The 115,020-nt window shown below is 49.7% G+C and overlaps 14 protein-coding genes across 24 annotated transcripts; 10 read left to right on the top strand and 4 right to left on the bottom strand.

The window, feature by feature from the left end:
- Window positions 1-11,376: 11,376 nt before the first annotated feature.
- Window positions 11,377-15,647, top strand: LOC120950610 (spermine oxidase). Its single transcript, XM_040368792.2, has 3 exons — window positions 11,377-11,983; window positions 12,400-13,755; window positions 13,817-15,647. The coding sequence occupies exons 1-3, from the start codon at window positions 11,762-11,764 to the stop codon at window positions 13,997-13,999; spliced, it is 1,761 nt and encodes a 586-aa protein (XP_040224726.2). The 5' UTR covers window positions 11,377-11,761; the 3' UTR covers window positions 14,000-15,647.
- Window positions 15,648-18,701: 3,054 nt separating this feature from the next.
- LOC120947745 (protein Aster-B-like) lies at window positions 18,702-20,333 on the top strand. Its single transcript, XM_040363368.2, has one exon. The coding sequence runs from the start codon at window positions 18,969-18,971 to the stop codon at window positions 20,133-20,135; it is 1,167 nt and encodes a 388-aa protein (XP_040219302.2). The 5' UTR covers window positions 18,702-18,968; the 3' UTR covers window positions 20,136-20,333.
- Window positions 20,299-24,435, bottom strand: LOC120947743 (symplekin). The gene is made up of 4 exons (XM_040363365.2): window positions 24,151-24,435; window positions 21,452-24,083; window positions 20,639-21,381; window positions 20,299-20,560 (listed from the first exon to the last, which is right to left on the bottom strand). The coding sequence occupies exons 1-4, from the start codon at window positions 24,235-24,237 to the stop codon at window positions 20,450-20,452; spliced, it is 3,573 nt and encodes a 1,190-aa protein (XP_040219299.2). The 5' UTR covers window positions 24,238-24,435; the 3' UTR covers window positions 20,299-20,449.
- Window positions 24,436-24,720: 285 nt separating this feature from the next.
- Window positions 24,721-29,394, top strand: LOC120947744 (uncharacterized). 2 transcript variants are annotated; one of them, XM_040363366.2, is made up of 4 exons: window positions 24,721-24,829; window positions 24,950-25,565; window positions 27,166-28,567; window positions 28,642-29,394. In XM_040363366.2, exons 2-4 carry the CDS (start codon window positions 25,488-25,490, stop codon window positions 28,680-28,682), a joined length of 1,521 nt encoding a protein of 506 aa, XP_040219300.2. In that variant the 5' UTR covers window positions 24,721-24,829; window positions 24,950-25,487; the 3' UTR covers window positions 28,683-29,394. The 2 variants fall into 2 exon arrangements, with proteins under 2 accessions (XP_040219300.2, XP_040219301.2); XM_040363367.2 differs by lacking the exons at window positions 24,721-24,829; window positions 24,950-25,565 and adding an exon at window positions 25,862-25,903.
- An 11,699-nt stretch (window positions 29,395-41,093) lies between these two features.
- On the top strand, window positions 41,094-41,919 carry LOC125906923 (uncharacterized). The gene is made up of 2 exons (XM_049607998.1): window positions 41,094-41,221; window positions 41,362-41,919. Exons 1-2 carry the CDS (start codon window positions 41,195-41,197, stop codon window positions 41,791-41,793), a joined length of 459 nt encoding a protein of 152 aa, XP_049463955.1. The 5' UTR covers window positions 41,094-41,194; the 3' UTR covers window positions 41,794-41,919.
- A 2,511-nt stretch (window positions 41,920-44,430) lies between these two features.
- Window positions 44,431-46,508, top strand: LOC120952491 (uncharacterized). The gene is made up of 2 exons (XM_040371847.2): window positions 44,431-44,562; window positions 45,156-46,508. Exons 1-2 carry the CDS (start codon window positions 44,545-44,547, stop codon window positions 45,834-45,836), a joined length of 699 nt encoding a protein of 232 aa, XP_040227781.2. The 5' UTR covers window positions 44,431-44,544; the 3' UTR covers window positions 45,837-46,508.
- Window positions 46,509-51,346: 4,838 nt separating this feature from the next.
- On the top strand, window positions 51,347-55,963 carry LOC120950964 (sodium-coupled monocarboxylate transporter 2-like). Its single transcript, XM_040369412.2, has 5 exons — window positions 51,347-52,769; window positions 53,775-54,275; window positions 54,347-54,706; window positions 54,777-55,439; window positions 55,513-55,963. The coding sequence occupies exons 1-5, from the start codon at window positions 52,567-52,569 to the stop codon at window positions 55,607-55,609; spliced, it is 1,824 nt and encodes a 607-aa protein (XP_040225346.2). The 5' UTR covers window positions 51,347-52,566; the 3' UTR covers window positions 55,610-55,963.
- Window positions 55,964-57,918: 1,955 nt separating this feature from the next.
- LOC120948419 (protein pygopus) lies at window positions 57,919-66,609 on the top strand. Of its 6 annotated transcripts, none has more exons than XM_040364708.2 (3): window positions 57,919-58,286; window positions 61,792-65,223; window positions 65,305-66,609. In XM_040364708.2, exons 2-3 carry the CDS (start codon window positions 62,681-62,683, stop codon window positions 65,423-65,425), a joined length of 2,664 nt encoding a protein of 887 aa, XP_040220642.2. In that variant the 5' UTR covers window positions 57,919-58,286; window positions 61,792-62,680; the 3' UTR covers window positions 65,426-66,609. The 6 variants fall into 6 exon arrangements, with proteins under 6 accessions (XP_040220642.2, XP_040220638.2, XP_040220640.2 ...); XM_040364704.2 differs by having other exon boundaries at window positions 57,927-58,227; XM_040364706.2 differs by lacking the exon at window positions 57,919-58,286 and adding an exon at window positions 58,321-59,187.
- Window positions 66,610-67,933: 1,324 nt separating this feature from the next.
- On the bottom strand, window positions 67,934-77,427 carry LOC120948417 (tubulin polyglutamylase TTLL13-like). Of its 2 annotated transcripts, XM_040364702.2 has the most exons (7): window positions 75,157-77,427; window positions 74,592-75,082; window positions 72,509-72,577; window positions 71,786-72,079; window positions 71,467-71,724; window positions 69,759-70,920; window positions 67,934-69,660 (listed from the first exon to the last, which is right to left on the bottom strand). In XM_040364702.2, exons 2-7 carry the CDS (start codon window positions 74,984-74,986, stop codon window positions 69,106-69,108), a joined length of 2,733 nt encoding a protein of 910 aa, XP_040220636.2. In that variant the 5' UTR covers window positions 74,987-75,082; window positions 75,157-77,427; the 3' UTR covers window positions 67,934-69,105. The 2 variants fall into 2 exon arrangements, with proteins under 2 accessions (XP_040220636.2, XP_040220637.2); XM_040364703.2 differs by lacking the exon at window positions 72,509-72,577.
- A 356-nt stretch (window positions 77,428-77,783) lies between these two features.
- On the top strand, window positions 77,784-81,304 carry LOC120950646 (zinc transporter ZIP3). 4 transcript variants are annotated; one of them, XM_040368862.2, is made up of 4 exons: window positions 77,784-78,442; window positions 79,073-79,292; window positions 79,575-80,247; window positions 80,324-81,304. In XM_040368862.2, exons 3-4 carry the CDS (start codon window positions 79,778-79,780, stop codon window positions 80,937-80,939), a joined length of 1,086 nt encoding a protein of 361 aa, XP_040224796.2. In that variant the 5' UTR covers window positions 77,784-78,442; window positions 79,073-79,292; window positions 79,575-79,777; the 3' UTR covers window positions 80,940-81,304. The 4 variants fall into 4 exon arrangements, with proteins under 4 accessions (XP_040224796.2, XP_049463953.1, XP_040224793.2 ...); XM_049607996.1 differs by lacking the exon at window positions 79,073-79,292; XM_040368859.2 differs by lacking the exon at window positions 79,073-79,292 and having other exon boundaries at window positions 78,434-78,507.
- Window positions 81,305-81,421: 117 nt separating this feature from the next.
- Window positions 81,422-90,477, top strand: LOC120950645 (uncharacterized). Its single transcript, XM_040368858.2, has 3 exons — window positions 81,422-84,042; window positions 85,444-85,919; window positions 86,001-90,477. Exons 1-3 carry the CDS (start codon window positions 83,852-83,854, stop codon window positions 86,606-86,608), a joined length of 1,275 nt encoding a protein of 424 aa, XP_040224792.2. The 5' UTR covers window positions 81,422-83,851; the 3' UTR covers window positions 86,609-90,477.
- LOC120953466 (neurogenic protein mastermind) lies at window positions 88,037-105,232 on the bottom strand. Its single transcript, XM_040373394.2, has 6 exons — window positions 102,988-105,232; window positions 99,035-99,144; window positions 98,813-98,945; window positions 98,498-98,699; window positions 97,935-98,153; window positions 88,037-97,381 (listed from the first exon to the last, which is right to left on the bottom strand). Exons 1-6 carry the CDS (start codon window positions 103,641-103,643, stop codon window positions 94,169-94,171), a joined length of 4,533 nt encoding a protein of 1,510 aa, XP_040229328.2. The 5' UTR covers window positions 103,644-105,232; the 3' UTR covers window positions 88,037-94,168.
- A 207-nt stretch (window positions 105,233-105,439) lies between these two features.
- On the top strand, window positions 105,440-107,293 carry LOC120953467 (presenilins-associated rhomboid-like protein, mitochondrial). Its single transcript, XM_040373395.2, has 5 exons — window positions 105,440-105,892; window positions 105,966-106,185; window positions 106,248-106,545; window positions 106,620-106,942; window positions 107,027-107,293. The coding sequence occupies exons 1-5, from the start codon at window positions 105,843-105,845 to the stop codon at window positions 107,216-107,218; spliced, it is 1,083 nt and encodes a 360-aa protein (XP_040229329.2). The 5' UTR covers window positions 105,440-105,842; the 3' UTR covers window positions 107,219-107,293.
- LOC120953468 (S-formylglutathione hydrolase) lies at window positions 107,261-108,449 on the bottom strand. The gene is made up of 2 exons (XM_040373396.2): window positions 108,280-108,449; window positions 107,261-108,208 (listed from the first exon to the last, which is right to left on the bottom strand). Exon 2 carries the CDS (start codon window positions 108,204-108,206, stop codon window positions 107,355-107,357), a length of 852 nt encoding a protein of 283 aa, XP_040229330.1. The 5' UTR covers window positions 108,207-108,208; window positions 108,280-108,449; the 3' UTR covers window positions 107,261-107,354.
- Between the last annotated feature and the right edge of the window lie 6,571 nt (window positions 108,450-115,020).

The raw sequence follows: 115,020 nt of genomic DNA on the forward strand, positions 1-115,020 counted from the left end.
CAACACCAAAAAACACCACACACCCCGTCTGCCAGCAGCGGCTCTGTATGTCAGTGAGGCGCGCCGAGGGAAACCACGACCGGTGGCAGCACTCCGGTCGACAATCCGGTTTGCTTGCCGCGTCACACACCCTCCACGATGGAGCGAAAAATGCGATGTGTGTGAAGGCTGCGAAGGGGGGGGGGGGAACGGGGGGACAGCCTCTCCACTCCCCCAACCCAATCTCGGGCCACCGAGAAGCAGTTCTTTCCTGTCTAACGCTGTGCTGAAACAAACCCCTTCCATTCTTGCCGTTTGCCGTTGGCCATTGGACGCGCGAAGCGTTGGCCATTCCTTTCACGTTCCCTTAACGTCTTCAAACCTCCTTCCCACCCCCCCCCCCGCAGCCCTTTCCTTCGAGTGTTTTTTTCAAGAGTACACGGAACCGGTTTTCAATAGCTTTGCTTTTTTCACCTTCCTCTTTACTGTCCCGTTCCGTGGTAATGCGCGCTCGTGTGTGTGTGTGTATTTCGCTGTGTGGCGACTTCACGCAACAAACGCGTTGAGTAAAAGTCGCCATTGGCAATGGCGTGCGCGCGCGCGCGCGCTCGCTCACTTGCTCTGTCTCACTCTCACTCTCCTGTTTTATTCTTCATCACGCTCTGCCTCCGCACTCTAGCTCTCTCTCTCTCTTTTTCTTTTTCCTTTTCACTCCCTTATTTCGCCAGCCACAGCCACCATGCGTCTCCACGATCACGCGCACAGCCGACTCCTACGCTACCCTTTCTGGTTTCTTCGGCCGCTTGGTTTTCTTCTTCCACCGGTTCCAGCTCGTGTGCACGCGACGACGAACCGAGCGAGCAAAGCAAAATGGGCAAAAAGGGGTGGTGGGAGGGGGGGGGAGGAGAGTAAAACAACAACAAAAAACACACGCCAGCAGACCCGCCCCGAAACGCGCAAAACGCGCGCGACCCCAAACGAACGAATCGGAGGATACCACCGTTGATGATGCGCATGATGGGGATGATGATGATGATGATGATGATGATGATGGGTTTGCTTGATGATGACAGTGCTCCGCTTCTTGTGGCATGTACACACACACATTCATAGAAAAGCGTTTCCACCTACTTTACATTGCGCGTATTGCCCGCTGTGCCGATGTGTGAGTGAAGCATCAGGAGGAGGTTGAGCAGGGTGGAAGCGTAATGGTAGGAGGAGAGGAGGTGGTAGAGAATGGCGGGTTCGGAATGTGTAGACAGTTTTGCATCGCAGCAACCCTCCCGTCCGTACCAATCGCTTGTGTGACGTCACATTTAAACGGCTTGTGTTTCTTCTTGCTCTCCTCCATCGCTTTTCTTCCCTCCGCCCCGTGTGTCTTTCGTTTTGTACTGTGTAAGTGTGTGCGTATGTGTGTGTGTGTGTTTGCATGGATGAGTACAACGCCGTTTCGAGAGAGTGAGAAAGAGAGGGTGCGTATTTGTTGTCTGGTAAGCAAGCGGGTTGTAGGGAGGGTTGGGGGGAGGGGGATAGCCGTAGTCGGTCAGTCGAGTCCATCCCCCCTCCCTCAATTCCACTCCCATGTTCCCTCATAGCACCCTCCGACTGTAACGAACGGATTGGAACGCGTCAGCATTTCAAGTGGCGGGGTATGTGAGTGTTTGGAGCGATGTGTGTGTGTGTCTGTGTGTGCGAGTCTGTGCGCAGTCACGCCGAAGAATGTGACGAAGAGAGAAGGGTTTTGCTTGTTGGGTGTCGTACGGTAAGAAGAAAAAGAAGCACCAACATGGGGGGGGGATAAAGCAAAGCGAAGAAGAACCTGACCTGAAGTAAGCAAACTGAGCGCGTTCTGTATCAACCCCTTACCACTTCTTCCCACTTTGCCACCCGCTACAACACCACTGCCAAGGGGGCCATTGGCAGCGTTGGCAGTAATTGGCAATTCATTGTTTTATTTTTCGCACACAGCCCCACCAACAACAACAACAAAAATAAAACCACCCCACAGACCGGGGCGGGTGGGCAAAAACCGGTTCGACAACGACGGCGACGACGACGACGACGACGACGACGTTGCCGCACTGACCGCTCGCCCGGCTGATGATGGTACAAGTTCACAGTCGTCACGTCCTCCCCCTTCCAATCGCGACTGTGGGGTCACGATATGTTGTTTGGCGGGGTGTTAGTGGGAAGTGGGGGGGGGGGAATTGATTCTGCCTATTTTTTTTCAATCTTCTTGTGTCTGTATAGTCGGTCAAACACGCCAGCGTCAGGCCCGCGATGCAATGGCAGCATTTAAAAGTATTGCTTCAACGTGTAGCTGAACGTACAGAGCTGACAGAAGGAAGAAGAAGAAGAAGAGTACGAACGGCGATCCGAGTGTCTCCTTATGCCCGCTCCTCTTTTGCCACCTCTTCTTGCCGTAGCCTTCTTGGATGCTGATGAACGCTTGCCCGCACCGTTCTCCAAACCGAAGGCAAACATCTTGCGTACGAGGGTGGGGAGCGGGGGGGGGGGGGGGGGGGGGGTGTTGCGTTAAATGTAGCACTCGCTGTGCCGTTTTGCGTTCGATTTTTTTATTATTTCGAGATGAATCGATTCAAGCGACGTTTGCTAGAAGTGCTGTACTTCAAGATTAGTTCAGTGGTTAGTTTGAGAATTTATTAAAGGAGCTTTTTATTCCATGTACAACGATAATAATGTCATAGCTGGGGGAGCGCTTTTTTCCGGCTGGTTTAGTACATAAGAGCACTATTTGATGAAATCAGAGTGACCAGAAATACCGATTTATCTGTATTCCTGCCGATTTTTGATATTCCTACCGATTCACAGATGAGCCGTAAAACCCGAAAGCTACCGAATTTTCATTTCTCCTACCGAAAATCACAGACTTTTTCGTAATACTGACCAAGCAACCTTAAAATCATTTCCCCATTCATTTTATACATTGCACTGCATATGAAGATTTTGAAATCACTACCGAATAAAACAAGAAGCCGTGATATGGAGCTTTCGTTTTGCAAATTAGATCTAAAGACCTAAAGTAATCATTCCAGTACATATTGTAGCAAAAACTTGAACATACAGGGATTTCCGAATGTTCAAGCAGCGCAACCTTGAAGTATGCTTCATTTCCGAACCGTAAAATCCCATTCCAACACTGTCAATTGTTTGCTGAATGCAATAAATCCAAGCAACCGATGACAGTTTATTCCAGTTGCTATTGGCATTGTTGAATACAGTGAAATCTCTCTGAGGTGAATTTTCAAAGCTTAGTGAGATCTTCATTTTGAGGAAAACTAATGAAGATGTTGCTATGAAGTATCCAAGAAACCACGAGAAAAACTTGACCTCCTTTGACCAATATTTTTGTGAACTGTCCCCCAAAAATTAATCTGAGATAATTTGAGCCGCCAAATCGCATATGCAGGTTGGAGAATATTGGCCTTAGGAAGATCTTCATATTTAAGAGACATAAAATGTATGGAATATGACGGGACCGTCTAAATGTTCATCTTAAACAAATTATTCATGTTAAAGATACTTCATCTTAGGCTGTAGTATGTTACTGCTTTGAAATACATTGAAATCTCCGCAAGGGGAATCTTCAAGGGACCTACCCAAAAATCAACTTAGCTAATCTAGGCTGTCAAAATGCGAATGCAGTTCAGAGAACTTCATTATCGAGAGACATTCACAATATTGAAGAGATAAAAAATGTATGGAATGTGACTGTGAACAGGTTCGTCTTAAACAAACAATTCATCTTGAAGAGACTAAATCTTAGAGAGATTGCACTGTTGTACTTGCTTATGGTTTCACGAGATGTTCTTCACATATGGTAATTTCATCACATTAATAACTAATATCTTTAACTAATTTTTCAACACGGCACAACGTGCTATCAAACTGAATCCAAATTGTAGAACTGAAACATTACTGTGATGAAAAGTAAAATATGTTGCAGCTGTTGAAAAACATCTCGTGCAACGGGGAATAATGCTGTTCACATTGGACTCAGAAACTTCTCGAATAGTAACCGTGCTTAAATATTCTCATGGATATTAAGTTCAAGCCGGGGTAAGAAAGGCACAACAATTTTATTATTTGCCCTAAAGCCTCTCCCATGTGGTGTATAAATATCCACTCAAAAAGGAAGTTATCAAACTTCTGCTAATTTTATAGTGTCCAACATGTGTTGCACATAAACATTAACAGACAGAGGATAATTAAAAGAGTGAAAAAAGGCATCCATTTTGCTCCATTTCTACATTTACTCTGCATTGAAATTTTGCTGACCGATCGTTCTGTATGCTGCACTCATCTCATCATTCACAACCGTTCTAACCGTTTGTTTTTTGCCAACACCATTGCGACATCTGCTATCCAGATTCCTCGAGCACCAGCGCAACACCGGATCGCCCCGGATTGGTGTATGCAAACACGCCGGCACTGTGACCATTCAGACACGGCTTCCGCTGTCCTCTGTCTTGGCCGCTGCTTAAACGTTACTTTGCAACATGCGCTTGTACGCGGCTACGTAATTCGCAGACGAAACACACAGATGTGAGTAAATAAAGCAAATCTACCCTAGCCGGAGCCGTTTGGCCTCAAACGAACGTGACGTAAACCTGTCGTCAGCTCCCTTTCCCCTCCGGCGGGAACAAACCTAAAGGAAGGTTTTCAAAACCAACCAAAATAACGAAGAGAAGAGTAGTGTGGGAAGGGGGAAAGAGGGCGGTGGAGGCAGATAATCTTGCTCCTTCGTGTATACCCCTTTCACATATCTCCCCCCCCCCTGCCCCTCTTGAAACCAGTCACGTCACCAGCTCAACGTCATGTGAAGGCACGCGAGTGACGTACGCCGCGCGACGAAAACGACTTTTCGCCATAGCTTGCTTAGCTGCAAATACGATTTGCAAGTTTCATTTCGCACACAAACCACAGCAAGAGCACGAACGGTTCGTGTTTGCGGCACAAAGTGAAGGCACAAAGCAAAAACTGTCCTGCGACCCCGGGGGCTGTACTGCAACCGTCCAAATCGATTTACCGTTACCGTGGGGTTGCAGTTTTTTGTTTTGTTTTTTCTTCTCTGCAAGCCTGATTGCATCCCCCATGCAAACCTACCCCCCCCCCCCCACTTATTACCCTTCTTTCCCCCACACAGGGTCAACCGGGCGAACTGTGTGTGTGTATGTGTCCTCATTTGTGTGAGCGTGTGTGTTCTAGCCATCTTTTTCGCGTGGCGCACATGACGACAAAATGCATTTGCATTTTGCGACGCGAAGGTTTCGCGTTCGCCACATTTGGCCACATACGTTTGTGTGTGTGTGTGTGTGCATTACGCTGATGATGGTATTATGACGATGATGCACACGCACGCCCCGCCAGAGCCCCCAGAAAGGCGAAGAAATGTGCCATACCCCTTTTGTCCGGGACAGGGCAGGGTGGAGACGGGCTGGGCGGTACATTCTCCACCAAAGTTCAATGTCAGCCGAGCTAGGTGGATGGAGCTGAAGGTGGATGGGCGCGGTGAGCTGATGAGGAAACTTGCAAGCGATGCACAAAATTTAGCTGAACCGGAAAACTCGACGCTTTCGCTATTGCGATGTGTTGGGTGGTACCGTGGAGTCACCCGGGTTGCAACCCGGGTCCGGCACGTTTTGTTTGCCACCTGACGACCGGGCTGCAGGGATTAGGCGTGTGGGTGTGCCAGGGAGCCAGGGAAAGGTGTTACGTTTCCGGTAGCGGTTCGTTTGTTTGTTATGAATGACGGTGGAAAGACAGACAGAGGGTCCCTCGCTCCCTCTAACCGGCTTGTGTACCCGTTCAATGGCGCCCTGGTGTCCTGGTGCTCCATCCCCGCCAACAATCGTCCCACACCCGTCTAACCGTGTGGTGTGCAAACGCTGCGGATTCGGGCGTGTCGTGTTTTGTCGCGTTGCAATACCCAAACTTGACCCTGTAACCCAGCACCAACGGCACGGCAGCGTTGGCCGTGATGTTGGTGGTCAGCCATGCGATGCATTTGCGAAAGCGAACAACACTTTGACCTACCTGCTGACTCGAGTGCAAGAGATTCAGAATTGCAATACGAAATACCCGCCCTTGGATTGAGAGTGTTTCCGGCAGATTTTAGGCATTTTCATATTACATTGCAGTTTCAGGAACCTTTGTGAATTTGAAATCTTGAATTTTCAGCCAATGGTTGGCATCAAAAATCTTCAATTTCTCAATATACAGAGTCTCCCACACAATGTGTTTAAGTTCTCAATATTTTCTATACCCTACAACACTGTCATGCGATTTCCAATTTTTCCTTCCCAGCATCTCCATTTTACCAACGTATACACACACACACACCTACTTACTGGACTCGATCCGGTTTCGATCGGCCACATCATGACCTGGGCTTACAAGAAGCGACGATCGGCTCGGCCGGAGAATAAATATTCCGCAAACCGTGCGTCCTGCAGCAGCAAAAAAATAGCAATAACATACACATACACACATAGACAGAGTACACATAACCGGTTCTTGTTGCTTGAGCAATAAGGATGATGGTAAGCGACGGTGTCGCCGTTCAGCCGCTGTCTCTCCCGAAATGCAAAGAAGGCCAAAGCAAAAGCGAAATTCTTTCCACATCGCTCAACTAAACATTGGCAACAGCGCGCCCGAACAAATCCGGTGGCCATAGTGGCCAGCTAGTGTGTGCCGGGTTTGGGGCGAGTGAGTTGTTGTGCTTCTTTCCGTTCCTGTTTCGCCTACATCAATTCAGGCTTCTTCTCCTGCACACACGCGCACGCACGCGTTGTCTTTTTTGTTGTGCGAAATTGTTAACCAGCCGGAATTCTCATTCCCGCACCCGGACGGGAGACCATTCCATTCCGCTGGTGCTGGTGGCTGTATGTGTATCGTCCGCGTTGGAGAGATCTTTGCACGCAGCGGCTGCTCGGCTGCCGGGCACGATATCGGAAACGGTTTCGTGTAATGTGTGTGGTTTAGCTGTTTATTTTAGCGTTCTTTGGCTCCACTACCGCCCCTACAGAGACGCGCTGCTAGGCTCAAACATTCGCACCAACACCACACACACACACCCACCGACACCGACTCCTTCGGCTCGTACCGTTCGGCGGCGATCTCCTCGATGATACTCACACACAATGACGCGGTTTTTAACTTCTGGTGCGTTTTTGTTCGTAGTGCTGACGGCGGGAGTGCTTGGATTCTAATGTTTATTTATACCATCCACACACATAGACACATCCTACACTGACTCAGTTTGCCTCTAGAGATACAAATCTACCGTGCCGTGTACCTTTACTCTCTGTACCGCGTTTCAGTTTCTATTTCTATTGCACTCCTTGGTGCGCTTGGTTGCTGGGATTCATTTTCAAGTTTTGGAGTCGTCACTATTGTTCTTGATGCACAATTTGCTTCACCCACTGCGAACAGGCACCGGCGAATCATGTTTTCTTCTGCGTTTGTTTGCTTCACCCGCGCGATTGTTTCTACTTCAGTATTCTTAGTAGGCCTGCACTCTAACCTTGCTCTGCATACGTGAAGAGACAGTTGGACATACCGATGTAGTATTGTGTGCAGTTAAACTGTATGGCAACCAGGTACTCTCATAGCCTGTTATGACCAAATTTGAATTAAGTAAAACGCCGTTTATCCGGGCTCATCGGGTGCCTCGACCTTGTCCGGTTACTCAAATAACACGGATAATCGGTCCACATTTTTAATCGGACTACATTTTTAACAAAAATTATTTATGGAATCTTTGTTATATTTTGATGAAACCTAGCCAGATTTTATTACCTTCATGAATGATTGATGAAAAAAAAATTAAATCTGCCATGAATTTTAGTGTTTTTTGTTATGACAATGTACTATGAAAATGATAAATGATTTTTTTTTTCAGAATTCTCCTCAGCACGCAATGTCGCCTTTGTATTGACCTGTCGTTTCTCAACAACATGGATATACGGACAGACGGATAAAAGGCGTCCCACTATACATTAATATTTTCCTCTATAGGTGGCCAATATAATATGTATAAGGTTTGTGATTCTAAATAAAACGTTACGATTCTATATAAATTCATTTCTAATTCAAATATATAAATTCGATTGTGTCCCAATAATTCACACAAATATATATTGAACAGTAGCGCCATCTCCACAGAGACTTGCTTACTAATGGTGACTTCTTACTTACTAACGCGACTTAAAGTGTCAGACCTCCTTTTTTGTAATTTATCTTCAACTCTACAGATTCACTGTGTGTTATCCACTTCTCATATATTTTGTATTGATTTTAAAACGTATGGAATGATTTAATAACCTAGCTGTTCTTTCGTGTGGGATTCTTTTGTAACGCCACGTCAGTGTTTTAGTTTTTGCAATCAGTTGCATAAGATGTAAAAAATGTGGAGCTCATGAAATGCCATTTGTAATTTTACTGTCGAAAAAAAGTTAGTAAAACTAGAATAAATAGAATTAGAATTTAAAATTTAATTCGTTACACCTACGGGAGCTTGGAAAGCAGATGATTTGATTTTTTTTTTAATTTTTTTTCCATTATTTTTCACTTGATGCAATCACGAAATATTCCCTATGAATAGTGCTTTAATAGTGACTAGCGTATAATAATCTCTGATTTATTAATACACCAAGTAGCCATACATAAGTCGTTCAATAATTTTAAAATCCAAAAGGTAATCAATGTATACCATCAACACCAAACACTAAATTCTTACTTTATGTACATTTGCATCATAAAAGAAGCGCCCACAGTCTGGAAAGCGTAGCAGCGATCGTAGAATCTGGGGAGCATTACAGAAAAAAATTGTTAATGTTTAAAAAGGCAGTAAAAAATGTCTAACCCATTAGCATTTTGTTTAAAAAAAAGTAAATATAGATGTTATAGAGCAGCATCCCAAACACACTCATGCACGGTTTCCGTCGGGAAATGAGTTTCCTTTTTAAACAACAGTTTGCCACGGTGCTTGGAAATGATTCAAATCTCATCCTCCACCGTAAGACACACACCTAAACATCCCCTCCCCGGGTCCTGCACCTGCCATTGTGGGACCACGTGGGGTTGAAATTGTAAACTTTGTACAGCAAACAACAAACACATACATTTAGTAGTAGTAACCACTGGCCCCGACCAGAACGCTCCCCATCGTCGGTAATATCTGATAAACAGACCGGGGCAGCAAACCCAGACCGGGTGGTGTGTTAATTATTTTCTTTATCAAACGGCCCCCGAAACGGTCCCGAGCAAATGGGCGTTCTGGCTTTCGGAACGATTTGCGAACGAAATGAAACAAACGTGTTTGACCCTCAACAACGGTATGGGTATGGTGGTTTTGTGCGTGAGTTTAGATAATAAATTTGCTATTAAATAGCGCTCTTCGCCAGCAACTCCCCGATGGCTCTTTTGCTTCTGGAATAAGATCCTTTGAGAAATAAATAGAAAATGGGGGAGTTTTTTTTTTTCTTTAAATATATGAATAATGATATAATTTAGCGCACCCAGTTTACTTAGCGCTATCATAAAACGCATGCACGAGCGTACTACTGCTCTGCGCTGCTTTTGAACTTCATCGACATTTCCTTCATCAGTAGCGCGGACACGTAGCATTTCCCATTTCCGGTGACAACTTCAAACCGGAATCAGACAGAAACATTAAATTCGTTTCTGACACTGAATGTTTACGTGAGTATGTGTGTGTGTGTATGTGGTTGTCGGTGCTAGAATTCGGCGTACGCTCGCAAGTCATCTGGCGTCACGTTTCTACGATGCGCAAACCGAGCGAACACGCCAGCAACGCCCGAAAGCGGAGAAGGTAGTCGAAGGTTTTCAGGTTATTGTGGTCTCAGGCGAGTGTGCGCGACTCTGTATGGTGCGAGAAGAACCAGCTGTGTGTGCCATTTACACAGGCCATAGCACCACCGAGGGTGGAAACGGTAGGGAGTTCGTGGTGGGGGGGGGGTTAGGCGATGCACGATGCTCCAAAGAACAGACTTCACATAGCGTTTCGTACGCGCGCTATGTGAAGAGATGCAAGCCGGGATCAAAGTAACCACAGATGGAAGAGAAGTAGTACAAGGAAGAGATGGAAACCGTCACCGCCGCCACCGCCTTCCCGGATGATGGTGCATCCCGAGCTGCTGCCGGGGCTGGATGGTATTCTTCTTCGTCTTGCTTCGCTTTCGCTAGCGATCGCCGACACTGGACTTGGCCTCCTCTCGCACAGGGTTAGCGCACTGGGTTGCGTTGTTTTCCCGTTTTCTGTTACAACGTGTCTGCCGTGTGCTGCGCCGATGGTGATGATGCTGCCGACGGCCGTGCCTGTGCTCCAATTACTTTTACTCTTCCCACCGCTACTACCGCTAGCTGCAGAGGGCTAGCAGCACTGCAATATGCGTCGACTACCCACTGCTGCTTCTACTTCCTCGGTGCCTCTTGGCCGTTTGTTTTTTGTGTTTGGTTGGTGCGACGTTCAACGAACATTTCGTCGTTTATTTTTGGCATCACGATTTTTGCGGCTTTGTCATCGCCATTGGCTGCTCTCAGCTTGGTTCTAGCAATTCTCTCTTTCTCTTTCCTTTTTTTTCTATCTCTTTCTCTTTCCGTAGATCTTTCACCATCTGCTGTGACGTGTTGTTCTATTTCTTTCGTGTTCCCTCTTCGTCCCCCAAGCCCCCTTCTCAGCCGTTGGGGTTTCTTACTTCCTCAACTCGTCTTGGACTTATTTTTATCCTGGGAGCTTCATTCGAAACCCACACACTAAAGCAGTGTGCACGCGTTCTCGGCTGTTGATGTTGTATGTTTAGCTCAGCTTTTGAGGCGTGCTACTCGCATAATGGAGTTTTCATACGCATACGCGAGAGGTATCTTCTGTACGATGTTTTCCCGATGGTTGCTGTTAGTTTTTGAGAAAAGTAGAAATGTTGTGAATTCCAATCGCAGCGAAGGTGGGTTGGAATGCTGTTTTTCTTAAGCAGCACGATTGTTTATGCGAGGAATTCTTTACGCTTTGATTAGTAATGGTCAGGCCTTCAGGATTATTTTTGAAACTTTGGTGAGCATTATTTCAAATGTTTAAATAAAAATAGAATTTATACCTTAATTATTGTCTACTTTGTATTGGCAATGTCTTAATTGGCGATTTTTATTGATTAATAGAGTCTTTTAACAATATCAAATGTATTTTTAACCGAATTAAAATGATATTTTCATTCAACGTCAATGCAACCGTCAATTTGAAACGTGCACGATAAAAACGATCAGCTGCGTGTAGCGCCCTCTACTCACCACTTGCGCCGACCCAAACAACAACTCACCACCCGTACGTGGTGTAGCTGCGCCTTAATTGTTTTGATTGTCACATTATGACAGCGACCAGAGAAGGAAGAAAAAAAAGTGTTGCACTCTCTGTTGTTGTTTTCTTTGCCGAGAAAGTGGTCACGGTGGTGCTTGTGAGCGTGTGTGAACACGAATGGTTTGCTCGTCCGTAATTCTGTAAGCCTCTCCCCCCAAAGGCGACACCATCTACCGAACGCCCGTTCCGCCGGAAGTGTCCTTTTCGCGCAGCCTTTATCCTTCCCTCGACGGGAGGGGGGCGGACGCGAAGTGAAGCAAGACGACCACAGCTCTCTCTCAGCTGGGCTGTGAAAACTTGCCCCATTCCACATCCTCAACGTGTGTGTGTGTGTGTGTGTGTGTGCGGCTCTCGGGAAAACGCGTGAAAAACAGTGGAAAACTAGTCATGAGTGAGGATGGGACAGCGACCACCAGCACCGATCAGACGGCCGAAACGATGAGCAGCAAGGAGAAGCGCAAGCACAAAGTGATCATAGTGGGCGCCGGGATGGCAGGCCTGTCGTCCGCGAACCACCTGGCAAAGAACGGCTGCACGGATTTTCTCATCCTCGAAGGGCGCAACCGTGTCGGCGGTCGCATCGTGTCGATCGATATGGGATCGCAAAAGGTGAGCATGAAGATGCGGCGGCCTCCCACCGTAAACACATCCGCCAGAGAAAGACACGGGATGTGGGGTAGGGGGTTGATGAGTGTGTTGTTGGTGTTTGTTGCATTTTCCCGTCCCGGCCTACTTATGTAAGTCGGGGCCCTGGGGGCTCCCGGTGTATCGATTATTTATCAAATGCACCTTTCGGTAGGGGATGTGACGATGGTTCGGAACGTTGCGCGGATTAGATTGCAATATCAGTTTGATGCCTTTTTCTCTCTCTTTCTTTGTTGAAACTTGGCGATAACGATTCCGTGCAGTTGTCGCTGTGCAAGAGATAAAAAGGGTGCAAATAATCGGTCGAAAATGCTAAAGGGTACACATAATAATAAAGAAACAATACAATATATCGATAACTCTTGCCTTCCCGTCGACAGATCGAGCTCGGTGCAAACTGGATCCACGGTGTCCTTGGCAACCCAATGTTCGAGCTAGCGATGCAGCACGGGCTGATCAGCATCATCAACATACCGAAGCCGCACAAGGTGGTGGCCGCGACGGAGGACGGCAAGCAGGTGCCGTTCCAGATACTGCAGGAAATCTACGAAGCGTACGTGTGCTTTCTGCGGCGCTGCGAGGAGTACTTCCTGTGCCAGTACCTGCCCCCGCCCGACATACACAGCGTCGGCGAGCACATCAACCTGGAGGTGGAGCTGTACCTGGACGGGGTCGACTGTGCGAAGGAGAAGCACCTGCGCAAGCTCATCTTCGACTGTCTGCTGAAGCGCGAAACGTGCATCACCGGGTGCCACAGCATGGACGAGATCGATCTGCTCGAGCTGGGCAGCTACACGGAGCTGCAGGGCGGCAACATCGTGCTGCCGTCCGGGTACAGCTCCATCCTGAAGCCGCTGTGTGACAATCTGCCAAACGAAAACATCGTCCTGTCGTGCCCGGTGCGGCGCATCCACTGGAAGCGGAAAGCGTCCCGGCGTGCCGGCGGTGAGGCTACCGCCGCCGCGGCCGACACGATCCTGGAGGAGGATGAAGAGGAGCAGGACGATGGCAACGAGTCGGACGATTCGGATCGAACCGTCACGGAGGTGCCGGTGGGGGCAGGCGGTGCTGAGCCGACGCAGGAAGAGCGCCGGGCGGGCGAGGAGGCGGCCAGGCGCATCAAAAGCTCCACCGCCAACGTGGTGGTGGAGTGCGAGAATGGAGCCATTTACGAGGCGGACCATGTGATTTGTACCCTGCCGCTGGGGGTGCTGAAGGAGCAGGCGGAAACGTTGTTCGTGCCGGCGCTGCCCCAGTACAAGGTGGAATCGATCGACAGCTTACTGTTCGGTACGGTGGACAAGATATTTCTCGAGTACGATCGGCCCTTCCTGAACGCGACCATCAGCGAAATTATGCTACTGTGGGAGCAGCAGCAGCAGGAGGATGATGTGGAAGGGCAAGAGCGCGACGGACAGTGGCTGAAGGACAACTGGTACAAAAAGATCTACTCCTTCTCGAAGGTTTCCGACACGCTGCTGCTCGGCTGGATATCGGGCCGGGAGGCGGAATACATGGAGACGCTCTCGCACGAGATCGTGGCCGAACGGTGTACGGACATTTTGCGCCAGTTTCTGAAGGACCCGTTCGTGCCGAAACCGAAACGCTGCGTGTGTACCAGCTGGCGCAAGCAACCGTTTAGTCGTGGCTCGTACACGGCCATTGCTGTCGGTGCGTCGCAGGACGATATCGACAACATTGCCCAGCCGCTCTACTCCAGCCCTCATCAATCGAAGGTAGTGCGGGAGGGGGAAATTTCGGCAATTTGGTGTTTAATGTTTCTTCTTTCCCTTTCAGCCCTCGGTAATGTTCGCCGGTGAGCATACGCACGCGAACTTCTACTCGACGGTGCACGGTGCCTACCTGAGCGGTCGAACGGCGGCCCAGATCCTGCTGACGCCCGACTCTCCGCAGGAGATTGTGATGGAATCGGACAGTAGCGATCTTAGCTCGTGGATTCAGGGCATTGCGCTCGACTAGTCGGTGGCCAGTGTGGTGCACATTTCCCCCACCGGAAAGTAGCTTATGCTTCACTTCCTTTTTCTCCTACTCCCCCTGTCCTGTCCTGTGTTTTCTACTCCCCTGTCTTCCCCGTTTCGATGCAATGTCGCGAGGCTAGGCGTTCGTTTTTATTTTTACCTTTTCTGACGTGTACCAAGTGACTGAAAACTGCTTACGATAAACACAGTGAACAGTGGTGGCTAATTGCAGCAACGCGACAAAGAAAAAGGCACACACAAACTCCTAATAGCTTCGTAGCATTACGATTAAGATATACGAGTGTTAGGGTGCGCGTAACGATAAAACGAAAAACTTACCAAAAAAAAAAGGGAAAACAATTAGACAGGAGAATAAGGTCGCTGCTCGGTTTAGTTTGTACGTTAACTTATTAGTTTATTAAGCCAAAGTGTAGGTGCGCATTCTCTTACGCGTCGTCTTCGGTTGGTTTGTGAGGACGATAACACGATCATGACAATTCTCATGCGCCTTGTGGGTTGTAAAAAAACGGCCAAACCACGTACATTTGCGCACACTTACTTAATGTCAGGGGGACCTCCAGAGAGGGGGTACTGCTTTCTGCTGTGCCCAAAACGCGCTGCACAAAAGGTGAATTTGACGCTCGATGTATTTGGGTACAACAAGCGAACATAAGTGATAAGTGGAAGTATTGTACCGAGGGCCAGTTGGGGGAGGCAATCGCTTTGCAAAACAAAAAACAAAAAAACAATGTCCCTCTTAAAGATGGCACATATACCTTACACGTGTCTAGTATTTTTTTTTTCTGTAAGCGAGCAAATCAGGCAGACGCTTAGCTTCTGCGGGTGTTAGGTAATGTTAGGTAATGTTAGTTTCTTTCCTTTGTCCTACGTTTTGTGTTATCACTGAATTCTAGTCTTCGGAAGTGAAGATTCGCTTCAGCAATAGTTTAGTTGTGCTTTTTTTCCATTCGTTGATAATGCGTTTTGCTCCCTCACTACCCCTCTGAAGGCATTTGCGAAACGAGCGCGCCCGCGCAATCAGTTAACCAGATTAGGAGAATAATTTTATGCTAAGCTTTTTCGTTACCCCGCGCACACACACGCGGCTAAATGGCCCACAAAGAGGCCCCGCACACTCACTTCGTTCGAAGACAGAAGCGTGTGTGTGCGTGTGTGTGCATTTTCCCCCCCATTTCTTCTGGTCGCTTGTAGCAGGTATCGTTTAGTAGAAGTTGCATTTAAGTATGTAGTGCTTTTGTTTTTTTTGTTTTTGGTAATCCTGCTGTAAGTTATTGCGTTGTTATATAGACTATCTTAACGGATTTCGTTAGCATGAGTTTCGGTATGAGTAAGCGGGATTTTAGGAAAGAGGGCAAGAGGAAGTAGGTGAAGACAAATGTGCTGGAACATTATCGAACGTGATAGACACAAAAAGTGTAATAGAAAGAAAAAAAAAGTGCGCGCCGGTATGAAACGTGTTGTTCGAAGGGACAGGAAAGGGATTGTACCAAAAAAACGGAAAAGAAAACAACCACACACACATAAGTATTTTGCTAGAAACAACAAAAAAGAAACAAGTATGTTTTGCGGCGAATGATGATGAAAGAAATAAAATAAAGAATCACAAATGAACTGTTGAAAAAAAAATCCGTAAATGAATTAAAGTGAACCCTCTCTTATTTGACATCTCTCCAATTTAAAAAAACCTCTCTTATTTGAACATTTTGCACAGTCCCTTGATTTCCAGTACATTTTTGTTCCTCTAATTTGGAAAACCTCTGAAATCTGTGTCCCTCTTATTTGTGTATGGTGTTGCCATGGTTATTGAATGATGTATGCTCAAATTGGCGATTCTGTTCGCAGTTTCCTATAGCAACAGTTAAGGCTGCATACTAAATTTTCTGTCTCTTTCTTGTTTGAATGGACCTTTCATTCACTTTCCACCTCTGTAATTTGAAAACCCCTCTTATTCGACAGTCCCATCGCCTCTCAAATAAGAGAGGGTTCACTGTATTTCGGTTTTTTTATTTGAAAAGAACGCGTTCTACGCCTTCATGGCCACCCTGTGCGGCGGGTGTGTAAATTTAGTGATGTGTAAAGTTCCGTCAAAATCCGGAGTCGACTCCGATCCAACTCCGATAATTTCGGAACCAACTTCAGAAGGTAGGACCGCCCAGCATTAACTGGAGTCGTTCGGATTCGCCCGGTGTCGGCTGGAGTCGTCTGGAGTCCTTCGGAATTGCCCGGAGTCGCCCGGAATCGGTTGGAGTCGGCCTTCGAAACAAAGGCCTTTATGCGAAGTGCACGCACAAAAAGAAAGGCAAAACAACACGACGAATTGAAATGCCTGATCACTAGCACCTCAAGTGCCACAACTCCACTAAACGACCATTAAACGGGTTCTAAACGACTCTAGATCTCAACCTAAAAGGAATCTAAAAAGACTTCGTTTAGCAGACGCTGAACGTCTCATGCATTCTAAAAATAGCTAAAAAGCTGATGGCACCACCTGTTGGTGGAATAAGTAGCCAGTGGAGCTTTCCTCGCTTTGAGAGCTTTCTCCTTCCCTCTATACTATTGTATGATTTCGCATTGAAGTTATACGATTGTTTAAATACTAAACTCCGATGTGAACCATCAAAATTGAAGCAAGTGAAATTTGAGTAATGGTCGATGGTGTTGATATCCGCGAATCTTACCCCACACGACCAGCTCGAACTATATTGCTGATTTGAGGCTGTTGAACGAAAAATCGTTCCGATGTCCTACATTTTGTGGCTGATTTAAGAGATAAATAAGGGGTACTTTGCGGAACTATGGTGCTTTTTAACAAGCACTTGGTACTCTCATAGAAGTACTTGGTAGAGTGAAGGTGAGGATTACAAATTTGTACTTTTTAATACGAGTTTTTTTTTTAGTTTGAGCGAAGGGGAATTTTTTTTTACTGATATTTGATGCGTCAAATCAGTACATTTTACTCAAAGAACTGTAAAATTTAAACAATCGCGTATATCGCGTATAGCGTATGTAGGGGAATACATGTACCGGACAGCTCCTGTTGACTCCGACCAATTTCGATTGACGCTGAACGACTGCGGAAGACTCCGACTCCGGTCGACTCCAGACGACTCCGGGCGTCTCAGGACTACTCCGGACGATACCGAACCACCGACAAACCGACGTGACACTGGCGTTACAAAAGTGTCCCACACGAAAGTACTGTCATTTACCACCCAAGCGCCACAGATTAAGCTTAAACGACTGGAAAATTGAATATCTATAGAAAAAAATGAAAGCTCCACAGCTTCATTGGTTTGATCAATAGATGGCGTATTACAACTCATCATTATATTGCTATCCTTTTCTTGTAATGTGTTTCGCGGCAAGTTTCATCTTATCATGACCGATATAGCCTTCTAACTTTTTGAGCAAAAATCTATATTACTGGTCGTGTGATCAGATACGTGGGTATCAACACCAACGACCATTACTCAAATCTCACTTGCTTCAGTGCTGGTGGTTTCCGTTGGAGTTTAGTATTTAAACAATCGTATCGCCGTTCTAGTTCTAGCGATGCATAACTTCACTGCGAAACCATACAACAGTACAGAGGAAATGAGAAAGCTCTCCTGCAAGCGATGAAGCTCAACTGGTTGGGGTATCCCACCAACAGAGAGCGCCACCAGCTTTTTCGCTATTTTTAGAATGCATGAGTCGTTTGCCGTCTGCTAAACGAAGTCTTTCTATATTCCGTTTAGGTAGAGAACTTGAGTCGTTTAGAAGCCGTTTAGTGGTCGTTTAGTGGATTTGTGGCACTTGGGTTACCAGTGAGACGATCACTTCTGTCACACTGCTTCTAGACGACCAACTTTTGTACCGCGACAAATTTTCTGCGAGCTCTTTGTTCTAAAACAACATCTCAGTTTTAGAACAAAATCAGAGGTAACCGTGATTGTCGCGGGTTTGTGAAATTTTCACAGAAAGGCAACGCTCGCGTTTCGCGACATTACGATCGAAGTAAGCCATACATTCGTGCTAAAACAAGGACGGTTTGACAGATAGAAAGTGTCGCCAAAAATTGTCGCGGAAGTTTTTTTGGGTCGTCTAGAAGCAGTGTCAAAGTAAGCTCTGTTCACTGCTGCTTCGATGTAAACAACTTTTTAATATACAAATTGCGAAGGAAGTGTGAGGCACGATTTTGTGACAATTATTGGACAAAACACCCAGGAAAATCATTTTATAAGTTTCCAAATCAAAGCAAAAGATGTGAGAAGTACATGAAACAATAAGCATTGAAATTTGCAAAGAAAAACAAAAAGGGGATTTAGCAGTTTCTTCTCTGTATCAGTGTAGTAAACGAATCATTATAAAGATGGCGCTAGTGTTTAACGTATTTTAATTTGAAATAAGGAGACAACTTTTGAAGCTCATTTTGTTCGAAGTGTCACGTCTGTTTGTCGGTGACCGAACACCGACACCGACTCCGAACGACTTCGGAAGACTCCGGACGATTACGAACGACTCCGAACGACTCCGGACGATTCCAACTCCGGAAGGAACTAGAGGTTCGGATTTTGCCGGAGTCGGAACTGGTCTAACAATAGCCGGAGTCGGGTCGGAGTCGTAGGTTCCCACCAAAGAGCACATCACTAGTGTAAATAAAGTAAATGTCAAAACAGTGCCCTTCACACACGCACACAACCACTTATGTCAGTACACGCACACACACGCGCATGAAAACAGATGACACAAAACAATGTTATCATCAATTTCGGGTGTACCTTTTTTCCCGTCCGTCTGCTAATCGCTCTTGAATCATCATCCGATTGGGACTTTGCCTGGTACAGGCGTTATCGATTTCTGTCGCCGTGCGGTCATTCGCTGCTTTAATCGACAAGTGAAGGAGGAAGTGTTGTAGTGTCTGAACGGTCGCAATCATCTCGCTAAGAAGGAGAAGGAAACGAGGCAAAATGGTATCGTCACCCTCGGAACGGTTGGCCACGGATTCGTCCGGCACGACGGACGAGGAGCCGGAAAAGACGGAACCACCGAACACGGCCGAATGCGACTCGCTGCACAGTGGCCGCCAGCTGGTGCACACCATCCTTCCGATCAATGTGGACGTAATGTTTGAGCTGCTCTTTTCCCGCTCCAAGTTTCTGACCGAGTTCCACGAGGTGCGCAAAACCACCGACATGGTGCCGGGTGAGTGGAAGCTCAACAAGGATGGGCTGAAGGAGCGCGTCGTCACGCTTACCATTGCGATCACGCAAACGATCGGGCCGAAAAATGCACACGTCACCGAGACGCAGGTGATGCGCAAATGCTCCCTGCCCGGGCAGCTGTACGCGATCGATGTGACGGCGGTGCAGGGCGGCATCCCGTACGCGGACAGCTTCTACGTGACGCAGCACTACTGCATGTCGCGCACGGTCGACAACCATACCGTGTTTTCCGTGCACGCCCAGGTCCACTACCGCAAGTCGATCTTTGGCTTCGTGAAGGGCTTCATCGAGAAGAACACCTGGGTGGGGCTGGAGGATTTCTACACCTCGCTGTTGCGCAACCTGCAGAGCGAGTACTGCATACCGCCGGCGAAGGGCAAGGGCCGCCGGACGCGCCGCAGCGGGCATGGGCAGAGCAAGGCGATGGAGGAGTCGCTCATCCTGGCGGACCATCATCATACCAAAGCGAAGCCGATCCGGGTGCCCGCCATTGTGGTGGGCGGTGGCGGTGTGGGTGGGATTGGAATTGGTGGTGGCGGTGGTGGTGGCGCTCCATCGAAACCGGCCAGCAGTGGATGGCGATGGATCGTCGCGATCATGCTGCTGGTGCTGATCGTCGTCAATACGACACTGTACGCGAAGCTGCTCGAGATGGAGGATATGGAGCGGATGTCCCGGTTGGATAATAGCGAGGAGCTGGACTCGCTGCTGCTAGCGAAGAGCGTCCGGACGCGCAACGATTGGTTGACGATCTTCCAGCAGCAGGAGTCCCGGTACAACGACGAAATGCTCGAATGGCAGAAGGTCCTGTCCACGGTGACGGAGATGCTGAACAAGGCGAGCGTGCTCTGCACCAAGCTGTGCCGGATGCCGGACAATGGTACGGCCAGCAGTGGCGCCAGTGGTGGGTAAGCCGCGCAAAAGAAGGGGGAAGGTGGTTGTTTATTTGGCTGTTCGTCTGTTCCTTGTTATAGTATTAAAAAGCAAAACGCGCTCGCTAAACGATCGTATATGCCCCGTATTCACTTTCACCGTAGACGGTTCCAGGGAGATGGCCAAGGGAGGATATGTACACTTTTAATGTAAAATATACATTTATTTTTCTGTGAAGTTTTGCCAACGTTGTGGTTTCATTTCTATTTTTCTTCATGTCTTTAACAATAATCGTTTCATCGGGTTTCGATGGGGGGAACATACTAAGGAAACAGACATACTAAGGAATTGGGCTACTCCTTGCTTTGCGGCGGTGTTGGAGCGGCAGGTGGTTCCACATCCTTTTCCTGCTTAATTTTCACCGGCATGTGGGAGGACATTGGCGCCTCTTCGCTGTAGTTACCCTGCGGGAAGGGAGAAAAAATACAAAAAACCATTAAACGAACGATCATCGCGACACCGTTCCCACGCTCCGCACTTACAACAATCTGTAGGTCGGCCGATTCCGTCGTCGAGTAGGGCGAGATGCCGAGCAGCACGTCCATCACCTGCTGCGACACGTGCCCAATCTGGTGCTCCATGATTTCGCGCGCATGCTCCAGCATCGGCTCGCGGAACTCGGGACAGATGGTGATCGCGTCCTGCAGCTGCTGCGCCGGCAGCTGTATCAACACACCGAGGCTTTGGGGCGTCAGGCGCTGGGCGCACTTGATGAAGCCATCCCACACCACCTTCTGCTTCCACACCTGCTTGAGGATGAGCCGCTGCAGCAGGTTCGTCACGAAGCCGGCCAGCCGCGGGTGAAGCGTTAGCGACTGGATCACCGTGCGCATCAGTAGCGTTGGTAGCGGCGTAATCTCGACCAGCTGCTGCAGCACGCTGCCCAGCACATCGTGCGTGTACACTTCCTTCTCGGCCAGGCACAGGGAGGTTGCTTTCACGATAAACTTCAGCTCCACCTTGCTCGTCTCGATCGTGTGCAGGGCGACGAGCAGCTCGACCGAGGTGAGCGGCAGCTCGGCCGGCCCGTACTCGACGCCGATGCCCAGGAGCCGATTGAACACCTCCTTGACGACGCCCGGGTTCAGTTTGATCAGTTTGGGCAGTGCCGATAGGATCTCCTTCTTCGTCAGCCCATTGATGACGGGGATGAGCAATCGCACGTCGGATACCTTCGTTTGGTGCAGGGTGCGCACACGCTCCACAAGATCCGGCGAAGGAAGGGCTAGAAAAAAAAACGGCAATGTTACACGGGGTATTAGGAAATAAAGCGAAAGAAATGCCACTTTACTTACATTTCTCCGTGAGGATGTAGATGATGCGTATGATGATCGTTTCCGAGCCCTTCGGGCACTGTTCGATCAGCCGCAGCAGCTCCTCGCTTTCCGAGCCAATCTTCCGGATCGGGCCCTCGATCGCCCGTATCACGGCGCGCTTCATCTCCGACGTCGCCTTAATGTACACCTCCGAGAAGCGCATGAGCAGCGTCTGATCGTACACCATCACCTCCAGAAATAGGCCCAGGCAAACCTTAGCCAGCTCCTCCGTCCACGTGCGCGGATGTTCCGCCCGGCCGTACTCCGCCGCAAACATCGCCTCCGACGGCAGCTCGTTCTCCAGATGGGCCAACCAGACGAGGGCCTTCTTCTCGATGTCCTCCGTCATGATGCGATGCACGGCAAACACGCTCATCACGTACTCGATCGCTTTCTCCCGGATCGTCCCATTCTCGTAGTACGCGTACTTGAGCAGAATGTCCAAATACTGCTTCTCCCTCGGTGGCCGCCGGATCAGCAAATCCTTCACGATCTGCATGCCACAATCGACCAGCTCCTCCAGCTCGCACATCCGCACGAGCATATCGATCAGCTCCTGGGGCAGCATCGGCGCCTCCAGGTAGAGCCGCTTGAGCAGAGATTCCTTCTGGCGGAACGTATCCTTCGGCCGCTCGATCACGTTCGTGACGAGGCGCACCAGCAGCTGCGTGTACGGATACTGCGGCCCATTGTCGTGCTTGACGTGCGTGTAGCGCGTGAACCCCTGCATCAGCCCGTACTCTTCGAAGATCCAGGAAAACGCCAGCTCGATGCGCTTCGGCAGATCCTCCAGTATGTGCTCCATGATCACGTCCCGCACCGGGTTGATGAAGGACGCACCGAACGCGGTGATGATACGATTCCGCTGCATGCTCACCCCACCGACCAGGGCCTGCCGTTCCGCTTTGAGTATCCGCACGACCGCATCGAGCAGGAACGTTTCCTTGGTCGCTTTCGGCAGCGGTTTCGTGATTTCCTGCAGCTTCAGCATCTTGATGCGCTGCCTTAGCTTTGGCTCGCCCGTGGCCGTACCGCCCTTGACGCGTTCGAGCGTTTCGCGCAACTTGCGGGTCGCTTCCAGCTTTTGGCGATCCTCCTCCGACAGTGCCTCGTCGTCTTCGTCCTCCTCCGGTAGACCGGCACCGCCCTCCGGCAGATCTTCCTCCCCAATCGAGGGAGGAAGTGGCGTTGCCGACGGATCGACCGGCTTCCGTTTGCCGGAAAGGATAATACTTTTCTCCTCCTCGTCGCTGATGCGCACCTTCATCGGGGGATCTTTCGTGAAGGCGCTCGCACCGGGCCCGGCCTTCACTTCGCTCATCTGGGCGGCCAGCGTTTGGGCGATCTTCTGGATGTACTGTTCGACCGTCAGCACGGCGGCGGGTTTCGCACTCTGCAGCATCTGTTCGGTCAGCTTGTCCATGTTCGAGAGGACCAGCTGGACGACGAGGTCCGTCTTTGGCAGCACCTCGAGCAGAAACTGTTCGTTCTGCTTGGTGGAGCGACTCTTCTGCTCGTTCAGCTCCTCATAATCGATCTCCATCGTGCGCGGCTGATCGCGCGGCGACTCACCCACCGTCCCGCCGTCATCCCTTTCCTTTCGTGCCTGCCCGTCCACCTTGGCACGCTTGGCCGCGAGCTGCGATGCCATCGAGTTTTCGAGTGCGCGTTTCGCCCGCCGCTGCTGCTCCCGTTTGTCCAGCTTCGGAATGGCACGCGTAATCTCACCGTTCGACGCACCGAGATCGACCAGTATCTGCGCAATCGTTGCCTGGTGCTCGAAGCTGGCCGGATGCTTGAGCAGATTCAGAAACTGCATCTTCAGATTTTTCCGTACCGAGCTGACCTGCGAGTTGGTGAGCGTTGGCGGCAGGTTGGAGTGCAGATGTTTCAGCGCCTCGACCACGCGCGTCATCGTGGATGGGCGTAGCTTTGCAATCGTGCACAGCGTGCCGGTACAGGCGATCAGATTCACCGAGGAAATGTGGGACGCACCGTGAAACTGTAGCAACAGCTCGAAGATGTTGGTCGCTTCGTCCTCCAGCTTCCGGCGGCGGATCTGCTTCATCGTGAGCGGTACGTCCTCGAGCGAGAAGTCGTTCTCGCGCTTCTGGCTATCCTCGTCCGGGTAGGTCTGCAGGATGACGACACCCTCTAGGAACTTGATCGCATTCGTCCGTATGCCGTCGTTGTCGTGGTCGATCATGTCCAGGATGGAAATCTTCATCAGACAGAGCGTGTTCCAAGCCTGCTCCACCTCCTCCGGAATGTCGTCCAGCTGGCAGATCCACTGGATCGCCAGCCGGTAGATCGAACCGCAGCCCTGTATCACGCGCTTCGTCACGACCGGGGCCGAGTCGCGCAGCAGCGAAAACATTGGGCCCACCACCTTCGGCAGCATCGCGATATGCTGCTTGCAGATTTCGTCTATAAAGCCGGCGATCGCTTTCCGCACTTCGGCCACCGGGTCGTGCGCGAGCACCAGCATGTTTTCCAGGAACTCGTTCAACAGTTCCACATCGGTGTGTAGGAGCAGCTCCTGTACTTTGGCAATGATTTCACACTTCTGGCCGCTCGTTGCCAGCTGCGCCTCGTTCAGCGCTTCGACGATCTGAAGGGAAGGGAAACAAGTGGGTCAGAACACATTGGTGGTTATATTTTCAGAGGCATGTGTGTACCTTGGTTCTAGCACTGGCAATCTTTTCGTCGGTAAATAGCATCGCAGCCTCGCTGAAGCTGGACGACCCTCGCAGTAGGTTCTCCATCGTGAACAGGAGACCGGCAATACACTGCGCACAATGAAACCACAAACAGTTCGCTTTTTTCACTTATCTCTGGCTTAGATTAGTCTGAACAGATTGTATCGTAGACGCAATTTACAAATTTTAACTATAGGGGATTCCTCCTGGCATGGATCGTCCTTGTTTTCTGCGAAATCGAAAACAATTTGCCGCTTGACAAGCGGCAATATTATGCGGTGCTGTCAAATGCGGAAGCGTGCCAAGACCGAGCGAAGCGTTTCTCGGCCACGGACCCGTTCAGTTTGGTGTTTTAAATCGATTATAGCAACGTTTCAGTATGTTTTATGCAGCAAAAATGGAAAATTATAATTTTATTAGTTAATATTTGTGTTCAAAAGTCTCTCTTTTCCCAATTTGTTTACGCATTTCGCCATTCAAGGGGGAACGACTCTGACGCTGACTTACCGGTGAGTGACATTCCTACCCCCCAGCTCGGCGGTTAACGTTTGTCAATTCTGACACGTCCCTCTTTTTCATCGAATCATACAAAAGCAGACGCTCTCGAAGAACGATCACGTTTGTGCGAAATTGTGCGCTAATTTCCCTCCGCTTCAAGGTAATTCCACAGTTTCCCCTGCTTAGCAGTGTTCCAGCGATAGAAGGCATTGTCCTACGACGGGCAGTTCATCGAGAAAGGCGAACTAATCATTCCATTTTTCCGCTTTCCCTTTGGCAGTGCGAGTGCGTTCGTGTGGTGAAAAACAAACACAAGAGTCGCGCCTTTCCAGCAGCACACTGTGTGTACAATCGTTCGCTCTGTCCTGTTCTGACAAGAAAAAAAAACCGGCGGGAATTCGACAGAAACCCAAACACAAGCCCACCATCAGCATAAGCTAATTCGGTCGTGTGGTTGCTGGTACGCGGAAAAGCCATCGCCTATTGTTGTTGCGGTGTCGTAAGCGGTACGCGCTAACCTACACCGCGCTCTTGGTGACGGAGACACCCGTAGAAGGCGTACGCCGTAGGTCGCAACTATATCGGTGCGTTGGTGTGTGTGCGTGCGCGTATGCTGTTTGTAACACCGCGGTGGAGCGTGAGTGTGTACGCGATTGTTCAAGCACGGCTTCCGTTTGGTAAGCGAAAATCATCATCAGCAAGCCATTTGGCGTGTGGTGTGCGCGATTCACAGTCCCACAGCCGAGAGAGAGAGAGAGAGTGAGGGAGATAGAGAGCGAGAGTGGTTTGGAAGAAGCGGAGAATAATCGACGGTGAAAATGTCCGAATCTAAAGCAGCGGAAAATGCAAAGCCGATGGAGGTGGAGGCGGACGCGCCATCAGATATGAAATCGCCGGTAAGTAAAGAACGCGCCGTGACTGTGGGGAGGTTTCTTCGATGGAAAGTCAATGTTGCCATCATCGTCATGATTATTATCACGTCAGCCTTGTGTATGTTGTGCGGAGCGGCAGGTTGCATGGTAACGATGATGTCGAAACATTAAGTGCGTGTGTGGGTTTAATGATGCATGCGAAACAAGTGTTAGGGACCGTGTGTACATGTATGGCAAGTTGGAACACGTATGAGCTCGTTGACAACTTGCAACTGAACAGTACATAATCAGCGGGAAAACTGGAATTGCACTTGATTTATGTGTTTTTCAGTTGAATGTTCCTGTTGAATGTGGAAGAAGAGGTAAAGAAATGGAGGAGTTGTACGTGCGTCTGTATGTGTGTAGTGTATCAAGTATGGACGAATACTTTGTTTACAGCCTCGCGTGTGAGCAATAATGAATACTTTAAAGAAGTTTTTAGTAGGTAATGAATTTAATAGGAAGGAAAAGCTCCCCTGCACCCTTCACCCTACCAAACTTCTTCAATCATCAGCGAGCATACAGCAGCAGTGTGTGTGCGATGTGTCAGTTTGTTGGTATGTTTACCTCAAGTGCAATCTAGTTTTCTGGTCATATTTATTTTGTCGTTTCTGAAGCAGCACGGGGTGCGTTGCTACTAGCTCACCGTATGGCGGTGAAATCAGATGCAATTGCATTATTCGTTTCAAAATTTAATATCTTTCAAAAGTTCGTTTCGGTGTGCAATTAATACTGCCAGTTGAACCCTCCTACCACTGAAAATGCATTTATAGCGCCACCGTAATTCTAAACCCTGTGTCAGTGCGACACACATAAACGCTCTCTTATCATCGAGCGGGTGTATTTCATGGTTTCGCGAAAACAACCCCCACCACCCTGACGCAAGCGAGAGAAACAACCGGCGAATAAAATTCATCGTCCCGTTCGTTTGCGCTTGTCACTCTACCGCCACCAACACACAAGCAAGCAGGCGATGTGTTCGATGTTTTGTTGTTGGTGTGCTGTGCCGGCTGCCGCTTTGGAGGCGGGAAAATGTATGTTGCCGTACCTTGTTGTTGCTGTGTGCGCAAACAAGCCGCTGCACGTTCGCCTGCTGGACATACACGCACACATACACGCACGCGCGGCAGCTCAAACATTCGAAAGTGAAAGCTTAATGTGCTGTGCGTGGGGGGAAGGGGGAGTTGATTTCTGAGAAGAACGTAGCCGGATTTGGAAAAAGGCGGGAAAACGTTCCCGAATATCATGCTAAAGGGCGGTTGTGATTGAATTGGAAAATTGAAATTATTTTCCACGAGGCTCATAATTTCTCGGAAAAGCGAAATCAATAAGAAGATTATTTATAGGGAAAACGATCGCCTTAGCTCTGTCAGCCTTAGCTTGGCCTTCACTTGCACACAAAAGCGTGTGCATTGAGCGTAAACTAGAACTATTATTTCTGGAATTCTTTTGGTACGCCGGCGAGAGATGTGTGCGATGACACCATGTGTGTAACATAAGCTGGGTCGTATTGTTCTCTGTTCGCGCGCGTGGACTGTGTGTGCGTTCTCATATTAATTTTCCTGTTCTCGCTGTCCATTTGCAGACAAAGCGCACACCGAAGAGGAAAGCGGTGGAAGCGTTTCAAAAGGAAAGCGAAGAGCTGCTGAAATCACTCGGCGTTTCGGTCGATCTCGAGGATGGACGGCGCCGCACACGATCCAGTGCACGCGGAGCAACGCCAACGACAGCAGCAGTCACTGCAACGCCACCGTCCAAGCGAGCACGCGGCGCATCGACCACACCGAAGCGCACCGAAAAGTCGGCAGAAGCAGAAGCAACACCTAGCAAGCAGCAGTCTCCGAGCTCGAAATCGTCCACCCCGAAGAAGCGTGCGATCCAGGCCGAACCAAGGAAGCTGGTAGTGCTGGTAGACTCGGAACTGCCCAAGGAGTACACCCGGGAAAGGATGGCGGCAAAGACGGAGAAAATGGACACCACCACCACCGCCACGGACGCTGTAGCTAAGTCGGATAGTGTGGAGATGAAGAAGGAGCAGGAGGAGGAGGATAAGAAGGCAGCTACTACCGAACCAGCGGAGAAGGTAGAAGAGAAGAAGCAGGAATTGGCGACTAGTACGGAAGAGAAGCAAGATGAAGTTGAAGAAACCAAGGAAACTCCCGACACTGAGAAGAAAGAGGAAGCAAAGGAGGAGGATAAAGAAAGGAAGGAAGAGGAGGAGGTGACTGTGGCGAAGGATGCGGATGCTGCCGCCCCAGCAAGCGATGCACCAGCGAAGGAAGAAACGTCCCAAGACAAACCGCCGGCTGAAGAAAAGGCTATGGAAGTTGATACGCAGGACGGTGGTAAAGCTGCGGAGGCGGTAAACGACACGCACCCAAAGACGGAAAGCGCGGCGGAAGCACAATCGAACGAGAAGGAAACAAAGGATGTAGTAATGGAGGATGTGTCGGCGCAGGAAGTGGGGAAAGTTTCAGAGAAGGAAGTGGAGAAAGTGGTAGAAAAGGAAGTGGAGAAGGAACAAGAGAAGGCGACCGAGAAGGAACAAGAGAAGGTGGTAGAAAAGGAGGTAGAGAAGGAGGTCGAGAAGGATGCCGAGAAAGAGGCACAGAAGGTTGAGATTGAAAGTAATGGAAGTGTAGTCGACGCTACCGTTGATACTACAACTCCCAAGAAGGAAGGTAGCGAGCCAGCAGCTGCTGCTACTGCTGGTGGAGTAAATTCGGCTGAATCGGCAAACCATGAAAATGCAAAGGAAAGCACACCGAAGAAGGCGTCTGACGATGAGGTGACAGAAACTGTCGATGCGTCGAAGGGGCCCGCTGAATCGAACGAGAAAGTGACAAACCCTGAGCCAAAGGTGAATGAGGTGGCCGCTCCTGCCATCGGCTCGGACACAGAGCAGAAGGAAACGGAAACGAAGGAAGTGACGGCGAACAACATCACAACAAAAGACGTGGATGTGGAAAAAGTAAAAGCAAGCAATGGTAAGTGAACTGCCAAAGTCATCTTGTATGTATTGCTAACTAATCTCCCAACATTTGTCCTAATCTACTTCCAGAGCCAGTAATAGAAAAGGATGGTGTCGTGGCCAGCAACTAGATACCGCTCGAACTGGGGTTGCTTGTTCTTCTCTCCCAATGGCTCTGAACGACGACGATGACGGCGGCGATGGACATGTACGAGGCGTGTTAAAATTATTTTACGAACCGAAGAAAATAGGTTTGCATTTTACTAGTTAGTACACACAGAATTTGACGGCTTGTTTTAAAATAGTAGTTGGTTAACACTATAAAGAGTGTCACCTGTCTCGGTGACCCAGCAGTACTTTCCTCCTTGTTTTCCCCGTTGGTTTTGCCTTTTATTCGATCTATTAATAATTTTCTTCAATTTTAAATTTGATCTCTTTTTGATACGAAATGAGGGGTGAAATGATTCTTTTTTCTTCTTCTTTTCTGGACAAATTGGAAAAACAATCAACCAACATAGATGATAAAAATTCATACGATTGTTGGCAGCCACTTTGGTAAGGTTTAGAGAAGGGTGTATAAATTTAGTACCCGGTAGGATCGTTCTCCGAGTTTGGTATACTTACTTTCATCGACACATGAAAGCTAATTAGACAGCGAGATCGAGAGAGTGAAATACATATTTTTAAATTTAAAAAAATATATAACATCATGCAGATATATGGAGAAGAGAGTAATTTTTTTTTTCAAACTAGCCCGTAAGTGAATGAAAATTTTAGTCAGTAGATAGAACTAGCCGAGAATGTACAAAGTAAAGCTGAAGTTGATGCGATGATAGGGAAAAAAGCAAACAAACACACAAAAAAACCATCCGTGTAATCACCGTGCATAGTAGCAGTTGTGTGTATAGTGTTGAAATATTATCTTTTTTGTCCTTTGGATGCTTCTTTGCGACGACGAACGTAATAATAAGAACAAACAACCTCCACCACTCCACCGACTCTGCTGTGCTGTTGTGCACAATTTTCACGCGACTCTGGTGGTGGTGCGATGGAAGAAAAACAAAAAGGTTTGTGTGTAAAACAGAAACAGAAAATCCTTATAAAAGAATGACCACCCTACAAATTCTAGTTATTGCCATTTGTGTAGGTTAGCGTTAAGAAGATTTCTTTCGAGATTCGTGTGTGAGTGGGAAGAGGAGGAGCAAGGAGGATGAATTGCGATAAATTTCGAAGCAATGGGCCAAGTAAAGCCGCCGCACACACGAGCGTTACAGGGTATAATAGTAGGATTATGTGTAGGTTTAAGTAAGTTGTTGATAATGATGCGCAACACCTTTTAAATGTAAACCATTCGGGGTGGAAACGGATGGATGGATGGTAAGAAGGCACAACTTGTTCAGAAACCGACAACCGCGCATTCAACCGATTGTCCATTCGCGCGATTTGAGCGGGGGTCACGTTTCTATTTTGACTACTTTTTTCATACTTTCCAAGTTAACCGTTGTGGTGTGTGTGTTTTTGTCCTGGTTTAAAAGTAAAAAGTATGCGTCCGTGTATCATACAACTTGTACGTGTAGAAAGAACTAGTTTGTTATTAGTAATGCACAGAAGTAAAAGGACTAATAAGAAGGGTTGGTAGAAGAAGGAGACCTTTGTTTCTGGTTTACACGGAGGGGCCAGTAGTAGGTATGAATCAAAACTATTTACACACAAACAAGAAAGCTGTCTCTTTATAGCTGGTACAACCGTGGAGAAGATCGTGCAAACACTTTATACACACACATGTACAATAGGCGCAACTCGGGCAATCATCATTCTATACAAGCTATCTTGTCGACGCGGTTTGTTTTGGAGTGTTTGCATAATGTACAGCAATTCAGTAAAGAGCGCAAGGGGGAAAATCACAACAGAAAGGAGAACTAAGGCGAAACAAAAATGATGAAAAAGATATGGTACAAAAGAGCATATACTAGGTGAGAGGAATGTACAACTTTTCTTCACACTCAATCGGCAAATGGGGATACACATAGAAGGTAAAATGGAGACAGAGAAGGGTAGCGCAGGAGGAGCGGGAATAATCTCAGCTAGTAGAAAGCGGCAGTGGTGGCGGTTGTAGAGGTGGTATTTAGAGAAAACCACCAATACCTGATGTGTTGTGTACGTATGCTCGCGCAGGTGAACATTTCGATGCAGTTTCAGATTATTTTTTTTTTTCTATTAAAATGTTTGTCGTATGAAACGTGTTAAAGGCATTTTCATTTCAAGCTATTATAAACCATTCCGAAATGACGTAATTATTGTTGTACAGTACGGTGGTGGCCCGCTCGAGGTCTAGTAGAGTAGTTGGAATGCACTATTTCACACGCACCCGCTAAGTTGTCAACTGGAAACAACTGTGGTCATTAGCAGAAGGCGGCAGTGGTCATACATACGCGAAGCTGTGTCTTACAACTGTGATTACAAACCCAAAAGAAAGGGCCCCCTTGTGTGCAGTTTGTATCCTTTTTTTCTCAGCGCCAGCGTTCCACAATCGACACAAATGTCACAGTTCACAACAGATGAAAAGGAGGAGGAGATGTAGGCTCGTCTGCTCCGTCCGCGTGAAAAGTACACGATGTGTTTAAAACAAAAGAGGGTAGCTGTTGTTGTGTAGGTAACACACCCCAATTTATCTCCCTCCCTTCGCACGCCAACAGTCCAAGGGATCGCTTGCGGAACGAGTTTTTTGTATCATCGTGTGGTTCGTTTCGTTGGCGCGCGCGCTACGGGAAAATGCCAACCCGTCCGGCCGTTCCCGACACACAATCCGTCATCATCCTACAGTGTGGGTCTTTGCCGCCCTAGGGCGGAACGCGCTACCCTTATGTCCATTGTGTTTTGCGTCGTTACCTTTTTTTTCTTGTTTTGTGTTTCACGACCTATGCCAAAAGTGGATCATCGTGTCGATCACGGAATTGCCGGCTAGTTTGTTGCTCTGCATGAGATGGTTTCCAGTGCGAAAGGCCAATGACGATGACGACGACGACGACAAGCGGTACGAATTGCAAAGTGCGTACCATCTACTCGCCCCAAAAAAGTAAACAAAAAAAAGACTCCCGAGGAAATTTCACGGACGGAATGGGCACACCGAGGAGGACGGAGTTGAACCAGGCCGACAGAGAGAGAGAGGGAGAGTGAGGACCGCGTCTCGTCTCTCTCTTTTGAGGGGGACGCCTTTAATGAGTTTTCAATCGTCGTTTTTGTTGATGCTTTAGAGGAGTTTGTTGCAGAAAATGTCTACCAAAAACAAAAATGGGGACGACCTTGGGGAATCTGCTTCTCTTACTCTCTGCTCTCAACCCAACCCCTCTTCCTGGGCATGGTATGAAGGTGGGTTTAAAATACAAAAAATCAAAAACAAATACAATGCGTGTCAGTAGTGTGGTTGGATCTCTTGATGGTGAGATGAGATGAGTACGACCGACTCGATGGGGCCAATTTCCCACAAAACTCGCTTGGTAAAGAGACGCGTACTGAAGACACCATGACGCAATCATCCTGCGCAAACGTAATTTTGTTCTTCATTTTCCCTCGCCCTTTGCTTCACTTTCCCCGTGTGTAACAGAGGGACCTGGTGCACTCCTGGGAGATGGTAACAAATAGAAGACTCTCACGTGAGCGTGTGTGTTTGTGTGTGGGATGGATCATCAGATCGGATCATAGATGCATGGAGCCGGATCAGCAATAGCACAACATCATCGGCAATTACATCACACAGCCATACGGGGAAGGATTCTTCGGCGCGGTATCGATGGGCTTCCGTACCTTTCACCAAACGCGGTAAAGACTATCTTTGGAGTCTTCGTGTGTCTAGGGTCGTCGTATGGGGACAACGTGGTGGCTGTCCGGCGTGTGTTGTAGGTTTTGTTTCTTTTGCCTGACGTGATGAAATTGGAATGATTGGACCAGGACCAGGTCTTCTCTCTCTCTCTCTCTCGCCGTTCAGCCAGTTGTTAACGGGGATAGGAGGGAGGTCACCCTCAAGCGCACAGAGAGGGTAAAGGTTAAATTGGATACACCTGCGCGTCTGGCTGGATGATCGCGAGGCAAGGGTTCGCAAACGGGAATGATCGTCGATCGTGTGGTTCGTTGAGCGGGGTGATCTTTGAGCCTGGTGGAGTTTACTATCACTTTTACCAATAAAGCTTAAGGGGGACGATTTGTGATAACCGGACTGATGATACCGTCCCATCCCGGGGGTGAACGTTCACAAGTGACAGCTACATAAAGTGTAGTCTTTACCATCCGTCGTCTGGTGGGGGTTTGCCGTCTTCCACACGATCCAGCACGATGGATTGATCGCTGGGGCACTGATCAAGGTTTTGGCGAAAACAAATGAAATGCAAAATAGACAAGCTAATGATCAGTTTTTCGTTCCTTTTCCTGTGTTTTAGATAACATTATCTAAACACAAAAGAAATAAAAACGACAAAAATATCTTCAGTAGACCCATTTCTCATTTGAATTAGTCCACAAGAGCAATGAGTTAAAAACAAACCTGCAATTAACATAATACATTAACCCTCTCTCGCTTCATCTTTCTCTCTCTCTCTCTCTCTCTCTCTCTCTCTCTCTCTCTCTCTCTCTCTTGCTCTTTGCCATCATTATACCGTCCAATTCCAACAACTACACACCAGTCTGTTAACGGAACTGATGATGATCGTCAGCCGAACGGGCATTCCAATTTTCTTGGGAATGTTCCTGGGGCTGGAAAAACATTTGGGGTAGAAAATTAGGTAATGATTATTAACCCCTCACGAAGCGCATGGCCTCAGGGCAGACCTTTTTTTGGGCCCTTTTTTGTCCATAATTTGTACGTAGCAAGACTATAATAGCATCGCTAACCTACCCGGTGGCCTTAAACAATGAATGCACTTTCCTGGCAAAGGCAACAGCTTCAATAACAAGCAAGCAAAGAGTACGGCGTGCCAACAGTGATGTGCTTAATGTTTGCTTATTGAAATAAAATAGTAAATTGAAAAAAAAACCCCTTTTCTCTAGCTTAACCGCTTGTCCAAAGCGTTTGGGCAATACATAACATCCACACGGTAAGACAGTGAGATGATACCTTAAGCTACACCCGTTTTGTCGGGCATGACGAGATCACGATTATTACGATCACAAGACGCCTGGGGAAGGCACATGGCATCCAACCCGGCGCAAAAAGGGTATGAGGAAGCCCAGGGCTCTCTGAAGATGGAAAAAAGAAGCGAAAAATCCCATCGTAAGCCGTAAACTTATTGCGTAAACGCTGCAAAGGAAGATAGAAATTAGAAATGGACAAGAAGGATGAGTGACGTGTCTTACACACACACCGAGCGTATCGAGGCTGCTGCTGATATGGTGGTAAGTGATTGTGGTTGAGGGTGAGGAAATGGCACGAAAAAAAAGCGATGCCATGAAGTTGAATTTGTTGAACCGCACCGACCCGCGCTAAAGGTAATCCGAATCCGGGGAGCGGCGGGAGAAAAGAAATAAAGATGCAACCGTCATTCCGCTGTGTCCGCTCAAGTGGCTTCGGTTGATGACTACTGTATCTGTGCAAAGTGACACAGAGAGATGTCGGAATGGGGGCTTTTTTCACTTTATCAAATCCCTTTTGTCCAAGATGACGAGCTGTGCACAAGATCGTCAAACGGTGCGCCTGCAATTAGGCAGCCCCGACTCCCACTTATCCCAATCAATGGGATTCGCCCCCTTCGGGTGCATATGCAGTGTGGTTAGAATGTTGGAAAACCCAATCCGTTGTGCAATACCGCGCGCGCGCGCGCGCAATAGCATTATTGGAATTAGGTCCCGAGTCCGAAGTAGACAGTGCCAGGCAGGGTGGGTTGTGGTGAGTCTTCGACTTCGCCGTCCAGCGCCGTCCAGCTTGCATAACTGCCACACAAAGGAGAGGGGGGGGGGGGGGAGTTCATCTACCGATAAAGGGACCATCGGTAAGGTACTACTCCCAAGGCGCGTAAGGATGCAACGAGAAAACAACTCGACACTAATGGCACTAACGACGAGCCGCGATGGAATTGGTGCTGAAGAATGCTCCACCAAACATCACCGGCAACAGGTGTACTCGGTGTACTGTCATCATCATCATCACACCTTGCCGAATTGTCTATCATCACTGGTGATGGTGCCTTCGTTTTCGTTTCGGTTGTGAAAGTTCAACTGCTCTGTGCCGTGTGTTTGTCTATGCCCGTGCCCGTGCTCTTGTCCTTTTCGGGGAGAGCCCTCTTCAGCCTAACGGAGGGGGGTTTTACCATCAATCACCTTCCCCCCCGGGTGAATGTCCCCGGGTACAATACATCTAATGATCCGTGTCACTTAAATGTGGTCAAAACTGTCTGTGTTTGTCTACTACTACTCTCTCTCGCATAATCGTTCGCAAATGATGAGGCAAACCTGAAGCGGGCAGCCGGGTAGATGATCCACTTGTGAGCCGTTAGAGGTTGATGAAGGGGGGAAAAACAGTTATGAGAGGCCTAATGTGCGTTTGCGTAGGCACAACATAACAGAACGGGTCATGGATGAGACCGTTCCCTGTCACCGTCACGATCAGCCTTTTTGCCGTCGTCGTTTGGACCAGGATAATGTCGGTCAAGGTTGCAATCCGATCCGTACTCCGTACAATCGGTTCCCTGTTATCGAAGGCTGGTGAGGTAATTAAGCACGGTACGGTTTCCACTCTAGAGCCACTCCAGAAGACGCGCAACGATGGTGATGGTGTTTTGGGTTGCGCATTTAAAATGCCACCATGGTGATAGCAGCGTCCGCGCTGATAGTGCCTCCCCTTTTTCGTCCTTGAAAGGGAACATCCTTGTCTTGGGCAGTAAATCTTCGCTGCACTGATTGAATGTTGTCCTTTTAATTGAATTAACTACCAACAAAAAAACGAAAAGAAAATAAAACCCCAAAGTCGCGTAGATGATGATGCGCAGCGAGGCGCTGTTGGCGCGTAGGTACATTCTCTTTTGACGTAAAAGCATTGGCGTTTTGCAACCGTCGTCACCATAGCAACGCGGGGATGATTAATGGTTAGCTGCACGATCGCGGGACACTGTGTGTGTGTGTGTGTGCGGTGGAGGGCATGCGATGAGACGTTGATCAATTATGCGCAGTTTATGTCATCAATCTGACCCAGCAATAAACCGAAACCGCCACCAAGGTATGCATTTCATTGATGCAGCTTAGGATGTACTAAATAGGTTTACATTCTTTGGTGGTTTTAACAGTGGCTTAACTGAGGTCTTCTTTGGCAATATCATTTTTACCAACCTACATGGTTTTTGTTGTTGTTGAGAAATAGAAGAACTAGATTAAACTCTTTGCTGACATCTGTGATTACGTGTGGTGTCCTCCTTATTTATATAGCGGGTCCATGTCAGTGTAATGGCTCCAGTTATTGAAGTCACTGGTCGAAATATGCAATCATCCAATGATATGTTGATCATCATAAACTCAACATCAACTTGTACGATGGTTTGAAGAAGGAAAAGAGCTGCCATGTAGACAGCCAAGAGCTGCGATCAACGTTTTAGAACAATTCCATTGGTTCAATGGTACAATGTGAGGTCCTTATAAAACCGGAAATATATCGTTTCTTATTCTAATCGTATGGTCTGTTTTGCTGTCCTGCTGCAGCTTGAATTGAACCACTGAATCGCTACCAGCTAAAAACCGGAAAATTAGTATCTTTGGATGTAAGGTACATGCGAAGAAGAAGCATTGAAACTTAATATTTTAATGAATGTGGGAAGTTCAAAGATAAAATCGTTTAAATACAACAATTCTATCTTTTACAGTACATCAATAAGTCCTCCATTAACAACGAAAGCGTTTGCGATTGCTGCATCTAAACAACTGGCCTGATGAACTATCTGGCGGACCTGTTGCACAAAAATTCACCCCCAAAAAAGGAACAGACACGTGCCAATCATAAAACAAGCGCCTGGTTTGCGTCATGTCAGACGCCAACCCCGCTGTGACGGACGATCTTATTTGTTTGTCTTTATCGCCACTAAACAAATAGAAACATCTATTACTGCGCGCCTGCTGTTTCAACACATTCCACACAACCGAACCGCGTTCGTTTGGGGTTTGGGGAATTTCATCAAACTGTCTCAGACAACGGATGAGTGAAAACAAAAAAAAAAAAAGGTAAAACACCTTAAAGATGCAACGGTCCGATAAAAATGCGTACCTCGTACCAGCGAGCGCAAGGGGAAAAGTACAAAACATTAAGCGTTCACACGCCCGTCAACGTGCTAACGACGGCCAACGAATGGCGGTGGCGGGTCCAACTTTTGTGGGAGCCGATTTCAAACCGCTCCAGTTTTTGGCGTACGTGAATGAGGCTGAACCCACCTGTTTCGCCAATGGAACAAAGAATCTTGTTTTCCCGCGTTGGGATGGTTTCGCTGTGTTTTAGCATGCGTCACACCACAAGTGCACTAATCAATCTCTTAACAGCAGCTTGGTGCACCACGTTTGGCAATTCGTTCGATCGTGCGATGTGTGCGGCGTGAGAATTTCCATATCAACACAAAGATTGGCAACATTTGCCGTTTGTTGCCACCGGTCGGAATACCCTCGACGGGCAAGAATTGCATTCCAAATGTGTGGCAATGTGTCACATGCACAACGGTGGCCAGCAGGCCATTACGAAACGTATCATCCGCTGCTGTCCACGCGCGTGAGAAAGCGATGCACTTAAATTACAGCCTCACTGATGCAAAAGGGGAAAAAAACCCCACCACCACCGCACGGTCGAGTGTCTCTGGAGTGCTCTTTTGCCCGTTGCAGGCTGGATTCGAATGGGGTACAGATACATACAGATAAAAGAAGGAACGAAAAAAAAAAACACATAACTCCCCGGAAGCGTCACTCTGGATTTCACTCGCTTTTCCTACTCGTTTTGCCTTATCGCACGATGCCGTCTCGGAACGGTTGGCTGCACTTTACCGGTACTTGGTGTGGTATGCGCTTTCCACCGGTGGAGGGTGCTTCTTTTGCGAACTTGCACGAACTTGCCCAGGGCCAGGGGGTAGCATTCAGGGACATGGGACAACGAATTGCTCGTTGGATAATGCTGCTGCGGGATGTGCTCTTTTCTGCAGCGATGCTCCAGCAAGCAGCCGGGCCCATTAGCTATGGATTATCGCATCGTTCGTCCAGCTAATCCGCATTTGCAATGTCGCGGTGTGGCTCTTACCGAATCAACGAAATGTGCTTCGCTACCGGTTACATTGAACCGTACCCGAATTGGCAAACGGTTTCCGTTTCGAATCAAGCACGAACCACTTGCACAGAGCTATTAAAAGACACAAATGTTGCTAAGAACATAATTTAACGTCTTAATGCAATAACGCAGGAAATAACATGTAAGCGCATCAAACCAAACCAAACCAAAGCGCACACACACACACACACACACACACACGCACACACACTCACACACACACACACACACACACACACACACACACACACACACACACAAACGCGTTCGTGTGCGCTTTATGTTTGTGTGCTCCCCTTTCGGATTTGCATCGGATCGCGTGACGATCAAACGAGCTGAGCGCAACGGAAAGCGACGAACCCCCGGGCAACACGGCTTGAAGCATCAGCGCGCGCGCGCGCTCGTCACGTTTCGGTACCACTACAATGTACTGGAGGATGCAAATGATGTTGGCCTACGATTAGATTGCACCGTAGGCGATCGTTGATGCAGTAGTAGGCAGTAGGTCCCGTTGCAGTAGGTCAAAGGTGAGGCTTGATTTTTCAGTGAAAAACCGTCGCTCCTTCCTTTCCCGAACGTGCTTTCTTTCGATGGAAAGCCACTTTTCTGCTTACGAACCGGTTTTTTGGCAAAACACCGATGGTACCGGATGCACGGCAGTTGGCTTGGCTTGGGGTTTGGTGGTTGTATAAGCATCCCTTCCCTTAGAGTAGAGTTTAATTCGTTTCGTACAGTCGCTGCTCCGTGACCTTAGCCTGGCCAATCTATCAATCGAAAAACGTTATTATTATACCACCACTACCACCACCACCACCACCACCACCATTACAAACCAGCGATCGAGCGCATCTCAAGATCAGTTCTCGCATCTCGCTCGCTGAATACGATCAAGCTCATTACATTGGCTCCTATCTCTATTTCGGCAAATCGGCTCGATCGCTTGCATGTAGAGGTATTGTAAATGGGTTTAAGAGAGAGAGAGAGAGAGGGAGAAGGTGGCATACGAAGATGGGGGTCGATCAACATTACAGTGTAAATAAAGTGACCGCTCGGTTCCTTCCGGTGCGGTTATTTTTTGTTTCGTGTTTGTTTCCGGCTACATTGCACCTTCATGTGTCAGATAAAATCACCTTCCCCCACTGGGGCCAAAGGGTGCAAAATGTATGCGCATAAACACCAAAACCACAAAAGAAACAAGCCAATTAAATAATCAAACCCAATACACACACACACACACACACACAAAAAGAAACAAAACCTCAAGCACACTGTTCATTACATGTTAATAGTTTTGCATGTTGCCTTGGTTTTTGACGGGGGGACTGGTGGATCGAATTGGCTTTGGAAGCGTTTTTCGATACAATAGGGAAAAGGCTAGACGCTGGAGCGACGGTCAAGCGACGATCATGAGCGGGATGAAGCGGCACAGGATGGCCATTGTAAGCGCTAAACGGATTATGATTGCTTAGGATGGTGTTGTATAACACTGGACACTGTAGCGCGACTTTCGAGTGCCACACAGAAGAGAAAATAGTTCATTAGAGCAACTAAACGTTAAAAGCTCAGACACTAGCTTTGCGCAAGATTAGATTAACACGCACGTCGCACAACAAATTAGAGTGTAATACATATGTAGAGCATGTTTCAGCTGACTGAACCCACACAAAAAAGCCAACACAAAACAACTACTTTTCGTCTACTTTAAAATAAACAAAAAAAAATACATTTATGCCCAGCAACAAGCCCGGTGTACGATCGTTAATGATAGTTTGCCCAGGAGCACGTACACACGCGCAGTAACTGAAAGGGTGTTTAATTTAAGCGCTTCTTAATTACACGTCAAGCAGCTTCCGAGCAGGAGGATCGTTAAAGCTTGTTCCTCTTGCAGGCATCCTCCGTGTTTTGTTTTAAGTATGACAGCTTAACGATGCGGACGATCTTTGTAGACTGACCGCTGCTTTCTGCGTCGAATGACATTTTGCGGGCTCTCTTTCGCATACCGCAACACCACGTACGTAGCCGTCTGGGTAACGAAAATAGCCTCAATTGGCTATTGTTAGCAAGCAATGACTAACCGCAATTACTATCATAAAAGAAACGGTCGCGCGTCAAACAACAACAAACCCTTTCGATGCGTAAGAGCATAATTACACACACACTCTTCATGGTGCAAATCAATTGAGCATCGATCACACCGGCTCCAGGATCACGACACCGTTGACCCGATGCCGGAGGTCATACTGGCTGGAGCCGAGAGCCGCAAAAAAGCCCTTTTCCCAACCTTGAGGCGCCTTGGTGGCAGTATGTTGCGGGCAACGATGTACCAACCAAGCTCCGGCAATGTCCACCAGCATCCGTATGTGTGTGAGTGTGTGTGTGTTGCTAAATGGTCCCCTTGAAGACGCTTGACACTACAGTCTGTATGGGTTTGTTGGTTGTTGTAGAATTAGAGGGTTTCATCGGTTGCAAGCCACTACTCAATCCACAGAGCACGATGACATGCCGCGACATGTGTGCCAATTTGGTGTGCATTATCCGATACTGTACAGCCTGCCGCTGTCGAAAAATTAAGCGGGCCCCCCCCCTAAATCATCGGCGACGCGCGATCGTCCTCGGATGCCATTTGCTAATTCGATAGTTTCGGCTACCGACTGGTAAGCGATGGTTTGAAAAAGACGAGAAGAAGAAGAAGGTATGTTGCTATTGTGTAGCTAGAAAGAGACATACTTGCGGTTGCTTCCCTGCGGTTAGCTCATGGTACATGGTACACCTGTCGTTGGATGCAGTGGCCCTCAAGCTGGACGCTCACGGAGTGGAGCGATCGTTGGGGAGCTTCTTCACACGCACGCACATACAAACCGATGTCTAATGGCCAGGTTGGAAGGTACGGCAACCGGGTGCGATCAACATGGAAAAACAATCACAACTCTGCGCTGAAATTAATTCGTGTGTGTGCCGCTTGCTGGCTGCCATGTATGGAAATGCGCGCGTCCGCTTGCTGTGTGCGCATCTTCCGATCGTTACACGGCCGCGTTGAGACGAAATTCGACGCAAAGCCGTCGTTCTTAGTAGGACAATTAACTGCCCCCTCTACCCTGGCCGTCTGGCTTTAACGGTCTCTCGCCCCCCCCGGTACGTGATGTGTTGTGCGAAACGATCGGTGCCCGTATCTGGCCGGCCCGATCGGAAGCAGGGGGGGCATTAGAGGCATTAGAGCCGCTCAAGGATGCGTCGGAACTGGCGCGATGGTTTTGTTGGTATAAATCGGTAGGAACAATCGTCCGGTCAGCACATTCTGTCGTGCGGCGTTCGCTTGTGAAGGTAGAACTTTGAAGTCCGACTTTGTAGAGCCCGGTCCGGTAGAGAGAGATGCGCGCTTTCGGTGTTGCCATTGTGGTAAGTGTGTTCCCTTGTTCGGGTGTGAACAGTGTACAGTGTTGCTACTTCCGGTGGAACCTCTTTAGTGAGGGTTTTGGTGAACAAATGGACATTAGTGAGGTTCGAGGTTCTAATTCGCTATTCTCCCCCGCTTACAGTGTGTGGCCCTGGTGGCCGTGGTACTGGCCGAGGCACCCCTGCCAGGCGGTTTCGGTGGTAACGGTGGCGGTGGCCACGGTGGCTACAGCAACGGTGGCGGAAACGGTGGCTACGGTGGTGGCGCCGGCAACGGTGGTGGCGGTTCCGGTGGACCGCTGCTCCAGAAGCCGACCGGCCCGCAGACGATGGAGGGACTGATGATCGACCCGCAGCTGCTCGAGCAGGTGAAGATGGTGCTGCTGCAGCACGAAAGCGAATCCGCCTCGAACGGTGGTGGCTCGAACGGCCCCAGCAGCTCGTACGGACCGCCGCGCAACACGGAGCGCATCGTTGGGCTGATGCTGGAGCAGCCCGTCCAGAGCATTCAGCTGGCCGAGTACTGGCAGGGCGATCAGCAGCCACCGAGCAGCTCGTACGGACCACCGCAGTAAGCAACTCCGGAACTCTATTACTGAGGAGGGAGGAGAGGAGCGAAAAAGAAAACGAAAATAAGTAAAGAATAGGAGGAGCAAGAGAAAAAAATCGAAAAATAAATAAAAAATTTGTCACCGTTAAAATATCCCCGCGAGGAGTGGTTTTCTAAATGTTCAAACAGACCGGTTGTGACGGTTTGGTGTAGTGATGGGACAAATGACGTTTCGGTTGGAATCGATCGACCTTTTGTGGACGCGATTCCGGATAGTAGGTCCAGAATCGGTTCCGGAATCGGAATTGTCTCCAGAATCGGAATCGTCTCCAGAATAGGAGTTGTCTTCGGAATCGGAACTGATTCCAGAATCAAAATCAACTCGGGAATTGGAATCGGCTCCGAAATCGGAAACGATTTTGCAATCAGAATCGGATCCGGAATCAAAGAGAATAGGCATTAGGGTCCTATGCAGCTACGATTGTATCGATAGCCGCCAAGAACCCAAATTTACTTGTAAACGATCCGTTCACATGGAGATTCCGGGACTGATTTTGTTTCCAAAACTTCCGATTTCAAATCAGGAACTGACTCTGATTCTGGGGCCAATTCTGATTCCGATTCCGAAGCTAATTACGATTTTACGATTACGATTACGATTAATTACGGGCCAATTCCGATGCCGGAGCCGATTCTGATTGGAATCGACTGCAAAATCTAATCCAGAATCGGTCCCATAATGGAATCGTAATCAGAATCGGAGTCGGCTTTGGAATCGGGATCGATTCTAGAATCGGAATCAGCTCTGGAATAGATTCCGAGCTCCCATCACTAACTTGGGTGAGTAAGCGCAAACGGCGGATGCGTGCCGGTGCAGCCTGACATCACCGGCTCACGCCTTCATCCGGGTTTGCGTGTGATTATCGCGTTGCAATTGCAACCGCTTTTGCGTACCCAAATGCGATCGTAAGTGCGATCGTAACTAACCCCCAAGCGGACGCAATTACTGCTTGCTTTAGCTTGCAAGGAATATTCACGATACACGCGGACCGCGGATCGAGCCAGTCCGCTCGCCAATACCCAGAAACGAGTCGCGAGGAGCCAGTGTGTGTGTGTGTGTGTGTGGAGCACGCTTCTACGCTTCTCCAGAACCTCCCCAAGGCACCGATGACATTCACCGAAGAGCAAGAGAGGTTAGGTCCAACTCCATTGGCAGGCGGGAGGCAGGCCGGTTGGATAATGCTAGTGATGTGGCCATAATCATAGACTTGCCTGGATCGCGCGGGTACTACCACCAACAGCTTGGCTTCGCATTGCCTTTGCTGGTGGGAATTGGCAAACGAGCGAACGGAAGCGTATTTGCACGACAACACTGACCTCTCGCTCGCGGTGGGGGGGTTTTATACCCCAGTGCCGATAAATTCCGAAAGTGATCCATCGAAAATGTCTCTGATGGTAGTCAGCCCTTCCCCTGCCCCTGCCAATCACCATAAAACAATCGGGCCGTTGGGATGCCCGGGAGATGCGCAGTAACGTAACAACTAATCATAAAGAAAACGACCCACGATAAAACGCCAAATATCTGCCGGCGAGAAATGTCTTCGAGAGGGCTTCCTTCTTCTTTTTTTGGCGAGAGTGCAATAAGCAACCGCATGCGCGATGGAAAGCGCGCTGGAAAGTGAAAGAAGAATAGTCAGCGATAAACTATCAAACAACTATGCTGGGGCTCCCACCCGGGCGCCACTGCTGCTGAAGATGTACGGCTGGTGGGATGCACTCCCGCCGCACTGGCGCTGCTGCAATCGCTACCACTCAGGTACCCCCCTTCAAAGGGGACGCTAGTGAAGAGTCTTGCGAAGAACCTCCGCATAAGCGGCGGGAATTGCATGCCCGAAGTGGAGATGCTTTATCCGAACAGAAGGAGGGGGGTTTAACAACTATCAGCAACGAATGTCGGCGCAAGCAAGCTTACGCCGCGGCGAATAAGCGAACGCAAGCGGGCGTGTGGGGATGGGTTTATCGCGCGCGCGCACATCCAACAGCAACGACGGTTGCTGAGGCTGACAAGCAAGCAACGGCAAGGAAAGGCAAGAAAGCAGTAAGCAAAAACAGCAAAACAAAAAAAAAAAGAACCGTCAAGACGAGCACCACAGCCGCCTAAGATAGCTCCCAGCCGCCGAAAGAAGGTTCACGTACCCACCGAACGAGGGCGAGGGGGGCGAGATGGACCCCTCACACACTTACCCTGCAGCATCCGATACTACTCTCCCCTTCTCACGGCTTGCTTTGATGGAAAGGGAAAGGATGAACGACCCTCACCTTAAGAGGGGAGGGCGGCCGATTTGGGGGGGAAGCGTCCAAAAAGTGGGAACGAACGAAAGTGCGCGCGAGCTGCGTGCTGTGGCCGTGGAAGGGGAGGAAAATAATAATAACAAAAAAAAATAGCAACGAAACGCTGGTGTGCAGCGGCGCTAAACAACGGAGCAGACGAGCAGTAAGAAAACCTCGTCCCTCCTTCCTCTCCCTGCATCGCCAACAACATAACGAGATATGCCACTCCACGCCGCTTCACGTCTTGGTTTTGTTTTTCTTTTTCGGGAGAGCCAGCTCCGGTGGGCGCTCGGGAGCTAGTCCGGGGCCGCCGCGTCTTTCGGGGGTATAAAGACTGCAATTTGGCCCGACAGAAAGCACACTCGGTCACAACACTCGCTTCAGTAAACATCTAAATTTTAGTCCCCGTGTTTTTTCTTCTTCTCCATCCCCTACCTTAAGTGAAATGAACAGCTTTGCCGTGGTAAGTACCTCGTGCTAGTACCCCGGGCGGTGCAGCGCCATCTGGCGGGTTTTGCTGTTTGTGCCGTTTGGGATGATCTCTCAAGCAAAGGATCTAGTGTGCTTGTGTGTGTGTGCGGTTCATCGCTTGGTGTGTAACCTCCTTGTGTGTGTGTGTGTCTTTGTTGTGCTCGCCTACTGTGTTTGCCGCGTGTTTTCAGTAGCCTACTGACGTTCTATAATTAGAGGACGATAAAGTTGCCCACTTGTCCACTTGGTTTTATTGTTGAGACCCTTAACCAGGGGACAGTACTTGAGAAGTTTTGAAGAGAGTGCTTGAGCTTGTACTAGCGGAAGTATGGTGGTAGTCCACATCACATGCCCTAAGCCTTGACCGTGTTTTACTTGAGGATTGGTTGCCATTGCTGATAGCATTTCATTCAAGTTCTGGCTGGAATAAGCGTCACACACTGTAGTTCGGAGAGTAAAAGTGCGTCCGAAAATATCACACCACCACAAGCAGACAGCAACACACACACGAGGCCAATCCTTCACCATTGCTTGGAGCATTAATTGGAGCAAAAGCTAACGATTTTTCCTTCTCGGTTTTCACAGTTTTTGGCGTTCGCCTCGCTGGCGGCCATTGCCGTTGCGGAACCACCGTCCCCGTACAGCTACAACCGTCCGTCCGGCGGTCATGGAGGTAGCGGCGGCGGTGGCGGCTACAGCCACGGTGGTGGCGGTGGCTACAGCCAGGGCGGCTACTCGAGCGGCGGCGGCTACTCGAGCGGAGGAGGCGGCGGTGGCTACGCCGCCAGCGTCGGCAGCTTCTCCGGCTCGTCTTCGTCGTTCTCGAGCGGCGGCGGCGGCTACCAGGCCGTCCCGGCCGGTGTCCAGACCTCCGAAGGTCTGAACGTCGATCCGCAGCTGCTGAACGAAATTCGCCAGATTCTGCTCCGCGAGGAAAGCCAGTCGTCGTCGTCGTCGTCCGGTGGATTTGGAGGCTACCCGTCCGCACCGTCCGGTAGCTACGGCCCGCCGTCCGGTTCGTACGGCCCACCGTCCTCCAGCTACGGCGTCCCGTCCGGTGGCCACCGTGTCGTCGGCATCGACCTCGAGGGCGTCAAACAAGCCATCCAGGTCGCCCAGTTCCTGCAGACTTCGTCCGCTTCGGTCCCGTCCGGTTCGTACGGTGCGCCGTCCGTGCCGTCCGGCTCGTACGGTGCCCCGTCGGCCCCGTCCGGTTCGTACGGTGCGCCATCGCGCCCATCCAGCACCTACGGTGCTCCGTTCTAAGCATCCTCCGGTCACACCACCGGGATCATGCGGCAAATCACCACATTGCCCAAAACCGTACAACATCCAACGGCCGTCCGGAAGTACTTTCTAACTGTCCACCGGTCGCCGCCGTTGGAGCAACATCAACAACAAACGGACATGGAAAAAACGGGCCTCCCCGTGAGATAAGGTTCCCGGCGCCCGGACGAAACGACGACACACATTGGACACTGGACGACCGCACTGGCACAGAATAACACACACGCATACACAGGCAAATGCAGCACATACACATGGAAGAAGGAAAAAAAAGCACGCAAACACCACCAACCCCGCCGCCGAACATCTGGATGGCGAGGATGGCGCAGCGCGCACCTGTCCCGCCGGCAAAGCGGAAGACCCTGGGACGGAACTTGCATCCGTGGAGCCTTTCGCGGGCACCACGGATCCGGGACAGGTGGTACCACTGGGACCGTTTGTGTACGGAGACTAATTTGCTGTTTCCAGTGTAAATATCTCTCTCTCTCTCTATCTCTCTTTCCCTTCTATCACTATCTTTACTACCACACTCTGTCCCCCTCTCCCGTAAGTAGTACCAAGCGTTTTTGTTACTCAAGCAGAAACCGTAACCGAGGAAAAAAAGTTATGAAAAAAAACAATAAAAAAATCGAAAAATTTGTCACCGTTAAATGAAGCGTGTTATGGCGTTTTACTGTCCTTTCTTGAAGTACTTTTATTGGGTGGAGGTAAAAACGTGCACCATTTTATGCCTCTTTTAAGAGTCGTTTTAAGAGCGTGTACGGTTCGCGTGCTTTCGTCTCTGCAGCCCGTTCAAGCCTATGATTGGATTAGTCTAGGGCAATGCACTATAACACAACAGAGCTTCCCTCGAGTCTTCATAACCTTCTCTCGTTACATTCCGCCTCATAGCACGGTTATCTTGAAGCGCTTTCATACCCGATCAAGTACCGATCGTTAGCGATCGAAAGGCTGCAATACGGTGTGTATTGTGTTCCATTCACTGATTTAAAATTACCAAAAACGCGATACCATAATGCGAAAGGGCTCTGCTTTTGGTTGTAAAGATACACGCGCACTGTGAGATTTTGATTAATTGACAGCGATTACTCAAGACGCGTTTTGCGTAACCGTTTTGGGGCGGAGGGTCTTAATCTAATCGGATTACAAACCCCACGATGGTGCGCGCTGTCGGTGGATGGATCCCTTCTACTGATTGCGGAGAAGGGTGTGTGTGTTTTTTTTTTTTAAGTTAAAATGCCCCAAATTTGACACGCCAGTGTTGCAAACTAGGAGGGCTTTTGAAGTTACCCAAACGCTGACCCAAGGGCTAGGGCTTTGTTAATTGCTCCCCCAGCGTGCTGGTGCAATTTTGAAGTTTGGTGTGGTGGTGTGAAGCAAACGCACATAAATATCTTAACGTTACGGGGCCATCTTAATGGGTCAACAGGGAACAGCTTCCCTTAAAAGCAGTTGCTTAACAGTGGCGATCGTTTCCGATCAGCTCCGGTTGAGGCTTGCTTCGACTGTTGTGTTCCTGACTACGTGAGGAAGTTGTGACACCACAAAACCCTACTTAGGCATTTTTTTTTTGCGTAGTCTCCGGAAGCACACTTGCAGCATCCGGTGCCACATTCGGGGAAGTTTGGAAAGCATCGTCAGGCAGTGCGAGATTAATTACTGAAATTATAGCATTTGCATCTATTCGGAAGCGTTTGCAAACCACACTAAGCAGCAATTCCCTTTCTCTCCCACGTGAAATCCCAGTCCAATAAAAGAATCTAAATATTAAATTAAACATTCCTTTTCCACCGTTTTCTCCGTGGGAGCGTCAAACAGCGGTCCATGCATCTTCATCGTCACCACCGTCACGAGATCGTGATCACACAGACGAGAAGAAAGTAAAGTTCAACAGCAATAACAACGGCAGCAAAGAAACAAAAACAAAACGAAGAAAAACTGCACACCGAAATTGCAACGAACGCGGATTGTCGGGTCGGAGTTTCCAGTTTGTGTTTTGTTTCAACCCGTTCGGAACGTGCGATCATCTTCCGGTTTGCCATTTTCTCTATGTGCAGGCTGCTGTTTTTTTTAATTTGAGGAAAGACTTGAGCCAAACGGTAAAAGACAGACAGGCAGTAAACAAATCCCACTCAAACACTAACGATGCAGAAGTGATTTGAATTGTGGAGGAAGGAAGAGAACTCGCGAAGGAAATCAAAATTCTCTTTTTGTTATAAATTAAATGCTCTACCATTTCATTTTCGCTACGTGTAGCGCCTATCAGCATATAAACACAAATCTAAGCAGCAGAAAGCTCGTTAAACGAAACACTTATTTCTAACGATCTCCAAAGAAAGGATGAAAAAAAAAAACAAAATACATTCACCACTCCCATGTCGTAAAAGGCGTTTAAACATTCACCCATCACCCCCAAAAAAGAAGCCGCTCGAGGACGACGACACCGGGGTGGGAGCAGTGTGCGTTCGCGAGTTAATAATGATGTGCTAAACCTACCAACGGCCAGACATCACAGACATCCCAGACAGTCGTCACTAATTTATGGAGCTCAAAATGCTACCGCGATCGATTAGTTCAGGCGACCGCTTAAACCAATGCGTGCTTGCCTGCCTCCCCAACCCAGGGATGCTTTCACCGAGGGGCGGGCGATCCCCCAATCATCACCTGGCTCGTGGCGCATTGTGTTTTGTCGCATATTCAAATGAGCATCGGTGCATGAGAAGATTGCCCATTTTTGTCATCGCCATCATCATCTTCAAAAAAAGGCCATTACCATTTAATCATCACAGGATCGGCATGCGCATCCACAGGTGGTGATGCCCCAGCTGGTGGCTCTTTCCTCCAAGGAATGTGTAAATTAAGTGCCGCCCATTCGTATCTCGTTCAAAGTAAACGAGCTACCGACTTGATTAGGCTCGATTATGTCTGGCTGCTTGAGGTAGGTTCGGCTCAACTATGGGGCGGAGAAGGGCAAGCTTTCAATGATTAGGGGGACAACAAAACAACACTTTCGTCATCGGCAGTGGCATTACAAATTCCGGCTCATTTGCATAAATGGTTTGCGGCGTATTGACGAAACGGAAAATAAATAATACTCCGCACACTCTTCATCAGTTTTTCGACGGCACGAGGGGGGGGGGGGGGGGTCATTCCATGCCCATTGATCGTGTGTGTGTCTTCATTAACCGAATGTGGTTTTAATTCCTACGAGTCTTTCAAAATTAAAAAAATAAACCACCGTAGGACCACCACTACAGAGGAATGTCCTATTTGTAGTTGACGTAACGGAAACTAATTAGATGCGACATTCAATTCAATCACGGTATGGCACCGTAATCACGGGTTTTTTTTGAGAGGAGAGAAGTACCCAGGCTTGATAAGGTCATGCTCCTCATCTTCCGGTAATGCAATGCAATCTGCTAAAGACCGGAGAAGACACGCTAGTGACATCAATTTGGACATCAATTGAGGCAAAGTGAAGTTAACGTTATTGGTGCGCCCAAGTGGACCCAAACGGAATTACTGGACTGCATCTGAGCAGCGTAAAAAAGGTCTTCCGTGTGCTTTGGCCATCGGTCGAGTACCCAGCTTCATGCCTCACAGCCGCACGCAAGTGATGCAAGTCACAAGACACTTCCACTCACGCTCAGAGGAACTTTTCAATCCATCATTGATAATCAAAAGCACAGCAGGCGCAGAAACACACTCGCCGTATGATCGTTTTCCCATGCTGCTGATTAAAAGGTCCCCCCCGCTCCACTAAACAACAAAAGGCACGCAAATTAACGTACTCTCATTGCCAATTTCGGGCGGCGGCAGATTGCCCAATACGACCTAGCGTAAAAAAGTTTATGTTGAGGAAGCACCCCCAAAAAAAACCGTTTTTAATGAGCATAACAATCAAGGGTAGCGATGGGGGCCTAAACAACGGCGCTGATAACACGCCGCGCGATGCACCGACTGGTGATGGTGATGGAGTAGTAGCGGTCCTAGCCAAACCGTAAACAGCTTAACCGCGCACCGTGTTCAGGGCGATCGTGTCAGGGTTAGGAAGCGAAGCAGTTTGGTAAGATAAGCGGAGACTGCGCAGCAGTATTGTAATCCCGGATGGGTTGCCCCTTCATTGGGGAATTTCATTCCAATTCAGCACATTCGCCAACTTATATTAATTAGCCACAGAATAGCAACGATTCTGATACTGCAGCATCTCAACCATGACGCGCCTCACACTGCCAGCAGCTACTGCACTGTTGCAACTGATGCATGAAATACAATCATCTTTACCTTCTTATCGACTGCCTGGACTGCCCTGGGACTGTACAGAGCCGGAGGGGCCCAAAGTCCGCTGCGTGACTGAAGCGCGTAATCAAAAGCGCCTTGTTTCGCCATTCAACAATTCGGATGTCCAGATTGACGGGCCGTCCCGATACACCGTACGTTGTGTGGGAAGATGTTTGCGAATAAATAAAAAAAAAAACAAAACAAAACAAACCAACAAACAAAACCCCTCCAGAGGGGGTCAAGATTGCGATCGATCGAGTCCACGAGCGCCAGTATTCACAGCTTCTGGAACTGCCGGGAGCAAGTGATTGATGCGTCGATGGAAGGAAATGGGATTCATCTGGCTTTACAGCGGCCTGCCTGTCTATCTGTCCGGTGCGTGCAATAAAAGTAGCAAGAAAATAAATAAATCAACAAACAAACAGAAAACCGTACAATAGCGCCGAACTACCGAACAATCGTTACACGATAGCGTGGCGAAATGGCGTTATCTTGTGTGGATGTAGCAGGGTTGGAGTATATGTCGACGGGTATTAATGCTACTCTGGAGAGACTCATATCAATATGCTCAGAACGCTGGCTTGCTATTGCGGAGGAGATCTTTCGTCAGTGGTAAAGAACGCATCGGGAATTATATGTCCGGGCAAGGCTCGAATAGCATAATTGGAACACAAACACACGTACAGGCGGACAGGTGGACAGTGTTAAGGAATTGACACAGTCCGAGTACGAGTGAGCGTTACACACGAAGCCATACAGAGGACACACACCTTCTGCCAGACGTTTGGTTGTGGTTGTCGATTGCTGGCGGGTTATTGCCCGTTTTGACTGACTGACTAACTGACTGCTATCCATTACAAGCCCTTTCGTGGTGCCTCGATGCCGCAACGGAGGCACACAACTTGTACCAATAATTTTCATAAAAATAGACCTCAAGAAATTGCCCCCAAGCATCACAGGTAATCGGTTACGTCGGAAGTGTTTCTATTGCTCCCGCAGTGGTACTAATCACAAATAATTATACAGGGATTTGCAAACAAGTTCCCACCACATCCCCGGGCATGTAGAACTTAACATACTTCCCCAATCCCTCCCTTGGAGGGACATCCGAGAACCATTTACAGTAAATCACTCACATCTAGGACTGGTGTATTAAGGCAACGGCGGCGCCACCTTCCCGATACAGTTGGCGTAAGGCGGCCAGTATTGGCCCGATTGTCAACGCGTGCTGTTCTGGGCCACGGCAGCCACGACGGGCTCGTTGCAAAAGTGTGTAATTTTACGTTTGCTCTCTGTCGCTCCTCCAACCTTCTATCCCTTGCCGCACTGCTGTAGAGAAACCGCAGGCTCTCGCTCTTTCTCTCGCTTATCCTGTAAGTCATCCCCGTGCGTAACTGGAGCACACGGCAAACACAGACGTAGAGTTATACTGTGAAAAAACGAATAGTCTGTGTGTGTGAGTCTGTCTGACCGCAGAACTTGTTTTAAACCACATCCTATAAGATGGCTTGGATTTAATTAATCATACGATCGGCCGAAATAGCACGCAGCACGGCAGCCGAGGTACGAGGGCGCCACCACGACACGGCAGAAGATTTAATCGAGATCAATTGTCGGCTGCTTTACCAGTTACGGATTCAGCCGCACGCCGATCAGTCAAATCGGTGATTGGGTAGATCGAGCGATAAACGTGTACGCACTATCAGACAAGCGTACGAGGGCAAACGAGACCGCTACATCGCGGCTGCCTAGATGAGTCAGAACTCCGCTCCGGCAGGGCGAGCATTCCATTCTTGACGTGACAAGCGTACGTGTCGTAAAAGGCTCTTCAGGTGGACGGCAGTGGCTGGAATTTCCAGGCCCACCGATCGACAAGTGTCTTGCCGAGAGTGCTGGTGTTACCGGACGTGTGATTACCGCCAGGATTAGCTACCCTGTTAGGGTACGAGAGTGTGCGAGAGATCGTAAACCAACCCGAGAGGGGTACTGCAAAGTGAAGAAGCAAAAAAACCCTCCGCACCCCTCTCTCCTCCATTATCAGCCACTATCGTGGTCGTGTTGTCGCTTTCACCGAACGGGGGCGCGATAGTTTATTAGGCGGCAAAACCATCCTAACCCAACCTCAAGAGGGACAAAGTGAGAGTGACAAGCTAACAAGGGTTCTGCCACCAACCAAACCAAACCCCCCAAAACCCAAGAGCCAGCAATCACACACAGAAAAACGTGTGCAACAAATCAAATCCTTATCGTCCAGCGGCTGCACAGTATCGGCTTTTTGTTGTTTGGTGTCTTCGCTGCCTGCCTGTTCATCCAAGCAGGCCCAGCACGGACGAGCGTTCTATCGGTCCGGTCGATCAGTCTTGAGTGTCCCGGCGTCCCAGTCGGTCCAGTGTCCAGAGTAATCCGAGCACGAGCATAAAACACAACGATGGTGAAATCAATTACGGCCAATCCGCAGGGCCAGTTCTCGGTCGAGGACTACGCGGTGTTTACGATCATGCTGGGGATTTCTACCGCGATCGGGGTGTACTTTGGCTTTTTCCAGAAGAAGAAAAACCAAACCACCGAGGAGTATCTGCTCGGTGGGCGGAAGATGAAAACGTTCCCGATCGCGATATCGCTGATCGCCAGGTAAGTGGAGACTTTGGGCGGGGCGGGTTTGAGAACTAAGTGTAATGTATTTAGTGATTTGTGTAGATGGTTTACGGTTAATAGTATCTGTCTTTGAATTTTGTAATAAAACTACAAATCTTACTGTTCCAAGAGCTTCAAAGTTGTTCTTTTACATGGTTTAAATCGATATGAGGAGTTTTTGTTAAGGCTTCAAAGTTCAAAGTCCTTCAAAATTGGTGTAGATCGTTGAAATTGACATGGACGATTCTTCAAAGTATTTTTCACAACAAAAACCTGGAATTGGGGTTCCGTCGGACTCTTCCACACGGCAACAGCATCAGTAACATCTCTGTTGCGAAATACCAGCAGAAAGATCCGTCCTTGTTGATAGAATTGTTCCGAAAAAAGGAAAGTGTGCCCAATCGGCAAACGGTCGGCATGATTCAGTCGGACCACGCGCCAGTTCTTGATATTTTTTTATTAAACTACTAAAAAAACACCATCAACGTTGATTAATCCAGGGATGGCAGTGATAACAGCAGTTTTTTTTATGATTGACTTTAGACTCATTCATAAAAACGATTCCGTAAGCGTGCCTAATGGATTTTGTCAAACGTTACTACTGCTGCGGTAGTAGATTTCAAACGATCCGCACTCGGGTCAGTGGGAAACTTTTTTTGTGATCGCTTGATTTAAAAGACGCTATGACTTTTTTTTAGTGAATTCTGATTAAGAATGTGATGTGGTTGTGACTTCGTTTTTTTGGTTCTTCTTCTTCTTCTTCCAAAGAAACTCCAAGTAAAGGTCACTGTAACTTCCGACCGATTTGAAGAGCGATATTAATGTGAACCCACACGAACGGGGTGGTCGTGGGCAGTAAAATTTGATGGACATTTTATGACGCTCTGAAGCCGTTTAATTTCCTGTCCCGGTTTGGGGCGAGTTTTCCCTTCCAAATCGCTTCACGCTTATCGATAGGGAATTTACTGATTTTCCATACCAATCTTTCCTTCCGCTTTCCAGCCAACTGTCCGGTGTGTCCATCATGTCGGTTCCGGCGGAAATGTACTCGTACGGGGCGCAGTACTGGATCATCGCCCCGACCATGATCCTCATCACGATGATCATCAACTACATCTTTGTGCCAGTGTTTTACAACAACCACATCACCAACTGCTACCAATATCTAGAGGATCGGTTCAGCCCGGCGGTGAAGAAGTTCGTCACGTTCACGTACGTCCTGAACATCTACCTGATCCTGCCGATCTTCATCTTCATACCGGCGCTGGCCTTTTCGCAAGTCAGCGGCATCAACATCCACCTAATCAACGGGATCGTGTGTGGCGTGTGCATCTTCTACACGATGCTCGGTGGCATCAAGGCGGTCGTGTGGACGGACGTCGTGCAGGGGCTGATTATGTTTGTGTCCTGCTTTCTGGTGGTGGTCATCGGGGTGGCGAAGATTGGCGGACTGTCGGAGGTGTTGGATCGGGCAGCCGCCGGTAATCGGTTGGAGATTTTTGAGTAAGTGCACTCTAATGGAGCGCGGCAACTCGGCAACAAGCTAATGTAATTCCTTTCTGATTCCCTTGCAGCATGACACTGGATGCAACTACGCGCCAAACGTTCTGGACGGCTAGTGTGGGCAATCTGTTCCTGTGGACCGGTTACCTGGGACTTAGCCAAAGCTGCGTCCAGCGTATCGTATCTGTGCCGAGCATGAGCCATGCCCGGGCCGCCCTGTGGATCTTCTGCGCCGGGTTCAGCGTCATCATGACGCTGAACTGCTTCACCGGCATCGTCATCTTTGCCAAGTACTTCGACTGCGATCCGATCAAGGTGGGGCTGGTGCAGAAGGCAGACAAGCTGCTGCCCTTCTTCGTGCAGGATGTCGTGGGTAACTTGAAGGGTATGCCGGGAGTGTTCATCTCTTGCGTGTTCAGCGCTGGTTTGAGGTAAGATCCCAGATCGAACCAACTAAAAACAGGATATGTTTTGCAAAGCCTTACTTCATTCGTATTCCAGCACAATGTCCGCAAACCTAAACTCGCTGGCGGGCTTAATCTACGAGGACTACATACGGCCGTTCAAGCTGTTCAAACACACGGACGCGTCGGCCAATACGACCATGAAGGTGCTGATTCTGGTCAGTGGTGTGTACTGTATCGCGATGGGCCTGATCGTGGAACAGTTCGGGCACATTTTGCAGATGGTCGTCACGATCGCCAGCGTTACGCAGGGTGCCGTGATGGGCATCTTCTGTCTCGGGATGCTGTGGCCGTGGGCCAACAAACACGGCGCCCTCTGGGGCTCGGCATCCAGCGTGATCGTGATGTCGTGGATCATCGCTGGGGCACAGATTGCGATCAGCAACAAGGAAATTAGCTACCCGCCCAAACCTACCAGCGTGGATGGGTGCTACGAGTACGGGTACAACGTGACGGCCAACGATTTCCCCACGCTCGAGGCGCCGCAGGACGAGGCCGAGTTCTCCATCTACAACATCTCCTTCGTCTGGTACTCGACAGTGGGCACGTTCATGGTGTTTCTGGTAGGGATTCCGGTGAGCTACTTTACCGGTTCGCAAGATTTGCGCAACTTCCGACCGAAGCTGATCTCACCGCTCGTCCACTGGCTGCTCCCGGAGGAGGTGCTACAGAACGACTTTTCGCTAAAGGCAGAGAATGAGTAAGTGACACGAGTTGTAAGTGTACGCTGCAGGTCCTCTTATTCCATGCATTCCTGTTGTTTTTTTTTGCAGAAAACTTAACCCCGAACCAATCAAAGAGTGGACCTTTACGGCGCACGAAGAGGAAAAGTACAAGGAACGGCTCGGTGTGATCGAGCAGACGCTTTAGACAAACCAAAACCCCTCGCCAGGTGTTTTTGTGCTGGATTTATGCAATGCGCAAACACATGGTGCACAGTTCGTGGTGGTGCGTAGAGTAGAGGCTTTTTTTGTTGTATAAGTTTCACCTAGGATGTAATGCATGTTTACTCAAGACGGGCAGAAGTTGCTGTATGTTAAATGTTTACGCGAGACACACAAACATACACAAAAGTGTCACGTGTGCCATCGTTCATCTCATCGATGTGTAGTATTAATATGGTCAGTTTTAAACCAGCGTCCTCGTTAACGCTATCGTTTCTTTATGATTCCTGTAATAGAACCAAGTCGTAGTGTAATAAACCTCCAATCATTGTTTCTAGTAGTTGAATGAGTTATTATTTTGATCTGTAAACGAAACAATTCACTTTTGATGATGTTCTATAGGCAAATGTAATGGCAAGCAAATGCCGTGTCGACGAGACTGAGCCTGTGAAATTATATGTCTATCTGCGAACGTTACACGTTCAAATGGGATTGTAAAACTTGATTTTAATTACTTCGTTTTAAATCAGATTTGACTTCTAATTAACATCTTCCGTATGAAAAATTGTGAAACTCAAATATGCAATATCAGTAACGATTGTTTTAAACAAGCCATAACGCCTAAAAGTATGCAATTATGAAATTATCGTTTTTGACCCTGAAGCTATGCAATCAACCACCCTGTGCTGGGAAGGTTCAAAGCGATTTTCGTGAGCTCGCCGACGCTCCAAATCGGTGCGATTTTCCCACAATACACGGACACGGTGCTGGCGAGCGTTTTTGTAAGTCGTTGTGAGGGTTTTTGGGGGTTCAAAATGGCCGCCAAAAAACGAGCGCTGGTGTGCGGTTGTGTTGATGGACAAAATTAATTGGCCAAAAAAAAAATACATACTTTCCACCATCTCCCCCCTTGACCCCACGGGGTTTCATGTGTGTGCCATATTAGCATCTGCTCTCCGCCGTCTCACTTGCTCGTACATGTTCCGCTATTGCGTTAACTGATCCGGTGTTGGCTTTTTATGTCCAGTCTTCATTCATTCATCTTTTAACGGTGATTTTATCAATGTTTTTTTCCGTGCCAGCTCTGACGAGGCCGCAAGTCACACAGACTTTACGACAGTTTTATTGGATTTATTTTATTTTATCTTAAAAAGACGATTAGGCGGAAATGTAATTAAAATAATGCAAACTTCTGCACTTTGAACGGCACACTTCAGTTGCGGGCGCGCGAGCACTTTGAGCGACGATTCTATGCATTGCACAGTAATTTAAAACCTTTCAGCTATTAATCAAATAATACGTGTACCCAGTTTCTATTGATTTCCATTCAAAACAATCAGCCAAATTGAGCACTTCTATTTCGCACCGGCCAAGAAGTTGTTTACATTTTTTACGCGTCCATGTGCGCGAAAGAGATGGTAGACAAATCGAGCGAGAACATACACACCTCGGTATATGATGCGCGTAGATTGTTACTAACACAACGAAAAGCATATGGACATAGGTGGACGAAGTGCATGGAGTGAAGTGGGAGACGGGGGTACAAAAGCTCAGGGAACGGTCAGAACCTCGCCGTATGCGATTATGCCGCATGCGGCAAGAAAATAGTTTTCTCAATTTTCTAGCTTTTCAATGTATTATAATGATATTTTGTTGTTTTTTTTTCAAATATGATTTTAGATATTTGACATCTGAAATAAAATCGCATGCGGCGATGCGGCAATATTAAACGATTTTGATTTTGCCGCATTGCCGCATGCGGCAGGTTCGCAAGTGCTGTCATTAACGTCAATTCCCTTACAAAAGCTTGCGGCAAAATCGCATGCGGCGAGGTTCTGACCGTTCCCACACCACGAAACGAACACTGTAAGCGAGTAAAGGATGGCTTGAGAAAATGAGCGAGATGCAGCAATTTTTTGAACGTCAAAATCTTTCGCCTTGCTCAACGGGCACTGACTGTCAGAATTAACATGACGGTTTGGCAAAACAAATTGAGCATTATGATATTTTACTCCAAAAATACATTTCGCGTTGATGTTTCAAACATGCAATTTCTTTCGTTATATTATTGCGATTCAAGTTATCAACAGAAACATATCAATTTAGTAAAGGCTATTCCTACACTGTGGCTCACAGGAGGAAGACGTTCCATTGAAGAAGAAGAAGCATGCTGAAGGTTTCATGACGTCACTGAAGACTGGCTCCCTAATAACATATAAAGAGCATTTAATGCAATTTAGCTAACTATCAATAAACAAATTTTCATCGACATAGCGCTCTGAATTTCGGATTACCCCATATCCGTGTGCGATTTGTGCTTTGCCGGGAAACGATCTACCATAGGAAACTTCACGCCAGCACAGAGTAGCGGTACTGTGGCTGTGTGTGTGACATCGAAAATCGACAACCACTCGCTCTCACGTACACCAGCGCAGTCGGGCAGCAGAGGGCAAGAAAGAGAAGACGTTTCTGACGTTAGGAGCCAATCGGAGCGAAAAAAGGTCGCGTTGTACGAGCCGCAAGGGAAACTCTGTCTGTGCATCATAATAATAATATCCGCAGCTATCGCAGGGATCGCGTTTTGCCGCAGGTGATGATGGAAAAGTAAGTGAAGAGCAACGTGCGACAGCGTTAAAGGACGCGCAAACGAAATTGGTAAAACGGTTATCGTCTCGTACTCGCACCAGCAACAATGGTCGCCGTTGTCCTGCCGAATTAGGTACGGGTGTGTGCGGGTACGCGCGGGGTGCTGGGTACGTGCGTGCCGCGTGCAGTGGTGCGAGCGAGACGACACCCGGCAGCAGGCAGCAGGGAAAGCGAAAAGCAAGAAGCAACGGGTGCGTTTGTGGATACGGCGGAAGCGCAGGCAGGCGGACGGACACAACACAAAACAGGGGCATAATATTGTGTTTGGTAGTGTTGGTGTACCAGGCAGGCTACAGCGCACAGAAGAGTCAGACGAGAAGAAGGTCCGCGAAAAAGCGAAAGCAAAAACGCCGTGCAGCAAATCACGATTTCATCACTATCTCTCTCTCTCTCTCTCTTTCTCGCACGCCGCGCGTTCGCTTTTCCCGTGAATGCGTGATTGCCGGAACCGATGCCGCCCGGTTTGTGTCTGGGTGGGGGGGAGAGTAGGGTTTCGGAGCAAAAGTGCAACGCGTCGTGGCTGAAGGGGGGAAAAGACCCACTACACCCTCCTCCGCGCGGTGGCGGTCCTGATAAGCGATCGCAGCAGCAACAGCAGAAGCATTTCTTCTCCCGTGCGTGCGATTGTTCCGTGCACGCGAAAGACGGTCAAGGGACGGGGGGGGGGTTCCATTCATCGACGGTGCGGTATTGCATGAACGTATGCGCGCGTGTGTGCATGTGTGTGTGCGCGCTTTCGAGCATAAACGTGTAGTGGTGCGGCAGTCCGGCAGTACACGAAAAGGGGCCGAAAAGGAAGCGCGAAGAAGAAAACACAACGTAAACGACACTCTCGCAGTGACGGTTTTTTCAGTGTGGCCAGCCAGGGAAAGGGAATGTGTGTGTGTGATGATTATTCGATAAAACCGATCGGAATAGGTGAGAAAAGAAGCAGCAAAGAGTAGTAAGGGGTGAGGGGTATGGAGCCGATAAAAAAAAAGATGCGCGTGGTTCTGTGGTTTCCCGAGCCATTTGTGTGTGTGTGAGTGTTATGTTGCCAGCTTGTGCGGTGGGTTCCTGGGTGAGAACGGCGAGAGGAGAAGGAGGTGTTTTTGGCGGCAGCAGCAGCCGTTTTTGCTTCGTCGCTTTTCTCGACCCCTTGCGGAAAACGCAACAGAGTGCCCCGTGCGAAAAGGGACGGATCATCAACTAGGCAAACCCCTGCGGTAGCGGGGACACGTACGCGTATCGGGAGGGATAAGCAACGCGCGCGTGTACCGATCGTTGTGTGCATCCTTCCTCCTCCGGCCGTCCGTCCTGGCGCACGCAATAATTGTTTTGATGGAAGGAAATCGAGCGACAAATCGCATCCACATTCGGGTGGTGTGTGGAATGCGTTGAAGGTGAAGGAAAGGAGTTCTTCAAGGTGGTGGGAAATTGTGGTACTTTTTCTTTTTTAATTTTCCACCGTGTTCCGTGTGTATGATATGGCGGCGGCCGCCCTCCGCGCGCACTCTGAAGAAGTGACCGCCGCTGCCGCCAACACTCTTTCTCTTCTCTCGCCTAATGCGTGCTGTGCTGTGTGCGTGTGTGTGTGTGTGTGTATATGGTGTGACGCGAAGAAATCAACGACGACGGTGGTGTGTGTGTGTGTGTGTGTGTGGCAGGATTTGTCAAACGCATCATTTCGGTTCTGTTCCGCAACTTGGCCACAAATGACTGAAAAAGGCCATACAAAAAGGCGAAGAAAAAGAACGACACACATCCCCGGATAATCGCGACTATCGCTTACTACCTGGCAGGGCTGGTGGTGGTGGTGGTGGTGGTGTGGTGGGGTGCGAGGCGGCGGTCAAATAATCGAAGCATACCAGCTGAAAAGTAGTTTTGTTTTGTGCTTGAGGGGTTCATGCTTGGGAGATATCTTTCTCCCTTTTCCGGAGTCGGTCGGATTTGGGGGGGGGGGGGGGGGGGAGGATAAGGGATAAGGGACAGTGCAAAGAAAAAGAGGACGCAGGAGCGGGAGAGGTAAAGAAAATACCGAAAGTGTGCGGTAGCGGCGGCGACTGGCAGGGAAACAAATGGCCAATAATAATTTCCTTCACACCACCGCCGCCGCGTTCATGTGCGTTTCTTCGTTTTTCCACCGCAAATGAAACAGCAGCAGGCACCTTGGTAGGTGAAGGCGAACGAGAGAAAGAGAAAGATGCCGAAGAATGATGCGTGCCTAGTGGTCTCGCTCACGCACAACAGACACGTATGTGGGCCTTTGTACGCGCGAGCGGGAAGATCAGGCGGCTGCTGGTGCGCAACAGAGAGCAAGCGATTCGCTCTCTATCTACGCGTTCTGTTTTTGGAGCTACAGCAAAAGCGAGAGAGTGAAAGAGAGAGCTAAAAAGAGAGTGAGAAAGCGATACGGACAGCAGCAGCAGCAGCATCAGCGGACGAAATGTTAGGTTAGCTTTTGACATTTCCGAAAAGAATCATTACAACAAGGCACCTTGCTTGAAATTTGGTGAACTTTTTTTTGCTTCCCGTTTGTATACTGGCAATGAGCTTCTCGTAAGTGACCGAATTTGGGGCACCGTTTAATCGATGGCGGAACATAGCGGCTGCACGGAATTAGTGAATTAATTAGTGTGTGCGTGTGTGTGTGCGTGTTTGCTTTTGCGGCATGGTGCGAGAAACACACAGTGGTGTGTTGTCTACCCTTTTTGAAGCGATTGCTTGCTGTTGCTGCTGCTGCTGGATGAAAGCAATAAAAAAGCCAGCACCTCCGCGGTATTTATGTGTCGCGTACACACACTCACAGAGCGAGAGAGAGTGTGTGTGCGAATAGTGTGTGCATTTAAGGATATCTTCCCATTGTAGTGTGTGACACGAGCGACCAGGAAGTGTGTAAAATCGGAGCAACTTCCTAAATGCACGTACGCATACGCACGCACGCATACACACCCCAGTGGCCTGTGCCAGTACGTGCGATCGAATGTCACACGTATCCATTTGACAGCCCGGAGGGAACGGATGGGCGCGTGTATCGGTTGTTGTGTTTGTTGATGCTGTGCTCACCTTCCTTTGGGTCGCCTGCGGGCAATATTTCGAGGACAAACCGCACAAGGAATGCTTTCTGCTTGCTTCGGCAGTGTGCCATGGAAGAGAAGTGCTGCTGTGTTTGTGTTACCAATCCCTCAATAATGTCGATGGACGATTGCTTTTTCGTTTGTTTAATAATATTTTGCCCCTTTTCCGGGCAACTTCGAACGCGCGAATTGAACGAGTAACAAATGGAAAGCCACAGTGCTCCGGATCGCGCGCGGTGTGCATTTTATATTGGCCACGATACGATAACGTTTGCTGATAGCCGACACTGGCAACCGTATGAGGTGGCGGTGGTGCTGCCCGTGAGTCACAGGACGATCATTCGACCAGCCCGTCGATTTGAGTTGCGGGAACAAATGCAATACAACATTGGGTTCTTCTATTGGGTTTTTATATTCACACTGTTCGCAAAATGCTTATATGTTTCTTCTTTTTTGTACATTTCAGATTGTTAACCCAGCCTCCTCAGCAAACAGTGGCAAGCGAATGATACTAAAAACATTGAACGATTGAAACACGCACCGCATTGTTGGACTGGGCAGCAACAGCCAATCCGTTTGCAAGGGATTAGTACGTACATCGATGGATGAGCCAGTTTCACGTGCCAGCCGTAGCCGGTGGTGCTGCCTGCAGACGACGGACCGATGAATCTGGCTGGGGGCACGCACGGCAATGATAACGCGCGGCAGCAGCAGTGTGAAAGTGAATGAAAACAATCGCAAGCAAACACATCATATGAGCAATATTTTAGATAATAATAATAATAATAATAATGTCGTACCGGCAAAGTGCAGTGCTGCTGAGGGATCGTATTACTAGTATTTAGACAGTTGTGGCCGCAGCTTATCGCTGTTTCCGCGCTAGTATCTCCTCCGATTGCGCGTGTGTGTGTGTGCGTGTGTGAAAGTGGACGAGACACGAACGGGATGTCCGTTCCGATGTGTGAAATATGTGTGTACTGTGCGTTTGTATTGTAAGGACAGCTTGTGTACGTTTCGGATACGATTGATTGATCGTTGTGCATTTAAAGATCGTTTGATCGGCCAGAGGCAAAGAGAGCGAAAGAGTGAGAGAGACTGCTGTGCAGTGAAGTGATGAGGCAAGGGAAGTGCAGCGAGCTGTAATGGTGGTTTGGCGGTACGTAAACACCGGCTACACACAAAGATCGCGACAGCGGCGGCAAGGAATCCGTTGACGTCGTCCTGTTTTGTTGCACCATAAAGCAAACGAAAACACAAAAAGCGTCGAGGCACGCAAAAGAGAGTGAGAGAGAGAGAGAGAGAGAGAGCGAGAGTGGGACCTGCGTGCGTAGCTTGTTGCACTAACGCGCAGTAGTATGACACACAACCTGGGCATGGCGTCGTACCGGCTACCAGGACCCGGACTCTGTCCGCCAGATTTCAAATCGCCCTCGGAATCGCCGCAGCTCCCGATATCCGCCCCGAGCAATCCGAAGAAGCGAAGGAAAACGTCGAACGTGGTAAACTCGAACGCGGTAACGTCGCAGCCGACGCCGACCCCGTCCCCCCAGGACCTGCTACCACCGCCCCCGACCGGGTACGGCGACACGATAGTGGCCTCGAACCCGTTCGATGATACGCCACCGCCAACGCCTGCCTCGCACATGGGCCACATGGGCCATCCACACGGCGGCCCCGGCCACGGGCCGGGCCCGGGCATGATGGGTCACCTCGGGGGCGGTGCGATGGGCCACGGTGGCCCGATGGGCCCGATGAACCATATGGGTGGGCCGATGCACGGAGGCCCCGGTCACCATATGGGCCCGGGGCCGATGGGTGGTCATCCGCACGGGCCACCGCACGGCGGACCGATGGGTGGCGGCATGGGCCCGCACGGCATGGGTCCGCACGGGATGGGGCCGCACCATGGGCCGGGCCATGGGTCGCCGCATCCGGGCATGGGCCCGGGCGGGCCGCCGCACGGCCCGCCGGGCATGGTGAGCGGGCCGGGAGGACCGGGCGGACCACCGCAGGGACCGCCGATGCGGGGCATGAGCCCGATGGGCATGGGCAGCCCGATGGGCCACCACCATCCCGGCATGCACCTGAACTCGGGCATGGGCCAGATGGGCGGCATGCCGCACGGGATGCAGCGCGGCGGCATGAGCCCGATGGGCGGACCGGGCGCGCAGATGGGTGGCCTTAGTCCGATGGGTGGTGCCATGAACCAGAGCATGTCGCCGATGGGTCCGATGGGAGGCATGTCCCCGATGAGCCAGCAGCAGCAACAGCAGCAGCAGCAGCAGCAACAGATGAACAGCAAATCGGTGGGAAGTCCGCTGAGTGCCGGCAACATTGGCAGCCCGATGAACTCGTTGCCGGGGATGGGTTCGCCCCATGCCGGCGGGGGCCCGGGAGGCGGTGGCGGCGGTGGAGGAGGAGGAGCAGGTGGCGGTGGCGGAATGCTGGGCAGTCCGATGAACACGAGCGGGGGCCACCTGAACAACGGCCCAATGGGTCCGCCGATGAACAGCCCGCTCGGGAACGGCCCGCCGAACCATGTGCCACTCGGGCCGAACTCGGCCGGACACAGCCAAACGCCGCAGCCGGTGTCCGCCGCGAACGTGACCGTCGGCGGCCAGACGTCACCGAACGTGGCGATGAGCGGTGGACCGGGCGGCATGAACAGTAGCAACAGTAGGATGAACCTACCGAACGGTGCAATGACAAATCAGCAATCAGGGAACTTAAATCAATTACCTCATCAACTCGGACCCATGGGTGCGAACCAGCAGCAGCAGCAGCAGCAGGGCGGTGGCGGCGGTGGCCCGCAGCAGAACAGTAGTCAAGGGCCTAGTAATCAGCAGCCCGGTGGCGGCGGCGGCCAGCAAGGGCCGGGGTCTCAGGGACCGCCGGGCAGCCAGGGACCGGCCGGGCAACAGTCACAACCGCTACAGCCTCATCCGCCGCCGCACGGTGGCCAGCATCAGCAGATGCCGCTGCCCCAGCAGTCACCTCACGCTCAACACAACCCGGGTGGCCCGGGCAGCGGCGGTCCCGGCGGCCCGGCCGGGCAGCAGCAGATGAGCCCCATGATGGGTCCGGGTGGTGGTGGTGGCGGACCACCGATGGGTAACAGCATGGGCGGCCCGATGGGTGGCGGCATGATGGGCGGTCCCGGCGGTCCGGCCAACTCGATGGGAGGAGGAGGGGGAGGCGGCGGCGGCGGCATGAATCATCATCCGCACCATCACCATCATCATCATCACGCGGGCAATCATCAGGGAGGCAATCCGCACATGGGTTCCGGCATGGGCGGTGCGAACAATATGCACCATCACATGGGTGGCGGCGGAGGTGGCGGAGCAGGAGGAGGAGGAGGCGGTGGCGGCGGCTTAATGCCACCGCACGGGAACCTGCCGCCGGGCGTAGCGCCCCACAGGCCCCCGATGCACGGTGGAATGGGCGGCGGTGGCATGGGCCCGGGCGGCATGATGGGCGGACCGCCGATGGGTGGTCCGATGGGTGGCCATATGGGAGGTGGAGGAATGGTGGGCGGCGGCGGAATGGTCGGTGGCAGTCCGATGCAGTCGCCCCACATGATGGGGGGCGGCGGCGGCGGCGGCCCGGGCGGTGGACCGATGGGTGGCGGCGGACCGATGGGCGGACCGATGGGCGGACTGGGACCGCCGGGCAATGGGCCGAACGGGCCGAACCATCACCACCACATGGGCATGTTCGGTCCGAAGCCGATGCCCGTCACCTCCGGCAAGCTGTACCCGCCCGACCAGTCGAAAGTGTTCAACCCGCAGAACCCGAACGCCCCGCCAATCTACCCCTGCGGAGGATGCCATAAGGAGGTGCATGACAACGACCAGGGCATCCTGTGCGAATCTGGATGTAACTTTTGGTTTCATCGGTAAGTAGCAGCGGCGTCTAGTAGGCGGAGAGCTCGTTTTGTTGTTAACCCTTGTCACTTGATCACTTTTTTTTTTTGCAGGACGTGCAGCGGACTGACGGAGGCGGCCTTCAACCTAATACACGCGGAAGTGTACGCCGAATGGTGCTGCGACAAGTGTCTCAACTCCAAAAACATACCACTGGTGAAGTTCAAACCGTAGTAGAAGCGAGCCCGTAGCTCGGCCGCAGGACGCTGTACCGCACAGCGCAGGGCCTGAGCCACGTCCAGCACTGCTTACCTAAGTGACAACCACCTGCACTACCACCACCACCACCATGTCTCTTCCCATTTCCTTTGATCCGAGTGGCTGAAGCTCTGGCAGGGGGAAAGGAAAGCGGCGGCGGCCGCTCGACAAATCGTTTCCCTCGCCTGCTTCTCCTGTGTTGTTAGATTTAAGTGGGGACAGGGACAAGGGAACAGCGACGGAAGAAAGGAGCAGGGGTAGAGAGGTCGAGAGCCATTCGCTTTTGAAAAGCGGCACTAGAGTGTGTGCGTTAGAGTGTACAGAGAGGTGCTTCGGGAGATAGGAACTAGGAAAAGGGAGAAGAGGATTAGCGACGCGCCAGATGAATGGGTTGGGTCCGTGTGTGGGCGTGTACGTGTGTGTGTGTGTGTGTATCATCTTTGTGTCCGCTGCTTTTAGAAAGACTGGAGGAACCAAAATGGGGAAACTGCTGGCACATTAACTAAGACGAACTTGACGAATCACGAATGCTTTTCTGTTTAGTGAATTTAAACGATTCTTGACACACACACAACAAAAAACGGTTCCTTTTTTAATATGACTGACCACGGATCAGCAGCAGTGTTTGGTGCGCAACCATAATTTAAGCTAGGATGGGTGGGCTTTTGCTTCGTTAAATTATAATGCAAATTGAGCGAAAACGTAAGGGTTTACTGTGGGGAAAAAGGGGATAAAAACAATGTTTGAGATTATTGTCCCGAATGGAGGAGTCCTGCTTGTGAACACTTGCCATATCCTTGTTATCGTTGGCTCAAAAGAGGACACAAACAAACAAACACACACACACATACACGCTTCACACGCATCCAATTCCATCCTCGATGTGTTATTTGTAACCGGGAAAGGTCGCGTTATGGAACTTCTTCTTTAAAGCTTTTGAGTGAGATTGACAGTTGTACAGTACAGAAGAAAAAAAACAAACAACAAACCCAAAACACATACACACACACACAACATGTTAGATTAGCAGTCGATATAGGCAAACATACACTCACAAACAAACAAAAAAAAACACACACACACACACAAAGAACTCAAATAACAACGATACCACAAAGTTGTGTAACCCGCAATGTGTGCTGTGTGTGTGTGTGTGTGTGTGTGTGCAAAACAACAAAAAAAACCGGGGGGATCTGTACAGAAACAAACGTGCGCTTGTGGGGGCTAGTGCGATGGGGGACGGGCGATGGTTGTGTAAATGGTGTTAAAAGGAAAAGGGAAAAGATTAACAAAAAAAATCGCTAGCCAAGAGAATTACGTGTAGCAAAAGCAAGCAAGCAAGCAAGCAAGCAAACAAACAAGAAAGTAAAGTGAATGAGTGAGTGAGTGTGTGTGTGTGTGTGTAAAAGTAATAAATGAAATCAAAAATGGCCTTCTCAAATATATTGCAAATATTATATAATGATTTATACATAAATACATAGACTTTAATGTAGCAGCTTAGGGGACAAAAGAGAAAGAGAAAAAAACAGATGAAATAAGTTAAAAAGAAGACAAAACAAACATGAGAACGAAGGAGAGAACAACAGAGCGCCGAAGTAGAACAGGCATTAGGAAATAGTTAGAAACAATCTGCCACCTGTAAAAGATAGGGATGGGGAGGGTGGAGTTATGTTCTACAGCACCATGCCCACGTACTGGGGATGTACGGGCCCAGCTGCTCTCCCCACCCCCCCAAGATGCAGCAGCAGCAGGTAGCAGCCAGAACTCGGGGTCGGGAAACGGACTAAAGTTAAAGGCAAACGTTTTAACAGATAAGCTTAAGTAAAAATATTTAAATTATTTAATGCGAAACTCTGCGAAACCCTCGGGATTGTGGCGCGTGGTGTGGGAAATAATTCCCCCATGGGAGACAAGCGAAAGAGATTGAGTGCGTGCGGGCGTGTGAAGAATGATTGCAGTGGTAGTGTGGTGTACAGTATGATTGAGCAAGTAGTGCGTGATCGATCGTTAATCGGGATTTAGAATGAACGTGTGAAACGGCCCGCCAAAAAGCGTTTTTTGCGTCTCATGAGACACACACACACAAGGACAGATCGATTGCACCGGTGAATCGGTGAGCGGAACGGTGGAAGCGTGTAATGAGAGTGATGATGTGTAAATTGAAGTTGAACCGAAGTAGGCTTTCGTCCTGACACCGTTGGCAGAAAGGGGAAAGTAGACACGTACAAAAAAAAACACACTCACCTCAGTTTCTTTGAGGCGTGCAGAACACACACTAAATCTATTGTTTCATCTTCACTCACTTTCTATCTCGTCGCTCGCTGGAACTGGAAAGCAAATTAAAAACAAAAAAAAACACACACACAGACAGTACAGCACTTAATTAATAGAAAACACGGCAGCAGGAGCAACAGCAGACAACACTCGAGAAGACGTCGATCAGGAATGAGCTCCTCCAACAGAGTGAACTGGACAGTACACACACACACACACACACACACACACACCTAGTTACGATTATAGTAGGCTTTGGGGCAGTGTGAACAGTGGAGAAGGACAATGAATGTGATAGTAGAGGGGGGGAGGGGAGCCGGAGCTTTAATTTAATGCTGGTTTCATGTTTGGCCAAGCTCTCAAAATGAGCTCAGGAGAAATGTTTGCTCAAACACTCGTGTTCCGTGTATTGTATAGAAGAGTGGTCCGCGAAAGGATATCATAAGTGTTTCTCAGGTTTCTTTTGTGACACTTTTGGGCAAACTGTTGCTTAACTTAAAGATGAATAACAAGCAGCTTGCCTATTAGGTGAATCGTAAGGGCAGGTTTAGAAGAAGGCAACAATAATGGGTTAATAGGTGCTAAAACCTTTCGAAGGTGCTTGCGCAAACTTTACGGCAAGGCTCCGTTGATTTCCGCTGCGTTTCTGCTAGCTTGACAGCAGAGTTTGTACAATTATTTTAATTATACAAAAAGTGGTGCTGCAACTCCAACCAGAGAAAGAGAGTGAGCGAGAGAGACAGAGAGTGAGTGAATCGAAACATGGTTTACATTGACACACGCAAAGATCATCCACAGCAACAAACCACAAAACAAGCAACCACCCGCCACACAGGCAGCCGCATCCCCATTTAGGACTGTCAAAAACAACGGTCAACCCGCAAAAACCCGCCCCCGTACAGAGAAACGAAAGATTGTTCAATTTACCGTGTACATATAGATGCTAATGATTATTATTTGTTATTCCTTTATTATTAATAAACATTAAATTTTTAATCAAACGGTTTCAGCGCTATATTCCCCCCCGTCCCCTTCCTGTTGCTGCTGCTTTCTTGCTTCCTTGCATGCGATGGAAGTAAAACTTTAAAGAACAAAAATACGAAAAACAAATAGCAAACAATCATACACAAACACATCGCGTCGCTCCCGTCCACAGTTTGCGTGCTGCGCTCGGTTGAGATTAAAGTAGCTTTTGGAGCGAATGAAAGCGGATACACCCTGCTTCGCCAAGGACGACAAAATAGCAGAAAATAGGCAGCATCATCGTGGATTTGCAGCCAGTTCAATAGCCCTTTTGAGTGGAACGCCCGGGCGGCGGCGGCAGTGTTGGCGGCGCTGATGCTATCGCACGGCCCATCGTTGCCGTGCCGGAGTCAATACTAGATGAGCTTGTCCGAGGTGTAGTACTGGCGCGATTCCATGCTGTGCCGCTTGACCACGTTCGTTACCTGGCGGGCCATCGTCGACTTGGTGCTGCGGTAGTTGGTCGGTTGCGTCGCTAGCAGGTACGGTAGCGGTGGCCGGCTCTGTACCGGCACCTCCGTGCACTGCATCCACGAGGTGACGTCGTTGATCGCGACCAAGCTTTTGATCTGCAGCTTCTGCAGCTGGTTCGTGGAGGAGGAGGAGCCGGACGAGTGCTGCTGCTGCTGCTGTTGTTGCTGTGCAGTGCCAAGGCTGGGCAGGCAGGTTGTGGTGTTGCTGTTGTTGTTGTTGCTACCGGCTGTCACTCCACCGTAGCCATGGTAACCGCCGGTTGACGTCGAACCGGCCACCGTGCTGGTACTGTGGATGGTCGAAAACGTATGGTTGGACTGTGGGGACGACTCGGACTGTGGCAGATGCTCGTTGGTGATCAGCTTCGCGTACGTTTCCTTATACTTGCGTCGGTCCGAATCCGTGAGCAGCTTGTTCCGGTGAAAGTTGATGTATATCTGGTGGACAAGGTGGAAACATACAATTCAATTACTTATTCCTTTTCTCTCGCTCTCTCTCCCTCTCTCTCCACATCCGGCCCCCCGGTGATACTTACGCTCTGTACTAGCCCGCAGGTGCGTATGAGAAAATCGCGCTGCCCCAGCAGCGCCATCCGTTCCCGCTCCTCGTAGTCCGCGATCTGGTCCGGCATGAACTCGTCGTGCTTTTTCGCCACCTTCGCGACCTTGCGCTTGCGGAGCTTCTTCTTGCCCGCCCCGACCCCGCCGGCACCACCACCGCCCGCCCCATTCCCGCCGGCCGCATCCTCGCCCGCACCCAGCCCGCCGCCCTTCTGCAGCTTCGGATTGTGCTTGTGCAGGATCGCCTGGTTCAGGCGGAAGCGCTCCTCCAGCTCGATGCGCTGCTGCTTGGCACACTCCTCCCGGCGCTTGCTGGCCGCCGTCTCGTTGTACACCGACGCCTGGCTCTGGGCGATGAAGAACTGCAGGTAGCGGTTGGGGTCGCCGGGCGCGGGCAGGATCCGCCGATACCCGCCCAGATGCGTCTCCTCCCAGTTGATCTGTTCGGCCCACGGGCCCATCCCCTCCTCGCCGTACCCATCGTCGTCCGGATCGTTCGCGTCGCGCTGCTGCTGCTGAGCCTGCTGCTGCTGCCCTCCCTGCTGGCCCTGCTGTCCCTGCTGTTGCTGCTGCTGCTGCTGCTGATCCTTGCTAGCCGTCTGCTTGGAATAATCGCGCAACCGTTGCAGCAGCCGGTTCTGGATGCGCCGTTTGTCCTCCTCCAGTACCCGCTTTTTCACCTCCCCGTTTAGGTTGAGCATGATGAACGTGTCCGTGATGAGGGCCTCCTTAATCTCCTTGTCGATCGCCTCGTCCGTGTGGAACGATGGCGAATGGTTCACCTCCAGCACGTACGGTTTGAGCTTGTGATCGATCAGGATGTCGAACCCGAGCACCTCGAAGCACGCCTGGATGATGTCGTGCGTGGGAAAGCTGGCAGTGTACGTGTGCTTCAGCATTGGCCAGGCGCTCATCACCGTTTTGACGATCACGTCGTCGATGTTGCTCCACAGCTCGGCAATGTCGTAGCCTTCCGAGGTCAGGATGCGATTGAGCGTGGAGAAGCGTCGCTTCGAGCCGGCCTCATCGTCGTTCGAGAACGTCCGGCTGTACTTGTTCACCGAGTAGTTGGTCAGGTGCATGAACGTGTTGGACGCGTTCGTAACGCACGGTTCCTTGTACTTGTTCGTGGCAAATCTAGATGCGATAAGAAATTAGCATTAGCAAAGTCGTCCGACATCCACAAGTAGTGATGGACTAACGGTTCTGAACCGACTCTGGCTTTTGTTAGTTCGATTCTGATTGGCTGGATTCCGGAAATTAAGTCGTCCAGAGTCGAAGTTGTTCGGAGTTTGAGTTGTCCAGAATCGAAGTCTTCCGGAGTTGGAGTCGTCCAAAGTTGAAGTCATCCGAGTTGAAATCGTCCTAAGTCAGAGTCGTCCGGAGTTGGAGTCGCATGGAATCGGAGTAGAAGCCGATCCGAGTTGGAGTCGGTTTCGACTTTTACAATCCCGAAAGTTGCCCTATCGTCTAGACAATCGTAACAATCAAAGTCCTGTGTGTGGAGTTCACGCAGAATCTCCGGCTGGCTCCGAATTGGACCAACTCACGCCGACCCTGGACAACACAAACTCTGTACGGCTACGAATAATTCCGGCAGGCTCCGAATACTTCTGGATGAACCTACCGCCAGTATTTTACCAACGCTACCCATCACTGACCTAAACAACCTCCCACTCTTACCTAGCCAATCCTTCGTTGTAGACAAAAATGCGCAGCGGATCCGTCGAGGTGATCAGCGTGTAGACGCGCAGATCAAACTTGTACCCGTCGATCAGCAGCGGTTTCGTGATGTACACCTGGCAGATCATGCGATCCTTCGGATTGATCTCCTTCAGGTTTTTCGTCAGAAAGATGCCCTTCCCCTGCGAACCCTGGTCCGGTTTGAGTATAAACGTTTTGCTGCGATGCGTTCGGCTGTAAGCGACGGCATCACCCAAGCTGCAGAAGAGAACAAAGATCATCAGTAGTTGTCACCAGCTCCACATGCAATTATACTTACTCGGCCGGAAAGCACCACGTTTTGGGGAAGATCTGATAGTCCAGCGGGAACAGCTTCAGCATCCGGTTCAGATTGCGGGCCAGCAGATCCTTGCGGCAGATCTCGAACATCCCGGGGAAGTGGTTCACCTTCTGGAACCGTCGCATGTCGCGGCAGAAGTCGACGCCCACGAACGAATCCGTCCAGCAGACGTTCCACAGGTCGGACTCGCCGACCAGCCGATAGCCGAGTCGTTTGCACACGCGCGTGATAATGTCGTAGCGGCAGTTTAGTATACAAATACTGATCGGTAGTCTGCAGAAGGTGGAATGCAGCAGTGGCAAGCGAAATGGGGGGAATTAAAGCAGAGTGAAAGATGTGTTGTACTTCGAGCTGGGATCGATCGCAGAGTTATGATACGAATGAGTTTAGTACAAGACGAGAGAACGAGGGAGGGAGCAATAGATGATCCTGTTATCGGTATGTACTACTGTAAAGAGACGATCGGGAGGGTTCGGTTTTGGTGCAGTCACAACAACAAGCAGTCCAAGGTGTGCGGAGAATGTGTGCATAGTAGTGGCCTGTGGTTCCAAGTCTCCCCCCAGTAACATGGGGGAAAGGGAAATATACATTCTGGTGGAGTGGTGTGGAGTGATGTCGATTAGAGAGGTATGGAACGAGCGATATGAGTCGAGTAGATGACATAAGTTGAAGTAAGCTTCAGCTGAGGGAGTGAGGGCTTACGTTTTCTTCGCTTTCTTGAGCCTATGTACAAGGCGCGCATTTTGGTCGAGAGCAGCACTTCTACAACAGCTGCACATGACACAGTAGATCGTGAACCGGGAAGAGAAAGGAAAAAGACACACACATACACACGATTACACGCACTGATGGGAGCGGATATTTAGTGGGACAAGGATGTCTAAAGTAAATCAAATAATTTACACTTTTAAACGTGCATTTTTTTCTCAATAACTGTGGGTAGAAGGAAGGTCGCAACTATTTATAGACAAAGAACAGATGTGCGAGTCAGTGTAGTTGCCGGGTGCCATACATAGTTACTACGCCACGTGGAGAGGAGGTGCATCGTAGTAGCCGGTGCACTGATACGACACGAGCGGACATTTGGAAGTGCCTACTTTAACAAAACTACACCTAAACATCCTCTTTATAGAGACAAATTAACAAATCGAAAGGAAACATAATGAAACGCTATAATTATAGATCAGTTTTAATGATTTAATGGGAGGATTTTGGCAAGAAACTACTGCAATGCAGCAAACATACAACCAACTCCAGTGTCTGGAGAAAGAGAGAGAGAGAGAAAAAGGATAGAAAGAGGCCTAATGTCTAAAAATAGAAGTCCCTAAATAAAGGAAACTTCGCTACCTCTGCGTTGTGCACTTCAAAGCAACCCCCGTTAACAGCACAACTAATTTGTGTAGTGCCCAAAACGCTCCCTTCCTTCCCCTCCAACTATTGTCCCACAATGCCAAGAATGAAGGCCTACGAACCATAAAACCCCGAACACACAGGAACACAAACTTTCCTACTTTCGTCCCATTCTGGGACTTGCTTCGGATAAATATAATGATTCCCCTGCACGAGAACAACCTTCCGGAGACACCACGCCCCCGGGTTGTGGGGGGGCACCTCGGGTGCAAAATCGTCTGGATCGGTGGTCTGACTCCAAAAATAAAACAAGACCCCAAAAATAGTAGTTGAAGGTACACGCTCACGCACTCACAGTGCTAGGTACAAAGGGTCTCTACCATCTCTCCCAGCCGAACTTCCCAGCAGAAGCAAAAGGGAACAGACGGGGCACAGTGCATTGGTGTATGTTTTTTTTTTTTTTGCTAAAATGGCCCGTCATAAAGGGGCAACAAACAGTGGGGTCGGCCCCGTCCGAAGCAACAAATAATCAACAACGGAAAGGGGTTCTTGTTCCGGCAACGGAACGTTGCCTAGGCGCCAACAGCTCGGGTAGAGCTGGGAGGTACGCGTCAGACCCCTCCGCTTCCTGCCTGCTCCTTACCTCCTCCAAAAACTACAAGCCTAGAGTACGTGTCTATCGATTTATGCAATCTAGTTCTTTGCTACTAGCTGGCGGGGTCTGTTTGTGTCTGTGTGGGATTGCCTAAATTTCCACTAGGCCACACAGAAAAGAAGGTCCAGGTGTCGGCAAAACAGCCGACCAGTGTTTGCGAGGATTATTTGCAGGAAAAAATAGACTCCCTCCACGTCCAGTGGCCACCGGCTAGACAGTACCTCCTCTTCCCTGTGTGTTGCCCTACCCTTTGACAGTGCTTTTGCGGAAGATTGCGGTCTGTACGATAGCGCTTCAGCGTGTTAAGACCATCCACCCCGGATATTCTTTAAGCCGAACGGGGTGTTTTTCGTTCTTTCACCCACACGAAGTGCTTTCACGCCGACAACGACACGTCGGCAATATTCAAGCTCACTGCTGGCACTGATGGAACGAGCTCAAAACTGGAGCAAACTTTACACCCCACCCACGGGTGGCCTCCTTTTCCAATGGTGCGAAAAAGAAACGGCACCTCTGTGCTGGATTTGAACTTATTTTTGCATAACCGTCTCAAGGTGCTGCCTCAACTCTGCTTGTGCTTTTGGGGGTTTTGGAAAGGCTTAGCAAGTGGCAAAGGAATCTAAAAAGCGGGTTGTCCTTTCTACTTTCACCTATTCGCCAACTAATTCACTATACCTACAAAGACAACCTAAAATCCTACGGAGATGGGGCCGGACCCCAGTAACAGTATCCCCTGCACCACACAAACCACAAACCAGGGGCGGTATGGGGCATACTCACTTCACTTCCTTCTTGCTCTCCTCATCGCCGTGATGATGATGGTGATGGTGGTGATGATTGCAAAAGTGTTTGGAATTTTTCGTATCCGCTTCGCCGCCGCAGTACACCGCGTAGTTGCGATTGTTCATCCGCAGCAGCCCCTGCTGGCCCTGGAGCTGGCCCTTGCAGGACGGGCCATTGCCACCACCGGTGTTGCCACACTCGGTAGCACTCTTCGACGAGAAGGACGTCTCGGTAGTGTCCATCTCCGACTCCGAGTCCGAGCTGGTGCCCGACTCGGCCGTACCGGACGAGGTGTCCTCGTTCGAGTCCTCGCTGCCATCGTCGCTGCTTCTGGCGGTGCTCTTCTTCTGCACGATCGGCTTCGGTTTGCTCTGGCTGCTACGGTTGATCATGGTCCTTTTCCCCCACAGGGCTGGCTTGCTTGCTTGCTTACTTCACTGAACTGATTTGGCAGTTTTGTGCTGGAAATTTCACTCCTTTTCACACACCTGCAAACACACAGACACACAAAACACACGGTGAACTGCGCGATAACAAGAGACACATCCAACGCTCCCCTCACCTCGAACTTGGGCCGAACCTACTCCAACCTAGTGGAACGAACAGTCCTGGTTGTCCACCGACCGCTGTCCGCTGTGGCAGGCAAACAGGACCGCAGGTGCTGCTGCTAGCGTATCCGAATGTGCATCGCCTGAAGGTAGCGCGCGCGGCTCCCGAAACAGATCCCGTCGTCTTCTACACTGCTGCGACCGACAGTGGTACACTTTCGCACTGCACCATTCGCACGCTGCGCGTAACCAATCGAGGTAGGCGGCTAAGCGGCTGAACACGGCGCCCGGTGCACATACTCTGCGGCGCTCTTCCTTCTAAACAGTATTTGTGTGTGATTGTGTATGTGTGTGTGTTTGTGTGGATTTTAGTAGCAATGAGGCGCGCGCCTCGTTGGATCGTCGTTCGGCGGTGACTGAGCTGGTCGTGAGTCGAAAGGATACTAAAAATAGTGGCAGCAGCAGCACGGGCGCGAAACCACCGACTCCGTGCATTGAGGTGGGCTCGTCACGGAAAGGACGAGCGCGAAAGTCTACAAACCCCCCCGTCCCCCCTCTCCCCGCCATCCACTTGGGCTTGCGGCCTGTCAGTTTCGGCGTTTCGGGACGGAAACGGGTAAAGGGCGAGGTTTAAGGGGTAGAAGTACGCGCAGCTCCGTCTCCATCGCTCGAAACCCGCCGTTGAATGCGCGGGAAAAGTTTTTCGCGTAAAGTTCTGTGCAGGGCGGTGGTACGCGAGTGAGGCGCTGGGACGAAGTAGCAAAAGCGAACGAAGGAACGATGTCACGAACAGAACGCAGGCAAGGTGGAAAAGCGGACGGCACTTGGATGGGCTGGTGTCTGATATGGTGAGAAGGAGGAGCGGAGGTTGGATCGTTCCAGTTCCGGTAAACAGCCGTTGCTGCGTCGCTCCAATGGCTAGGATGGGGCTCAGCTGGAATCGTAGCTGGTAGTTTGGTAGTACTAGTAGTAGCAGTAGTAGTAGGTAGTGGTGGTGGTGGCGGTTGTGATAGTATCGGCATACAGAAAAACAACTATTACTACCCCTTTTCACAGGGGAAGCGAAGGGGAACCTCCTCCTGATTACGACATTAAGGTCTTTAGGTTTGGAAGCTCACGGAGTAACAAGAGGGAGTTCCTAACAGTTCCCCCTTTTCTTCCCCCCCCCCCCCCCCCAACCTGTTTAGGTCCTAATCCGAACCCTTTTGTAGTAAAACTGTGTTTTACTTCAGGCTGAATAAATTGACCCTTTTTTGTTGCAGGGTTGCTGCTGCTCATTCTACCCAGGGGTCGCAATTTAATAAAAGTTTCACTATCAGCCTCGTGCCTCGAAAGTTGTGAATGTGTATCGTGCAGCTAAAAATATCTCTTTTGAACTGTTGTTTGAAAGTGGAGGGGAGGGGGATGTTTTTTGGCGCTCCAGGTATGACCTCGCGCGGGTCGTTGACTGTGAGAGCGTGTACGTTCGCGGGGATTTCCTTTGGCGGGTTTTTTCGGGGGGAGAACAAAAAAAAAGGAAGATTGATCCTTACGATGAGATGGATTAATTCTAATTTACAGACAATTATTTACTACATTTTGAAGTAATCACGTGGAATCGGTATTGGAATTGCTACTAATCAATGAATTGATATGGATTCATACTTCTTCTAACCCATCAACACATCAGTCTCACCCCATGGTGCAAGAAGGAGTCATGGGTACGAGTTTATAAATCATCGCCAGTCACGACAACATTGTGGCGGTACAAAACGTTCACATTAATTTGATCATATATTTTGCCCTTACTGACCCGCTTTGGGAATGTAAGGTTGGAGAGTGGAGTTTATATGTTTGTCTATTTTTAAAAATTATAAAGACAAAACAACACGCCAACAAATGAAGAATTTTGCTCCCTTTTTGTTTCGTAACCCGGGGAATTGACCAAAAAGACATGATTCAAATGGCGCGATTGCACGATGCGCACGATATAGTGCGGGGATGGGGACCTCCTGCTGTGGGTACCACGGAATGTGCCACGTTAGCCCTATCTTCTGTATTGCATGACTGGATTGTTTTATTGGCTGTTCTTCTTCTTCTTCTTTTTTTCTTCAATGATACAATTTTCTTTCCACCCCAAACCCGTGCAACGTGTTGCATGTGTGGTACCATTTACAACCACGAGCAAAGGGTTTGCCTGAATGAGTCATTAACTCATGCCAATTGCTTAGTCTTCTATCTGTGCGATGGTTCAATTAAAGCGCTTAATTAGATGGCGAAGATTGCCACACACCACGAGGGGGGGGGGGGGGGGGACAGGCTTTCTTCAAGTAGATACCATTGTGACGATTGATCGGTCTTTTACGGTGTATCAATATTCCACAACTCATTATAAGCTCGTTTTGCAAACTGATCTCCCTCCCCCGTTCCTTCCGGGAACGTATCGTACCAAGGTTTTAACATAGACCTCTCCAACCTCCCTCCCTTCGACCGTGACATAGCGCGATTCCGGCAACACTTCGAAACTCCGGCACATGTTCACAGCAAAAGTTGTTATAGTAACATCGAAATAATACTTAAACCATTCAAATGCAAAAACACTCACTCATGCGCACACTGTGGAGGGGGTGGGAGGGGGAGGGCCTTTTTTTACCTGTAATGTTGGGGAAAAAGTTAAATTTAATTCGTTGCGACGTGTTGACGGGCCGAACAAAGTTTCTCGCTGCCAGCGGCTAACAATAATAGTGGCAACGGGACGTGTTTTTTAAATTATATTTTAAACACTGGTTGCCGCCAAAGCAATAGATGTTAGGGAGGGGGAGGGAATCGACGACGTGTTTGATAAGCGGGGAGAGTATTTAATTTATTTTTGCTCCCCCACCACAGGCACAAATCAATCAGCGGTGATTGCCACTTTGAGTTTGTGCGTTAGAAATATAAAGAAATGAGTAAAAAGTGCCGTTTCCTTTCTGTTTTCAATCAAAAGAGGGGGCTTTTTCAAAACGTCTTTCATTTTCAACGGTTTTTTTTGTTCTGCCGCACCCGTTTGACAGCTGTAGCCAACGAATCGGGCATGGGCGCGTGTGTGCTAACCGTGCTTAATGTGCGTCGCTACGGGTTGCAGCGGGGTGTGAGTGTGTGTTAGTGCAAGGCGACGCGCAGGTCGTAGCGTGCAGTGATGTTATTGTTTGTCCCGCGTCCGTACGTGCCGTTTTGGTGGATCTTTTACCTGGTCGGGTTTTTTTGTTGTACCCTTCGTTTCGAATATACCCGTTGCAATCACGTGAAGCTACCAAGTCTTGCAAACTGCTGTTAATGCTGGTAAGTGTGCAGAAGTCAGCTGAAGCGAGGAGTAACAGGGTGCTTACCTGTTGTGTCGTGTGAAGGTTTGTAAAATTGAACGCAGTGCTCGTACAGACCCGCATACGGCAGAGCGAAGGGTGTGAAGCTGTACGCTTTTTTTAACTGTGCAAAGGAGATTGAGTGATTGTATGGAAGCATCAGATTAGGGTTTGAATGTTGCAAGCTAAAAGAAGTTGTGATAAGATAAACAAAAACATATCCCTCTGTATGGATATCGCAGTATCGTTACGTTAAAGTTGGATTTTTTTTTTATCGCCCCTTACAAGGACAAAATAAACAAAGAGGAACATATGATTGGCCCAATGCGCACTCTGTTTCTGCATACACACTTTGCTTGTGTAGGTGTGTGGGTTTTGACGTTTCCCCGAACAGGGTGACTCACCGCGGTGCTGCTGCCGGCAGTTACGACGATTACAGCGTGCGCGCGCTATCGCCGTTCGATTAGTTGAGCCATTTTTTCTTTTGAAAAAAAAAAACAAATCAAGTGTAAAGTAACAGCAACAAAAAACACACTTTTTTGTACCTAAAACACCGTTTCAAAGTTGAAAAAGTGTATCATACAGTGTGCTACTTATTTTTTTGCAACAGTGAGTCACGTTCCTGTAGCAGTACCATCGCTGGTTTACGTTCCGTTCTCACGGCCGTTAAATGGTTGCACAAACATCGTTGGTCTGTTTTTGAACTTCCTGGGCTCCTGCTGGATGGACCATGTTTGCGGAGCGTTTGTTATCGTACATGTTAACACTCTAAACAGCAACAAAACATGTAGAGTCGATTTCGAACCGAGCGACCGAAACCCGACCCTGAGGTACAGTATTCCAGCGTCTTATCGACCGGTGCAAGTTCGGTGTGGCATGTTAAAATCTCTCTGTTCTCTCTCTCTCTCTCTCTCTTTGTGCGTATCGCTCCCTGTGTTCTACGAAGTAGACTTGTTTTATTGCTTTATGTAATGTGCACAAACATTGACCTCCTTTGCGCTTGCAACTCATCTTCACGGTGAACAGATCGGAGTGATAGCGTACTGGGAAGATAATTAGATTACCAGAACTAACCTGTCTCTCTCCGTCCCTCTCTTGTTCTCTTGTTTTAGGAGCAGCCAGGCAGGTGTCTTAACACATTTGCAAACGAAATGCTACACACCGCTTGAAGGAAGATAACGAACATCCGAAGGTCCGCAGACGCATCTCGCTCGTCACGCGTCACTTGCTGACCAGTTGCTGCTACTCACACACACACACGCTGGATGTTGTTGGCGAGCGACTTAGTATAACCGGGAACCGAGCACGAGCTGCAATGCTTCCATCGAACGGATCCGAACCGGCCGGGCCCGTTGGCCAGAATGAGGCCAAACTGTTGGCGATCGTAGTGCTCGGGTTCGGCAGCTTCCTGTGCGGCGTGCTGCCGATCTACATATCCCAGCGCAACCGGCAACGCTACCCGGGCACGCTCTCCTTTCTGCTCTGTCTCGGGGCGGGCGTCCTGCTGGCCACCGCCATCGTGCACATGCTGCCGGAGATACGCGAAGCGCTCGGCGAGTACGCGGAGATTGTGTTTTGCAGTGGCTTTTTCCTCATGTACGCCATCGACGAGCTGGTAGAGTTTTGCGGCATCGCTGGACACGATCATGGCGAGGACGGAGAGGGTGAGCGGCGGGCGGAACAGGACGGGCGGTATGGGGACGACTCGGACGCGGCAAGCACCTCGAGCCGCCGGGAGCGGCGGTACGGTGCGAACGAGGAAACGAAATCGCTTCTCGGCAGCGGGTAAGCAGTAGGCAGAATGTGCCTTTCCTCTGTGCGTCTGTACTGATCATCTCTGCCATTTGCTTTACCTTTGCAGCAATGACTCCGAAGTGACCGCCTCCCGACGATCGCTGGAAAGTGTGGTGGGGTTGGGCGGCAATCTATCCCGCCGCTCGTCGCTGAATGGACCGCCGCCCGCGGGAAGAGGACAACGATCGGCACAAAGTGCTGCCGAGCTGCAGCTGACCGGTGTGTTCGGGCTGCTGCTAGCGCTGTGCATGCACTCGCTGCTCGAAGGGCTAGCGATCGGGGTGCAGAACTCGGGGCCGAAGGTGTTGCTGCTGCTCGGCGCCGTCAGTGCGCACAAGTTCGTGGTTGGGTTTGCGCTTGGCGTGCAGCTGGTCGCGAACGGTGCGCGGGAGCGCTGCTCCCACGTGCTGCAGGTGCTAACGTTTTCGCTCGGCTCGGTGGCCGGCATCGGCATCGGCATGGGGCTGGATGGGCTGAACGAAACGCTTACCACGCTCATCATGCCGGTGCTGCAGGGATTGGCGGGCGGCACGCTGCTGTACGTCACCGTCAGTGAGGTGTTGCCGCGCGAACGGGCGAAACGACGGTGGCACACGCGGGCCATGGGACCGGGCCAGTTTGGGGCCGTTGTGGTGGGCTTTTCCCTCATGTCCGCGTTAAGCTTGGTGCTGAGCGATGAGTAGAGTAGGGCGTCCCTGCTCATCGTCTGCCCGTTATCGTATGATCATAGTTCCTGGTGGTGGCAGACACTCTACAAGCTGGGCGAACGAACAAAATGCGCGACGCTCAGAGTATATCTCGGATCGGTCACCGGCTGTGCCAAAAATGTTTTAATACTAGGATTTTTATGTTAAATTTTACAATCGAATAGAGAAGTTGAGGCGATGTAGTTATATAGTAGCTGATGTACAAATGGAAGGCAATGGCGTTAGTATTACCAGAAAGTGTGTAGTTTTGTGAGTTTTTGCAGGGAGGTAGGTAGCAACTTTGGATAGCTTTTAATCGTACAAGCAATAAAAAGAACAAAAGCTGCCATTTTACACTTTTACACACACTGCGTGGAGGGAAAATGAAGGCGAACCAACGAGTGGCTCTGGACTGGTTTTTCGGGAAGATGGCCATTACTTTTACGACGGGGGCAATCTGTATCACTGCCGGCTGCGATTTCGATCCGCAAACGACTACCGTTGACCCACTTTGCCACCGGCTCAGCATCACATTCCCGTGGCTTTTGTGCGTTGTCAGAAAATGAAGGCTTTAAAAAATTCAGCAAAATTTGCTTCCCCTTTCCCTTCCCCACACTAAAACGGAAGGCAACGGGTTATTCCGTTGTCGTCCTTGTGGAGATTTGGGGGGAGGGGAGCGACATCGTCATGCAAAAAATAAAAAAAAAACAGCAAAAAAGCGCGTCCGGGAGATGAGGTACATATCACACAAAGAAGAGAAATGCAAACATATGATTTAAATGCTGAATGAAAATAAGGTAGAAAAAACCACATGCAGATCACCTGAACTGGAGGGATGATGAAGAACAAAAGAAACAAAACAAAAAAAAAGCAAAAAAGAAAGACGTTCGGGCTGGCGTCGTCAAAGAAGTTCGGAGGTAACCTTCACGGTCGTAAATGCGATTTTGCGCACCCGAAGGAAGAGCGCAATCGGCGAAAGGTGGTGGGTGATAAGCGAAGACGACGACGACGACGACGCTCGACGAGGCTCGATCGATCACACATCGCGTGGCCGGAGGTGCGTGGTGGGGATAGCTGCCCCGATCGTGATGCAAATTTTGTATGTGCCTTTTCTTGTCTGTTTCGCGCACGGAACCACAGCACAAACATGTGTACGAAGCGCGCAGCCTGTTCGTTTCTTGTGGGACTTTCGAAAAAAAAAACAAGGAAGGGAGATAGAGAGAAAAAGCGCACAGGGAAACCACACGCACGGTGGGAACGAAACGTCCGGTGCGGGTGGCCAACAGATTCCGAGCCGTGCTAGTTCATAGGTTTATGGTTCACATTTCTCCTGCAATCGGGCAGAAAAATTGGTCCACCTGGGTTATAAACCCTCTCTTGCCGGTGCGCGCGTGGAAATCAGGTCATCAGGTGGCACAAAGCAGGCAAAGCAGGTTAGGAACTTCTTGCTCAGCGGGCGCAAAAGCAGAAGCTCACACTAGTGTAATCTGATCGGTCGCACGATTGCCGTAAAGCTTTACGTTGCGCGCAGAGATCTTTGCCACTCAAAGTTGAAGATTGACCTTCAGCGATCATGCGATCTGTCTGGTGGAGCGATTGGGCGTGATAAGCGTTTTTCAAATATTTTAAAACATTTGCAACATTGTACGGCAATCCGTCTGGTCTGGAATTGTAATCTGATTGCGGAATTTAATCTATTCATTCTAAATCACGAGCCTAGACCTACAACAGACATGATGATGATCAGCATTCTTGATTGGAGCGAAAATAATCAATCAATACTAGAGAATTTCTCCAAAAAGATAACCTTACATTGACCTCTTAACGGACATCTCGCTTTTGTCCATCTTGAAACACCTTCCCAAACCCACTGTGCGCCTTGGGACTCTCCCCCGCCCCACGGGGACAGTGTCTGAAGACGGTGCGAAAAATTATGTCCCCACCGTTTCTGCACCACCCGAGCCCAAGGCCCCACCAGGGTGGAGTTGTTTGCTGTTGACATGAGCGTTGATCGGCTTCAATTCACTCCTCCCCTTTTGGGGCGTTCTTCAGTCCCCTTGTGCCACTCCTGCGGTGACTTCTCCTTTTGTTGCGTTTCAACACCCCCCCCCCCCCCCCGCTGCGAATGCGAAACGGATGTAGAAAGTCCCACCGTAACGCGTCATTGCAGGCACCCAAAAAGCAGTGTGTGAGGAGTTTTAAAATAACAGCACACACAGACACACGGGGGCTGAGGAGGAGTCCTCCCCACTCCATGGCTGGACGTTGAAGAGCACCGATCCGCTGCAGCCCGAGCAATTTGGTTTGGGTACGGAATGGCTCTCTTTCGCATGGTTTGACCGTGGCAGACACATTGTGTAAACGACCGCAGAAGCGTGCGGATCGCGATCGATACCTCGTCCCAGCGCGCGTGTGTGTGTATGTAAAGTGACCACACAAAACGTGCCACCGTGACGATCAAAAAGGGATAGATCAGTTCCCATCCCTTCATCATCCCGCGGCGGTTTGTTTGTTCCGGCCTACGGTTTGGTGTCATGCCGGCGTACCGCGATCGCGATCGGCCTGTGTCTGTTAGATAATGCCATTTACCCGCCGGGCGCCGATCGGATCGGAGTAGAGGTGGTTGAAGTTCGGTTGAAAGTGAAATTAATAAACAACAGAACAGCTATTGAAAGCGGAAACCGCAAAACGTGACGCAACTTACGCACGCGACGTGCTGGTGAGTGAGTGATCGCGGCAACAAGAAGGTAACGTTCGCACTTCGGAGTTTGTGTGTGGTGATCGTGTGTGCGTGTGGTCGATCTGCAACGAAAGATTTGAAAAACAAAGAAGAAAAGACCACCGGTTGAGTGTTTGTCACTGTTTGCGTGCATTTCGTGCGAAAAATCATTCACCCCGGGAGTGGCGGGATGCGCCGGTACACGTATCTGCTGTCGGCGGTGGTGCTGCTGGTCGTCGGGCTGGCCGTTGCCGCCAGCGGCATCTATGTCGTCGAGAGCGGGGGCAAGAAATCGTTCCTGCAGCTCGGCGCCCACCACTGGACGGACGGGGCGGACGACGATGGGCTGTGGTCGAGCCTGCTGGAGGAGTACACCGTCGGGTGAGTTCAAAATCAACCACCGGGCAGTGCACGGGGAGTGTGCGCTCATTTCACACCCCCCCCCAAAACGGCTCCGAACCGGAAGTGATTGCATTGAGTGTGTATGCGGGGGAATCCAAAATTGGAACTGAAGGTTGTTGTTTTTGTTTTTTTTTTGTTGGGAAATTGAGTTCACTTGAGAAACCAACAACGGATCGAAAGGGGAGAAGCTTTGCTTGTACGGCTTACCAGTGTAAATTGGGCTTAATATCGTGAAGTTGATAGAGAGATACTACTACTGCGGAAGAATCAATTCCCGAATCATGTTTAAAATCAATTTAAAATGTGTTAATGGGACCTTTAAGCAATTCAATTTTTGCGCATGTTATCTCAAAGTTTACGTTTTTTACTATTAACATGTGAATAGCTTTAGCAAAAGTTGAATAAAAAATAAGGAAAAAGGTGCTTTCAACCACTAGCTTTTTAAATACAAAATGCTCCTAAACGTAATGCATAATTAAATGTATTATTTTTGGTATTGATTGTTTGCATTATCTACTCATTTATTCGTTTATAATAATACAAAGGAAAAGATATTGAAATTAATTGAAAAATGTCAAAAAAATTATGATTGAAATTGATAGAATAAGCGATAAAATCTGAATGATGTGCAATGAAATTATCACTCTAAAAATAATAAATTTTATTGTTTAATTACTTTTAAGAGCATTTTGTGCACAAATGTTAATGAATAAAAAATGCTTTACTTATTTTTGTGCCTTTTTTTTGCATCATACAACATCCATGCGGTTCAAAGAGCTTAACGCACTATTTCAAAACAGGGATTTAAACCTCTCCTTCGATTACACAGCTTAAACACTTTTTTTAAATGGTGTAACTTTCTGTTAAACCTAAAAAGTAAGCTTAATAATTGCTAGTTAAATCCAGTCCAAAAGGTAACAAGCAAGAATTGAGTCACAAAGATAAGTTAAAAAAGGAAGGACATTAAAAAGAAAACAAAGTAAGTGAAATAGAAAACAAAGTAAATGAAATAGAAAACAAAGAGGTAATAGTTTGCAACAACCAAGAGAAATCAAGTGGTTTAGCACGTGTCATATGAAATTCTCCATTTCAATAACATTCAAAGGCTTTAAAAAGGCACATAAACGTTCACATATTCATTTTAACCTGCTTAATGTTAAGCACTGCGTATCCGTGATTTAAAAAAAAAAAGTCCCCTCACGAGTGCAACAGACTCCCTAAATAGAAAGCAATCTCACCCCGGCGGCTGATTGCATCCCGATCATTGGCGCTGCCTCCGGGCGCAAGCATGCGTAATGCTTGATCATGTTTGTCTCATATGTTTATGGTGTTTTTGTTGTTGTTGTTGTTGTTATTTTCGTTCACTACACGCCCGGCCAGCCTGAACCAGAGTGGCACCACCAGCGCACCGAGGGAAAGTCGCGTAATGCAGGCGACCGTCGTAGCAGCGGCAGGACCGGCGCCAAAGTACATACCCACCTCCAGCTTTTACATCAACAAGCGCATCGGCGAGGCGCTCGAGCTCGACCCGCAGCACCACGCCGCCCACTCGCCGCACCGGCCCCGACCGCCGGTAGGGAAAGTGATCGCCAGCACTGGGGCCGGCGGCCTGTACGGCGACAACCAGCTGGCGGCCGGTGCCGGCCACGGTGCAACGTTTACGCCGATGCGCCAAACGTTCGGTGGCGCCAGCCCGACCGAGCTGCTGGCCTCGCCGCGGGAGGTGTCCGAGACGGACCTGTACCTGCTCGGTGCGATCGAGAAGCTGGTGTACCGGGTGGACTACATGGAGAACCGTTTGCGGCGGGCCGAACAGATCATCTACTTCCTGATGGCGGGCAACAGCCAGAAGCAGGGTAAGTGGCTGTGGGGGGGGGGGGGAGGATATTTCGGCACAATTTTCACCACTTTCTTCTTCTTCTTCTCCTCCCGCACAGAACCGTGTCCGCAGAACTTTACGCAGGTGCACGATCGCTGCTATCACTTCGATATCGAGCGTGGGCTGAACTGGAAGTCGGCCAGCACGATGTGCAAATCGTACGGGGCGCATCTGGCAGAGTTTGAAACGGTGGCCGAGTTCCAGGATGTGGTTGCGTACATACTGAACAATCCGGTCAATCGCGGCAAGGACTTTTGGCTCGGTGGACTCAACCCGGGCCTGCTGTGGATTTGGGCCAACTCGGCCAAACCGGTTAATCCGAACACGAACCTTAGCTCGATTACGAGCTCCAGCTCCAACAAACCGGGCTCGAAGGGAACGGCCTCCACCAAGCCGACCAATCTGGCCAACAACGGTACGGAGCTCCCGTCCGGAGGCACCAAGATTGTGAACAATCCGTCGGCGAGCAAGCTGCCGACGCTGGAGATTACTGGCAGTGGACGGTGCCTGCGGTTGAGCTACAACTCCGCACTGTACACGTACGGGTATCGTGGGGAGGACTGCTCGGCACAGTTTAGCTACGTGTGCGAACTGAAGGACAAGTCGTTGGACAATGAAATCTCCCGGATAGCGAAGCAGCTCAAGCTAGCGGATGATGTTTCGTAGGGCTATAAGGGTGAGAGAGCTGCGATGTGGGAGGGTCGTTATTTATTGAAGCCAGCAGGAACGTTATTTTTATTACATTGTGATGAAGATTATGGTGGGGAAGATGAGCGTTTTTGTTACTTATTTAATGAATTTAAGGTACCATAGTAAGTGATATAGAAGTAAATAAAGTCCCTATTTATAAACTGAATGTATCTTTTTCTGCATGCATTGATAATTTTAAGTTCAAAAGATAGTAAATAAGATCAGAGTAGATCAACTGATAGTAAGACAATCTAAAGGCTAAGTGTTTCTTGCCTGTTTTAGATGAAGTCACCGGGATTAGTAAAGAACTGAGGCAGAACCTGATCTGCCAGCCGTGTTTGACAGGGATCTTCGCTGATCAAGTTGTGGAGGAGTCGTTGAAGTTAGCATTGCCAGCGTTATTTGAGGAGTTACTTGGTATCTATGTATCCAATGTTCCAATGTATCCAATGGAAACAGTTAATAGTGAGTAGCTATTTGAAAATAAGTTATTTGAGGCTAATTCTGAACTATTTTGTGTTGTTTATACTATAGAATGAACACTTGGAACCCCTGTTTGTAAACCTTTTTAAATGCGCATTATATGGACCATCATGGGGCGGTCCCGTGGTACAGTCGTCAACTCGAACAACTCAATAACACGGGCACGTCGTGAGTTCAAACCTGAAATGGACCGTCCCTCAGTTGCAAGGATTTTGATTATATCTGGTTGCTGCGTGGTAATGAAAGAAGTCTCGAAAGCCTGTATAGGCCGGGGGGGGGGGGGGGGGGCATGTCCGCGTAGGACGGTTACGCCAAATAGAAGAAGAAGAAAGAAATAGACCATGATAGGGGAAAGTAGCGAGAAGTGATCCTCCATTAACATTAGGCGATCGCGCGATACTGTGCAATGTTCTCTATTCGCGGTACATAGATGGAAAGAAAGCAATATTTGTCACGTGAAATCGATCGAAAGGGTGTTAGACAGCTTCGTTTACGAGCTTCCGAGTTTCCAGACATCAATGGGTATTGCAAAATGCTAAAGATTTTTGCTCATTACTTTAAATGTTCAATTGATGAAGACTTTGGTCATGTGTATCGTTAGGTGCGCCTTCTCTGCACAGACGCGCAGTGTATCACTTGAGCTGATCAGGATCACTTTTCAGACCTTTGGCTCCAATTCGGCAATGTTGAGAAGAGCTAAGCTGGAGTACATTTTTGTTAATGCCCACAGACACGATATATAAACGAAGGTTCCTTCGGGTGTTTTTTTTTCAGATTAAACAGAGTACAGGACACATCATAACTCACCTGCAAAGAAGTCGACGCTGGGGATCTTTCGAGGATCTTCTACACACAAAAAACTGGCCCAAATTCAGCGAGATTTTCGGATGTGATTTGCTCGAAAAACACCAAACACCACAATTACAACTGTTTCCACTATATGTGTGTGTGTGTACGTGTTGTTTAGCTTGTTCGTATATTGTTTTAGGCACATCCATCATATGAATATAAGTGTGTTGTGTAGTGTTTTCGTTTGGCTGCATCCTGCTGCTGCAGTGCTGCACCCTGCAATTTGTTCGTATAACTTCACTGACTTACGCAGCATTTTACGGCGCGCAATAGTTTTATCTTTCCGTTGATTTCTTTTCGTCGACTGTGTCTGTTTTCTTCACCTAATCCTCCATGAGAACGATTTTGAATCGTTCTTCCTCTCTCACAAATGCGCTACTCTTCCGCTGATGGAGGGCAAGCTATCTAACGCTGCTTCGGCTGCTAATCCAATGTGAACGGATGCTAAATCTACATGTCTACATGCTTAGCACTGTATGCTTGTGTGTGTATTTTTAAACTCACTGTGTTCGATTGTTTGATGGCTTGATTTTTTCTTCTTCTGCGAGGAGCGACGGGGGTACATTGCAAACAGTGACACATTTACCCGTCCCACCACAACTCCTTAACCAACACGCGTACGAATTGGCATTTTTAAAATACCGAAAATTCAGCGGTACCTACACTTAATCAACATTGTTGAGGGTTTTGGGGGGTTTAAAGTAAAAGACCTTTTCTTTTGCTGCTGCAAGGCCGGCTAAAAAAGAGTAACAAACAAACAAACGTTTAATAACTACGCAATAACATATAGCGTACAAACACACGCTTCCTTTGTACGGATAAGGGATAATGATTGTGATCATCATCCGTACTAGATTATCTCGATCTCGGTTTGAAAATGTTACACCACCACGATCGGTTTTCTCGGTCGATCGCGAATGTTTGCCCTTCCTTAGAACAAGCACGTGCACCACGTGTACGAGCATCGTTTTCTTAGTCTTAGCACAACATCATACACATGCTTCCCATTCATTTGTATATATATACACACACACACACACTCTCTACCAACGTATCAAATTCACTTTCCTTTAGAATAACAAAAACAAAACAAAACAAACATAAACCTAATCAAGTGGGAGGTTTTGAAAGGGAGGCAGATTAGAATTTTTGCAACAACTCAACACTTAACAATTAATTTGCACTTTCTGTGTTTTTTTTTTCTTTTATGCGCGCGCCCACGTGTGTACAGGGAGACGGCAACAACGAAAAGGGAAAGGGGCGCAAAGAGGGTAAGGGGACTAAGGAGGAGTCCTGCTGATCCTGGTACACACGCGTTCAATGTAAATCTAACAACCTAAGGACTAAGACGGTAGAGTTATATAGTAGTTGTAGTTGTAGTTTTAGTTGTAGTAGTAGTATTAGTATTAGTAGCAACAGTTTCGTTGTTCTCCGGACTGACGGCACCGGAGAAAGGCAACGCCAACCTGTTTGTTTTTGCACATTCATTTCATTTTACTGTTTTGTTTCCGTGTGTGGCCGGGTTTGGCGCGACTTTCTCCCGCACTAAAGATATATACTACTTTTACACACACAACTCACACGCACACACCACCGATTTTGGTAAAGAGTAATGCAGCAGTTCGTGCATGGGGATGACGACACGTGTGCGATTGTGTACTCGGTAAAACCGATTTTCGATCCTTTTCACTTGTACCTTTTCGACTTCGTTCTACAGACACGGACCAACTTTTGGGCTGCCGCTTCGATACTAGGCAACAGTGCGCGTATGGTTTCTGGCTTTTCTGGTGGGATTTTGTTAGCTCCTTTGCTTGATCGTCGTGTGCTGGGGTGGTATGGTATACCTGTTCCACTTCGCTCTCTACCTGATCGCTACTACAGCATTACGGTGCCAACGCCATTCAACAGCAACATTCGCGTACAGGCGTACAAAAGGAAAGCTCCGTCTCGTTTGTTTTCTTGTTTGTTTGTAAGATCCCTAAATTTGCTACAATACCGTTTCGGTTAATTTTGTATTTGTCCTAAAAGAGTTTCGTAATATAATTTGTTTTTTTAGCACTTGATTTTTTAATTGGTTGGTTCTACTACTACTTTCGTAACATTTTGCACTCTCTCTCTCTCTCTCTGTCTCTTTCTTTTTCGCTAATTCGTTAATTTGTTGTATTTTCCTATTCTTTTTGTAAATAATTTTGGTCCGAAATGTAAACCTTTGTGTGTTACACACGCGATGGGTGTTTTGTTTTTTGTTTTCGTTTTGTCTTTTGATTACGTTCAATTTTGTGCATGTTTTCACAGTTTCCCCATTCAGCCGTTCTAAATATCGCCAAAAGCTCAATGTGTGTGTGTTTTTGTAATTATATTACTATGTTACTACCAACATCGTTGTTAAAATATTACGCTTTATCACACCACGTGCACGCACGCCGCCCCAGCAATTGACGTCGAGATTGGGTGCGTTCGCTCAACGAAACTATAAATTAGGAAAGGAGGGGGGGGGGGGGGGGGTAAGAGAACGAAGTGGGAAACTGTTGAAAATCAAATCAATAATAATGGAACCCCATTCTGATAACATTGTTGTACATTAAAAATACAAAGGCCACAGCCAGCTCCACAAATAAAATAGCGACAGCGAAAGCCATCAACAACGCTCATCGGTTTTGCTAGAATTGACATGCCGGCTGACTATAAATTTTGTATGAAATTAAACGGCCCCAACCGGCCCGGTCGAGCAAGTAGAAAACAAACAGTACCACCCCAGGCCGGCTCCTCTTTGTGTTCCCGAGGGATTGGTGCGATTGTTGCCAGGGCGGCACAACACCAATGCAAAATCATACTACCCCTCCCCCGGCGCTGGCACTTTATCCCAGCCACTCCAAACAACCCCCCCTCATCACCCCTCGGCCAGTAGTTCCGATCTCTAATCAGTTGCGTTCGCACTGCACCGAGTGCACTAAACAAGCGTAAATTTACATAACGCCACGCCTGATGGAGGTGGGAGCCGATCTGTCCGGGGAAGGAGCGTGCGGACAATGTATGTCTCTCTCTATCTCTCTCTTTTTGTAATATATACTTCTTTGCAGTTTTGCGTTCGAGCGGGGTTTAAAAATCTCAATCAAATCAGTGCCAGCAAATCGATACACAGCTGACGCGCGACGACGAACCCGATCAATGACGGCAATGCAATACGCAGCGCAGTGCAATAACGTAAATTATGCACTGCACCTGTGTGGTGCCGGCGGGTGATATATGCACCCGGCAAGGCACCCGTTACACGTCAGACCTAGTCGCTCTCCCTGTGGTCGCTCCGGAGAGTGACGGCAAGATGCGCATCTCGGTCGGTCGGCTCCGGCCGGGCTCATGTTTTCGTCAGCACACTAGCACACGCTCGTATTAGAGATTCGTTACACAACACGCACTAGTGTCACTTGGCTCCGGGGCGGAACTGCATACGTGCACATCGCACAGGCCCATCGGGCGAGCCGAGGCGATGTCGATGAACTTGTGATACCGTTCAAGGGCAGGTCGCTGCATGTTCGCCCGCCTGCATCATTGCCCGTTTTTGCGCACAGCGCCCAACGCGAACGTACGCGCCACAAAAGGCAGCATCAAAACGCACGCTCGCGTTGTACGATTAGCTGGAGGCAACAACGGCAAAAAAAGCGGTTCCAGAAGCAACCCTTGTCGCGCGAACCACTTTCCATCGCACTCCAATCGATCGATCGATCGACTTTCGCTCGGATCGATCGCACTCGCCGAATGCAATTTGCACGTGCAGGTGGTGGTGGTGCTTGGCAAGTGCTTATTAAATTGTACAAATTTCCCTAATCTCCCCGTCATTTGCACCATATATCCCGGGGTGTGCATTCCTGGAAAGGCCATTTTTCATTACAGAGGGGCAGAGGGGTCCGATAAGGGGCAGCAAACACACACACACACCCGCCTATTGCTGTCTGTCCACTTGGTCCTGGAGTGGCGCAAAAGTTTGCTGTGCTTGTCTGCGCTTCTTTTTTCCCTCTCCAACTACACCCTCTGCACAAATCAGCACTGCCGCAGATACGTCACCTGCGATAGTGTTTTCCACTCTTATCAGTAGTTTGCCTGCCCTGCCCTGCCCGTCAGCTCTCGCGAGGCAACGCGTTTAAAAGTGCTACATTGTATGGTCTCCGGCAAACGGCCTGACTGATAAGATCTATTTCCACTTTCTTCCAAAAGCAAATAAAACTATTTTATGGCTTTGCTAAAGCTGCACCACAATTCGAAGTGGATTGGACGGGAAAGCAACGGACACGACACGGCGCATGTGAAGGGGCCACACATGAGGGTGGTATATCTGTGACTCACGCGCAACGATCAGATTGCTCTCGTGCCAACCTTTGGAACCACCGTTCTGTGTGGTGTATGTCTTCTAGCAGGATTCCGGCTTAGTAAAAAAAAAACCCGTTCCTAAACTGCGCAAAAATTGCCTGTCGTCGTAATTTTTAACATCCCCCTCTACCTGTTGTGTCCGTCATAAACGGGCGGTAGCGCGACTACATTGTAGCGCGTCGGCCGTTCGGGCCTATTAGCGATCGGCACGTGTACGGACCCGCATGGAGCATACGACGCGCAGAACCACATGTCCGGACGTAAATCAGGTTGGCGCACGGGAGAGGATCAAGAGATGTATTGATTTTTCCAACTGCTAATTTACATGCCACAGTCACCACATTGCACAACACAAGTACAGTGTGTGTGTGTGTATGTGTGTGGACGCACGCGATAGCAAAAACAACTTTCGATTAGTGGGAATGCTTGCTTGGCACGGGAATGGCATTAATGACATTGTAAGCGTGCGCACACTAGCAAATAAATAAGGCGGGATAATGCTTGCAGCATTCCAAAGGGATGTCACTTCAAGAGGGAAGCGGAATAAAATTGTAAAACCTTAAACACATATACAAAAAAAAAAAACAACGAAAAAAAGCAATTGGTGGCCAATAAAATTGCACGGTACGGTAACAGCTAAAACAGTTAAATAAAAAAAAACGAACAACAGTGTATTTGAATAAATATTTAAAAAACACACACTACCTCCGGACGTGGTGTGCGTGTGTGTGTGTGCGCGGGTAAGAAAATGATTAAAAATAGTTAACAAACCGATACCGTCGTTAATATAGCAGCTGCCCCCTCTCTTTCCTCTCTTTGGCACATGCACAAATTAATGCTTTTCCGGCCGATTTACACCGCGGGGCGGTTCGTACCCTGTACGATATTCGAAATCTGCGTGCATGTGCATCCTCCTGGTGCTTTCCCGGCTTCATCGGCAGCGCGAACGGGCCACAAACACAACAAGAAACATTAGCTCGTTGTCCCACTCTTCCTCCCCTTCCGTTCTAGGGTGTGCCGCCGGCCGGCAGAATCGAACACACAGCACACAGCGACCACAGCACGATGTGCGCAAGTGTGGAAAGTGTGTGCACTATTTCAAGGCCAATGTCACACGACGGCGTCGACGGCGACTAGAAGAAGGCGCGGTGTGTGCATCCGGGCACGTGTGTGTGTGTGTGTGTGTGTGTCTGGGGAGAGGAGGTCGGTTCGATGGGAATGTGCAACACCCGGCACACAACCAACCAATCGCCCCCTAAACCCATCCACCCTCTGGTCTGTCGATGATGCTGCAAACAACTATCGTACATCGGGACTGTGGCAGCAGTAAATGCACTCCCCGCCTTCTAAATTGCACTTATTAAGACAGAGACAGAGACAGAGCGAGAGAGAGAGAGAGAGAGGGAGAGAGAGAGAGAGAGGGAGAGAGCAAGCAAGGGAAGGAAGAGAGCTCTGGTTGAGTGCATTTAGTGCACTTACTAGTAGCCACCACCAACCCCCTTCATCCCACCCAGTGGAACGCGTGGTTGTGTGCACTCTGTCTTCCGCTCTCCGGAATCCCCCACAAACCGACCCCCTTGCCGTCCGCACACGGGGGGAATGAACGACAGATCGGGATAGTGCGCACTGGTGTAGTGTGCGCGGTCGTACGTAGGGGCGGGCGTCACAATCTCGACCGCCGTTTGATGGCGGCACGTGGTGAATAAATTACCAAACAAATAAAACGTCGACCTACATTGTAGCTACAATGTTGCTTTCCTCCTCCCCCCTGTTTCCACCGCTTTGCCGCGGCTACCTCGCCAGCCCCCTTGCGTAGTGTTTGTTGGCGGGTTTGTTGTTTTACAGATTCCGCAAGATGTCGGAATTGATCATCGATTCCGCCATGCTGTCCAGTTCGTTCGAGAGCCCCTCGATGCCGTCCGATAGGTTGGCCAGATCGGCCGACGGTGGTACGATCGGGTCGGCCGTGGCCGAAGGGCAGGAGGACCGGCTACCGCCCATCCGCCCATTGCCATTGGCACCGGAATGTGCAGTGTGTGGCCCCGCTACGCCAAGCTCTCCGGTAACGTCGGCACCGGTGGGGCCGCTGCCCGCAATGCAGCTGTCCGATCCGTTCGCATCCAGCGCGAGCGTACCGGGCACGCCGGCGGTTGCGGTGGTGCCGCCCGGACCGCCCGCCACCGGCGAGTAGAACGAGGCGGCGGACGATTTGCTCCGATCGACCGAGTTGCCGTTGATCAGGAAGTCGCGCGACGTTTCCGGGCTGTACTGGAACATGGATTCGCCCGGGCAGCTGCCCTCGTTCAGCCCGATCGGTGTCGATGGCACGGACTTGGGCAGCTCGAACAGTGACCGGGTACCGGTGACCAGGCCGAGTCCGCTGGGACCGCCAGTGGGACCCATCGGACCGATGCAGCTGCCGGACCCGGCCGAGGAACCGAGCGGTCCGAACCCGCCGAGATGGGGCAGCGGAGTGGACGGTACGGAGCGCGACACAATGTTGTAGTTGACGGAGCGGGCGAAAAATCCACCCTCCTCTTGCCGTTGCTGCTGCTGCTGCTGCTGCTGATCGAGCAGATCGGGCAGGGTTAGTTCCGACTCTTCGATCTTGACCGACGCCGACAGCTGGCTCGACTGTTCGTTCAGCATGTCCAGAATGTTGCCCGCCGTGTCGGTGAAATCGTCGTACTCGGACGGGACGGGCGTTTGCGACACGGAGTTGTAGTTGGAGTTGCAGTAAGGGTCGTAGTTCGGGATCAGCGGGACACTGCTGGAGCGCGACTCGAGCGAAGACACCTGCCCCGGTTGCCCGGTGCTCGAGCTGAGGCTGCCGTGGGGATTGCAGATCGGCTGGAACGTGGTCGGCATTGGCGAGAGGCCACAGTTGAGCCCGTTCATGCCAACCGCACCGAAGCGGTACGGTTGCATCATCGAAGGGCTGGGCGGGGCCGACGCGGACAGCTCGTTCTTAATGTATCCGCCCAGGTAGGAGCGGGACTGGGTCTGGTGTGGCGGTTGCTGCTGCTGATGGTGCTGACCGTACGTTCCTCCGCCAGCGTGTGATAGTTGTTGCTGAAGCTGCTGCTGCTGCTGCTGGTGGCCGTGTTGCTGCATCAAGTTCAACGTGAGCCCATTCGACGCCTTGTGGGCCTTGCGATGGATCGGCGTGCTGCGTGGGCTCACAAACGGGCTTGCGGTGGGTGTGTGGTTGATGTTACCACCCCCGGACAGCGGTTTGCCGCCCGAGCCAACGCGCGGCTGCTCCGAGATTGGAACGAAGCTAAAGTTCTTCCGCCGAGCGGTCGGACTTTGCAGCGCCAGTGCTGGACCACCGCCGGCCACCGCTCCACCATTCATTTGAGCCACACCATACCCCTGCTGCTGGGACCCACCGGCAGCTACTCCTGCTCCTCCTGCTGCTTCGTGCTTCAGCTGCTGCCGCTGATGCTGTTCGGGCGCTCCGTGCGGTTGATGGGGACCGCCGGCAGTTGAGGCAGCACCGCCCATCGCCGCCGCCTCACCGGTGGACGTGTTGTGGCGCTGAGACAGTGCGGCCAGCGAGGCAGCTGCCGAACCGGGCTGCAATCCAATCGCTCCACCCTGGCCCATCGAACCAACAGTATCGTACGCCGCCAGATGGGACTCCATCGTTTGCTGCATGTGCTGCTGCTGTTGCTGCTGTTGCTGCTGCTGCAGCATCTGCTGCTTGTTCTGGTTGCACTGGTTCTTTTCGAGAATCATGCGTATCTGGAACAGCTTCTCGTTGTCATCGAACAGCGTGCCGCCGAAGGCGGAAGACGCCGGTCCACCACCCGCCGTACCGTCGTGCTCCGCCGAAGCGTCCAGCAGCTGCTTCGGCTGCGACGGCCCACCGGCAGCACCATCACCACCGCCATCCTCCTCCGGGAAGTACTTGAGTAGCTCCTGGTCCTGGTCCTGCGAGTTTTCCTCGTCGCAGTTCAGGTAGCCGTCCAGTGCGTTCTTGTCCATGTTGCAAATACTGATGACCCGCTCGCGTGGAATGATGAACTCGTCCTGGGCCACCGAGTCCTGCGTTTCGATGAGTATTAGATTGCCCTGCTCGTCGTACCGCGGTGCACTGTTGTTCTGCGCTTCGAGCGAACGCTGCTGGCGCTGCTGCAGCAGCTTGAGGCGCTTCTGCCGACCGGCAAACGCGGCACTGGTCGCCAGCTGCCGCTTCTGCACGCTCGTCGGCCGGTTGGGAAAGAATAGGGGCGACTGGGTCGGACCGGCCGGTTGCTGGAGTTGCATTTGCTGCTGCTGCTGTTGCTGCTGTTGCTGTTGCTGCTGCTGTTGCTGGACGGCCTTCAACTGCTGCGCCTGACGCACCTTTTTGCAGTACACATTCTGAAGGAATTGTTGATCCTGCGGGCTGCGCATGCCGCCCTCCAGTAGACGCTGCTGCATTAGTTGCTGTTGTTGCTGTTGCTGCTGCTGCTGCTGTTGCAGATGCTGCGGTGGGTGAGCGATTACCGATGGCACCCCGGTCGCTGACGGTGGAAGAAACCCGCTGGCCGCCACTGCCATCATCAGGTCTTTGTTCAACGACTCCAAGAAACCATTGCTAGTATCACAGTTGAGATTTGTACTTTGCTGCTGCTGCTGCTGCTGACGTTGCAGAAGCATCATCTTGCCGGTGCCGACGAGCCCGACCGCCGGGGTCGTGTTATTGTTGTCCTCGTCGAGGTACTCCTGCTGCTCGCGCTTTATCATGTGCTGGAGCAGCTGACTGGTCGCACCCGCCGCCGACGTGGCAGTCCCGTTACACGCTGGGTTCATTCCATCGATCGTGGTGGAGTTTGGCTGTTGCTGGTTCTGCTGCTGCTGCTGCTGCTGCTGTTGCTTTGTACTTACGGTTCGCTGCTGAGTTTCCACCGCACCGAAGGCTCCCCCTGCTCCGTCCCCGGACGACGGTGGTTTCGCCTTGTCCGGCGGTGTGCCGGCAGCGGTGCGGGACAGTTCCGGCGCGTCACAAATGCTTGTCGAGAGTGTCTTCCTGCGCTTCTTGCGCCGCTTCTTCATCGCCACGGCCTATGCGTAAAGGGGAAAGAAGGGATGGAAGAAAAGAAAGAAAAAAAAAACAAGGAAACATGTGGTAATGAGGCAAAGAGGGCCATCGAATGCGCGCTGCACAAATGTGCAACAGAGGAGACAGAAACATTAGACCCAGTCAGACCCCCCCCCCCCCTCTACTTCCCCACACCATGACAAGGCTAAGCTTTTGCATGTGTTTGAGGATGATCGCGCGCGCACTTGAACCGGAGTCACGTTTCAGTGCGCGTGCGGCGGCATTTGCGCCACGTCGCCGTCATACGCGGATATATAGCAAACGCACACACGCAAACATGATCATGGTGTGCACCCACAGACGGGGGCGGGTGGTGAGGGGAGCTGTCGACTGTGACTCGAGTTCCCACGGCGCGACACCGCAGCGATGTCGTCACCACACCTTCCCGAATCGGTCCCACACGCTCCTTGCACACGCTTTGCACACTGCAGGAGGGGTCGGACTGGCGCTTTTGCCCGATAAGACACCGCCAGAGCGCTTGGGTAAGCCGGCTGGGGTACTCTACACACTACTTACCGACAGCTTTCGCTTTTCCTTCATCTCGCGCTGCAGAATCTTCTTGTGCAGCTGCTGCCGGCTCGCTAGGCCGGACGGTGAGTTGAGGTTGTTCTTCGCGATGAAGCCGGCCAGCTCGTTGATCGTGGTGAAGCAGGACGGTAGCATCGCTTCCGCCCACCCCTTCACCACCTTCCACGATTCCTCCTCGGTGTAGTGTTGGCCCTCGTTCGGTTGACTCTGAAACAGTTGCAGTTGAAGTGCAGAAGCAGACAGGAGCCATCGGGCAACGGTGAGAGCGGGCCTATCATGCAAGGTTTTTCAGAAGTTCTCATAGCTTTGGGATACTTTATTGATGCTTTCTTAGTGGAAATGAGATTTATGGGATTCAAATTGGACTCTATGGCACCCGTTTTGGACAGGCTTATTGGGAATTCATATTGGATTTGTCCAAAAAAGATGCTATGGAGCCCAATTCCTTTCTCATAAAGTTCATTTCCTGTACGAAAGAGTCAGGAAAGTATCCCACAAGCATGAGAAACCCTGAAAACCCCTGCAAACTTCCAGAAGGTGCTATTGCTTACCTCGACGGCGGCGGCGCTGGTGGTGAGATCGGGCAGCTTCGGGACGGGAAGCTTGGTGGCTTTGCGCATCGCCGCGTAGCAGTAGCGGGAGTGGCCTCGCGTGCCGAGCCGGCGTGGCCGGATGCCAGGGAACACCTGCTTCATCACCTTGCCGAAATCGGCCGTCGACAGCGGCTTAATGTTGATCCGTGCGCAGTAGGCTCTATATTTCGTTTCGTGGGTTTGGGGGGAGAGAGGAGGCAAAACGCACACATTAGCGCATGGTCTGGCGTAGTAGCGCCGAGCCAAACAAAGCACGTGCGCAATCTTACTTACACATAATCATCGTACACTTCTTGCTTCGGAATTGACACATTCGGGTCGTGCTCCAGATGCGACCGGACCCAGTTGATGGTGTGATTAATCTCGAGCCGCGTGCCGAGCGGATTCTGTGACTGGCGCAGCGGATCTACCGGCGAAGAGAAGGGAGAGAATCATGGACATCATGAGTCGTGTGTGGTTCGCATAGCAAAAAGCGTTTGTTTGTTTCTACCGTACCTGTTTCCGGGTAGCCACCGGGCATGCGAAGATACAGCAGCAGCCGTTCCGGCGGCCGTAGGGTCGATATTTTCTCCAGTATTTCCAATATCTGTTTCTTGGTGTTGTCGCTGTGAAGTGAAACATTTCAATACAAAATAAAAGATCCATTTGTACAATTCGTAGGTTGCAGATAGGAAAGGAGTAAAGACCTTGACAAAATTATAATTATTAATATTAATATTTCCTGTTTTAGGTAGTGGAATTTCACCATCATGACTAATGCGGTGTCCTTCTTCGTTTCGAGCGCGAGTATCGAGATCGTTCGCCGAACCAATCCGATCTGCTTAGGACATGATCGCGTTGGAACGGTTGGCGGCGTGTGCCGGATAAATAATAAGCCGTGCGCTGCTAATTGAGATGGTGATGCATCAGACATCGAAACCCGCGGAGACTAAGACACAAGAAGTGGCCACTCATGGTGCGAATTAGCAGGCAATTAATACACCTTTCGGAAGACGCAACTTTCCCTTTGATCTAGTGTGGTGCCTGAAATTAAGACACACGTCTGCATGGCCGTTGGCTTTTAGAGTCCAATCGCCTTTTTTACCCTCACGACAACAGGCCACAGACAAAGACAAAAGTCTCCTACTGCTGGGGAACATAAACACGCGACAATACGGTACTCCCAAAACCATATGCCACCACCGGTGGGAGAGGAAGGAACCAGTGGCGGCACCTGAAGGGCAAGAGAACATAACAGAAAAACAATCGACTGGGAACGCCAAAAATGGGGGCGACCCACGAAGGGAAGAAGAAACACTGGAGCAGGCCAAAATCTTCGAGCACGGGCGCAGAGCAGAGTGAAGCTCAAATGGAATCAAAATCAAACGATAAGCGTACGCGCGAGCACACGGCCAGATAACGATAATAGGCGGGCCGGCCGCGGGGCTCGGATGATTTGTTTTTCTTTTACTGAACATTGTGCACCCTCCCCCCCCCCCCCTCATCCCACCCCTCTCCTTCCTTCTCCTTCTTTATGCCAGCCATTCAGCGCATTCGCCTATACTGCTAACTTGCTTTTTGGGATCGCAGAGCAGTCCACACTCCGCGCGAATGACGTTCGAGGGATGGAGAGGAGAGTGGGGTGGTGCGCAAATGTTTTTCTCTTCTTTCGGGTCGCTTCAGCTGTCTCTGTGTTTAGCCTATTTGCCTGTGTGTGTGAGAGTTTTTTTTTGTTCTCCGTTCGAAGGGAGCTTGACTGAACTCAAAACATCATCAAGCGACCCTGATCGATCAGGTTTGGCGGTTCGATCGATGTGACGTAGGGGTTCAGATATTATTGTATATTTTCTATCTTTTCACCAAAAAAAAAAGTGTTTGAATACGGTTTGATCTCACTAGGATAGGTTTTTTTTTGAAGTCATATTACGGTAGTTATTACCTGCTTGTATCATTTATTCGTATTCTAAACAAAGGGGTACAATTTATGACAAAATTTTGGATGTTGCTATGGATTTATGAAGCATAGCTTGTTTCTGGATGTTGGATAAGTTATAAGACAAGCCAACGGAACGGGATCCAACCAAAGACTGGGAGCGTTCTCATACATGGGTTGTACATATAATATAATGTACTATTTGTTTCAATTTATATGGCATCTTTTAACATGTGGTAATAATCGTGTTCGAATGAAGAAGTTAGACATTTAAGGACATAAGTAGGTATTAGCAGAATCGTCAGACTATGGGGCGTTCGGTCTATTTGAGGTTTCTCAAGATGATTAGCCTTTAAGACCGTGAATTTGACGTCTAAATTAGAGGTTTTTTTTTTATTCAGGAGTAACGGTCCAAAAAAACGAGATTCATCAAATTGTTACTGAGGTGTGGGATAGCGAATCGATGCCTTGTGATTGGAATCTCGGCATCATCTACCCCATATACAAGAAGGGAGACAGGTTGGACTGCAACAACTACAGGGGTATTGCGGTGTTGAATACCGCCTATTAAATATTATCTCTGATCCTTCACATCGAAGAGATAGTCGGAAACTATCAAAGAGGATTCCGATACGGAAAATCAACCACTGATCAGATCTTCACCATGCGGCAGATCTTGAAGAAGATGGCTGAATACAGACACGACACATACCATCTCTTCTTTGACTTCAAAGCCGCATATGATAGCATAGCCAGGGTAAAACTGTATGACGCTATGAGCTCTTTTGGAATCCCGGCCAAACTGATAAGGCTAGTTAGAATGACTATGAACAACGTCACTTGCCAGGTGAGGGTGGATGGAAAACTCTCAGGACCGTTTGCTACCATCAAAGATCTGCGCCAGGGCTTGCCTGTCTCCTATCCAACCTGGCGCTAGAGAGGGCCATCCACGACTCGAGGTTGGAGACTACGGGAACCATCTTTTATAAGTCAACCCAGATCCTGGCATACGCTGATGATATAGACATCATTGGTCTGCGGCTCTCCTATGTAGCAGAAGCCTACCAAGGGATCGAGCAGGCGGCAGAGAACCTCGGTTTGCAGATAAACGAGGCAAAGACCAAACTGATGGTGGCAACATCAGCGGGCCTACCAATAAATAATCAGAATCTACGTAGGCGTGACGTGAAGATAGGTGAACGCACATTCACCTATCTTGGGTCAAAGGTCAGCAACGACAATAGCATGGAAGCTGAGTTGCGCGCAAGGATGCTGGCTGTCAACCGGTCATTCTACAGCCTGAAAAGTCAGTTCACCTCAAAGAAGCTGTCGCGACGGTCGAAGCTGAGACTATATAGTACCTATATAGTACCGGTACTCACATACGCCTCTGAGATATGGACACTGTCCAAATCTGACGAAACCCTCTTAGCCGCGTTCGAGAGGAAGATGCTCAGAAGGATACTTGGCCCCGTATGTGTGGAAGGACAATGGAGGAGCCGTTATAATGACGAGCTATACGAGATGTACGGCTACCTCACTGTCGTGCAGCGTATCAAGCTCGCCAGGCTCCGGTGGGCTGGCCATGTTGTACGCATGGAAACGGACGATCCAGCCCGTAAAGTCTTTTTAGGCCGTCCACAAGGACAGAGGAGACGTGGTAGGCCCAAATTGAGGTGGCAAGATGACGTGGAGGCGTCCGCCATTAAGGCCGGGATAACGGATTGGCAGACGAAGACGCGAGACCGTGAGCGGTTTCGGACACTCCTGAGGCAGGCCAAGACCGGCGCTACGGATAAGTAAGTAAGTAAGTGAGTAATGGTCCAAAAAGGCCGTATAGCTTAAAAGTAGAGGTCTAAATCAGAGTTATAGATAGAATTTAAGCCAGTATTGTGAATTCTGGGAATGACGTGATTCGTTCTGTACGCGGTATCAACGAGGACATTTGTTCACATTTCTTATGTAGCTGAGACAAACTGGTCCAATTTGATTGATGATTTTATTCTGGTGCGCAAATCAATTCGTTTATAAGAGAACATTCTGATTCACTAATACTTTAAAAGAGCTGATATCGTCTATATGTTACGTCAACCTGGTTAAAAAGCAAATTAATATAATTTTTTTCAGGGATCGATTTGTTCAGGGAGCGAAAAAGCAAGCTATTCTGAAAAGAATATTTATTTTCCTTGTAATGTTTACGAGCCAAATATTCCAATCAGCTTGATATTCCCAGATATAATAAAATCAATATCACATGATTTCTGCAGAATTCGTGATTAGACTTTGGATTATCGCTAGTCAAGTGGTCACTCATGACACTCATGATGGTTTTTAGGAGCCATGTAGTGGCTTCAGTACTCGGTAAGCAAAGAAGCAATCAATCCCCATTTTTAATATTTAGACATTGAATTTAAAATTAAACATACTGCACTCGCACGGAAAACCCCTGCCCTGTGCTCGACAGCAAAGCAGACAAGGGAGAGAGAGAGAGAGAGAGAGAGATTGAATAGAATAGAAAATAAGGTTCCAGGCTCACCTGATGGATTTTTCAAATATTTGCTGTATCTGCTGTTCGCGCTCACGATCGCCGAGGGCCGCCGGATTGTGGCAGCCGGAGCTGGCCAGCATCGCCCTCATAGCGGCCACGCTCGCCTCCTGTTCCGCTCCCAGCTCCCCCAGCTCCATCTCCGTGCTGGCCGCCGTCTGTGGCGCATGGGAGGAGGCGACCGCGCTGCTGCTGGCGGCCGTCAGTTCGTAGCTGGCGTTTAGCTTTCCCACCTTCAGCTTGTTGACCGCCATTTGGGCGAGAAAGTCGGGACCGCCGGCAGCGGGCCCGGCGGGCGACGGTGGGAGCGGGGTCGCCGTCGAGGACGATACGGTGCCGCTGCCGGGCGACGGTGGCACGGTCAGCAGCGGGGGGCCAGCGTGCATGATCGCGCCTAGCGGTCCCGGGGTAGACGAGCTGACCGAACCGAGCGACGACGAGGAGGATGAGGAGGACGAGGATGGCGACGGTGTCGGTTGCAGTGGTGGTGGTGGTAGCAGTGGTACTTTTCCATAGCCTGCTACTACTGCTGCTGCTGCACTACTGCTGCCAGCTGTGGTGCCACCGAAGATGGCGGTGCCAAGGTTGGACGGCAAACCGACCGGGAGCGTCTGTTTCCACGGCTGGAACGAATTGGTCTGAGACATTTCCTTCCGTCTGCTTTCACCACCTGTTACACCGCCCGCACTTTGCACACACTGTGCGCAGCTGGCTGGAGAAACACAATCTCTTTCGCTCTCTCGCTCTCTCTCTCTTACACCGCCAATGGACACAAAACAGGCACACACAGAGGCACGCACGCACGCACGAGCGAGGAGCCTACACACGAGCAATGCACACTCTACCTCTCTGCTCACTTTATTCACACTAACTTAACACGCACACACATACACACAAGCACACTCATCGACACCAGGTGGCTCGTGCCAACAGGCCTCCCCAAGGGATTGTTGTGGGTGGTGAAGGCCAAATCAAAGCAAAAAAAAAACACCAAACTTGATCCCCAAAAACTGAACGGCGGCGAGAAAAGGGTGACCAATTGCGGTAAAAGGGCAGCGCGGGCTACGACGAAAGCGGTGAGAAATATTCAAGCAACGAGCAGGCAACTTGCGAGAGAGAGGCACTTCTGACTGCACGAATGCTGCCTGCTGTATAGGGAGGGCACACAACTGCTTTTTTGCTTTGCCGAAGGTGTGGAAGGTGATAGTAATGGCAGGGGAATTGCAGGAGCCAGACACACACACACACGCGCGGGGGCCCGTGAAATTGGAACTACTTTTTCTTCTTCATATCACTGCTTAGTAGCGGTAGTGTACAGCACGGATGCAACGGATGCACTAGTCGGATGCTTTGTCGTGGTAGTAGTGGTGGTAGACTAGCAGCATCTCATCTCACTCACTCTTCACTGGAGACAATTACGTTTTGCCATGCGTGTGCAGCACATCATCACAGTTGGCCACTAGATCCAGGGTGGAGTAAGCGGAGTAAGGACAGGCAGGGCCAAAGACAGAGGAAACTGCGGAACCACTCAGTAAACCCGACGGTAAACACACACGCACACTTTACGCACTCACGCACACATTTCACGCACGCACGGCCAAGGCCAAGACGAGTCGTGTGTCGAGAAAGAGCACCTTTTTTTACCTTTACACTGCCGTGCTTTGTCGCCCGACGGCTGCCCAACGACCGGCCGTCGACCACCACCACTGGGAGTTGCGAGATTTTCTGTGCACGATTTGCATTTGCGGTCGCGAAGTTGCTGGTGTGGGTGGGGGTTGGGTGCGAATGGCCGTCCGGACAGTCAGGAAATCAGGAACAAAAACGGGTGCTGCACTGGGGCTGCGGACACGAAAAGCCTCTCCCGATGGCACGCGAGCAGTAAAAGGGCGATAGGCAACGATTAGGAAAAATCGGTCTGCGATAAGGAGAGACTGGCGCACACTAGAAGGCACTGGCAAAAAACATTCCCGATTTTTCCTCACTCCGTGTGCGCTGTTGTGGCTGTGTGTGGCTGCTGCTGTTGCAGAATCCGAAAACGAGACGAACTGGTTTGAGCAGCAGATCAGCTGCAAAACGGCGAAACGTCGTCACGGTGGCCCAGGTACGTGTCGGCGATGGGCTGTCAAGTGATTGCGCAGAAAAAAATGGGTGCATCGTTTGACAGTAGGCGGTCTGGTAGGTGTGGCAGAAGCATGCGGTCAATAGTGTTGAATATGTGTAAATTTGGGCATCAGATAGTTCAATACACACAGTTTATGATAAGCAATAGAATTAACGGATTTAAATAAAGGGATTAGAAAAGCATTGCCGTTTTTGAGAAAAGGATGGAAGATGCCTGTCAAAAACGATTTGAAGTGAACGGTATGAGCTCACCTCCTGTTTTATCGAAAGGGAGGCGTTCAGCTGTCAAATGACGATTTGACGTCAACAGGGTACGGGAATCTGGGGCCAAGAGAACCACAAAGGGTAATGCGTATTAAATCATTATTATTGCAAATTTATTCTTCCCAACTACACAAAACGGAACACTTTACGCAAGGGGTTTGAAGAAAAATGGTTAGTTCAGAAACATTTGCTAGGTGCTTCTGAAAATGCTACCATTATCATCAGTGTTGTGAATTGATGGTCCAACCCGGCAAACTATCCTATCGTAACCGCCTGACAGCTGATTGTTGTTGTGGCCCCAAAGGCAGCGAAAACAAATCCCGGAAGGAAAAAAATAACGAAATCTTGTGTAATATTCCCCTCGGATTGCACACGCGATTAAGTGCAAATGTTGTGGTAAAATATGAGTGCACTACCCGGCAGCAACACAGAGTGAAGATTGTATCAACGAAACCGCGACCATGCCACTTCTATCGGTGTTGATTTGTAGGACGGGACCGGCGGTGATCAGGTAAAGAAGCCACGCTGACCAGCGAAGCGACCCCATTCACTTCCGTTACAACTAACCCGGCACTCTGTTGCAGATCCAGCTTCCTGCCCCACACAAGACAATGCCTCGCCCGTAGTGGAAGCGACCGACAGCTAACGATCGCACGGTACAGCAGAAATGCGAGGAACAACACGCGCACGGAATCGTTCGCCCCGCGGGAAACGATCGTACCGACGGAAGTGCAAGGGATAGTGGTTGAGTCGGGCTACATCGATCCTTCGAAGATATGGCGCTCGCTGCTGTTTACTGCCGCGGTAAGAAGGTTCGCCTGCCACCGATAAGGACGCTTTTTATTCTATGTGCATTCCTTCGCTAGTTCTCCACCGGAAGCTTCATAGGGGTTTCCATCTGGGAGTACGAAACGATTCGATCGCGCGCAATGCAGGCACTGCGAAGCAAGCTGAGCGTCAATTGGTTCAAAGAGCGCATGAAACACCAGCGGCAGGAGATGGAGCAGTGGCGCAAGGATTTGACCGGCTGGTGGAATAAGCTGTCCCCGGGCGAGCGGATATTTGCACCGATCTGTGCGCTGAACGTGATCGTGTACGGGCTGTGGCGGATACCGAGCCTTGCCCCGACGATGGTGAAATATTTCGCCTCCAACCCGGCCGCAAGTAAGCCGTGTCTCGCTTTGCTCAGTATTCGCAGATTGGGTGCTAACTGTGTCGTTGTATTCCTACATTTGCAGAAGCAGTTTGCTGGCCAATGTTTCTGTCCACCTTCAGCCATTACTCGCTGTTTCACATCCTGGCGAATATGTACGTGCTGCACAGCTTCTCGCATGCCGCCGTCGCCACACTGGGCCGGGAGCAGTTTCTGGGCGTTTATCTGAGTGCCGGCGTGATTGCGTCGTTCGCGAGCCACGTGTTCAAAACGGTCACCCGGCAGCCGGGCCTGTCGCTCGGTGCGTCCGGCGCAATCATGGGCATACTGGCGTACGTGTGCAGCCAGTATCCGGACACGCAGCTTAGCATACTGTTCCTTCCGATGTACACATTTTCGGCCGGCGCTGTAAGTACGACTTTCGGAGGGATGGGCGTGAGGTGTAGAGTGAAGCGGGTTGAACTGAAAGCTCTTTTTCTTTTGTCTTGACAGGCCATAAAGGTTATAATGGGCATCGATCTAGCGGGCGTGTTGCTGGGCTGGAGGATCTTTGACCACGCCGCCCATCTCGGTGGGGCACTGTTTGGGCTGTTTTGGTGCCACTTCGGTAGCCAGAACGTGTGGCCCCTGAGGGAATACTTTGTCGGCTACTGGCACGAGCTGCGAGGGCCACCGAAGAAATGACTGTTCACCGGTGAGAGGGAGCGTATCACACGGAAAGATGAATAAAATTCAAAAATCAAACCGTTTATTGCTTCACTCCAATCGTGTTGCAGTCGTTTTTTTTTTGCTGTTGTTGTTTTGCCCAAAACCATGGCCCTTACTGCAGATGGCGCGCATGGTACGCAATGTGTTCGCCGATGAAGGACGCAACGTAGAAGTAGCTGTGGTCGTACCCTTCCCGCATGTTCAACACACACGGCACCTGTGCGGCACGGCACGCATCGACCAGGTTTTGGGGCAGCAGCTGCCCATCCTTCAGGAAGCTATCCTCCGAACCCTGATCGAGGTACAGCTCCAGCGGTGGCCCATTGTAACCGGCGACCAGCTCGCTAGCGTCCCAGCTTTTCCACTCCTCCTTGCTGTCCACGCCCAGATAGCCGCCGAACGCTTTCTCGCCCCACGGGCACCTGGTAGGGTTGCTGATGGGCGCAAACGCGGACACCGATTTGTAGAGGCCCGGGTTTTTCAGCGCACAGATCAGTGCCCCATGCCCGCCCATGCTGTGACCAGCGATGCTCATCTTGTTGGCCACCGTCGGGAAGTTGCCGTTGATCAGCTCGATCAGTTCCTGCGTGACGTAGCTGAACATGCGGTAGTGTTTGCACCACGGTTCCTGCGTCGCATCGACGTAGAACCCGGCGCCCGATCCGAAATCCCACGAATCGTCCTCCCCTGGGAGGTTCACGTTGCGGGGCGACGTGTCCGGACAGACGACGATCAGATTGTGCTCGGTGGCGTACCGCTGTGCGCCCGCCTTCTGTATGAAGTTCGTCTCGTTGCAGGTGAGCCCGGACAGCCAGTAGAGTACGGGGAGTCGGCGGTCCTCGGCAGCGGCCGGCAGGAAGACGGCAAACTTCATCTCGCACGCCAGCTCCTTCGACTGGTGCGAGTAAATCTTTTGCAATCCACCGAAGCATTTCGTGGACGAGATAAGGGAAATCGCCGTCATCGCTGTAATTGGGGAGGGAAATGCGCAAGTTACTTCTACTGCAGAGAGTGCGAACTGTGGAGAAGGTACTTACTGGAGTACAAGCTAAGCCTTGACGTTGAAACACCGAAAAGACTTCGAAAAGAACGGGTGAGCGTGATAATTGTGGACAATTGATAAAATAATTGATAAATGCAGTGCACCGATACGGCGAACGTGAACGAAAATGCGATTTGTTGTTGTTATCAACACAATCTCCGACGTCAAAAAGGGGAAATGTCAAAAGTGCCGGCTACGAATGACGTTTGATGAACCGCGGGAAATTTTAAATTGTCCGTTAGTTGCGTGTAGAGAAGGGGAGAGTTTAGAATTGCTAAGGATTTGAAATTAAATGTAAAGAGAAACAATGTTTTAAACCATATAAAACTAGTGTGAAATCAGCTTTAGAGCTTAGAATCAGAATCCAGGTTTCCTTCGATAAAGATTGCCCGGCTAAGCTGTAATGAAATTTCACTGCACCACCAAAAACGGAAACTGTTCATCAAACTGAGTTACGATCGTGATTGTTTCTGCTTCCCCCTCCTTGGTCCGTGGTTGTCACAAAACCATTTGAGCAGAAAGTTGTCAAATTGCAATCAAAGTGTGTCCAAGCAAGCGAATACGATCGACGAACCGACGACCCCCGACAATGTGTATGTGTGCATCGAAACAGGCAAAGTTTTCTTAACTAAGTTTATCGGGCGGAAACATTGGCCGCCGAACAATCGGTAGCTGAGCTGGGCCCGTATCGTCTGTCCGGTGTGATGGACTCGGGGACCGATTTCTTGCGGACCCTTTTGCGGAAAGTAAACTCTTCAAGATTAAGTGCAAAAGTGCGACCAAAGTGCACCGATGCCACCGATTCGTGGGACTTCTGCCACGAGCAGAGATGATGGTTGCGGTAACTTTTTGAATAAATATTTTTCTCTCCGTCTCTTTGGGGGCCCGCCGGGCAAGTACCAGTCGATAACGCTCTCGAGCTGGAATGGGGAATTGGGTAGGCGAATGATTGAACTATGACCACTCGATAGGAGCAAGGAGATGAAAGTTGTCGAAAGGAAATTGTGTCATAACGATTCTTCTCCAGTTTCGTAGAACTAATAAAAATGAAGTAAAAGTTCGGCACTGCAGCTGATCGATTTGTGAAGAGAAGGTAGATAGTTCGGGATATAAGCAATATATTTTTTATTCCGTTGATCTTCAAACTACTATCAACACTGTGAGTGGTTTTGCTGCAAGTTCACCACCCCCTTGTGGTGCGCAGCTTGTGGGTTGTCGGTAAAGTGGTAGATTGTTGAGCTATCTTCGCAGCAGCGGGTCAGGGTAAATGGAAATCCACAACGATGGAGATAGTTCCATTAAGCGTTTGCCAATTAAAACAAAATCCATTTTATCGTTTGCATAGAGCAGCAGCATCCCATCACTCCCGCGTGCTAAGGTATAGAGCGCAGCTTCTCGTGAGCTGACAGCATCTTACGGCTGACTGGTGCCTTGGGCGGCGCTGTGTGCAGCACGGCAAGAGGAAAGGATGTCTTGCAATTGATGCTAATTAATTGAGTGTTCGTGATTGTTTTATGGTCGTCCATAAGGAAAATGAATTTCTTTCATTCACAGTCATTAGACCGTACCGTACTGTTAGTTAATTGCATCTGGGTATGAATTGGCACATTGTTTCACTTCTGGCAAGCATTGCAAGTGCGTGGGAATGCTTTGTGGAGGTTGTGATTGTTACGGGATAATGTTCAAAGGGATTTTCTGAAGTAATTAAAAAATAGCTTAGTATTAAAAGGAGTGCAATATGTCAATAGTAGCTTCCATCCAGAGAATTAAATACCGATAAATCCGTTGAAGCCGTAGGAAGTTGTCCTGGAAGATAGAACTATTAAAACCGTTAATTTATGTTATATCTTTCTTAATTAGCATGGCAATAAATATGGATGTTTAATATCTGTTAGTAAATTAGTAAAATCTGCATACATTTAGGCGCTTTTGTCATGAGAAATGAGTAAATCGACAACGATTTAACAAATTTACGCCCGAAAGTATGCTTTTATGCTAGCAAAGCGCCTAAAAGTATGCGATATGTAAAGTATCTTATTTCTCCACTCATCAGTGAGTGACTCGCGCTAAAAAAAAAAGAGGTTTCTTTGCAGATTTTTCTTTACCATGCTCTGTAACCCTACCGTACGTATGTGTTTGTGTGTTTGTGGTCATGCCGTGTGCAACAAGCGATAATTCTCGACCGCACGTCTGTTCTGCAGATTCAACTTCATCGTAGCAAAAACAGAAAAACCATCCGACCTAATGAATGAGCTCTCCCAGGTACGCAGGTACGGACAACCCCACGGTACCGGTTGTTACCGGGCACTTTAATGAATTAGGATTGGCCCGCCAGGAGGTTGCCCGCTTTGCCCAGCCGGTCGGTTCGGTCGGGAAGTTTGCGCTGATTGCGAGGAATTTTATTCGGTTACTCATTTGCATTTTAATTGACTCCCCAGTGGAGTCCCCGTATGAGGTGGTGGCTGATGGTGGTGAGCTGCAGATACACGCGAGGTCGTCACCGTGTGTTCGCGGTTTTAGCAGCACTGGTCCACCAGCATATCATACGGTGTCATATTTGTGTTGGCACAGAACGGCGGACAGAGGTTTCGGTTGGGTAAAGCGGATTTGTACCACTGATTGGCACGCTCGGTATGCGAGCTTGTGGTGAAAATTAGGGAAATTAGTGGTACTGGGAAGAGAAGAAAGGTTACGTTCTATGCGCTTGGTTTAATGTTTGGTAATCCTTTGAGATTCCTTGCACTTTTTTCCGAGAAACATGTAACAACATGCTCCACAAAATGACGGACATGAAGCACTTCACTTAATGAAGAACTCCTAATACGACCGTATGATCCTTAGATGCATCAGCTTCTAGTAGCTTCTGTTTCGCGGCCCTTCGCCAATAAACTGTGTGCCATCAACTGTGTGAAATCTTCTCGATCGTAAACCAACGCAGCGTGTAAAAGCAGGTTAAAGGCGTTGCACTGTTTACCTTCGTTGGCTTTTGACTTACTCGCGGCACTTTCACCCCCGGCAATGTCACAACCCAGGCCAGGCCAGGGAGTGCCGCAACCATATATGACGGGTCGTTTGCGCTTCATTACACATGTGGTGAGGTGAGGTAAGGTGGGGTCAGACCATATCATGCACTAGACCGTAAACTTTTGCTGTCAGTAGCACTTCGGTTGGCTTTAGTGTGCAGGATTAAACAGGCTCACCGTTCTGTCGCACCGAAGGCGCACAGCGACACGCAGCGACCTACCCGCGTGTGCGATTGTAAGGCTTTGTGGTTAAGGTGTTAAGGCTTTTTCAACCCACCGAAGCTGCACCCTAAGCTGCGAAACTATTGAAGATCGTACCCTTAAGGCGCTCAAATGCCAGTGTGTTTATGGGAGAGCGTCCTTCAAAACTAAGGCAAGCGGTGTCATTTGTGGGAAGAAAAGCGTGCATAATTTTCACCATTTACGGTAATGATTTTACGAGTGGCTCGAGCCTACCGAGCTGTTTGACGGCATGCTAAAGACAGTCCACCAGGTAGTAGTGGACCTGGGAAACTAATGAAGAATGGGGGACGGACTTCTTTTCTCGCTCTCCTGTAGAACACGGTTTCGGTTGAATACTTCATTTCTTCTTACGGAGCTTACTGGCGATGTCGTTTCCTTTCACCCAAACGCATGCTTCCGGCTGGGTTTTCCGTCCATTTGTTGTTGTGCTTGTTGTTCGGTTGCTTGCGGGTTCACCGCACCGGCAGCAGATCACTTTAATCGATGTCGTGGGAGTCACGTTCCGCCGGAGAGGGCGGAGTGGGCAGATGAAGAAACTTCCTGCGTGTTCCAGTACCCATCCAGTAGTTGTGTGTGTGTGTGTGTGTGCTTATGTGTGGTGAGTTGTGGCGCTACCGGGCAAGTAATCTGATCTGGCACGAACTGGCTTCAGCAAAGATGAACCAGTTCTAAGAAAATAACTATATACCACAGTGTATGTACCAGTGTTAGAACACAGGGATGGAGGGGGGGGGGGAACGCTTCCAATGTTCTGGGAAGGAGAAACATCTACCATGCCCACATTCCCCACCCTCATGGTTGTTGTACTTATATAACCTTTGGGGTGGATGTTTTACGACTGCTTTTATCTGGCCTGCCTTTTTAACCCAGTTGTTTGCTGGCTGCCTCCGACAAAATAGTAAACCACACTCGCAACGCAACACAGTGTTGCAGTGTAAACGCTTAAAACATTCATCTCACCGTGGCACAGACGTGGCAGACGATTTACGCTTGATTCGTGGTGTTTTTTGTTGTTGTTTTGTAACGCACACACACACACGCTCAACAGATGCTGTGTAGCGTAGTGATGGTTTCTACGGAATCGATTCCGGTTAGCTCTGAAGTATTATCGGTTCCTATGAAGTATCGATTCCGGACAGTAGGTTCGGAATCACTTTCCGGAACAGGTTTTGGAACCGGTTCCAGAATTGGAGCAGGTTTCGACATCTCCCCTTTTGGGCTCTAAGGCTCGACATCTCCCCAAGGCTTTTGGGTTCTAAGAAGCTACAATTGTATTGAATAGAAATTACATGTTAACGATCCATTCTCATGGAAATTTCGGGACCGATTCCGCTTCTGAAACTTCTGTTTTCAATTCCAGATATAATTCCGATTCCGGAGTTCCGGGTCGATTCTGATTCCAGAGCCTACACTGATTCCGAAGCCGAATCCGATTCTGGAATCGATTCCGGAATCTAAATCAGCTCCGAAATCAGCCCCCGAATCGACTTTGGGATCGTTTACAGGTTTGGAATCGATTCCAGTATCGGAATCGGCTCCAGAATTGATACCGAACACGGAATCGGAATCGGGTAGCTCCAATTTCGAGCTCCCACCACTAGTGTAGCGCAACAACAGTAAGGCAAATGTGCAAAGGAACGCTTACCATCACAGTAGCACAGAGGGGTGTGTGTGTGTATTGTGCGTTCATCCCAAAGTTACCCGGTTACTATGGGCAACCTGGCGCACGAGTTATTAGAGCACTGGGCGCTAGGGGTTGAACCAAACAAACGCAAAACAAACCCAAAAAAAAAAAACACATAACGCAAGCATGTGCGCTTGGCGCATTAAACAGAACGCGTGGGTTTAAAAATGTGTGAGGGGATTTGTTTTTTTTGATAAACAAGTCGCAAAAGGATTCCATTGTTAGACCAGAGGTGGTGGTGTTGGTTGTACCGCAATGTTTTTTGTGATTTTTACGACCGGTACGCGGGCTCGTTACCGCTTGATGAGCAGCGCACCGGCCCAACGTTCGCAACAGGCTGGCGCACCACCCGGGACCGGTCACTGTCCGCGCGGGAATGGGTCCGGCGGCGAATCAAAGAAGCAGACGGGCAGACGAACGCTTGCCCGAGTTCTACCAGGGGGCGGAATGATTTCCATCGCTTTTCGAAGCGAAGTTTTGGGCTGACCGGCAACGCTGCCGATAGTTTTGGGACGACGTTCGAGGGGCGGACTTTTTCGCTTTCGGTGCCGAATGTGTTGTGTTGTGATTGGAATTTCAATGAACCTGCCAGACCACCGTGGTAGAGGATGGCAGAAACGCTACTGGTGCCGGTGCGGTTTGGGGCAGATGGTGCGTGCGAATGAAGATGTTTATGGGCAAAGGAAAGCACACCCACAGGCAGTACACCCATTTATCAAACCAGAAAACCACTTAGTGCCGTGTAATGAGTGCGGTCGAAATGTGCTTGATCTAGCCATTAAAACCTGTGCAACTTGTGCTCCATCTCCTACGAGTCTTTGTGTGTGTGTGGAGCTGTTTACAGCACTTCGAAGCAGTGCCGAGCGATGAATGTATGCAGTGTTGCTATCAATTTGTCATGCTAATGGATGTGCAAGGCTGGGCGAGGCTTTGTCCCCTATCGATATCGTCCCCGTGATGGGTGTGAAGGACATCAGGAGCTGGTAATAAAATGGCTGCGTAAATGCACTTGCCGAGAAGGTGTTAACGGGCTGTGTCGTTGGACCTGGGTGATTCACTACAAAGTGGACAGATTGGCAGTATATGTATAGAGAGAGAGAGAGAGAGAGAGAGAGAGAGAGAGAGAGAGAGAGAGAGAGAGAGAAAGCTTAGAAGGAAGGATAGTGGGTCCTTCCAGTCGTACCAGTACGAGCGAAAGAAAAGGGAACGGTTGTTTTCTAAATATTTGATTTAATATAGAATATGCTATTCCCTCTCGGCACTCACAGTACACATGCCGGGGGACAAATACACATACACACACACACACACACACACACACACACACACACACACACACACAGTGCAATTGAGTTACCCCGGGTCCCGGCAGCTTGTTGTCGATTGGTTCCCGCAAGGCAACACGGTAAGACTCGCCTTACCGCTCCTGATGGATGCTGTGTGTCACAATGTAGACGTCGTACGAGAACCGTTCCCCTTCCATGTCAGTGTGCGCGCGTGTCTGTGCCTGTGTGTGTGTGTCTTGTGGGAGCTGGAGAGCAAACCGAATGGTTCGTATTCCTCGCACGTTCCATTTTTACCACTTAGAAGATAACGAGGGCAGCAGTAGTAGCAGCAGCAGCAGCAGAGGGAAAACTACTCATGGGTAATCATTAAAACATTGTCGGTACGGACGCTGGTAAGTCGACCACCGATTTGCCCCTCCCCGGAGGACATGGATTTGTGGCACATTGAACTCAATTCGGTTTGGTTTTCAGGTACCGGATCGAGCACTTTCCGCTTCGGA

This window comes from Anopheles coluzzii, chromosome 2 (genome assembly GCF_943734685.1).
Source record: "Anopheles coluzzii chromosome 2, AcolN3, whole genome shotgun sequence".
Taxonomy (NCBI): Eukaryota; Metazoa; Arthropoda; class Insecta; order Diptera; family Culicidae; genus Anopheles; species Anopheles coluzzii.

Coding starts and splice junctions, on each gene's coding strand:
- LOC120947745 (XM_040363368.2), top strand. CDS start 18,969: ATGGTATCGTCACCCTCGGAACGGTTGGCCACGGATTCGTCCGGCACG.
- LOC120950646 (XM_040368862.2), top strand. CDS start 79,778: ATGCTTCCATCGAACGGATCCGAACCGGCCGGGCCCGTTGGCCAGAAT. Junction 80,248..80,323: donor AAATCGCTTCTCGGCAGCGG/GTAAGCAGTAGG, acceptor TTACCTTTGCAG/CAATGACTCCGAAGTGACCG.
- LOC120953466 (XM_040373394.2), bottom strand. CDS start 103,643: ATGTCTCAGACCAATTCGTTCCAGCCGTGGAAACAGACGCTCCCGGTC. Junction 99,145..102,987: donor ATATTTGAAAAATCCATCAG/GTGAGCCTGGAA, acceptor TTCACTTCACAG/CGACAACACCAAGAAACAGA. Junction 97,382..97,934: donor AGGAAAAGCGAAAGCTGTCG/GTAAGTAGTGTG, acceptor CTTTACGCATAG/GCCGTGGCGATGAAGAAGCG.
- LOC120953467 (XM_040373395.2), top strand. CDS start 105,843: ATGCCACTTCTATCGGTGTTGATTTGTAGGACGGGACCGGCGGTGATC. Junction 106,186..106,247: donor CGCTGCTGTTTACTGCCGCG/GTAAGAAGGTTC, acceptor TTCCTTCGCTAG/TTCTCCACCGGAAGCTTCAT. Junction 106,943..107,026: donor ACACATTTTCGGCCGGCGCT/GTAAGTACGACT, acceptor TTGTCTTGACAG/GCCATAAAGGTTATAATGGG.
- LOC120948417 (XM_040364702.2), bottom strand. CDS start 74,986: ATGATCAACCGTAGCAGCCAGAGCAAACCGAAGCCGATCGTGCAGAAG. Junction 71,725..71,785: donor ACGTGGTGCTTTCCGGCCGA/GTAAGTATAATT, acceptor TCTCTTCTGCAG/CTTGGGTGATGCCGTCGCTT. Junction 70,921..71,466: donor TACAACGAAGGATTGGCTAG/GTAAGAGTGGGA, acceptor TATCGCATCTAG/ATTTGCCACGAACAAGTACA.
- LOC120950645 (XM_040368858.2), top strand. CDS start 83,852: ATGCGCCGGTACACGTATCTGCTGTCGGCGGTGGTGCTGCTGGTCGTC. Junction 84,043..85,443: donor CTGGAGGAGTACACCGTCGG/GTGAGTTCAAAA, acceptor ACGCCCGGCCAG/CCTGAACCAGAGTGGCACCA. Junction 85,920..86,000: donor GGGCAACAGCCAGAAGCAGG/GTAAGTGGCTGT, acceptor CCTCCCGCACAG/AACCGTGTCCGCAGAACTTT.
- LOC125906923 (XM_049607998.1), top strand. CDS start 41,195: ATGCGCGCTTTCGGTGTTGCCATTGTG. Junction 41,222..41,361: donor CTTTCGGTGTTGCCATTGTG/GTAAGTGTGTTC, acceptor CCCCGCTTACAG/TGTGTGGCCCTGGTGGCCGT.
- LOC120950610 (XM_040368792.2), top strand. CDS start 11,762: ATGAGTGAGGATGGGACAGCGACCACCAGCACCGATCAGACGGCCGAA. Junction 11,984..12,399: donor TCGATATGGGATCGCAAAAG/GTGAGCATGAAG, acceptor TCCCGTCGACAG/ATCGAGCTCGGTGCAAACTG. Junction 13,756..13,816: donor CCAGCCCTCATCAATCGAAG/GTAGTGCGGGAG, acceptor TTTCCCTTTCAG/CCCTCGGTAATGTTCGCCGG.
- LOC120947743 (XM_040363365.2), bottom strand. CDS start 24,237: ATGGAGAACCTACTGCGAGGGTCGTCCAGCTTCAGCGAGGCTGCGATG. Junction 21,382..21,451: donor CTACATCCTCACGGAGAAAT/GTAAGTAAAGTG, acceptor TTTTTTTTCTAG/CCCTTCCTTCGCCGGATCTT. Junction 20,561..20,638: donor CGGCCGACCTACAGATTGTT/GTAAGTGCGGAG, acceptor CCCTTCCCGCAG/GGTAACTACAGCGAAGAGGC.
- LOC120948419 (XM_040364708.2), top strand. CDS start 62,681: ATGACACACAACCTGGGCATGGCGTCGTACCGGCTACCAGGACCCGGA. Junction 65,224..65,304: donor TGTAACTTTTGGTTTCATCG/GTAAGTAGCAGC, acceptor TTTTTTTTGCAG/GACGTGCAGCGGACTGACGG.
- LOC120947744 (XM_040363366.2), top strand. CDS start 25,488: ATGTCCGAATCTAAAGCAGCGGAAAATGCAAAGCCGATGGAGGTGGAG. Junction 25,566..27,165: donor CATCAGATATGAAATCGCCG/GTAAGTAAAGAA, acceptor GTCCATTTGCAG/ACAAAGCGCACACCGAAGAG. Junction 28,568..28,641: donor AAAAGTAAAAGCAAGCAATG/GTAAGTGAACTG, acceptor ATCTACTTCCAG/AGCCAGTAATAGAAAAGGAT.
- LOC120953468 (XM_040373396.2), bottom strand. CDS start 108,206: ATGACGGCGATTTCCCTTATCTCGTCCACGAAATGCTTCGGTGGATTG.
- LOC120950964 (XM_040369412.2), top strand. CDS start 52,567: ATGGTGAAATCAATTACGGCCAATCCGCAGGGCCAGTTCTCGGTCGAG. Junction 54,276..54,346: donor AATCGGTTGGAGATTTTTGA/GTAAGTGCACTC, acceptor ATTCCCTTGCAG/CATGACACTGGATGCAACTA. Junction 55,440..55,512: donor TCGCTAAAGGCAGAGAATGA/GTAAGTGACACG, acceptor TTTTTTTTGCAG/AAAACTTAACCCCGAACCAA.